Consider the following 144,179-nt stretch of genomic DNA (forward strand, 5'->3'; position numbering starts at 1 on the left):
ACAAAGTTTCACTGCAAAGCCCCTATCCTGCATAGATTAAATTTTATATTTATAGATTAAATTTTATATTTATAGATTAAATTTTATATTTATGCATACATAAGTCCTTGCTCATACACATTTCTTTCCCCCAGAAGTCAATGTGCTTAAAATGCTGAAGATGGGATTGAGGCTTAATATCAATTCTTGCCTGAAAGTCCAAGTTTCTAACCAACAACAACAACAAAAAATCAGTCCATGCCAGTGCCCAAAATGTGATTTACACTACAGCCAGAGCAGCCCCTGCCACTCAGATGTGGTGCCACTCATATTTTCCAATATTTTGCCTCCACTCACAGCTTTCTCTCAGTATAGCTTAGCACAGATGCCTTGCACCCCAAATAATTTCAGCCTTCCTGAATGCAAATAGGACACAGCACAGATATAGGATGACATTTAATTTTAGGATATATTTAAGTAATTCAAAAGCCTACAACAAATGACAGGAAACATGAAAGCAATTTTCTCTTTCTAAAAATGGATGTATCCTGGTATGTGGCAAAAGAAAGCAAAACGTTTTGCTGGACAGAACAATATTATAAAACCTTCATACTAATATTAAAAGATCACATAGATTGAGACTAGGAAAAAGCAAATTTTGTGAGAAGCAACTAATTATAATTTAAAAAAAAAAGCATACATGCTAGCTAACCATCTGCCACCAAGGGAACAAATTTACCTGCTATTAATTTTGGAGATAAACACAGAGATGAAATAGCAGATTGCACAATTTCAAGAACAAAATCACCCACATGCAAAAGGGAGGTGTATGGCCTATAGCATTTAATTTGTCATCATTCACATAGCTCCAGGATCTGGAAATGACAAATGGTCCAGGAATAGGTGTGTCAAACACACAGGTACAGCTAGCTCATATTTTAAGACTATTGAGTGCTGGTTACAAGATATCAAATGGTGCAGCAGAAATACAGGATGATCAACAGATAAAGATCTTTATTTATACTGATCTCAGTGCCAAGCCTGTAAGGAAATTAATTCAAATCATTCCAAACTAACTGGAAATCAGGATCCACTATATGCAGCAAGCTTTTCTGATGTATTTTCAATCAAATTGGACAATATCTGAAATCAGCCTGACAATATGTCAATATCTTAAAATCCTGACTCCTGAGGCCTATTGAGAACAGCACACTGCCATTTTATAGCTTTGAACAAATAGCAGCTCACACTCTGCTGCTGATCTATCCTTGGATGTGCCCCTTACACCAGAGATATCTACATTCTCCATTTGCATGTAGGATAATACTTAAAGCAAAGACTTGGTGGGAGGAGAAAATAACAAAAAAATTAGATTAGCTGAGAAGACAGCAGGTAAAGCTGTTTCTGCCAAGAGCTGGCATATAATTTACTGCCCATGAACATGCAGAGAAGCCACACAGAAAAAATGTACATGAATAACTGTAATTCTGACTGCATTTTTGTGCTATAGATCTTAAGCTCCCTTGTCCACTTATTTGAAATAAGAAAGTTGCCTAATTATCAGTGGCATTTAAATTCAAAGGAACACTCAGTAAGGGTAAATGTCTTAGATGAGACTAGTGAATTTAACCCATGCATTCACACTCAGTTGCCTTATTTATGTTGGTTCAAGTTCTGGGTTGCTCTTTTCATAATTTCTTGGATTAGATTATCAAAAGCAACACTTTAATACTTACCTCACACAGCAAAGTGCACTATGAGTAATATCAGAGACCATTTTATACTCTCTAGATGTTTATATAATACAAGTTTATATTCCTGAAGGCTGTTAAATCTCTTTTTCTTTAGTTGTAAAAATTCAGCTGTTGTTTATCTGCTTAGTTCTAGATGGATAGGAAATAAGTGAATCACTGGATATTGATTTATAAGTATTTGGAGTATTGCAATGAATAAAATTACTTTTCTTCACAGAAGTCAGAGTTACACAATCAAAAGTGTAATTTCTCAGTTTGCATAATGTTCTATGGAAAATTTTCAGAGTTTAGCTGATTTTAGCTGATTCTTGTCAGATACAATAAAAACATTATAAGGCTTTGTTTTAGTTCAAATTAATTATATTTTGATTAACATGCTACAATTTATTTGACTTCACATTTCCTTTTTCCCACCACCACTCCCTTTCCCACCACGTTTATTTTTCTTTCACCCTTGCCATAGGAAAACACCTGAAACTTGCACAGTGAGATGACAGACTGGATGCTATGCTGTGGAAGAGGAAACATCACTTTCAGCATTATCCAGCACTGCCACAGGAGCTGTCTCCTTAGCTCTCCAACAGTTATCTAAGTAGCTTACAGCTCTGCTGGTCCAGAAATAGAAATCAGGAGGATACCCAGAGAAATCACTTGCACAGCTAAGATAAAGATTCAGCTTAGTCTCATGAAAATTAGGAAATTAGGGTAGGAAAGGCTACAACAGCAATCTATGCAAGGAGAAAAATGAGAACACAGGGAAAAGATAATTTCTGTAAAAGAGGTGCAGACTGTAATGCTGTGCTGCTCCTGATTGCAGGGTGAGCCAGCTGGAAGTGCTGGTTGGGATCCTGTGCATCACTGGAGAGTGGTGTGATACACACACACACCAAAGAACAGACCCTTTGGGACATCTGTCAATCAGACCCTCTCACAGGAAAGTCAAGAAACTCTAGAAAGGCTTTTTCAGTTTGACAGATAGTTTAAAAAACGGTAAAATGTTGAGCTCTGATATTTTATGCATGATGCTTTGCATAGGGACAGCAAAACATTTTACAAGGGGCCTGAGTCAGCAAAAATATCCTAACGGTTTCTTAGCATTTCAATGACACAGATTCCCCGTGTCAAAGTCTGTTCTCATTTATGAAGATATAAATATAGAACAACTCTTCTTTGGAGGAGGTGGTGACAGTTTATGAGCTTCATTTGGAAAGGTTCCTTGCAAATTAGTCTAAAACCATTGTATAAATAATATATTTCTCATTTCTCTGTTTAGTGTATTAATAGAAGAGGATTTCCTGAATGGCAAAAAAAAATTCTGTCTGTAGGACTCACGCAACCATACCACCAAACTCTCACACAACAGCAGAACTGCCACAATGTGACATTTTCATGCATTGCAAATCTGGTTTATTTCTGACTTTAGAAGACAAGAATGTGCTGGCCCTGGACATAAATGGAAAAACCATGGGGTTTTAATTCCTCCATGCTGACCCATGCTTCAGTCACACAATCACTGGACTTGCAAGTCATCAATGAGCTAGAGCAGTCAGCAGTCAGTGTGACTGTGTGAGTGTTCCTCTGCTGTCTTAAGGTCCAGCAGTGGCCACAGGCTAAGGATTGAGGAACATTTTTGTGGAAAGTATATGAACTTCAGAGCATCTGAATGATCAGTCTCTCCCACATGGAAACACCCACACACTGTCTGTCTCTATTTTTTATCTTGAAAATGAAATGTCAATAAGATATTATTTTTAGCTATTGGGGTTTTTTATGTTAATGGCAGAGTGGTACTAACAGATGATCTCAGCATTTCCTGTGAGCTACACATCGCTTCAGTAAACATGCACCATCAGGGACCAGCCTGAGTCTGACAACCTTTGCCATTCCTTGAACACCATTTCATTGCACAACCACCCCACTGGAGAAATTCAGTATTTTTAGCTTGGAATATTAGAATCTAACCCTTTTGAGACAGGAAAGACTTGGATTTGTGTTGGAAAGTTTTTATATTCCAGCCTTACTTTTGAGAATCTGTTGGTTTCAGTGAATTAGAGACTACAGAACTGGGACTCAGATTTTTCTGGGTGACTTGTGAGAATCTACCAGTTTTTATCCCAACTTTACATTGCTTCTGTATGGGTCATCCATCCATAAACACTGGCTCCCTACTATCCTCTCATTATTAGGCCAACATCGCTCTGAAAACACCAAAAGGAAAAGCTCTTTGAAAAGTTCTTTTGCAGGGAGCTCTTATTTTTAACAAACTTTAGTTGCTGATGTTACATATTTGGTTTTTTGGTTTTTTTTTTTAACACTCTAGGTTTTGAAATATGGAGTTCTTTTAACATGAGTTTACCTGCCCAACTGAATCCAGAAGCTCTTCTTCTCTGTAAGAAGTCAAAAAAGGTCAACTGTCTTTGAAGATTCTGGAGGCAAGATCAAAAGCATCTGGAATACAGTCAGTTCTCAAGTGCAGCACTGTTTAACATAATCAGGTGTACTGCTTGTTCTCAGTGATTGCCTCTGGACAACTGCAGCACTCTGAGCATTGCTTTGGAATCCATTGGAACTTTGCAATTGTTCCTAACCCCAGGAAATCGCAAACATCCTCAAACCATCACAGCTCTCAGGGTTACAACACTAACTCCATCATGCAAGAGTCAGGAAGGACTTCAGTGCCCAAATATCACAAAAATAGATCATTTATGTTTTACTTCTGATTTTTAAGATGGAGGAGATCAAGTCCTCAACTTGATCCCCTGGGAGGATTCCAGCCCTCCAAAGCTCCTCCATCCTCCCCCTGTTTACCTTGATATCTTTAAATCTTTTAAACTCAACTCAAAGAGCATGTATTTGTGGCAGAGGGAGCACCAAGGGAGGCTGTTTTCTGGGTGTTATAGAGCTGCTCATGGAGAACAAACTCAGGATGTGCCCATATCCCTGCACCAGCCCTGGGGAGCTCTGGGCACAGCATTCTAGGTAAATGTATTACAGGGGTACAGCTCTGGATTGCCTTTTTAGGGCTTCTAGGATGCAGACACAGAGGGAATATCCCTGTTTATCTGGAACCTGCCTGCAGCCTGACCTGGATGGCTAAGGTGGGATTATCACACCAGCCATGCACAGGCTCTGTGAGGCAAGGACAGCTCCTAAAAGGGTTTTAATCAATGTACACCTCCTGCCCAGTCTGCACTGGCATGGACAGCTCTGTAAAGCTTGGCTCCACCCATGAGAATTATTTTCTTACTCAAAATAATAGACTTCAAAGCACATATTAGACAAAAAGAAGTCATTCTGTAACAATTCCATTTTAAAATATGACAGATGAACAAAGTATCCCAGGCTGCCTAATTAGAGTTTCCTCCTTCTTTCATGATATTTTCTCTATTACATCTAATTGAAAATCAGTGGTCTGTTCATTTCTGAGCCGTGCTGCTCAAAGTCATATTGATTATCAATAATATTAAGGTTCATTTATTACATTAGTTCTAGCACAGGTGCATAAATTGGAAGGCATTGCTACTCTTCTGTAAGCATCTCAGCTGTTTAAAATTAGATGAGCTTTTTGCTTTCACGAATGAAAAAAAGTTTTCCGATTTTGCTTTTTCAGCATTTCTTTTTTTACCTTACCTACTTAAATATTTGTTTCTATTTCACAATGATCATCTCTCAGCCCAAAATATATTAATTTCACAAAACCATGCAGTAAAACAATTCAATGTTATGCTAAGCCACCCAAAGTAGCTTAATAGAACTGCTAATGGGACTATTTTAGAATGCAAGATGGTTTTTTTCAAGCACAAAGGGTAAATATCCATGGAGTTGTGCTCTGCACACTGGACTATAAAACGGTTTTATTGTAGAAATGGATAATCTTAGATTACAAAGCCTTACAAGTAACTCACACATTTCAGATGACATTATTTGATTTATTAGTTTCTTCTTGTCATCTTTTCTTACAGAAAATGTTTTTTCCTTGCAATAATAGATATCTCCATTGGATGCAGCCTATAAGAAATCACCACAATTATTATATTTAATTGTTTGGTTGTTTTCTATACAAAAGTGCAGTAAAGAACAAGAAAGGTTCATTTAATGCCACATATTGTCTATTAAAAAGAGAACAAGCTATGAGCATGCATCAGTGATCATGTGCAGTGTTAGGGAAATGCACAGCCATTAATAAAGAATGTACATAGCACTGGGGGTGAGATAAAACTGGGATTTCTTCTGGGCTGCCCTTTCCCAAAACTCACAGCTTTTCATCACCAGTCATCTTGTGAGCTTTAGAAAAGACCACAAACTCAAAGTTTCTTTATTCTAGGAAGTCTGTGGTATCCTCTCTAAAATTATACAAGAAATCTACAGGTGAGCTGAAATACAGAGTCTCACAATTTGATATTTCTCAAGTGTTGATTTTTTAGGAAGAGCAATTTAAAAAAGAGAGTTTTAATAACTTTGATATTTATTTAACATTTGGCTAATAAATAACAATCTTTTTCACAAAGATTAAAAATAATAAAAAACACCCTCATTGTATTTTTCATACAGAATTAAACTCAGAGTGCCAGACTCCATCTTTTCTAATCTTTCTAAAGTGTGTATTAAGGTTACTCACTTAATTCCACTGCACATGACTAACATTAAGGGAAAAATCTCAATTACTTTCAACAATTTTTAATTTTATCAGATTAGCCAAAACACGTGCTTCAAATTTATGTACATCTTTGCCTCAAGCAACAAAGTGAGAAGATCATTCAAGATATTACTTTTATACTTACTTCATTTTAATATTTCTTATTTAATTGAAACTTTTAGCATAGCCACCCATATAAGATTGGACAGGCATATATTCTGAATAAGGTCTCAGGTAGAAAATAGGTATTTATGGGAATTACATTTTTCCTTGTCTGGGATAAAGGTAATTCGCTTTCTTAAATGCTAAAATGGTAACCCAAAATATTTGTCTCAGAGTGATTCTGGAAACATTGTTATGGCTGCTGTGATTTATACCCCAGTAGTGCTGGTGTGCTGCCCAAATGCCATAAAATGCACAAACACAGCAAGAGGGAAGCCCTGCTGAAAGAGACGCCACCAGCTGTAAGGCAGCCTTGAGACTTCATTAATGCAGGCAAACGCCCTGAGATTCAGTGATAAGACATATCTTACAAATGAAAAGTATAATTTTAAAAAAATAGTATAACAAAAGGAAACCTTTTAATAAACTAATTTAGGCTAAAGTAAAAGCCATGCTAGACTTTTCTCTTTTGCAGCACAAATAGCTTCTCCCTGTGCCATTTCCATATGTCTTACAGCAACATTTTGAAGACTCTTTTTCATCTTGGCCTTAATTTAAAGTGTTTTATGAAAGTATATTCCTCTAGAAAGAATGTTTTACATTTTATGCCTTTTATTCTTCCAGAAGAGCTGATCAATGTTTCTCATACAATTTGAGAATTGGATTATGTTTTTACCATAGCATCCTGTTCATGGATAAAATATAAAAATTCATTTTAAAAATATTTGTAGTAAGGGAGCTATAACTGTTCATCACTATGCAGTAAGTTTCCAGTCGTATTAATTATGTACCCAAGATAATAATATATTTTGTACAACTTTTTGTTCAGTCAACAGTGTCTTCTTGTAAGTAGTGTGTGTACTACAAAAACAGGCCCCAAGAAGACTTCTATAAACTCAGTTCCCTGTTTTTATGAAGATTTATCAACAGGAGCCCACTTTAGCTCCAGGCACAGAACACAGGAAAACCCTCTATGCTGCAAGGTCTTCAGGGTTAGAAAGTCAAGCACACATGAGTTGGGAAACACTGTCCCCAAAGTGGCCAGCATAACCTCATCTTGACTTCCTTTTGCTTGGTTATTCAGAAACAGTCGTGCTGAGGGCCCCAGAAAAGCCCATGAGGACAGAAAGGCCCCTGGATTGCCTCTAAGGTTTGAGCAAGGCACAGTCAATAAAGTCTAAAGAGATGTAGCTCAGGGTGGCCTGGGACCATCCAGGCTGCTGGAGCTTCTGCCAAGCCTTTTCCCCAGAGCAGTGGAGGCTGCTGAGGAGTGAGCAGTGCTCAATTAAGCACAGTGGCTTCTCTCTCCTGGCTGCTGCCCTGGCACAGCCAGGGTGTCCCTGAGGATGGCAGTGCAGATGGGGACAGGCGGCAGCTGCCGGGGCACTGCCCTCCCCACTGCCCTCCCCGCTGCCCCAGCAGCGAGGGACACGGGGCAGCCTGGCTCTCCAGGATGGCAGGGACTCAGCTGTGACAGCTCAGCTCCCTGCCAGAGCTCGGTGTCACAAGAGACTGCGTTTGGCAGCAGCTGCTGCCAGGGAGAGGTGGCCAAGGAGTACCCAAGCATGGAAGTTGCTACGCTGGGGATGTGAAGTGTGACACAAGACACAGCGGAGAGCCAGGGCCTTGGTCCAGCATCAAAACAACTCACTGTGAATTGTCCTGAAGTTTGGGATCAGATTCTTCACAATTCATGCTTAACTCTGTGTTTTCTACTCCCTTTTCTCCATTCTTAGCTTCTTACCTTATTCCATTCTAGTTTCCCTATCCAGCCTGTCTGATTCTCTGATCTGTGATTTTTAGGTACAACTATTCTCTCTCACCAGCTTTCATTTTTACTATCTTCCACATAACCACGTCTCTTTCCATTATTTTCTCCCACTGACACCTCATTTCACATTACATAAAGCAGGGGAACCATGTCCTGTGCTCCTGGTGCCTTGGGCTGGAACAAGGTCTGTGTAGTCTGCTAGAACACTAGTATGTACCAATTTTATTTTCCCCACTAGTTTCATAATTCAACAAAATTAAACTATTTCTTTCTCTAATGAAGACAGGAGAAGGTTCTTGACTATCAGAAGAGCACTTTAGCTAAGTTTCTAGTGCCTAGCTAAATACATAGGTCCTAGCCTGCCTCAATCTATGTATTCAAGGAGGAGAAAACATTTTCTACTAAATTCATTCCCTGAAATAGCTGAATCATTCTGGTTGACACAGAAAAAAACATAGCCTTGAGTAGATACCTGACAGTGCAATTTTTGTACTGAGTGACAAGCTTAAAAAAGGTGAGAAATGCTGATATCAAGCTGTTGTGATGAGATGCATTGGCCAGAGACACATATGAGTTTTACTAACAATATTAACAGACTGCACCAGCAGAATTATTTATTGCAGAGCAGAAGCTTTTTCAGATGTCAGCAATTTACAAAGACTGGCCTCTACCTCAGCATCCATCAGCCCTAAGAGTACAGAGCCAACATAAGCTGAGCCCCAGGTCTGTACAGGTGATTCTCTCCATGAAGGCAGCAATAAAACCACAAAGTACTTCCATTTCCCAAGTAACTTACCTTATGATATTTTCCTTATAACATCTTTTTATAATTAACAACTAGTCATTTCAGAAGACTACCTAAGGGCAAGTACAAATGGAAAAACAAAGAAGAAATATATGCTGACTTTGATGTTGTTGTCCCTCTGGTTCCCACTACTATTTTGGAGGAAAACATCTTTGAAAACTAAGCAGAGAGAAAGAGAGGCACACGTAGAGGGAAGCTTATATTCTAAAGAAGCCAGAAGGCACCAGATAAAAGCTGATAAAAACTAGGTCAGCTAATGATTCACAGCATCCAGGGCTCACAGAACCCTGCTAACAGCAGCAGGGAAGATGCAAATGCAAAAGATAATGTCAAGTTCTTCATTATAGGGGAAATGGATATGATGGAAACAATTTACTCTGTGCACATCTGGATTTGGAAGCTCTGCAGATGTTGAGAACAGAGCTTGACTGATGACAATCTTTATTTAGGGTCCACTGAAAACTCAAATGTCTACATTTGAGCAGCCAGGTTTTCTGAATAGACTGGTGGTATGAAGTCCATGTATACTCATATTTTCTATTAAAGGTTTTTTATTTTCGTCACCCTACCCCCCTTTTTTTTTTTCCTGGCATCACTCAGGGCAGTAAAAGTGGGGCAAAGCTCTCAAAAGCAAAAAAAAACCAAAAAAAACAGTTAACATCAGCAGTGTCAAGAACAAATCCCAGATATCTGTTGGATGGCTTATCAATCTGATATGACAAATCTTCACCCAGTGAAGAACTTTATAAGTTAGATACTCAATGCAGCACATAAAGGACAAGGAGGAAGGCAACTCATTAGGTAAAGATTCCATCTGTGTTTATAGGCACCCTTAAAACTGCTGACAAAGTCTTCTACAGGGGAAAAAATGTTCATTTGTAAATGAAGCCTCTTGCAGCCTGATTCTGCAATGAGCTTATTAAGAAGCTTGAGTCACCTAACAGTAACAAAGTTCAGTGTAGGATTTTAGAGTTAGAAAGTGAAATCTCATCAGTACAAACAAAGGTGGCCCAAAAGTACAAGATTCCTTGTGTTTTCCAGCCAGCAGTGCTGACACACAAGCTCATGGATATTTTCCCCTTTTACTCCTTGTCACTGCATAATAAGCCAGTGACAACTGCAGCAACTGCTTAGAAGCAAAAGGGGAGTAATTTATGTATGTTTTAATGCCTTTTGTCAGCCTGGAGCCAGGACAGTCAGCCCCCTGTGCCCAGCTTTCCCCAAACCACAGGCAAAGGCTGCTGGACCATGGGCTGGGATTTTGCAGCAGCATTTACTGTGCCTATAAACACAAAGGAGATCTTTCCCTAATGAGTTACTTTCCTCCTTGTCCTTTATTTTCTGCATTGATTACTTAATATATAAAGTCCTTCACTGGGTGGAGATTTGTTGTACCACAGTGATAAACCATCCAACAGATATCTGAGATTTGTTATTGCTAAAGCTTATGTTTACTGTTTTTTTTTTTATTTTTGAGAGCTTTGCCCCACTTTTACTGCCCTGAATGATGCCAGAAAAAAAAAGGGGTGTAGGGTGAAGAAAATAAAAAAACCCTTTAATAGAAAATGTGAGTATTAATTGACCTTACATCACCAGTCTGTTCAGAAAACCTGGCTGCTCAAATGTAGACTTTTGAGTTTCCTTTTGCACAGAGAATGAAGCCTGTGACATTTATTACTGTAACAGCCCTTCTGTGCCAAATCAGTCACTCTATTTTCCTGACAGAGTGTATATTTATGTGAATTACAACCAACTCTCAAGGAGTAAAGAGGTTGCAACAGAAGACCTGCTAACATTTATTTGAAATTCCAGGATACCAAGCCCTAATCAACTCTGGGTCAGAGGCTTTGTCTTTTATGAAGTGACATCAGTTGACATCAGCTGAAAAGTTGGCCCATTATCTCAGAGGTCAACGTTCCTAAAATAATTGTCATGTTTCAAAAACAAGTGAATTTATGGTCAATTTTTTTGACAGATTCTATCAACAAAAATAAAAACCCTAAAATACAGCTCAGACCTGGTTGGTTTATATAAAAAAATCCAAGCACTAAATATCTAACAGCTTAAAAAAAATCTGACCAAAAATCTGATCAACAAAATATATATTAAAAATTTAGTGTTAGTTAGTCCTTTTGAAATCGTATTCAGAAGTTAAAAGGAGTACTTTAAAACCTACATTTTCCTTTTACCTTTTGAATTATTTACACAAAACCAAACAAATTTTTTAAAAGAACAAAAGTCCTGAAAAGACGAAACATAATTAAATATTTTGTTTTTATAATGCAGAAATATTTTAATTTATCTTCCTCAATACTTTAAATTTTTTTGATAAAAATACATTTTTTAAAATTGTTAATTCCAATTCAGGACCAAGAATATTATAAAATTTATTGGGAAATTAAAAATTAATTTTGTGCCAAGATCTATTTAACTTAAGGTTATTGGGATATTCTTTTTGAATACTTATTCCTTGAGGATTCAGTGGACCAGATTAATTCTTATTAATTAATCTCCACTGATTTCACTGTGCACTTTTTAAAGGAGAATTTGATTTTTATCTCTTTAAAATGTCTGCATATGCCATTAATATTTGTCACCACTTAGATTAACTCTATTTGCTTAAAAACTGCTGCCCAAAAAGAGGAGGACAGAACCCCAAGCCTCTGGCAAAACATAATTTTTATTTCTGTGTAGAAAAAAGACACCTTAGTTCAAAATTCTGCATTCAAAGCAAATCACAATCTAAACTTTGCTTAGTATGTGATTAAAATAAAATTTCAAATGGAATACAGTATACCAATAAGAAATCTGAATTCAATTTTTTTAAACAAGTGAACAGATGAGGTAGATGCTGCGTAAGCAAGCATAGCTTCCCACTACTATTGAAGTGCTTCATCTAGACTATAGTGAATTACTTTGATCTGGATATTGCTGTTGTATTAAATCCCTGATCTGAACTATTAATTGTTGTAATTTAAGAGCTCTTTGTAGATATACAGAAATCTCATGGAAAAATTTCTTTTTGTTTGATGGTTTAATTTTTCAGGATTACAACCTCAGAAAATCAGACTGATATCTCTATCCATCTGCTGGTTTTACTGTTTGCTGCTGTAGCACTATCAAACAGAAATATAATGTTATGAAGTCCTTTTGATTCACTTTACAGTCCCTTAACAAAAATATACATTCTTTCATGCCTTTGTAGGGCAGATGATACTTCAATTTCAATCCAGTGTAAATATTTGACAAATTGTTGATTGCCTAGACTAAAATTCAGATAATGATATCACATCAGCTTCATTTGTATTCATACTTGAAAAGAAAAACAACAAAAATATGTATGTTTGCATGTGTGTTTTTTACTGATGCTGTGTGTTCCTCACAAGCCTCTGCTTTTTAAAGAGGAGGACAGAAGCAGAAATGACAAGAATGACAGATGCTCCAAGTCACTCCTGTTCAACACCATCTTGCCATACCTCTGCTTCCATAACCTGAAAATCCATTCAGTGCAAGGAACAGCAGAGTAACAAGGAAGACAAAGCTCCTGAGCAGTGCTGAGTCTTGGGATCAAAGTGGAAACACAAGTTGAATGCACAAAATATGCCAGTCTCCACCTATTTTGTAAGCAAACAAAAATTAGCATCCCATAGCACTGCTTCAGAAAAGGGACTGATACCTGTGATCCTGCTGGTTTCGTCTTTAAAATGAAACTGTACTTATTGCATCAGACAGCAAAAAGATGAAAAAGCCCTGCAGGAAGAGATATAGGAATGGGAAATAATAAACCAGCATTAAAATACTTGAAAATGTATTCCTTTGCAACTTAAAACATGGCACATCCACAAGAAGGCAACTGCTAAATATTGTTTGTGCTTTAAGAAAATCAAATTTGCACAGTTTTCACTAAATTTTTGAAGCATGTAGCAGGAAAAAAGCTCTGGTCTTCTATGGATGTACCTTGGAGCAACTGCAGAATGATTAATAGATAATATTAGCACAGTTATTGGCCTAGACCTACAAAACACTCTGCAATTCTAATATGTGGTAAGTGTAACCAATTTTTGTTACATTCAAATACACTCAAAGAATCAGGGATTTCTCAGCATCTTATTGGAAAAATCATGCAAGTGTTACAGAAACAAGTCCAGAAAATTGGACTGTAAAATAGGTGATTTTGGTTAAACTATATCAAATATTTTCTGCAAAATAAGACCCAGAAGCCAAGCACAGAGGTGACCTGTAGCTATAGAAGACTCAAAAAATATCTATTATACTTTCAATTCAGCATATTGATAAGGGATCTTGAAGAGTTCAGGAATCGAATATAAATACTAGGAATGATGCACTCTGCACTTTTGGGGAAGAGACGATTTATTGGCTTTGTTTTTAACAGTGCCAACAGCAAGCATGGCACTATTACATTAACAACCAGGAAGGGTGCAAGTTTCCTCTCTCTTTATTCAAGGTCAGTGCTCTAACCTTCAATTTTCTACACACTTTTAACCTTTGAACTTTTCAACAAAACTGCAAGCAAGCTGAAAACACAATGTCCTTATTAGAAGAAGTAGGTTAACATCACCTTTCCTCATCAAAAGTGTCAAAAACATCACCTCTCTTCCCCCATCCCCAGACCAGTGACTGGCAGGAACTGGAAGCAAAGAGGAATCACTCCATACACAATTTATTTATGGCATTCCCTGTTTTAGTGTCCCTGCTTGGAGCTGTGGGTAGGATATAGGGCAAGACTGACCTCAGTGCTGGAATAATTAGAGCATTTCTTGTAAAGGCTTTCTTAGGGGCCACATTTCTGCAGTTATAGCATCCAACCCACTGCCCTGCCTGCCTTTCTTAGCCACACACTCTTTAAGGGAGGGTGGTGAAGTCAGATGAACAAATATCTAATTCTATAATCCCAATATTCAGGCACGTACAGCAAAACTGTCTCAAGAGTTGTTGCTATTTACTGCATGCTGCTATTATTGGAATGTCTATCCAGAATGCAGCAGACAGTTTTCAGCAGGAAGTTTGCTTGTGACTTGAATCAGCCAAAAGCTGTGAATGTATTTGTCCTGACACTGAGGCCAAGCTCTGCTGGGAGAGCTGCTCTGAGCTGGGCTTGCTGCCACCTTAGGGGAAGTCACAGGAACTCTTGGAATTTCAGAGGGTTTATACTTCCAAAAATTACATGTAGAGACACCAAATACACACAACCAGTGATTCTCCTGATTCACATACCTGCTTGGGAGTTGTTAGATCATGAAATAGGTACTTGTCCAATGTGAAGAGGTTAAAGAAATGGGATTTGCAGAGCCAAGTATTGACCTATACATTCCCCCATGCATCAAACCATCGATGATCATGTGTTGACTTCTTAGGTGTAAGTGGAAATAAAATACCCCACCAAATACATACATGAATTGTCTTGTAGAACTTGATTATTCTCCATTGTAAGCTAAAGAAAAATTCCATTGTCCTCTAAGGGGCAAGATCAAGTTTCTGATGGACAGGAAAAGTGCAGAACAGAAGGAATTAAATAAGCACTGCAGCTTTTCCCAATCATTCCAGAGGGGGAAAAAATAAAATCCCCAGTTCTTTTCTCTTGCCAGATGGAACTTTGAGTACTGCATATTCTGGGACAGATGTAAGGTAGTATGGGCAGGAGTAACTTGTACCCTAGGCTTTCTGGGGTTCAGCAGTGGACAACAGACAGATTATACCATCATGTACCCATTACAGAGGAATTGATCTAGATGACCTTCAAAGGGCCCTTCCAACCAAAACTAGCCTTTAATTCTATGATTCTTGTTGTTACCAAAGCTATTCCAGCCAGCAGTATGGACTGAAGTGGGCTGTGCAGTCCTTGGAGAAAGCAGAAGTTGCCCAGCTCCAATATTTGCATCTCAGTAGGGATGTACTTGGCGTGTCAATATAATTGTGTACATTGAAGTCTGAAGCATTAAGCCACTTTTATTCTCCTTCTTTCCCTTTTTTATTTTTTGATTGTGAGACCAACATTGACAAACTGTTTTTGTAGGAACAGCTAGGGACAGGTCTCCACAGTGGCACTGGTGTTGACTGGCTCTGCTGGTGCTGCTGCATCAAAGAGCCCCAAACTTCCATGGAGTTCTGGACTCCTGAGTGCTGAGGGAAAGCACAGTGCTGGGAATCAGGCAGGTATTGCTTCCAGCTGAACACTTTGGTGTGAGGCTACCCTGAAATCAGCACAGTGCTGGTCTGAAACTGCCTGCCTTCATCTTCCTGGCTCCTCATGGACTCCATCATTTCATTCTTTACAGAATGAGTTCCTTAAGCTATTTGGAGACATATGGCTTCAGCTCCTATTCATATTTTCACAGTCAGTCACTTTTCATTCTGGTAACCTTGCCAAAAGCAGATTTTGTCAGGTGAAGTAATTTCCATCACATTAAAGAGATTATCTTAGCTGATGTGAGCTGTACACAGGAGGCTCAAACAAGCACTGGTAGGCTTGTCTGACAAATGTTGGCTTAAATTCTTTCCTTCAGCTGGGTACAGGAGCAGGAGTGCCAGCTACTCACAGAACATGCAATGAGGCAATCAATTAAATCAAGCACAGCTTGGGGCAGAATAAAGACACTGAAAGGTTAATTTTTTTTTTTTTGCTATCTGATGTATAAATCAAACCCTCAGTTAAATTTCAGAGAGGGCTTTTTTTCTTTAAGGGCTTATACAGCACCTTCTTATAACTGACTTGCTTTCAGTGGCAATGATGTCACAGCAAAAAGAGACTCTCTCATTTCAAAATACAAACTTCTTTTGAACAACACCTCTGAAGTCAACATCACTGAACAGCAAGAAAACAAGGCTAAAAATCTCACCACTGCCTCCCTTTATTCTCTTCCAGCCTTTTCCCAGGCTTCAAAATATCAAAGACTAGAAGTGTACAATATCTGGCTTTAGTATCACTCTATCTTTCAGCTAAACCAATATGAATCAGGACATTTATTTTGAAAGCACCATTCCTAGGCTGTGCCAGTATGTTCTGTCTATTGATCTCATTTGAAAACATGAGGTGTCCTAAAGTATTCTGACATCAGTAATAAAAATCCACCATGTGGGCAATAATATATGAAACCACATAAAGACACCTCCATTCAGTCTGGATTTTACAAGAATTTCAACTTAATATCCAGTTACAATTAAATCTTGCTCATTTTACAACCCTGGCTGTCAAAACATGCTAAATTTGCCATTTCATAAGGTTCTGAAATTAATCCAGGTGAGACTCAGTAGTCAAATTGGTTTTGCATTGTGATTTTATGTTCATGCTATCTCCAAACTCGTCAGAACTGTGTCCTTGAAACTCATTGTGCTGAAATCAAAGTTAGGGGGAATTCAGAATCACCTTAGAGTTTTGCACAGCTCCCTCTGCATATATTTTTTTAAATAGACCCAAGTAAGCTACAGGTTTCAGTGTTGTACACAACATTCCTTTATCCAATATTGCAAAAAGAAAACAAAAGAAAGACTGTCTAATCTTCCTTCTGTCTTCTCATGCTTATCTGTGATTCTCTCAGCTTGGAGAAGTCATATACAAGAAAGCCAAACACTTCCCACTTCCTAGACAGTGCTATGGGAGGCTTATGGGTTGAAGAACTGAATTTAACAAAACACAGTCTTCTGTGGGCAGCTGACCACTACAAGCTTCTTCTTTCTATCATTTCCAACACTACCATGTGGTGGCCAGGAGGAGAAATTGGCTGCCACCACAGGGAGACAGCTAAAGACTGAGTCTTGGCAAGTGTCTGTAGTGATTTTTGGGAAGTGTCCACTGCTGGCATTGTCCAGCTGGCACAGGAGACTCCAAGGGCTGTATCCTCACCTGGGATCAGTATTTTGCTCTGGACAGGAGTCTGATGTTTCTTCCACTCCCATAACTACAATCAGACCTCCCTACTCAATCACTGCAGGAAGCTGATGCCTGGAAATTAGGCTGTTCATTCTAAATATTTCCATATCTAAGGGATCCTTCTGCCGTGTTCTAAAGAGTCACCTGCCTGCCATCAGCTACATTCCCAAGGAAGAAACTGTCTGACCAAGTACATGGAGTGATAAAGAGAAGAAACTGCTTCTACTTTGAGAACTTTCATACCTGAGGCAGGAGTGACAAGTAGAGCACTTAGCTTTGGGATCTTTGCTAACTAAATGTCTCTGTAAACAAAAAAATTAAAACCCCTCTTTGGAACTCCTTGTTGTGTCCCACTGGAAAAGCTATTCATAAAAGTCTTTCTTTGGCACAAAAAAAAGAGATGTAACTTCACTTCTTTTTTTTCAAATCACTTTCATATCCTGGTATAAACACTACATAGTTTCACCTTTGCTTTGCTAAATCCACCATCACCCTAAGGGGACAGCTATGTCACAATCAAGTCACCAAAACAATACACTATGAACACATACTTTGTGGTTTTGTGGCACTTCAGTTTGATCTTCCATCTCATTTTCGATTTTCCTATTTATTTTCTGAATTCAGAGCAGCTGATGCAACTACTTAATTCTTTCCTATGCATGCATTCCATAGGGATTGGTAGGGCATATAAGCAATTAGTTATGCTACTTATGAGTGGTTATTTCTCATTTGGAAGAGGTTTCTACCCACAATTTATTCCAAGCCATTTGTCATACGCTTGCCCTCATGGTTATGTAATTGCAGTGTGATAATGTATTCTTTTTCTATAGACTAACAATATTTCCCAGCATTTGCTCCTAAATTTTGCTTTTAAAAGGGAAATGAAGTCTAAATGAGAAAACCTACTATTCTTCAATTGCTACAACTATGATAACTATGTTAAATGTGTCTAAATGAATAGTTAAATGTGTCTAAATGAAGAATAAAAAAACAAACAAGAACATTTAGGAGGTAAATATGCTGTCATATTTACAGCAGTTCTACTCCAGGAATGGGTTAAAGCTCTGATTCATATCCTGTACATATTGGAATCCAGATCTCTGGCCAGGTTTGCATTTTTGTAACATACGTCCAAACACAGAGAGGGTGAGCATGATTCAAATGGAAGGGGAAGCCATTTTAGGTAGCTCTGAATCTCTTTATTTTTCCTCTTTTACTGGCATGCCACCTTCTGAATCTTAATCTCTGACTGCTGCACAGTTGTTTCCTCTGGCAGTGGTTGGTGGCTGTTGGGAATTAAGGCTCTGATCCTTCAAAGAATTACATGTATTTAAATAGCCAGTCCGTGCCACTGCAGGATAAGGTGCTCTAAAAAGTTAAGTATTTTCAAGGGTTTTCAGGCTTGGGGTGGGAACCCTGGCCATAAATTCTCAACATGTGCAGCAGTGTTTGGTTTAGTGGTTTATTCTCTTGGCACAGAGCATCCTGCCAGGTCCCACCAAGCCTCCACCTTGTGCCTTCCTCTGCACAGCCACTGTCACCACTGCTGCTCCCAGGGCAGTGGGCTGCTTTTGCAGCAGAGAAAGGAGCAGGCTGAGCGTGGAAATCAGCCTCACCTTCCCAAAGCCTCCAGAATAGCCAGATTTCTATTCTTCACACAAAATCAGAGCACAGGGAACTGTGCTGTTCCCGCACCACAGAGAAGCATCTCTCGTGTGTTTCTCGGAACATCCTTTCCACAAGGCTGAGCCAACTGGGAGCTCTATACATCCATGCTGTTATTATATGCTCAATTTTACTTTTTAATAGTGGAGCACAAGAATTTCTAGGGCTGCATTTTCATACACAGTCAGAGGATTTATGCTGTACAGTGTGAATAATCCCAAAGGCTGGGCATTGATTACTGCACCAAAACAGCACAGGAGAACATGAGATCATGAGGACAGCAGTCACTTCTGAAAGGAAGATTCCCGAAGTTTTTTTTTTATTATAGATTTACTGTACTTTTGTTTTTTCTCTCCCCCACCAATGTACCCGACCAAGTCTTAATGAGTACAATACATGCTCCCATTTTACTCTAAATAATCTTTTCTAGCTTAACCTTAGCTGGAACTATTCCTCCTTCCCCCAACTTTTATTCCTAATTTAATTTTCACACTTGGGTGATCTCCCTGTGCATTTGTATATTACCAAGAATTTCTCAACAATTCTTGTATTAACTAGTTTTATTACATTTTTGCATCTTTTAATATTTTTTAAACCAGATACTGCTGCAGCACACGAGAGGGACTACAAAGCCTGTAAACTGCAATTTAAATTTGGAATGAAAGGTTTTCACTTCCTTTCAGATGCATACTGAGGGGTTTTGCCTTATAACAAGTCCATGAATTAACTTTTTCATTTGGAAGCTGCTCCCTGCTCTTGGGCACTTCCCAAGAACAGCTCAGAGATGCTTCCCCCCAGCAATGCCCACCAGGCTGTGGCACAAACCTTGACTCAGGACTGGGCTGCACCAGCTGCACTTCTCTTCCCACATTCGTTCTTCCTGTACTTTTATTGAGAAATTATTTTCTAGCTCTTCCCCCTGAACTTGAACAGCCCTATAAGAGATGGTTAGAATGTCTCTCTGGTATTCCCAAGTCCTCTCCTGCTCTCCAGCCATTCCTGGAGGTAACAAGTGCTGTTGGCATGTGTTCCCCTGGCCCAGTTAAAAAGGGCATATATTTAATTTCTAAGGATCCATCTCTTTCTTGCTCTTTTCCTCAACAAAACTGTGAAGAGTCAGGCTGCAGCTCATTTAAATCTTATCTTTCACAACAGCCTGAGTGATTACTTAATTGTTTGCACCTGCTATTTAAGAGCTCCTATCTCATTCTGGTAATTAGATATATTTAAAGCTCCATGAACTCAGTGGGTTTTTTTTCTGAGGGATTTAAAGCAGTTGTCCAATAATCAATTCACCTAATTTTTGTCCCTGTTTCCAAATGTGTTGAAAAATGCTAGATTTTACATTCTTCTCAGGCTTATGTGTTTTTAACATTTTGTGGTGGGCATGAAAATCCCTAACATTACTCAGGGCTTGTTGCAATAATTATTTTTCTCTGCTTACACAAATTTTTAAAGGTTAATAATTATATATATTGTGTTGCCCTTCAGATTTATACCACACCCTGACTTCCTAACAGATTAAATAGCAGTTGTTGACCTTTAGCTTGATGCACCAATTTGATGACTTGAGAAATCCTGATACAACTTATTTTTGTTTGAGATGAGAGACACTCTGCTTCAGTATGCAAACTTCATTTTGAGCTTACATCTTCACTGTCCTCTCTTCTGCCTTTCTATCGCTACCTTCTGCTAAGCAATTGAATCTCTCCATTTTTATTATAATTTCTTTAAGGGAGTAAGACTCTCAAGAAAGAGCCAAGAGTAAAGCATATTTAAATTCTGATCTTTTAGAAGAGGGAGTTAAACACAAGTGGCTTGAGGGGAAATGTAACTGCAAGTGAGGCTGGCCTCTGAATCTCTCCATAAAATGAGGTTTACAGGTTTCTCAGCCTTTTTATGGCAGAAGACCAGAACAGAGGAGAGCAGAAATTTGACTGTAAAAGAAACCATGCAAGAAAGAAGGGAAGGAAACATCTCAGTTCTTATAAGATGCTACAGGCAAAAAAAAAAAAAAAAAAAGAGAGAGAGAGAGAGAAAGTACTTTGTTTTGTCTGACTTTTTCTAGCTCAAGCAAGAGTAAATCAGCTTTTGAAACCTTTACAAAGCCAATATGCCTATGATTTCCCATGTTGCATCCTTAATGAAAAGCAGTACATAGAACAGATTGCTCAAACAATCAGAGCTTTAGCAAAAGCTTTATGATTCCTGATTTCATCACTGCTCAGGAAAGTGTTTAAGCATATATATAAGCCCCATAGCACCTTGAAATTTGGCTCTAATTCAACTCCTTGATTAAGTGCTTTTCTGAAAGAAGAATTCTATGGGAAGAACTAAGGTTCTGGAAAAAGCAACGTTCTAGAAATTAGTATTCTGCCCACTAAGCACATTGAGCAAACCTTTGTTCTAGCAGTAAGCAGAATTTCTTACGTTTGTTAGGAAATATATCACATTTAAACCCTTTTAATAATAAGCCCAAATAGAGATACTGTCATGACAGGTTACCTCTGCCCTCCCAATCATCACAAACTCTCCTCTGAAGCCTGCACACATGTAAATAATTCACAGAAAATGTGTCAACAGAGAGTAGAAGACACATGACATTTTTATGGCATGCTACAAATAGCATCTCATGGCAGCGTGTAAGTGCAGAAATACTCAAAACCTTTGCTGTCTTCTTGAGTGAGAGACATCTTTGAAATTTGTATGTTTTTCTCTGCTCTTCAGTCCCAGGCCTGTGGCTACGTGAGTGGAATCCAGGATGGGATTATTAAGTAATGCATTAGTGCAGTGCAGTGGTTGGAGAGACCTCAGCTACTGTGACATTTAATCTCTTTCTGGAAAATATTTAACAAATGCAGCAGATCAGTTTTCCTGGGAACAGAAAACAAAGATTTATTTCTTCCGTGGAATTGGTAGGTAACACCTGTCAAAGCTGAATAGCTTTGAAAACCTTTTTTGTTGAAATGTGCCTGCATAACCCTGTAAGCTCTGTTCATGCATAGACCCTGCACAGACTTGGAGATGCCATCACAACAATTCTTTTCATTATTGATAAACTTGTCTAATCATGGGTGGCAAAAGCACTTTCAATGGTTTCCAAAATTCACTTTAAAGAAGGTAAAACTACACATTTTTGAAGTTGTTGCTCTTTTACCTTCTATTAATGCATGCAATTTCCTTGCTGTCTCTTAAAAGAGGTAATAAAGAAACTGTAAACCCTTTAAGGGTTGTTTTTCACAACATAAAATGCAGATATTGAGATACAAGACTGGTGTCCAAAACTCATGACTTTCCTCTTGTTCAGGACAAGTGGCAACACTAACCAGTAATAAAAAGAAAGAAACTATAAAGATGAAAGAAAATGGAAATATGACCCATCCTAGATAGCAAATGATACACCTCTCAAATTTTAAAGCACTCTTAAAACAGTTTCCATGGGAACGGAAATTTGGCATAGTTATGAAAACTGTTGGAGGAAGCTTCTTCCAAGGCAGATGGATAATATGGACCAAGGGAATCTGAGGAGGGGAGGAGGCTGTACAATCCCTTGGCTGTACAATGGCTCCAAATGGGGCTGAGCACAGGGCACTCCTCCAAAAAAAGTCGGCACTGCTGCTGGTGGTGACAATGCCATCAAAAGCAGGGGGAATCACTCCTGGTTAGAGGGAGTATGAAAGTCTGCACACACCTTTCAGCAGTGCTGCCTTGGGCATAGGGAAAAAAAAGGAGAGAGTGGCTGTAGCCAGCCAACATGGCAATTAATGCTAGGTTGTTTAAGTGGGAGAAAATATTTGGAATGTTTGGCTCCAAAACACATGCAGCTAGTAATTCCAAAGAGGCTCCTGGATGTCTCCAGCCTGAAAAACTGAATTTCCCATTATGATTTTTTAGGATCTTACACAGGTAGGGGAAGTTTCCAAGAGAGCACAAGCTCTAGCAAGCACTACTGTGATCCCACAGCACAAATCAAAAACTTAATCCCCAAAACCTATTGCACTGTACAGCTGAAACCAAAACCTTTGCCATTAATCAGCTTATCAAATTTATTTCTCTACCCTGAATACCTCTAAACTCCTACAGTCTCTGAGCACCTTGTGATGGCTAAACTCACATGAAGACCTTGTCTGGAACTGCTTCCAGCCCACACCAGAGAGCTCACCCTTTGTGCCTCAACCTGCTGCATGTTGAAGCTGGAATCCTTTTCCTAATGGCAATGGAAATATAAACAGAACCTGACAATTCCATTAAGTCCTTCTGCTTCTTTCATCCTGGCAGCATCTGAAGGATCACCCTCATTACCTGTGAGAGGATTTTTCTCACTTATTCAGTGCTAGGATTGCAAAGGTTCCCTTTTGAGTCCTGAAAATCTTGTATTCATCATTGACATTTCATAATAAAAATGCAGTTCAAACCTTAGTCATAATGAGGGTACTATCACTCCATAACATTGTCATTTATTTTGACTGACATTTCATTTAGGATTCAAACTAGCTGCTGCTTGTCATGTCAGATAATTGTATTTTTCTTCAGCCACCTGAGCACAATTATCTCAGGGAGAAAAAAAACCCCAAAACAATATAAAAGTCCAAAAGCCATCAACATTCCATGTGCCCCAGAAAAACAGCACGGGGTGTAGAAACACAGGTTGTGTTATGTCACAAAAGCCTTTATTTATTATGCATAAAGCAGTCTGGACCCTTGTCAGATTAGATAGAATAAGACCTTGGTAAATCTAATCTACTTGGGGCATGTCAAAAATCAGACAGGCAATTTCATATGCAGCTTTTATGTTTATGATCCAGTATGAAAACATTATGGGGGAAAAAAAAGTGTGGATCAATATGGCCCTTCATAACCTATCTGATAGTCTAACCCAAATTACTCCTAGCTGTTTTAGCTTCTGAGGGCTGAATTCTCTGCTAATGACATTTCTAGCACTCTTAGAAAAAGGGCAGCTATCCTCAGCCCTAAATCAAAAGGTCATTTCAGCCAACTGGAAAAACTTTCCCTTTCTTTATGTTTCATAGCAGTTTAGGCTGGCTGTTTTGCTTTATTAACTTGATAAATAACTACTGAAAAAATTGGCTTTTTTTATTTTTCAATGCAAGAAAATAATACAGGTCAGGTATATGAAGAACGACCAGTGTCTGTAATCAGTTGGTGCAACACCTCACATTTTTGGACTTTTCCTGCTAAAATAAAATCCAGATCCATAGTCTGGATCAGGGAACTGTAAAGTTTTCAACCAAACAGATAGAGGCATCCTCTCTCCAAAACATAAGAGGCTACTTGAGGCTACATGTAGGCATTGCTCAGGATCCTGACTGAAATTCTCCCTTCAGAATAATCATCTTCCTAAAACTGCTCATTGTTTGCCTGTTTGGTTTAAGAAGCAAAAGGATCAGTCCTTTAATTTTCAGGCAGAGATAGAAACAGCAGCCTGTGATTTTCTGCCGCAAAGTAGCTTTCTGGATGGAGCATTTGAGTCAGGAGGTGGGAATTGAGGCCTCTTTTCCTTCTCAGCTTGAAGGAATCTGTATCTCCCTCCCTTCAGTGCCCCAAGGATGCCCTAATCATTCCATTTGTACATGGATGCAGCAAGACAGCTCTGTCTGTGTGAGCACTCCATGGCTACCATCTGCTGAAAAGAAACAGTCCCACGTGTGGTTTGTTCCTCCAGCCATGACCTCCTCTTGTCTGGCTTCAGTTCCAGAGCTCCCAGAGCTCTGTGGAACTGCAAAAAGCAGGACAGGAAGAGAAAAGAGCCATGGGATTCTCCACTCTCTCTTTAGAACAAAAAATAATAATGAGGGACCCAACAAACGTGGACAAAGTGTGTGTTGGGTATGAGCCAGAAGTTTGTTTCAAATTTGGGTTTCGCCAAGGATGTGTGGTCCTTTGGCTGTTTCACAAAACCCCTGCTGGAATCTCAAATGAGAGGTGTAATGTGAGTGCAGAGCACATTTTCACAATAGCATTGTAGCATGGTGATGTCAGGTGAAACTGAGTGTTTGGTATCAATTTGAAATGGATTCCTAACTCTCACAGGCAGTTTTAAAATCTTTCCCCAATATGATCTATAATTAATTAATATTATAAAAAGGTCCAAACCAGAGATATAATTGGGTGACACATGCTCCATTACAATCACTTTCAGAACAATAAAATGTGGTAAAACCTTTCAAGGTAACACAAAGGAAATGTTTTACTATCACCTTTTAAATAATACTGTAAAAAACATGATCTCAGCTGGCTTAAATTGGCAGAAGCAAAGGCAAGGCAGTTGTGCTGGTTGACAGCACCTGAGCACCACATCTTGGATATTAAAATTTAGTGGTGGTGGTTAGACAGATAAAAAGGAAGAAAATGACCCAATAAATATGTATTTTCAAAATACAACACATTGATATTAAAATATAATTTGTTTTGTTCATGTTCTGCACATTGTGGCTATAAACCAGGTCAGGTCCATTCATTACCCAGAGCTAGATGTGTGGAAAAACCTAAAGGCATCCTTGGCAAGGAGTTGGGTTTGGTTTTTTTTAGCTCTCATAAGGTTTTGAAGAATCCACATTTTATTTTCTTACATCCTTTTGCTGTAGAATAATTTATAAATGTCATCAAGTTACCAAACCATATTGCTTTAGCTTTTTGATAATGAAACTACAGCATGGCAGGAAATACCCAACAGCAGACAAGCTCTTGGGGTGGGTGATTATACCACTGCTAACACCAAAAACCCTACATATTATTTAAAGATATTCAAAGACTCTCTCCTTTTTGAAATGTGTTACTGAATGCAATGTCCTGTGCTGTTTACAAGCTTCAAACATGACCATCCAGGCAGGAATCATATGTTTTCAGATAATCACTGCAGAAATTTCTAAAGAGCTCCTCATGCTTTTTTGGGTACACTGGCAGCTACAGACATGTGAAAAAAAACCTGACAACACTCCTAGCTGAATTCTCAGTTCTTGTATTAACCTCCCTATTTCACAAAATTCAGCCCTTGGGTCAAATCCCAGCACAGATGCTTGGGACTGCAGGTAGCTTTTTGCTTGCATTGCTGAGAGCTCCTCAGATACTGCAGAACGTGGAGGAGACAGAGGGAGGCAAAGAAAGGAAAGAAGGCAGGAAAGCAAGCACACACGAGGTAAAACTCTGTTTTCTCAGGCTGAAGCAATTGAAATTGATTACACATCAGGCAGTGATGCCTGTAAAATTCACAATTCCAAACAAACGTGGATAAAGTAGTTTGCAGTAAATCCATCTGGGAAATAAGCAATCAGCTACTTGCTGGTCAATAAAGTCAGCTTAATATGGACTACAACAGGCAAATACTCTGGAAAGCTACATCTAGATAGTAAAGGGCTCATCCTCATACCCCCATATTTATATCTGATGACTTTCAGTAATATTCTTTCTTTAGCTGAAACCTCCAGAGGATTGCAAGCTTTCTGTAATATATTTCTGCCCTAACCACAGTACTTGGTATTTAATTTGCATTTATTAATAATTTATTTTTCCCGAACTGTCCCTGCAAAATTTTAAGCTGAAGAAAGGAATGAAGGCATGGGATGGTTGGCTGATGAAAGGAAAACCCAGCTCTCTGGTACAAGCACAAAAACACTGCCCTGCTCCTGCTGCCCACCCTGGCAAGGCTGGCAGCACAGCCCAGTGGGACAGCTGTACCCAGCTGAGGGGTGAGACAGCAGCCTGCCATCCCCTGGAGAGTAATGAATGCTGTCCTGATAAATATATCCAGGCATAGGCTGATTTCTAAAAAGCAGGGAAGTGGAATGCCATAAAAAAGATTTTGTTATTGTTGGTTTTAATACCACAGTCTCCCAAGCAGATGCATTATCTCAGCAGGATCACTAAGAGACCTGATATCACTAGTCACTCTCATATTCTAGCTAAAAAGAATGAGATTCAGCTGCACACACAAAAAAACAAAACCAGAAAAGCCAGGCAAAAAAACCTCCAACATGTGATGCTGCAGTTCCTGTAAGACCACCTGGCAAAGGAAAATGGAGAGCAAGGAATACACCTCTTCATCAAGTACTCATTGCATGTTCAGGTAAGGGAAATTGTCTCTAAAAAAGGTAGATCCTCAGTGATCCTCAACTACATGGTGTCTATCAGATATTCTCCACTGCTGCAAAGTATTTCCTTCATCCCTCATGATTGCTCTTATTTGTTGCCAGGCTGTGTTGCTACCAGGTTTAAACCTTGCAGTACTGCTAAAGGTGAACCTGTCTAAAACAAGCTAAAGTGAGAATTTAGTGTAAGAGCTGTAAGGCTCTTGAGCACATCTTCACACATGTGGGGCTTAACCAGCCTGTGACCTTCTTCACTAGAGAGCTTCAACCAAATTGGAGCACAAAGGGCCACACAAATCCAGCCTCTCATTTTTCCCTCTACCAGAAGTGATAACAGATCTAATGTTAATAATACTGGCAGATAATGCTATGATTCAGCCTGTTGTATAGCTCTCTTTCAAACCTTAACCTGCTGGGCTGCTGCAATATTTTCCCTACTTTACAGATATGGAAGTGAGGTCCAAAAATACGACAAGCTAAAAGTAAATTCAGAGGAAAGGAAGAAGAAAACCCAAATCCCAAACAAAAAAACCCCAACCACACCACCATCTTTGGCACAAGCTGATTCCTCAAATATGCACCAACATGAAAGCCAGTTTCTGACTCAGGTCTAAGCTCACCACACCAAAGACATGGATGGCTTTGTGTCTATTGAGTGATTCCAGCTTCTCTAAGCACTCTGAACAATTATCCCCAAGAGTGACCCTGCTCTGCCCTGGACAGGGTCATGGGGAAAACCACCAGCAAGCCCAGGACTGATGAGGCTGCAGCAGAGCAGCTCTCACTGTGGGGTGGTGGGTTCAGACAGCCCTGGGGTGCAGAGTTCAGCATCCTGACAGAGTTTCCTTCATGGGGAATCCACCCAACCACTACCTTCCTTCTACAGACTTGGGTTTTGTCACCTGGGCTGAGGTGGGAATCCATTTCAGGTACTGGGTAACATCCCAATATTTAGAAACTGTCTTCCCACCTTGAGCTATAAAAGTTTAAGGTCATAACAAATTTGATGCAAAATTTCCTGGAATAAAACTTAAAAAAAAAGCTTTACAATTTAAAGGCCCTTTCTTAGTAAGTAAATTAAAATTGAATCCTTTCAGAAATAAGGCAAAATCTATCTTTTCTACTCTTTGTAACTTGGCTTCAGACCCTTTTCCCAGTAAAATGTCTACTCTCACTAGGAAGGGGATTGATTTGCACAACTCTGATATAAAACCAGTACATGCTTTACTTTCTAACAAATAACACTATTTTTCTTTGTAGCTTTGTACATCAGTGTGCATTTCTTTGTAACTACAACAGCCTTCTGAGTGAGAAGCACTGATATACACTGATCTCTGGAAGAATCTGAGCTCAGTGTCCAAAAGCTTAAAACATGACACTTCTGCAGAGTGGAAAGGGAAGATGATTTTTTTCACTTTGGTAAAAATTTCAGGTATCTATTATAAGGAATCTACAGCTATAAATTCGCCTTAGGAGCAGCTTGTTAAAAACAGAGAATGATATTCTTCCACTGTTTTTCAGTCTGGAGGCAGTTCAGTGGAAGAGAAAGATCCATCAGCTCAGCTGCTCCCTGCTGCCTTCAGAAGCAATTCTGAAGTGTTTTTTCCTAACAAACAAACCACCAACTTTCCAAAGAGACCTGCTGCTTCAGCTGAAGGAGTTGAGAATTCCCCTGCCCAACACAAACCCCAAAAATCAAACAGGGAGGAACTTCCCACTTTATTCTTTTCTTAATAAGAAAAGCCAGATCAGAAAAATCCCAATCTGATGTTCTTTCCTGGCTTTCCCTGGAATGACATTTTTCTGCTGCACATTCTGCTGCACTGATATTAAACCAAACTACCTATATTGCAGTCAACTAAAATATGAAAAAAATCTAGGTATCTTTCAGCAGATTGTTCTGATAGTAATAAAATCCCGTTGCTGAAGCTTTTGTTGGAAAAAAAAAAAAAAACATTAAAGAAGACTTCCTTCCTGTTTTATATCCAGTCAAAGATAACCAGAAGGATGAGAATTGAATGGTGTGGGAGTAAAATATTTCTAGTACTTTCTAGTTCATTGCTGCATGTTTGTAATACAAACACATGTGTCTCCAACAGGGCTAACATTTCATTATTCTTTTTAATAGCATTATTAATAATAATTTCATAAAAACAAATGTTATTTCTGTCCATATCAGACTGCCCCTGCCTACCTTTACATGCAGCAGCTTTGATGCAATATGCTGCTCAAGGAAACAAGAAAATAAAACAACAAAACCTTACCTTTTCAAAGACTAAATCAATTATATTAATGTAAATATTTCTGCCATATATTATAATGGGGCATAAGCAAAATAAAGAGGACAGGCACAAAACCCAGTAAAGCAGAACATGTGTTCTCCCCAGCAATGTGTCTGATATAATATCTGATATTGGAAGAATACAGCTCCAGACCAGCAGTGAAATTGATTGAGTGATGTTATCTGAAACCAGGATTAGCAAAAGGGGAAAGAAAATGAGGAAATATGGAGGAATGACCCATAATATCTATCTTATGGGTTGCCAATCCCATCAATCATCTCTGCTATGATTACACACTGCTGGAGAGAAATTGGGCTGAAATGTTAATGATCTCATGATTTACATTCTGCCAGAATCCTTTCACTTTGCTGTGCAGCCTCAGAAAGAGCACACAAGCTCCAGAGTTCAGACAAAGCAGGTTGAGGAGAAATCACAATCATATTTCATCACTGAGGTCGTTACTGTTTGTTCCTGTGGCAGAAGCCAAAGAGGCTTCACTGCTGGGCACACCATAATAACTGCTAAAATGTTTCAAGGGCTTCAGATGTCTTGGGGTCATCATTTTAGTTCCTTCCAGAATATAAAAACTATCACAGGAGTAGCCAAGCTTTGGGGGTGGGTTGCTTCCTGTTTAAAAAAAGCAATCAAACAAAACCAACAAAAACCACCAAAACCACAACAGCAACAACAACAAAAAAATACACACCAGAAAAAACACCCCACCCTAACAAACAAACAACAAACGAAAAAACAAACCAAAAAACAACCAAAAGATCCCCACACAAACCAAACCAACCAACCCACCAAATGAACCCCAAACCAGAATAAAAGTTGTCCTATGATGAAAATTTGAAGTTCAGCCAATCAAATTAATTTTAGGTTACAAAATACAACTAAGTTATTTTTCATTCTAGTTAAACAAGATATTCAGTTATTTTTAATTACCAGTTAAATCTAACTCTAAGAACTGCTGAACTGCCACCAGAACTGTTCAAATCTACCAAAAAACCTCTTCTAGGACAGTTTCCTCTCTGGGAACACACACTCCTTCACAATAAAGTTTTTTGCAAGCTGTGTGCCCTCCCAAAATTCAGTTTGGAAAAAAAATTAACCACAAAAAAACTACCAACACAAACTATTTTAAAATATCAGAATGTTTCTTTTTCCTTACTGAAAGGAGTAAACTATTTATCACACACTATCTTGGGATATTTTCCATGTCCCAACATCCCCATTTGTGACACAATAGTTTTGCAGTTGAACAACAAGGGAAGCTTATTCAGTGTGCTAATTAGTTGGTTTTTGTAGTATATTATATACCTGGAATAATATTTCCTTAATATTTGAAAAAGGCACCCCCAGCAGATCTTTGCTTCAAAAAAATGTCATCTTGGGATCCAGAGAAGCACCTCAGAAAGGTGAGCACAGTAATGACAGAGTGAGAAAGATAAATTAGAGAAAGGCATTGGAGAGCAGAACAGGGGAAAAGAGGGATGAGGAGCAGCACAGGGAACATCACAAGTGAAAAAGCAACATGGGGAAAAATGCAGCATAATATGTATAAAGGAGAAGAACAAACAAGAGAACATACTGAGGAACTTAAAATTGAATTAAAATATAGAATAATGAGGAAAGAATAGAAAATCAACATCCAGAGAATAGAAGAGAGACGAAAATAAGCTAGACTTTAAAATGCAAAGCAGGAAAGAATAATGGAAGACATTTTGTAAGCTCTCTCTTCTACCTTTGCTCACTTGGGATGGTAATATAATTATCTTAGAACTGCTGAAAGCCTAACAAAATCTGTACCCCTCACCATCACTGAAGAATCCCTATTAAATGTATATTCTAACAAATTTTAATACGTTCTAAAACATAACAAATTGCTTCTTATGTCTCATGACTGACTCAGGCCAGCAGCTGGTCAAGACTAATTTCCCACAGATGCTGAAAGTATTTCCTCACTTAACTTCCTTTTCCTACCCCTTTTTCTTCTTCACTGCAACAAAAGAAGCTGCTGAACCCAAAAATAATGTTCCACATTTGGAGAGCAGTCCCTCAGAGGATCTTTACCAGGAGGGAAAATATAATGAACAAAGTCTCCATGTGCAGCAGGGAGGAAGTCAAATAGAAAGAATTTGTCTTTGCCACTTCTTAGAAAGGCAGAAAATACACTTGAGGCTTTTTTGGTGCCTCTAATACAACATGTCAAAAATATAAATAAAAACCTATATGGTAATTTTGAACAGATACAGATTCTCAGCCTGGTCCTTGTTAATGAGGAGAGTCTACAAAATGCCAGGATGCATATGAGATATTTTAATACATTAAAAAAAAAATTGGCAAAAGTTATTTTGGAAGTCAGGTTTCTGTTGAAGCAAGCAAAAATAAGAAAGCCAATTTAAAACATATACAAGAACAAATCACCTGCTGTTGTTAGAATGAAACAAAATTTACCCACTAAAAATACTAAGTCTCTTTCACATTGATTAATCAACATTTTCCAACAGAACTACACACTAGAAAATAAATAGAAATGATGGCAAGGTATTTATACATTCCCAGTGTGTCTGTAATTACCTAAGTGTTCATAATTTTCCTTCTTATAATTTTATTTCTCAAGAATCACATATTATTCTGAATCTCTCTGTGAAATCTTAATTTAACTTCCACTTCTTGTTCAGTGGATTGGTAAATGTATACAGCTATGTATACAAAGCAGACACCACTTTCCATGCGCATACAAAATGCTTGCATGGCTGTGAAAGTGTGTACAAGAAATGGCAAAAATCAGAGTGACTGTGTATTTGCCTTTTCTTAAGAGCAATTTCATTAATTAAAAATTAGATTTTTTCAAATAACTAGTGTTGTTCAACACAGCTAGCAGTAGCATTTGGAGGGTGGAAGAAGTGGGTGTAAATTGCTATTAGATCACTTCATAGTTGTTTACCTACAAAAAATTACAGCATGGGACAAGACTGAATTAATCACTGTCTTTTAAATTCGGATTTATTACCCTTTTAAACTCACCTGAGGAAGAGCACATTTTAAGTATAACTGACTTGTTATTAGACAAATCAATATCCTTTGTTTCCCCCCCATTTTCCTTTTAACTTGAATACACAAGCACCTATGAAATACTGAAATACCCTAGTGAAACAACCAAAAGGCTGCAGAAGGTCTTGCAAAACTGGCCAATAACATCTGCAGTGAGGAAATGCATTTGGCCAGGCTTTCAGGCAGCTAATTCTTTGTGCTCTATCTGCATTGTGTGGATTGTTCTCGTTCACACCAAGAGCAGGAGTGCTGATTCTGCTGGGCTGAGCTGCTTTGTGGAGCAGTAGCAAGAGCAACCTGCTTTGATGTCCTCCACCTCCATCCACCTACTGCAAACCACACAGATTGTGCTAATTAATAAGCTGATCAATGACCACTGAGTGGAAAAAATTCACTCTCATATTGCCACAAAACTGAGCTGAAAGCAAAATTATAATTCTTGGTATAGAATGAAGGTGTCAATCACATCAGCACATAAGTTCTGAAAGAAAATGAGTCACCATGCAGAAAATCTACCAAAAGGGGTAATTAACGGGAAGCTCCTGAAGGGTTTGCTCACTGCTGGGTGCAGGGCTGGCAGCTTCTCCCCAGGAATGTGGAGCAGAAAGGGAAGAAGGGGAGCAAGAGGAAGCATGAGGTCAGGAGATCTGATGGAAACCACAGCTTCAGAGAAGACACAGATGACTCCTTTCTGGGTGCCAACACAACCCAGTGCTCCTGATCTGTTATCTCAACAGAAACCAGCCTGATGCCTGTGTGGGGAGCAGAAACCTCTGCAGGAAGGACCCTGAGCAGGTGTGGTGAGCCAGGCGCTGTGCTCAGAGATGTGTGATGGAGATTCCACAATCTGAGCATCAGTGCATGATGCTCCCATGACTCTCCGAACAAAATATTGCTTTAATAGTGACTTTTCTTAAAAGAAATAGATGTAATGCTAATGGTGTTAACTACGGTTGCTAAATAACCCAAGCTGAAAGGATAAAAAAAGCCCATTTCTGTATACCTAGTGCAGATTTCTAGGATTTTATGCAATGGTGCCTATTCTGCCCAAGGTCATGTTTCAACTAAAATTTATTAACACATCATTTGCTAAAATGCATAATAAGAAGCAAATGCTCACTGGACTGGAATACATTAGGCTTCACAAATTATCTGTTTCAGTTTACCCGTAACAAAGATTAAACACTGATTTATTGTTACATTTTTTAAAGTTATTCCAGTGTCTTATGCTCGTCAGATGCAATTGTTAACTTACCACAAACTTGTCACAACATCAATCCAAGTAGAACTTTGCAGCAAAAGGTAGCCTCTGTTGTAACTATTTTCAATGAATACAAACATCAAAATTTGCATTTATGCCAGTACAACCTATGAATTCACATCTTGCAAGTCACCAGCAAGGCAGTGCAAAGACTGTCAGAGCAAAGACAAAGAATGATTGAATTAAAAGCTTTTTTTTTCCCTAAGTGTTTGTTTTCTTTGATCAGGCAAGTTCATGAAGGTGGTGGTGGTGTCCCTTTCCCTGCCTGGGGCAGAAGTCAGCAGGGAGGAGTGACTAAGCTGAACTCACAACAGGCAGCACAGCAGATATTATGAAAAAATATCCTGTAAGCAATGAGAAACTGCTGAGCACTTGACTCCTTTGTGCTTTGATTTGAATTATGCAACTTGGGCTGAATTCTGCAGACCTTGTATTCACTGCTCCTTGCAATGAATGCACATTAATGAATGGCTTCAGACCTCACAGAAATAACAATTCAGTGTCTCTGCATATCTGTTTTACCTGTGCTGCAGCAAGGAATATAAAGATGTAGTATCATCTTCCCGTAAGGAGTAAGAACTCCTCCATCTGAAAAACTTACACTGCTAAAAAGCAGCTTGTGGTATCATCCTTTCATAATTGTTGTCACAACTCTGTAAAGGTTGCTGGATGGCTTCATAAAAGTTAGCCAGTAGATAATAAATTTTCAGAAACATTTTAAGAACTGCTGAAATATTTTCTGCAAAGTTTTGAATGAAAAAACAATCAGGCATTTGAGAAATTCATAGTAAACAAATTCAAAGATGTGCATAAACTGGACTGGCTCAAATTTGCTGTGGAATTAGATGACTGCTAACCATGATTCTCTTTCATGACACCATATTCAGTGAAATTACTTGTAAAATAATTAGTATTACCCTTTATCATTCTTGAAGTGCTTGTGTGACAATTTCCTAACTATGGTTCCAGCTATTACCCTTCAAAGAGCTTCTATTTGATTGTTCTGACATGAAGGTAAGCTGTTTGTGATTTCCCCTCTGCCAGGACTTTCATCCCCGTGAGCAGCAAGTGGAGCAAATCTGTGTGAGCTCATTCCACCTACCCTTTAAACTGCAGGGATTGTCTCTCCACAGACACAATGGCAATGTTGGCAATGTTGGGATTTGCTCCTTCCTGCTGCTGTCAGGGAGCTCACCAGTGCTTGGTGCAAAAACGAGTCTCAGAAAAAGGTTCTCTCCCACTCAGAGGCTCAAACAAAAGCAGAGGCCCTCCTCTGGGCTTGTGATACAACAGCACCAGATAAAAACTTTGGTTTAGACCCATGGCTGAGTAAAAGTGGTTCTGTTAATGTGCTGTCTGAAACTGACACCCAGGGGTGACACTGGACTGCCCCTGGGAAATACTTTATTGTTTTATCTGCCAAATGCTGACTCTCTGCTGTTCAATCAATCCAGGTCAAGACAGTTAAGCTATAAACATGGCAACCTAGGAAGTTCTGCACAGGCACAGATGTTAATTTTAGACAAATCTGATTACTGCCTTTGAGGTAAAGAAGCACACAGAAAACTGCTAAAAGAAAAACCCCAAAACCCTGCAGGTTCTTGATCCTACAGAACACAGCTCAGTCACAGTCCATAAGGACAGATGGAAAACTCTTCTGTTGCTCAACAGAATTCTGAGAAAGTTGCCTGCCCACATTTTTGTTTCAGAGTTTTAGAGACAGGTTTGCTGTTTTATGCAGCAGATAGAGCATTCCCGTGTGTCAGCCTCCCAGACACACCTCCCGAGTTAGATTGTTATATTAACTGCTCTGAGAATGGCAGCAATCTTTAAGTATTCTGGTTTCTACAAAAGTAAGACATAACCATGCTGGCCATCTACTCATTCTGTTGGTAGGTTTTACATCTAATAAAACTAATAACAGTTTTATTAGATTTATTGCAGGTAAGTGGTAACTGCTGGACTGAAACTGAAGTTTTGTCCCTGATCTCAATTCACAGTGCAATGTCATAAAGAAAAACTTATAACAAAAGAAATTAAAAACCCCCCAAGATCTAGTGCTGTAATCTCATATTGCAAATACTTAGTTAAGCCTTGTTGCTGTCTTTCATATCTCACACCTCCTGCAACTCTTTCCAAATGTTATCTTAGTGTATATCATCTGTTGCAAAAAGGAAATTTTGTTACTAACAATAAAAAATTGAAAAATAACACTTTATATTTTGTAACCTACATTATTCCTTTCACATTTCAACCCACAGCTCCTGGGCTGGAACAGTAGTACTGCCAAACTTTGTGTTAGAAATAACTACTATTAAAAAAAAAAAAGAAAAAAAAAATAGAAATGGGGATGGTTAGGTGATGCATGGCACAGAAATCATTTGCCAAGAACCTTATAAATCCTTTAATTTTAGTCCTTGCCATAAAACAAGAGTGCTAGCAATATTTCTTGAATAATTTAGCTTCTATTGTAACATAACCAGCAGACTAAAAAATGATCCAGAAAATATTGCATGTTTTTTCTTTTATCTCTATTGTATTTAATGGTACTGCATCATGCTACAGAATAACTTTAATAACCTTATTTGTTAATTGCTAAAAAACTTATGTCTACTTCTAAATAAGCAACCTGGTGAGGCAGGCTACACACAGCAATTGAGACAGCTCTAGGTGAAGCCCAAGTAGTACAGGAGTGATATGCAATAGCAGATATTTCAGGGCACAGCAGGATTAGAGTGACAGAAATCCAGAATCAACAGGAAAGATCCTAACTGACACAGGATTACTGCCCCAGTCGGAGAAGCCTTGTTTACTGGTTTAACTGCTGGATGTGTAATTTCTATAATTAGAGTCTGATCAGCTAAGCAACATTGCAATGCAGCTTCAACACCCTAAAGAAATTTTAGACAGGCTATTAAAGAATGATTTATGAAGCAGGCTTTTGTTCAACCAAGTGATTAGAATTTAATAGTGTTGCCCACTAAGTGTTGAAGTGGACATAACCAAGCTAAGAAACAAACAAGCAGGAAAAACAATTAGAAAAAAAGAAAAACATTTCAATATTTTCGGTTCCACAGCAGTAAAGAGCAGCATCATCATGTTAAAGTAACCAAAATATTTCAGCCTTCCATTTTAGGCAAGATCACACTAAAAATGTTGTGCTGAACTGCTGATAGATTACTTGTTCATTTGAAAAACTAAGAGCTGCAGAACGAAGCCTAGCAAAAGCTCATCTTCATTTCTGTGGGTTGGAGAAAGGCAGAAGGAATACCTAAAAAAACCACCCACTGTGATAAAGGGAAACCCTGCAAATGCTATACTTTAAGAGACCTGTTTTAAATGATTTCTGGGAATAAAAAAGACAAGGGAAACAGAGAAAAAATGTTTAGGGCATCTTAGAATTGATGGTAACTTTTTTCCTCCTTAAACAAACTTTCTTACTAAGTGGCATCCTGTCAATTGTCAGACAAGCCTAAGACCTGCTTCCCATTAACTTTAATGAGAGTCAGATTGTGTTTGCAGGTCATTTGACCATTAGCACACATTTCTGCTGGGAAGGAAACTGTCTTATTCATCCAGCTCCTCGTAACAGTGACTGACAGCAACTCCATTCAGTGCATTTCTGATGGTGTTGCCTCAAAACAACTTTGCGCTGAGCAAAAAGGAAATGATGGGTGTGGAAGGAATATAAACTCAGCAGGAAGAGGCTGTGCTCGCTAGCAGGTGGATTTCAAGTACAGATCTTAGTTGAAAAACAATGTGCACAACTGCAAATGAACACCTTCGACACCCACTTGTAGCATTATGGGATGTTTTCAGAGAGCTGTGTTGCAGGCAAGTAGTGAGTAATGTGCCAGGAAACAAAGCAACCCTGGAGTTTTGTGCAGAAGCTTTGGGATCAGTCCCACTGAACCCCTCCAGACAGCTCTGTGCAATGGTGAGCAGGTAGCTGATCATTCCAACACTCGTAGTACAAAAATGTTCCTAGAGTTCCAGCAAAACAAAACAGAATGCAAACCACCAACAAAAGCAAAACAACCAACCAACCACAACAACAACAAAAACAAACAAGAAAAGCGAACCAAAACCCCAAGAATCCAAAAGATACACATAATAAGCAGGCAATGTTGGGAAATCTAGAAGATCATTGTCTCTACAATTCTCTGAGACTACTACACCAGGTGGCTCATCCTAGCAATTGTCTTCTTGATTTCCCACTCTCATTCTCTCATTTCTTGTTCAAGACAAAGGAAGGATTGAACATGATTAGCCAAGCTGGGCTGAGAAAATTAGTCTGCACTTCATAAAATTGCTTGAAAATGGGCATGAGGGGAGGAAAGATAAGCTGGCAATATTTGTGCTGATAGAGATCAATGAAGTATGACATTTGTGATGTGAAGATGCAAGAACATTGCACAGGGAAACAGAGGCTTGATAAGATGACCTTGATGAACGTGTTGGACAGAATTATAGTTGTAAAGGGCAATTTTGAGAGAAACAGAGGGAGGATGTTTCTAAGAAAATCAAAGTTGTAAAAAAAAGGGATCCAAACTGAGGACAAAAGAGCATCTACATTTAAAAAACTTACAGAATAAAGAGGTGTGATGGTTGGACACACTGGGCACTCCAAGAAAAGGAAGGAGGGATGCTGGTTTGAAACTTTCAGAGCAATTAAGATAAACTGATTGACAGAAAGAAAACAATAGTGTACTGTGGCTCAGCTTCAAGAATGCCTGTAGAAAACACAGTTGACTCACGAGGAGAGGAAACTGGCAACGTGAAGGGAATCAAACAGAAACCAGGAAGGAGAGAAACAAGAGCCAGATAAAACAATGCTTGTAATATCTGTAATACACCAATAAGCAAGTGCCAGATGCATGTTTCTCCACGCCTAAGGCAGGCTGCTGTCCCAGAGGGCTGAGCCCAGGCTGTCAGCTCCTGTAGGAACTACAGTGGGATATATCTGAAGGCTAATCTACAGTCTATTGCTTGATGCTCAGACAATCTTGTACTTTCTATCCACAACATTTCTAGGAAGAAATGTACAGCACAGTGCTCAAAGTATGGCAGATTCTCTGTAGGGAAGAAGGGATTCTATATTCATGTAACTAAACTTGACAGTAACGCAGATGGAAATTAATAAAACTTTTTTAAGGGTGGTAATGACATAACCTATTATTGTGATTTTAAGTGTGTGGATGAAAGATGTTGGTAACAACTTTCAGGGATCTGTAAAGTGTGGATGAATTGGTCATAGAACCCTTTCAGGAATTGTCCTCCAGACGTTGAAATTCATTGTTGACTTCATAGTCAGTAATGTAAAAAAAAAAGTAATTTTTAATCCAGCACTACTCCATGTTAAATATAACCATATAACTTATTACTTCCTGTCTTTTTAATTTCATCAGCATCAAATGAAACAATTACTTATCTTCTGGGAGCCTTTGAATATCTCTTAACATAAAATCTTCATTTATATAAAACTCAATAACATTAACAAGAGCAGGACACTATGCATATGCACCCTAATTTCTAATCTAGGTACATGAACTAGGGGTGTATTTCCTGGCACAATCATTTCACACTCAAATCTTGCCTGTAGTCACCATATTTAGGAGATATGAATTGCCTCAGATCTGGTGGTGTAACTACCCATTCAACTAGGACAAGTTCCTCTGCCAGGTAGGGATGCTGAGGGAAGCAAAATGGCAATGAGCACTTCCTCTGTAAAGCTCCTTTGGAAACATTAACCTGAGTTTTCATGATCTTCTCTGTTGTTTCACAGGTCCAAGTGGGAAACAGAACTTCAACTGCAGGGTGGCTTTCATCTTTATTTTTCTTAGTGACCACTTCTAATGCAAGGAGAGACTCCATAAATTGCTTCAAATCTATGAGCAAACAACAAAACTAACTAAAGGACTCACTTTTGTTCCAAAACATCAAGTAAAACCACTTTGAGTTGGATTTATAGAGACAAGGACTGCAGGCTTCTCTATAAATCATGTGAAATAATGCAGTCTGCCACCTGTATAAAACCTGTTGGTCTACATTATGTTTTAAACCAATAGGCCATAAAAATACAATTTTTATTTTGAAATGTCTTAATTTTCTGAAACAGAAAGATGGAATAAAACAAAATTCAAACAGTGAAAGGTATTATTTACAATAATAAACAGAGTAGATTGACTATTTATCTTCTCTATAAGGAGGAGAAAATTTTGATAGACCAGCACTACCTTGCAAGTCCTGAAGAATGGCAAAGGTGGGCAGCACTAGGTTTGTTTTCTGGTGTTGCTGCAGCAGTCCTTGAACATTCCCAGCTGTGCCATGACAGGGCCAGAGAGAGAAGTTTTAATGAATGTACAACCAGAAATGTTTTGCCTGATCTACGTCCTAATTGCTCCTGTTCCCAAAGAACAGAACATCGAGTCTTACAATACCCAGCAGGGGACTGAAGACTCTCTTTAGAAAACTTATGATGTAAATATAGGACAACAAGGACTTTGAAACTCATTCATTCAATTGCCTTCCACAGTAACACTTCTGCTTCAGTTGCAGGAACACTCATTTGCTGAACTAAATTAGGATGTTTTCCCTTTACTCCATCTTTCCTTAGTTAAAGATTTTGTCCCAAAAATCCTGGATTTTTGTGCAGCTTCCTGTTGCATGTGATAATCCTCCATATAATGAAATCTCTCTTGTGGATTTCATTGAGTTTCAATAAAGCCTGTTACCATTAATCCAGTTTCTACTGTTCCAGGTTGGAATGTTATTATTTTTAGACTAGTTTCTCAAATCTTTTTAGATACATAATATAAATTTATTTCTTCATTATATCTATATCCAACCTTATTTGGGCTTCATTAATTCCCTCAAAGTCAAATCTTGCTTTGTTTATGAGATTATTGGCATTGATTTCAGAGGCTTAAGACAGAAAAATCCCTGCACTTAATGGAACAATTGTACCAGTCCCACTGTGTCCATAAAGGATATATCAATTGTAAAGACATCTTCCCTCACCCCCACACCCTGCCCTTCCCCTCCTCCCTGCTTTGGTAACTGAATTAGCTGTGCTGTTCTTCAGATAAGTGCTTGTTTTTCAAATAACTGCTTAGTCTCTGACCCTTCCTCAAGGCTGATTTTATCTTTCTTTTTTTTCTTAATTTGCCTCAATCTGAACTTTACCTGACCTCACATCTTCAGTGATTGAAGCCTTTATAAACTGAGTATGATGTCTAATTTTGTCTTATTTTAAAGGGTTTATTCCTGCAAAAGATTCTGAAGTGAAAGTTACATGCCTGACATATTATCTTCCAGGCCAGTAGCTTGCTGGATGTGATTCTGGATGCTTGCTGGGCTGCAAGAGCAAGCAGCAGCTGAGATGCAATTTCCTCAGATACAAATAAATCCCTGGATTTCCTCCATAATCCTAGTGGACTGGAACTAAGCACCATGTAGTCCTCAAATTTATGCAGATGCAACTGTCCAGAAGGCTTGGAAAATCTTTGTCTTCCCACCCAAGTCTAAAAACATTTCTATTATGCATTCAAAGTTTCAGATGCAGTGGAGCAACAGGATCCAGAATGGGAGACAGGCAGGAGGCAGGAGGGACTGGGAATATTGACATCCCCAGTCAAGCCAAGAATCTAGAAATAGCCAGAAGGATTTCCAGCTGACCATCCAAAGTGACTCACCAAAACCTCATGCCAAACATTTGCTTTTCATTTTAAAGCACCACACTTGGGACTGAAGAACCTCCATCATTGATTAAAAAATAAGTTATTTGAATTCTATATAGTTTATTTCCTGCAAGAGGAAAAAACTCTAAAAAATATGAAAAATAAAACGAAAATTTTGTTTTCATGTGGTGAGGCTACCTGATGAAAAGAAAGGGTTTTTTCCTGGTAATTCTTGACTACTCCTAGAAGAAGGTTTTGGATAATTTCCTTTACCACTTGTTTCTTGCTTTGGTTTTTTTCCCTCAAGATCTTTATTAACTATTTTATGCTAGGTGTCTTTGAAGACCTCTCAAATCAGCATGAACTGAAAAGAAAAATGTGTTCATGATGCCAAAGGACAAACAAAACACTACATCATTCATCACATTTTGATTAACAGGGTCATGTCATCATCCAGAAGTTTATTTCTGTTGTAGGAAGACTGAGAGGTCCATTAAAGGTAAAACACACAGCCTGCCTTTTCTGGAGTGTAAAAACTTTGATCCAGAATAAAGAGCACACAGCATCTGCCACTCCAAACATAATGGCTGTCATTCAATTAATAGTGCCAAATTCCACTGGCTTAGCTGAAGAAAACAACAAAGAAGCTGCAAAGGCAGGGAGGAGATTTCCTCAGAGTGAGCTGAACAGCAGAACTTTAAAAAAAGACAATAAAATTAGGAGAATGAGGTCACTGAGAGGAACTGGCCAAGGTTTCAAAATGCACAAAGCTGGGTAAAACCATTCACACACCCAGAAGTGTGCACACACTCACACACTCTCACAATGTACTGCTTTTGCATTTATGTCAGACTTAATATTCCCGAGATGCTTATCTCAAATCTGCATCATTCCACTGAGCAAACCTGCATGTACAAACAGTAGACAAACACACTTCCTTATTTAGTGATAAAGCCTACATTTCCTGAAAGGAGAATCCAGTTAAAGATGTAAATTTTACAATTTTTAAAATGGTCTTCTACAGGAAAAAGTACAATTCCCAATTCTACCTCCTACTGGAGTCTCTTTCAACAGATAAAAGGAACAACTGTGCATATTCCTTCAGAAGGTTCTAATTCAGTTACATAACCTTATTATGTTTCCCAGCAATATACTCCCTGAAATACTGAAAAAAGGTTTTAAGCAATATTTCACAAGGATCTAGATTTAATATGCATTAGCTGAACCAAATTAATTTACTGTTAAGTGTAAAATAACAAACTCCAGTGTAAAATAATTCATCCTGTACTTATCTTAAAATATGGACACTATTTATTCTGAATTTAACAGTGCAGTAATTCTATGCTAATAAAATACACAGTAACTTGCTTGCTTTACTATTATTTTAAATACCAATTAAAGGTTGTATTTAACAACATCAGAACATGCCTCAAAAAAAAAGTATTTCTAATAAAATGATTCACTAAAAAACAGGAGGAAATAAAAGCAAATTACCATGTTGTCTATGAAGACTCCAACCAATGACATACTCCTTTAAGTCTTGCTTTTCTGTTTTGGTTAGGAAAACTTCAGCTAAACTTACCACTTTTCAAATAGGATTTACACCAAGAACACTTAGTTTGAGGCTTACCTCAGTTCATATGCCTTCACTGAATCAAAATTTTTGATTCCATGTAATAGTCCTACTTATCAATTCCCATTTCTGAGTCTGCCATCTTAAAAGTTCTAAGAAGGTTCCTGACTAACATGACATTTAACTCAAAGAGGAGTTAAATTTACAAAACAAATTTTCATTCCATTTTGAAGGGTTCCACTCATGTCTTCACTAGATATAAATCATCTCCTAGAAACCTGTTTCTTCTTTAAGCCCACAAAACCAGACATGCTAGTATTCAAGGTAGTTTGGCACAGAGAATATACAACTGTTAAATAAGATACTTTTGTAGGAACATTTTTCATCTTACGAGGTCTATACATACAGTGCAAATCTGGCAAGTACTATTTCTTTCTTAACTGAAAGAAAAAAAAATACCAAAATCCAATTTCTTCTCAGCATTGTCTGGACTCAGCATCCCAGAATGAGAGGATGACCATATTTCTCAAGGCTGTGGCATCTTTTTTCACAACACAACAAAGGTGCTGCTAAACTTGCCAGTGTGACTTGGTTTCAAAAATCAGAGGCACTTCAAACTGGAACTCACTATATACCAATGGGAAAGTTCATTATTTGTAAACCCAAAGAAAAAAAAAATTTCTACCAATATCCAAGAGAACTGCAGTCCCTCTGGAACTTCAAGAGACAAGAAGGGAACTGTCCTTTGTGCTGACCCAGCTCCAGAATTTGTTCAAGTTGACATGAGCTCCAAATACCAAATGATTGACATGGTCCAGACCAGTCAGCAGCACAGCAGCTACTTGATTCAGGCCAGTCTTAAATAAAAGAATAGTTTAGATTAAAACATATTTGTGGCCTAGGCTTTTGAAATTAGGAAAAGGAAAAGGCTGACAAAAGCTCAAGAGTGAACAAAGCATGGAGGACTGGGACAGGGAAGGGAGCAAGAAAGAGAACTCAGATTTCAATACTGATAAAGAAAAGTAGAAAAAATGGGACTGAGACAAAGCAGAAAGGATAAGCTGCAGCTTCCAGGCAACGGGCCAAACCTGAAGTACTCCACAACTGTAGGAAAAAGAAGCCTACTGCAAATCCTCTGGGAGACTGGGAAGGAGAAAAAGATTTTGAAGCTGGCCAAGATGTCTGATTTTAATATTAAAAAAAAAAGTCAAAGTGCCTGTTAAATCTACAAGCTTTAAAGTCCCTCAGGTAGCAACCCTTATTCATACCTGCAAAAACTGAATTTAGTCCAGAGACTGGGATAACAGTCACTGCAAAGAGCCAAGTCACAGCCTCCCTTAACAGCTGCTTTTTTCCCTTTATAAAAGAACTTTTATTTGGTCTCTAAGAAAGATCACTGACTACAACAGCAACAGGAAAATAAACAAACAAACAATGAATTGTACTTCTTGTCCACTTATATTGGTGACATAAACACACAGGATCTCACTAAAGATGAACAAGGTATATACTGAACAGCTGTATAAAAAACATGCTTTTTCCTCATGTCTGTGAGGAAAAGGGCTTAAATTCCATTATACTTACAAGGATAACCAGTCTAACAACTGTTTGAGCTCCAGGAGTACTTTGTTTAAGATGTTCAATATTCTGTACACTGAAGACAAACACTCAACACGATTCCTTTCTTTCAGTGTTTGTTGCATTAAAGGCTGTTTGGAGTTACCAGGTCTTATCCAGACCTGTACATAACTACTATCCAAAAACATATCTGTAACTGCTCATCTACAACTCCTGTTCCTGTTGAAGAATTTTGTATTTAAAAGAAAACCAGTGTTTGTAGCCAGTCTGCAGGGATGCAGCAATACTGACTCTCTAGCAGGAGCCAAACCTGGTTCCACAGCTATCAGCAAGCTGTGAGTAAAATCCTGACTCCAATCACACTGAACAGTGATTAGTTACACTGATCTTGAGGGAATTCTTTCCATCCTGGTGAATTATCAGCAGCATGACAACTATCCCTACTTCTTTCAGTGTGGCAAAGCAGACTATTGACTTCCACTTCTGCTATAAAAACTGAATTTAGCATCTCTCCAGAGCAAACTCAAAGCCTGTTTCACATCTGAGTGACCACAAAATACTTGCTAAGAAGGTGTATAACTGCTGAACAGGTGACACTCTTATCAGAGCATTAATGGCTGCAATGCACTTAATGCCATCACAGTGAAAAAGTACAAGCAGTATAAAAAGTCCTCTACCCACATTCTATTTTGATATAGTCACAGTATACTAGGACAGTCTCACCGACCTCAACATGATCTTTACATATTGTATGTGGTAATATTGGATAAGAGAGACAGAATTTTCAGAGGTATGTTTTAGTGCCTCAAAATTTTGTTCCTGTACTCTTTGGAACATTTGGTTTCTTTCCTTCAGTCTAAATATTGATTTTGAATGTTAGAGACTGCAATTTGGAAAACTAATCTAATAATTGTTATATCTCAGTACACAAGGTCATCAACCCAAATAAAGTAAGGAAACTAAGAAACTAATTTAGCAGACTTGTTTATATACAGCACATTTGGAGGCACCAGCAATAAGATGCCTAATTTCATTATTTTACTTATTATTTGCACTTATAGTTACAGAATTATCATCAGAAAGAATGAATTTGTATTTTCCATCTGCCTTCACCAAGGTGAGCTAAACTATTAATGCAACATGATTCTCACATAGGTTTACAGTGCTGCCAGCATTTTGAATAAATATTTTCAGTTTACACTCACATTGGCCTCATACATTCCCACATACTATCAGAATCCACTTCATTGTTCTACAGTGATTTTCTTTAACAGAATAAGGAAAGTCAAAAAGCAGCCATCAAAATTAGCCTGTTGCTAATTGCAGCTGTTGAAAATTCACAATCACTTCATTCTCTTCAAATACAGTTGATCATATTGTCCACATATGCTTTGCATTTCAGCTTGCCCTGAAATCTATTCCCTTCATACACCTCCCCATAAATGTTTTAAACCAAGAGCACATGCAGGTTTGCTCTTGGTCATTATACAAATGTTTCCATCACTGATCAGGATGCACATAAAGAATTTTTTTTTTTATTTGTAAGAAGGAGGATTAATAATGGACCCTTAAAACACATCATATTTCCAAATCATCACTATGGCCAAACAATTTTCTGTGCAAGATGCACCATATATTTATTCTTACAAAGACCTCACCAAAGTGCTAGAAATAATAAAAAAATAAAGCTATCAAAATCATGATGTGCCTCAACATAAAAGGCTTAAATCCGGCCAATGAGTTATGCACAATGAATAATGCAAACAGCTCTATTCATATGTGCAGTACTGTATAAAATTTAATTTAGGAATTTAAGTATTTGCCTCTTGTGTGACTTTTTTTGCCTCTAATTTAATACAATTTCCTTTCTCAGAGAAATTATCACAGTACATTTTGACATCTGTTCTTCAAAGCATCATAGGGATGGTTCTTAAAAAATATACTTTAGAGTATTTTATATAAACCTGCCCATTTCTATCAGACTCTACAATCATAATTTTAAGTTATGAGGTATTGCTTTTCATTTCATTCATATTCATTAACAGTGGGCAGATATCAGAACTATGTGGGTGACTGAAGGGAGCTCCAAAATTGAGAATTAATATCTACTATAAATTGCTACAGGGAACAGAAATGGAAAAAGCAGAAGCACTCTTTAAACCAAATAACTTTTAGGAGAGGAAACAGCTTCTAGACATCTTTGAGCTGACTCTCCATTTTATAAAATTTCCTAACTCAGCCTTCAGTACTAAGCATGGAAAAATGTGCCAAAAGACGCACAGCATGTAAAAAATAGTTTCAGTGATTGTTAATTCTAATCACTAATAATGGTCATCAGTATTTCACAAAGCATTTTACAACCAAAATATTTATTTTGCCCCCATTTGGTCAGAAGAAATTAAGACAAACAGAAAATAAATCCCATTTCCTTTCCCTGTGAGTTACCCCTAAGCTGTGTCTCTGTCTCACTAATGGTAGCACTTCAAAAGGTGAAAATCAAAACTCAAGAGCAAGTATGAAACATTATCCAATAAAGAGCAACATATTCATAAAATACTGCTATAAAAAGGGGTGAAGTGCCTGACAAAGCAAACAGAAACACAAAAATATTTTATTGCATTGTTCACTACCTCTAATATTATGTAGCAGATGTGAAAGGCAGCAGTTTGAAACATCAATGTATTCCAAAGCCAATTTAGGAATTCCAGTGTAATATCAGCTCACATCAATACATCCGAGAAAAATGTCTTCTGCAAGACAATTGTGCAGTCAAAACGTATTCACTGGCATTGCTTATAACATTTAGGTCTTTTCTATTAAATGAGTAATCACAACTTGTATTTACACAATTACAAACACTGGCATCTCTTTTGAAGGCAAACTTCAAAAAGATATCACCTGCAGTGGAAACCTCTTCAGCTCACAATCCATCCTCCTAGGTAAGCTTGTTTAACTTGGCAGTAGCTGTCACTGAGGGTTGCATGTCCAGTAGAATAATCATTTTCTAAATGAAATACCGCAACATGTTTATGAAACTACCCCAACTCTTCAGGGGAGGAAACAGGTCTTTCCTTTCCCCCCAAAAAACAGTTATATTTTAAAGCAAGTCACTGTACTTCCAATGAGATCATCTTGCAGTGATCAAGGGAAAACTCTCAGCACTGTGAGAAAGTTTTGCTGTGTCACTAAACTCTTCTGTCAAGTCTGAAATCATCACAATCTCAGAGAATACTTTTATCCTACATGAAGTCTCATATCACCACTGTATTTTCTGAATATCCTGTCAAAATCTATAAGATAGAGATTCAGTGACCTCTTCAGTAAAATCCTGATATAGACTCATTAATATATTTTCCAGATACCAAAGCTGCTCTTGCTCCAGAGCAAGTCAATCCTATTCACACACAGAAACAGGGATATCATCTGTAGACAATAAAAACTTATGATATAGTAACAGCAATTAATGGTACAGTAACAGATACATCAAATGTCATTAAAGCATTACAAATTTAGAGTAACCAGATTATGCACTAAGCAACCTCTGAGCAAGGATATTTTTGCTTGAGGATAAATGGGTAATGATCCAAAAATTACAGAGATAGTTTAAAATAATTGACTTTTTAACATAGAAGAAACCAGAGAGGCACAAAGATCTTCTACAAAACCAAACGCCTGAAATATGTTAAAGCAGATCTATTTATGCATGACATTTTGGGGAGGAGTATCCAAAATATGCCTCAGTAGGTACTCAGTCCAGTTCAGCATATTTATCAAACCCACATTCTACATTATTTCTCTAAGACACCACAGGGCCACACACTGCATTCAAGGCCAAGTCCTGAAAAATGCTGAGAACCACAAAAGATTTTCTTCCAGATTCAGAAAGAATGAAGGGAAAGTAGGTAGTGTTTTATTTTTTACATTTTTCTTATTTAAGGAGATGCTCAGTCCTGCAAGACTCAAGTGGAAGCTGCCAGATGGAGAATATTAAATGCAAAACTATTACTATATGTGTACCACCTTACTGAAAAGGGTAGGCAAAATGGTCCAAGTTTTACTTCAGTTTTGTTAATCAAAATCACAACAAAGTGTTTTAATCAAATGGAAGCACAACTGCATAACATTTTTCAATGGTAGTGTATGAAACAGAAGAAAGAAAACAAACAAAAAAAGAAACAAAAGAAAAAACAGCAACAACAAAAAACTTAAAACAAAAATCTATCTCAAACAAGACATTTCATGTGCCTATGTATTTCTTTCTGTGAAATTAAATATTGATCTAATTTTTTTTTAATCTTCCTTCAAGCTTTGCAGCATGAGTTAGAAAATGATAATTGAAAATATACTTGAAAACCAGTCTAAAATGGGTATGATTTTCCCTTTCACTAATTACAGCCTTATATACTTTCATGATAATGAGTATTTTGGGGATTTGATTTCTTTTTAAGGCTTCTCCTCCTTCTGATCTGTTCTTCTTCGAGTTGTAGTTTTCCTTCCAAGTGTATATATTCATGCTGCAGAGGATTGCTCTGGAGATGCAGTATCAGGAAACTACCTGACACAGAAGATTAATGTAGAAGTCTGTTTGAACTGTTATTGCATACCAAACAGAGTTCCCTGCCCTCCTTTCACCACTAATTCCAAGGCAGAAAACTTTTCCTCACGGGCAATTTTAATCTTCATATAAATGTCTCCTTTTGCTTTCCTTCAAGAGATCTGCCTCAGTAGGTTTTGCTTGGATTCTTATTTCAACTGTCTGTTCATCGTTCCTTCTTTTTCCTACATTTTCCTCCAGCCACCCATTTTCATTTCACTTGGTATTTCATTTTTTCTGACCTAAATTTCATGGAACAAAGGGCTCCCAGATAGACAAGAGAGAAATAACATTTGCAAAATCCTATAATGGAAAGCACTTAGACTTGTATCCCATTTGCCATGGTATTTTATTTATCAACAGAAAGAAGTAAAATCCTGATCATGCTGGAATAGAAAATAGTTTATGTAAATTCTTTAATAAAATCATGTCCAAGTCAGAACATCAGCCTTGTGATAAGAACGTTGCTTCACTTCTAAGTGTTGGGTCAGAAAATTTCCCTTTTAATCAATTATTTTACTCTTAGCCTGTTTTTCATGTCTCCATAACCTATTATTTCAATTCCTATTATGCTTCTTCTCATTCAGATACTTATTATTATCAATATTAAATTTGTTTTGGTTAGTACTAGACATCAGAGAGCGCCAGACAAAATTAAAATAATTTTAGTGAATGAATGGCTACAAGAGGCTTTTCCTAGTTATTTTATTCTGATCTGGGTACATGTATGCCTAAAGAGAAAATTTAATCCTTCTTAATTTGCTCATATCTTGTACTTTCTAGATGTCATACTAAAGTAATATCCATTCCAAAAAATTGCAAACATATTTCAATCAATTACATGAAAGATGCTACCTTCAACCAAAGATGAGTCAAATTAAATTTTGGGGAGTATTAAGCTTGATACACTGCAAAAGTTACTGTCAGTATAGTTAATACTGGCATTCTCTATCCACATCAAACTGAGAGCTGCAATGCTTCATGTGTCCCAAGACAATCTCTTACAATTTTTATTATTTTTTTACCAAATAACCTTGGAATCAGAGCTGTCTCAGGTGAGGGATTAGCCCCTACTCTATTAGAATACCTCTGCCCCACTCATGGCAACTGTTCTGAGCTGCAAAACTTGTCCATTGCCAAAGTGTCCCAAAGTGATTACCTGGCCTAGTTACAAACTCCACTCCTCATTAGTCTCCTTGTATGATCACTCTTTAATCTCTAAGCTAATTAATTTATTTTATGGCCCTGGTTTATCAGTCTCAGATCTTCTCAAATCTCATTTCAGATTGTGCAAAATGTAAATTTCTAGGCTTCCTTAAGCAGATCACCTATCTATCATAAACACAGACATTTTGTTCCTTAGTTTTATAGTCTAAACTATATTCCCCAGTATTTTGAGGGATTTGCTTTCATTATTGTGTTCTCACGTATTCATGTCAGGCTACAAAAATAACGCAATGGTTTTAAACTACAAGAGGGTAGATTTGGACTACCTATAACAAAAAATACTTTATGCTCAGGGTGGGGAAACACTGGAACAAGTTGCCAAGAGAAGTTTTAGAAGCACCAACTACTTTTACACAAGGCCTGAAGTTTAGTGTGGTTTTTTAGATATTACTTCATTTACATCGTGGAGTGCTTCAAATTTGTCTCAACATCTTCAGTCTTTGAGATAAAAATAGCATTCACACTTTGCTTTTCAGAAAAATCACATCCTGCTGATTATTATAAACTTCATTAGTTCACATGTCTTAACAGTAATCTTGATTTTTTTTTTCCCTCTGGTTTTAAAATCTTGGGTGAATTTCAATTGTGTTGCAGGACACCTAAGATTCAAGAACATTGGATTCTCCATAAATTTACCCATGTTAAATTTCACATATTCAGATTCCATCCTTTAAGATTACATTTTTTTTTTGTGTGCCACCTGGATTTCAAACCACCTAAAAGTTGTGTGTGCTATTTTGGATACAATTCAGCCACACCTAGCTATAACATAAGCCCTATTAAATGTTTGAATAAGTAGAGGTACTACATCCTTACTATCACAATTATATACCAAACTCAGGCACTATTCAGACAGCTTTGTGATTCACCTCTGAGAATATAATTTCTATTTAATCTTTAAAAATTGGTCCTTCCATGGTAATTCACCCAAGTGGACAGTGCTTTACTGAAACACAGAACAGCCACAGCTCCACATCTGCTCTTGCAATCAGCTATAGCATTCACAAAGTTTCCAGAATCACAAACCTGGGTTTAAGGTCTAAAGGGGAGTTTAAAATCCCATTTTAAGAGCAGAGCTGAAGGCTTTCAGCACATGCAGCTCTGCCCTGGCCAGCAGAGCCAGCAGAGCTGTTCTTTCCCCTGGGATCTGCTCTCTCTGAGGCACAGGCTGAGCTCTGCCACTGCTCTGAGTCCAAGGAGAAGCTGCAGGATGCTTAGGAAATGTGGGCCAGACAGAAAAACAGGGGAAAGGAGGGCAGGACACACCTACACAAGTCCCGTGGGGGACTTGGGTTCCTCCTCATTAGGCAGGCACTAATTAGGTCCAGACAGATCCATAATGAAACACTCCTCGATTTGCTTCAATGAATTGATTCATTTTATATGATTTGCCCCAAAATGCAATATATTGTTTACATGTCATCAAGATGAAAATGAAGGAATTTCAGTTTTACTCTTATGTGGCCATATTTTCCACTGGGGGAAGAGGAAGTTAAAATCTGGTAACAATTCTTTCAATATCATTACAGTATAATGCATAACAATTTAAGGTTAAAAGCACATTCAAGACAGCAGTACTTAATGATCAGTGATGAAGATAAAGCTCCACGTGTAATACTATTCCATCATTCACCCAGACTTGCTGAGATTTTCCACAGTATTCAATTTAGATACACATATCCCAGTTTTGCTGGCAATGATAGTATGCAGCCAACCCAGTTTTCAACTCAGAATTTTGTCTAAGTTCTATGTTTGATAGTCTTTTAAATCCCAGAACTTAAAATCATATAATTACAACAGACTGGCATATCTTGCTTCTAATTTTAAGAGAAGTTCAATCATGAGGAAAAATCTTGAGAATGTGAACCATTATGTTTAAAACAATTTTTATATGATTGTAATTTTTAGATCAGTCATCACTTTTATCTGAAGCAGTTATTACTAACGGTATTACTCCAAATTCAGGAAAAACTTGAAAAAAAAAGTTATATTAAGCACACCATTGTCTTACACTGATGAAGAAATTGAAAATAACTCCAGTCAAAAAAGAAACCTGATAAAGTACTGACAGAAGAGAAAATCCTTGTTTTTTTATATATACATATATGATATCGATATTTAAATAAAATTCTCCAGCCTCCTTTATGCTATGACACTTACTGATTTATTTTCTTCCTTTCCTTAAGATTATATGCCTGAAATAAAGCAGGCATTTCCTGGCTTCACTTCCAATTATTTCCAATACTAAAAAAAACTGTTAACCTATTGAGCTATTTCATGAACCATCTTTGTTCAAATAAATAATTTTTACTGCCACCTTGGAAGAGGTTCTTAAGGAAAAGAAATGTGCTTTTTTTATTAACGGAATTAGAATATACCTTCCATTTACCTGTTTTAGTATAGTAAAAAGAAGTTACCTTATGTGCTATGCAAAACACTTCTGTGCAGTACTGTAAAGATTATTCCACTGGATATCTGAACACACCTGAGAGCTCCATTCTCTTGACCTTTGGGCGAGTAAATCTCTACAGTGTGCCTGCAAGTCTTATATTATTAGTGAAAGCCACTACAGTTGTATATTTTCCTGTGCAAATAAACACTTTGAGCTGTACTTAAAAGTGGGAGCTATATTCTGTGCTTATCAGATTTAAATTCAAAGTGTTTGCAAAGAACTTGACGGGTTGGGAACTGGTAAGATCTACAGAATCTGAGAATACAACGCTTTGACAGACAGAATTCATCCTAATTCTCTTTTGCAGATACTTTTTCTTATCAGAAAAACAAACACAAAAAGCCTCTCAAACTAGAACTTGTCAAATATGTGACCCCCAGCATGCACACTAAGAAACTAAACAGCATGAGAGACATCAGTCCTACAGCTACTCCAGTCAGAGCTAAAGGCAAGTGATCATTTATGTCTCACAGAAAGTATTTTGCACATTTATCAGGCACACCACCCTTGCCAAATCATGCAGGAAGCATTTCTTCAGTAAGGTTTCTGCAGCACTGAAGTATAACAAAGTTTTCATCCAAAGAGAGCTCCCCATCCTCTGGACTTAGCAATAAAAGATCTTTGAAGGAAACTGCCACCAAAAACTTGCTCAAAATCTCTGCCCTGAGATAGGAGGTGAGAAACTCAGCTGAGATTCAAAAGGAACAACAAGGCCAACATGTACCAAACAAGATAATTGCTTAACGAGTGGAGATCACACACCTTGCAAAGCAGCTAGCCCTGCAAGCGATGCTTCCTTTGAAGGTTGAACTGACTCCTTGTGTGCTCTCCATGCAAAAATCAGAAACCAAAGTTTCTGCTATTGAAAAGGCTTTACAAGTGCTGTGGAAATCATGCATTAATCTTAATGTTGCTGGATATTTAGGGAGAAGCAACACCTGCCCTTCTAAGAGATGATTGTCTTGTAAATTAAGACCAACAGAGCCAGGAATTTATTCTGAGAAGATTAGATTCAAGTAGCTGACTGTTTAATGAGGCTTAGGAAAGCAATAATGAAAGCATTAAAAGGAGTTGTAGCTTTCCTTTTTGACAAAGCACAGAATTATGACACCAGAAGTTGACATACCCCTTTTGAAAGTCAAAATACCCTCGATCTTGAAGGTATGAGATTCCCCACATTTATGCTTTCCAAAGTAAGCTGCCCAAAGGGAATAGGTGTTTTCAGCTTTGTTCCATTTCAGCAGAATTCTAACACTCGTACCTTGTGGTGATATTAATGAACCTGCCTTTTTTTTTTTTTTCCCAGAGCTCTGCTTCTCTTTAATCAACTAATGTTATTAAAACCAACAAAAAATTGCTCCTTTTATGCACTTGGCTATAGCTAAGTTCTCAGACATTCATTTTTACTGAGTGCTTTGTATTAACCTGCCATGCTTGAGGAGATCAAATTTCTACAAGCTTCAAAGGAAAAAAATTAAGTAATGACAATACTTGGGGGTCCAGTAAAGTAACTGGCTAACATTATTTCTCATATTAGCACTGAGCAGTTGAACTGCTGGCAGTATGGTTACTCATCTTCATATTTTCCCATTAACATCTACCATATGCTTAGAGTATCTATTTAACACAAAACTGTAATTATTTCACCTAATTAACTGATACATTAAATCAAAGGCCAATGCAGTCACCATCAGCTCAACTCCACGCATACTTTATAAACCCCTGAACTGTCTACATGATGACAAAAAAAAAAAAAAAGCAAAAACAAACCCCCAAATACTCCATCTCTGTTGGTCTTCTGTTTTTCAGGCTTACCTGACAGAACAATGCTTAACCACAGAGTCTTTTCATGACCTGTAATTTGAACGTTTGCCCAGCCATATATATAAAATTGTTACAATTCCTAAGAACCCATCCTGGATTTACAGCCTTATTGCAAATGGTTAATGTCCCTTTGACCTCTCTAAAGGCACATTGCATCAACTGGCAGCTATTTTAATGCAAAATGCACACATATGTGTGGTGATTAATCACAAAGGGTATGGAGAAAACATTTTGACTTCATCAGTTACTTCCTTGATCATTTGCATCTGACCGTATCACACCAAGTCAGTGGTTTTATTCCCTCTGACATTATTTATTCTTTGCTCTCCAAGTCTTAAAAGAGGTGATTGTTTTAAAAAGCAAATTCCCAGTTCTGTTAGAGTTTAGTTTAGTTCCAGCATTAACAGCAGTATAGTTGGGCTTCCTTTTGCTTGCCTCTCATCTTTGGTACTCATTTTCTCCATCATCCAATTGGCATGTCTGTTAGGTAGAGGACAGGAGGAAGTTTAGGAATTCATCCAGAACAAACTGTCATACGAGAGATTAAGGCTTATTTCAACCTCCCACAGACTCAGCACCAAGTATCAGCTTCCCTTCCATTGATGAGTTAGCAAAACCTTGGCCATGAGTAACTAAAGAGAACAGTGGTGGTGTTCCAGGTATTCACCTCCCTGTGTCTGTACCAAGTGCTTTGGTAAAGCACAGGTGAGGACTTCATTTTGCTCCTCTGCCCCTCTGCATGTTCTGTAAAAGCACAGTGAGTAAATGGCAAGCACTCTCCCTGGACCACTTCTAAAGCAGAGCTAATCCACAAATCAGAAGCTACTCTGTCCTAAGCTGCATCAGTGCTGTAATTACTGTATCACTTTTATAGCCAGTCCAAGAGGAAACTGAAATGAGAGATGACTAGGAAAAAAAAAATATTAGTCTACGAAATTTGCTGGCTTATTTAAATTGAAATGTCACATGAACTAATTTAATTTTGACAGTGTTTGAGAGATTCAAAGCAACATTTCCAGTTTCACATGCCAAACCATGTTTCCGTGGGAAAGCATTTTCCTTTGCTCTTGCTATCTTGCTCGTTTAGCTGCTGGCAGCTCACCTGGTGGGCTGAAAGCCTGGGGATGACCTGGAAGATTAAGCAGGAGCTCCTCACATTGACAGCTCTGAGGCAGGCTGCCAGGTGAACAGCTCCAAACCAAAACATTTTCTTTCCCCGAGAGATTCAAAACTGCTGGGGATCTCAAAGAAAATACATTCGGAAACAGTCTTCCACAAAACAGAATTACTTTTCTGCAGGCAACTCTGCCTATTATATTTTTTTTTTATTTTATTTTAATAAGGAGTGGTTAAACTTTTCAAAACTATTGAGCTTGCTCTTTCCCATTCAATTCACTTCAGGTTCAAGGAGGTACCAAAACAAATTCACATCTGAAATGTTGTCCCTGTAAAGGAGAGCATATTTGTCTGAGATTACAAACCAGCAGTTATTTTACTTTGCTGTGACTGTGCTTAATAAATATGAATAACATATTAACTGAATTGCAGGTTTCTCCAGAGGCATTGTGAGGCATACTAAATATATGCCAAATCAGAAGGTAGTCACTGTTTTGCAGGTGTAGATGAGACTAGTGCAACAGTTACTAGGCTGTATTTGCCTCTCAGAGCAGCGCAAATTAGAAACAAATATGTTGAAACAAGCAGAGGTAACCCACAGAAAAATGTATTAAAAAAAAAGTAGCTGGTTCAAAGAGTCAAAATCAAGTGTTTTAAAGAAAACAGTATATTCCCAAATATTTAACAGCTAAAGGCCTTGGATCACTTCTCCCTTAAAACAGGTTTCGTTAATAAATATTTGTATAATTCCTTTCCAAATTTTGGCCAGGTTAGGTTAAAGCACAATTACCCTAAGAGATATGCAGGTATAATCAATAAGGCAATCACAGCATTGAACAACCTGAACAATTGTGTCAAGGCCAACAGGCAAATAACTCTCCCAGTGCTAAGTGCTCTGCCAAGTCAAGAGCACAGAAGTGACCCCACAATTAGGAAATTAGAAAACACCATTCACCTGGAGAGAAGACCAGGAAGGAACTGTACATTGCACAGATACTATATAAACCCTGGAGAGCCTAACCCATTTTCCTCCTTTAAGCTAAGCACATCACTCAACAAGGCAAACATCATGGTTTCTATGACTTTCCTTCAAAAGAATCTGCAACTCTCTATTCTTAGAACTTTAAGCCTTTTTAAATACATAAGTAGCTCTCACAGTGCTGGTATTAGGGCCACATTTTCAAAGTAGTTCAGCTCCTATTTTAGCCCTTAAATAAATTGGCAGATTATCAAGTAGGCTCAGGTTGTTGTCTTTAAGTGTTTTCAGAATGGGAAGGATACAGAGCACAGATGTTTTGAGCAGTTTCACCCTTTAATTTTTTTAAAGAATGTTGGAGTTCTGATTGCAATCCTAGGTGCCATTTAACTAAATCATTAAAACATTAAAAATGCTAATAAAAATTCTGACCAACAGCAGCTGCAAACAATTTATTGTATGGAACATGATTCAGCATTAAAGTTATTTTTAATTTAAAAAAAAAAGGTATAGCAGTGTGACAAAAAGACATAACATTGCTCAGTGAAGAGCTTTGGCTTTGCACAATAAACTGTTGATACAGGAGACAGGCCAGGATGAGTGGAATAGGAAATTTTGTGATGATAAAGAATAGGACATCTGAATAAGAAACTAAAATGGCATAATTTGGTCAAGCTTCTACTGTCACTTCCTCCCCCTGTACTGCTCCCATGTTTTATAATTATAGACTGACCATGTGGCTTTTTATTGCCAAATCCAATTCCTGGAGCTTGGGCTTTCTCCACAAGCTTGGCATTTTTCCAGCTGCTGACATGCTCTGCAGTGAAAGGTGGCATCGAGAGGGCATTTTTTGTCCCCACTTGAATTCATTAGATATGTGCTGGAGGAGTTTTCTCAGGTCATGATATCTCTCTCTGATTCAATAGCAACTGACAGCTTCCACAAGAAGTGTAGGAATGGTTTTCTGGCTTTCTAGAGCAAACCACTCCTGAGCAGTGCTTTTCATTTGCTATTTTATTAACAGATGGCTACCATTTATTTAATGGGACTCATGGCCACAGAGGGGAGAATTAAGTTGACAGGCATTACTGATGAAAAACCAAACTTGTTTCACTTTCAACAATTTTATTAAAATTGTTCTAAATCTTGTCTCTCTAGAAATGGTTATAAGTGATAATGAAATACACTTTGATCATACTTAAGTTAAAATATGCATTGTCAAGTAGCCTGGAGATTACACTTGCTCACATTCAAAAATTGTATTAAACTAATGATTGCTCATTACAGAAATAATAATGTAAAGGTATAAACAAACAGAATTACACAGGCATAACAACACAGTAGTATTTTAATATTTTATTAAATGGAAATTGCATGGATACAAACATAGCAACCCTTATTTCATTACCATTGTTCTGTAATTTCGGTACTAAATATATTCCAAGCAGTGTTGCTCAAATGAAGCTCATTTAAAAAACATTGGCCCTTTCACCAGCTTGCTGCTGCTTTTAGTTTCTCAACTACTCCTTACTGCAACAATTAAAAATGGGCCTTAATTAAACCTTTCAAATTCGATAACATGAGTTTGCTTAGTTCTAACTTGTTTTAATTTAAAAAAAACCCTCTCATTTGATACTTAACCCAAATCCTTTTAGCAGACAAGTACATCAGTATACATGATGTACCTGAAGGATATCCTTGGTTCTCAGATTTTGGTTGGGTTAGACAGAAAAATATTGCAGGAAAGCCTAGAGATCAAATGTACAGTCTTCAGAGACCCAAAGCAACAGGACCAGGAATCCTCCACGCCTATGCAGAGAGATGTTGGGAAAAACTCTGTTGCCCAAATCCTCAGGTTGTCCTTGCAGTGTTAACCATAAAATGCCCTGCCCAGCAAACTCTGCAAGATTTTCTGAAATGATTAGTGACAATTTGTGGGAAGCCAAATTGCTCCAGCTTACTCATTCAGTTAAAATTAAAAATGGTCAAGAGCAGCCCCTGGACAGCTCACTTGTCCCTAAGCTGAAGAAGTTGTAAGAAGCTGCAGACCTCTAGCATGTCTTCCCTGAGCCATAGTGGTGATGTCACCACAAAACCAACTCCACTAGAACTTAATGATTGCCATCCCTTAATACATCAGCCTATGAAAAAGGAACTCCAAAACATCCCCGTTAAGATTATAACCTCACAGTTTGATTTGCACACGTCACAGATGTTTTAAAAATCAATATAACTTCAAAGTTATGCATCTCAAGAGAAGAACCCAGAATAGTAATCTTTATAAATCAGACATGAGTCAAGTATTAGCCCATGAGTCAGCAAATGAGATACTGAAAGTGATGCATTTTCTGAAGCAGAGCTCTGAAGAAGGCAGTGTGTGATCCTGCACAGGCTTTCAACACACACAGCTTGCACTATCCTAAAGAAGAAGCTTTACCAAAGAAGATTTAAAGCAATATACTCTAATAAACACAATGCTAAAGAACTGAATCCCTCAGCAGTCCAGAGTGGAATATTGTAGCCCCTGAAGATTTTAAACCTCATTTAAATGGTGGAAGTGAGGTAGGAGGCCCTGAAGCCCTAATCAGATGTATTAAAACTGAAAGAAAATATCAGACATGGGAAATGATTGTAATTAAAATTTCAACACATACAAACACAACAGCTCCAACACTACTAAATGGAAATCAAACAACAGTATTTGATGTTAAGGGACTGAATAATAAGCCATCCTTTAATGACCCCCAGCTGTTCTTGTAAGCATATACTTTGCAAAGTGTAAGATTAATTCCAGGTATTAGAGAGTTAAGTACCCCAGAGAGGATGGAAGACTTGCTGGCCTTACACCAGAAGTAAGAGATTCTACTTTAATAAACAAATTTATTAAAACAATTAATTTTTTTAAAAAATTGCTTTCATTGTTCATTGGAAGTCAACAGACCAGGAGAGGATGCATGCAGAAATTTGTCTTACCCTTAAAATGATATTTTTGATTTCTGCTTTCAAAAGCTTTTCTAAAAATCTATGTTTTTTACAAGTTTTACCTGACTATATTAGCTCTCAGAAATAAAAATCATTAGTATTAACAAAAAAAGGAAGTCAAAGTAGCACTTGAAACAGCTTACCGCCTGCATTTACTTTTAAGTGCACAGCATCTGGTACTTACAACTTATTTTCTAGATCAAAATGTTTCCCAGTTCCTCTGTAAGAGGCTGGCAACTTCAGGGTCAAGTTGTTTCTCAGTTTCTCTTCCTACTCTCATATTTCTGTCACAATCTTTAAAGCTCTCCCACATAATAGCTTTAAAGTGTCCTTTCCTGGCATCCCTTTGGAAGTGCAGCTGTAGGAGCAGCAGGGATCAGGCAGTGCAATGGAGATGCAAGATGCAGCTGGATTGCAGAAAGCTCAAGGTGCAAGAGAGCATACCTTTCTCCATTTACACTGCTGCCCCTTGGCTCATGGTAGTAGAATATTCCATTTTCTCAATACTAATGATTCCACATAGACCCAAGATTCTCTTGAGTTGATATGATTTTTTTCTTAATTGAATTGCAAAATTTATGTGTGGCCTTTTAAAAGCTGAGAGAAATGGAAGTTAAAATGTAGAGGATTTGCTACACAAAAATGTCTCTCTTAGCAATATCCTTGGTCCTTTCCGAGTTCCAGCCTTGCATTCTCCTGATAGAGCCATCTCTTTGCCATGCCAGCACATCTATCAGCTTTCCACAGATCTGATAGATCTTCATCCTTTTCTGTGCTGCTTTAGAAAACCTTGCTAGGAAGAAAATGTTTGCTTCTGGGTCAGCAAACCCAGAGTCTTGCAACCTCCTAATGCCTTGCTCTTTACATTTGATCCAAAGAGCAGTCAACAAAAGCCACCAGCATTGCTGGACTTTAATGGCTGTTTACTACTGAGGAGTGGAAATGAAAAACTCTGTTACTACTGTTACAGCCTCAGACACTACTCAGGCTGTTTTACACGATCTGCCAACACCAACAGGCTCATGTGATAATTCTTCAGTCTTACAACTCTGTGCATTTCTTTTGCTAAGCAACAACTTCTCTGATAATATCTGTCAGCCAAACTCCATGATTTCCACAGGACTGCGTTTGACAGATTGCCACGCACCTACTGCTTTAGACCAACTAAGAAAAATGACTTTTGAGTGCTGGCATCCAGTGTCCTTTTCTGACTGAGAACAAGATGAGCACTTTTAGCTCTGGTTGATAGCCCCAGCCAAGTGTCATCAATCCACTCAAACAGAAGTTCCTTTCAAGTCTTCTGGATATTTAAGGAACAGAAAGAAACTTTCCTATTACCTTCCTCTTTCCCCTCAACAAACAATCTCAATGCAATAAACAGCACTGAAACCTATCTCTGCACCAGGGAGGGGGTAGCTTTGTTACTTTTTTTTCTTCCTAAATCACAGCCACAGTTCTTAGCAACTCCATGATTAATTAGCAGGTTTTCCAAACTACAAATAAGCATTTGAATCCTAAAATTATATATATGCTATTCTCCTTTTTTGAAATCCACATTGGGGGGGAAAAAGCCTTTTAAGCTTAACTTGCAGTCTACATAGAGTCAAAACCTAACAAATTAAACATTGTTTCAGGAACATGTTTATATTTTTCTGGAAGCACTGCTTGCAGAGATAGCTAGGATCTTGGCATTTTGATTTGAATTTGGTAGATCTCAACACCGTGGGTTTATATTTATATTTCCACTATGCTTTACATAAACCATCTGTATCATCTTCAAAATAAGCCACAGAAAGTACTAACTTTCTTGAAGATTGCAAGTTTTGCCCAATATCCATGAGTATTTGAGTCTTTTGTGGACCCAAACAAAATAATGTGAGTGAATATCCACCTATAATTCAGATTCATATTATTCCCCTCAGATTCAGAATTCTAAAAATTGAATTGTGATCAAAAGCCTCAGAAATAGGTGCTGGACTAGAGCAGGAAATTCAAATACAAATACAGACTGGGTGGAGAATGGATTTAGAACAGCCCTGAGATTAAACACTTGGGATTTTAGTGCTAAGAGGCTGGACATGAGTCAATGTGTGTTCTCAGGCCAGAAAGCCCAGCTGTGTCCTGGGCTGCATCAAAAGCAACAGGTCCAGGCAGTGGATTCTGTCCCTCTGCTCTGTTCTTGTGAGACACCACCTGCAGTGCTGTATCCAGCTCTGGAGTCCTCAGCTCAGCAAGAACATGGAGCTGCTGGAAGGAGTCCAGAGGAGGCCACTGAGATGCTCACGGGGCTGGAGAACATCTCCTGTGTAGACAGGCTGAGAGATGTGATTGTTCAGCCTGGAGAAGAGAAGGCTTTGGGGAGACCTTTGAGCACCTTCCAGGGCCTAAAGGGCCTGCAAGAGAGCTGCAGAGGGATATTTTATAAGGGCATGGAGTGATAGATGAGTGAGAATGGCTTTAAATTGAAAAAAGGGTAGGTTTGGTTAGATATGAGGAAGATATTCCTTTCCAGCAGCAGTTGAATACTGTATTTATTTAATGAGACACCCACTGCTGCTGGTTTAACTCATCCACTTGGATCAACACTGCTCCCATCCCCAGTAGAGCTGTGCCATGTTATCCTGCAGGGCATATCCCTACCCTTGGCATTCACTTGTCTCCTCCAGCCTATTTTCATTATTATGCAAACCTTGGGCTCTGAAATGCTATCTTTATACAAATTTCAAGCAAACATTTCACGTTTGTTTTGCTTCTTTAAGAAAACTGCAGTAGGTAGGCAAAGAGGTAGGAGACACCAGAAGATAATCAGGCTCTCTGGAAAAGGATACTTGGAAAAATTAAACTAAGAAAGCAAGGATGGCGTAATATAGCTAAAAATTAACTCCTCTTCTATTCTGAGAAACACATTGATGTATAAAAGTTCTGAATTCAGTATTGATACTATCTCTAGTTTCTAATATAAACCTATAATCACAAAGCAACAGGGAGCACTTCACAGACACTTATGATACACTCCAAATGAAATTGCCTTGGACTTGCTCAAGTGCCATACATGAACTCCAAAGCCAAATCTCTGAAATTCTGAGAAAGCTAAGAGTTAAACAGTAAAATTATTGAAAATATTCCTTAACACATTTTCTCCCCTAATATGTTTTACTCAACTATTTCATTGTGATCCCCATGTTCTTACCCTCCTTTCAAGAACATTTAGTCATTAAAAACTGGCTTGCCTGGCCACCATTATTAACTCACTACCTATGACCAAGAAAACCAGCAAAAACACCTGCTAATTTTGTTCTTGGAAGGAGACAATAGAAAGCTTATCATTTTTATACAAGACAAGCATTAAGTATAGAAGAAATAAGTTTTCTGGTACTAGTCTGTTGTCAAGCTAGAGCAGTCTTGATCTAGTGACAATTTTCAACCTAATTAAGAAACTAGTTGCACTCTTTGAAGCTGCAGACAATTGTTTCACATGAAATGGGAATGAGCTATATAATAGTCACCATTTCTACACCCAACATCTGCTTCAAAGCCTTCATTTCTTCTTATTTATACAAGAAGAAAATAAAACACTCACTGTCTCAACAAATAACATCTGCTGCAAGTTTCTTAGCACACAAAGCAATTGTGGAAACTTTCAGCAATCCATTCAGATGGGATAGTGGAACACGCAGTGAGAATGGGCTGTTCTATCCAAAATAAACATTTCAGCAGTATAATATTCTGTAAATCAGAGATTACAGACTTCTTATGCTACTTGAGGGAACTAAGGCTGTCACAATGATTCTAATCAATATCTCCTATATTTTCTTAACATATGATATACTAAGTCCATTATGAAACTAGAGTGCAAACATCATGCTTTAGGCTGCTGCAGCACATCATCTTTGGGTGTCTTATTTATTATTCAGTCCCATGATGTAAATGTATTTCAGACAATCCTAAACAACTTCCACTAGAGAGAGGTGTCAAATTCATAACAATACATGAAAAGAACTTTAGTTAGAGATTTGCTAAATATGACAAAGTGAGTTGATTGTTTTGTGTCCAAGTTGTCATCAATCTATGTACACCTTAATATAACTCTTGTTTTTTAGCTGTCAAGATGAAGAACATTCCTCCTTTCTCTGAAATACTCTGGACGTGAAGTTTGGACATTTGAGATAACTGAAAACATATTGGGTTTATGGCTTATACATCCTCTTTCCCCAAGAATCCTGATTTGTATCCCACATATATCACTGATCTTCCCTCCCCCCACTTGATTTTTCTCTGGCTGAAGTGATGTAACCAGAAGAGATTGCCTGAGCTGTGCTGGCATCTCTGAGCAGGAACCAAGCATTTCCATAGCAACTTAATACACTAGACTGCCTTGGTAACCAATTTAAGGTAATTATTTATGATGTTTACCTGCACTAAGGTTCTAGGGCTGAATATTTTAGGAGACTATCATTCTTAAATATATTTTCTAGTTTCACAAATAAATCAACTTATGAATAGGCACATTTTTATAGTTTTTTGTAATACCTAATAGAACCCCTTCCCAGATATACATTTCAGTGTCTTCAATCTGTAAATGTCCTCAAACTGACTAAAATCCTCAAGAAACCAAAACTAAGCTGTAAGGCAGAACAAGCTTTTAAGGAGATGAGGGAAAAAGATAATCCATGTTTGTTAATGACTAAGGTTTAAAGGAATTTTAGAGTAATATTTTTTTCACACAATGCTTCAGTTAGAGATTTTGAGCTTTGAGATTATTATTATATGAGCTACATCTAACTTTTTATCAGAGGTAATAATAAATTAATCAATACACTCCAACCAATTACACTGAACCTCAAATCTGTTTTTCTAGTGTCTGCATTGAGACAACTGCAACCTGTGTGCTACCACCTATTACCATACTACAGATTAAACTGTAAATAGAAAGTATAGGCTCTTCCTCTTCATATTTCATGACATCTGGTATTTGGATTTTTCTATATTAAAAACACTTTAATAAATTATAGTAAAGAGAAAATTATTAGACCTTATTCATCTTCAAGTGTTCTGCTTCTCTGGAATTTAATTGTAAGTGTACTATTAAAAATGCAATATAAAAAGAAAACAATTCACAAATCCAATGTATGAGATGCATAAGGCAATTTAATGCATTATGTGACTGCAAGAACAAGAACTGTGCTAATAAGAACTTCCAAGACTATGTAAAATAGTTTTAAAAAAACAAACCTTTTCATCATAAAAATGTAGAATTGTTAGAATTGGAAGAGACCCTAAAGATCATCTACATCCAACCACTCTGCTATGGGCAGGGATGCCACTCACTAGAGTTCAGTGTCCTATTGAATTAAAGGTTACAAAAATTTAGTATGAAATTTAACTGCTATAAACCACTAGATGTACAGGTCTCAGTTTTTCTTATAGTTCAGTGTTATCTGTCTGCATTGAAGTTCTTGAGACACAGTGATCACATACGTTCATAACAGCAGACATTCAGTATCCTGAAAAGTGCCAGAAAAGCACCACTGTGCCAAGATAGCAATCACTTAATGACATTGATTTCTTGTAAAACATTCCACACCAGGGAAACAGCAGTTATTTTTTTCCCACTGTCTGGTGAGAGCAGAGGTCTCAGAAAGAGTAGTGAAAGCAAAAGAATTCAATACCTAAAGTTCTAGTAGGTACATTGTAGACACTGTAATTGTGTGTCCTTTTTGTGTGATCAAAGCCTGAGCCACCAGCTCAATACAAGGATATCAAGCAACAAGCAGCATGGCAGCTTTGCAACCTCTGAAAGAGCAGATCCAAAGTGTGATGGCAAGCTCTCTGAAATGGAGCTGCCTAGCAGATCTCTGAAATAAGATGGGGGAATGTTGGAAAGAAGAGTCTCCTGCTTCTTTAAGGTGGTCCCTGGAAGTGGCAGGAGGCTGGCAGAAGGAGAGACAGAAACATGTGAGGAAAAGACTTGTAGTGAAAGATAAAGCAGCAGGAATATAACAATGCAAAGTCTCAAAGGCAGGAATATGATTTAAGGATGGATGAAGAATTTCTGATAAATGGTTTAATCCAAAACTCATTGAGGACAATGCAAAGACTGAAAATTATTTGATATGAGGCTTGTATTCTTAAATTACTATTGAGAATCACTGCTTGACCGGCATATCAAAAACCAGCAAGCACTCCTTAAAAAGTGACTTCATAAAACCTCTTCTAAGACGAAGATGTCACTGCTGCTTTGAAGATACAGTCATTAAAGGATGAAGCATGTGAACAGCCAGTATGAGTTCTCTGAAGTTTAACTATAATCTCCTTACTACTTCTCTTTGAGTTTTTGAAAACTTCTCTGTTGAAAACAAAGCAAAACTGAGGCAAACAGCTTAATCTAGAAATTACCTGTAGACTAACTTGAGTCTCAGCTCTTTTTTTTTTTTTGTGTGTGCATATGGGTATGATCATGCCCAATTCTAACAGCATTTAGGCTTTTTAGTGTTGCATTTACCTGAACACACACTGAAAAGCAGTGTAATTTTCCTACCTTACATTAAAGCTATTTGTTACAGCTCTTTGTCACACAGTGACAAAAGTATATTTACTTTTGAAATTTCACTGTTCAGTTTAGAACAGTTAGGAGATGTTCCTGGAAGGGAAAAAAATTCCTCTATCGCAGGTTAATTTTATTAAAAAAAAAATCAAACAAACCTCTGTTGAAGCAAAGTGATGGTTTTGTGATTAAAAGAGGAAGTCAATGACACAAACATTAAAGAAGTTCAGTGCAAGTCAATTCTGAAGCAAACACAAATATGTCCACTCAAATACATTCATATGTACAGTCACTTAAGTAGATATCAGACACTGAATGAGGTATTCTTGTCCCAGTGCAGAAAATTCATCCTTGTTTCTATGGAAGGGTTCTGAACAGAAGCAAGGATGGAAAGTGGTGTTGTTGTATTAAAAACTGACATTCAATTTGAGAAATCTCTGTTCCCCTTCTAAGAGGGTAAGAGATATAGGCTGTGTGGTCTAAAGCATAGCCAATGTTCTGCATTGGTTTTGGGGTTTTTTTACTTTGATTTTGAATGGTTGTGTAACACAAGACAGAAAAGTTGGAGTAATAACAAAAAAAAAAAAAAATACAATTCAAGAGTATGTGGCACCAGTAGAGAAAGGATAGTTTACAAGAGTTATCCACCTTGAATATATGGAAGACAAGAAAATCTTGTATAGCTCTTAGAGATGTTCTGCCTGGCTATAGACTGGGCAGTCCAGACCAAGACCATTTCCAAGGGGACACATTTTTTACTGTCTCATCCTGCTTCACTCTACAAATGAATAGAATCCAATCACTGAGCAGTCCAAGGAATGGTGCCAACCTTTTATGAAGAAGTGTATCAGTCAATCATTCAGTCCCACAGAATGGGCACTCACTTTACATATTAATGATCTAATAGGAGCCAGATTGGTCATGTATTTACCAGTCCAAATGGAAGTCAATGCCTGGGAGTAAAAGAAAAAAGGCCCCAGATAGATGTCAGTGAAAAATTATTAAGCAAGGCAGGAAATTCAAGACATGACCCAGATAAAAAAACTCTAACCTTTCAAATATTTGTTTGCACCAATAACTGTGGTGAGGTTTGGGGTCTTCTGGGTGTTTGTATTAGTTTCCTTTATGCTTGTCTTGGGTTTTTTTGTTTTTCTTCTGTGGGCTTCTTTTTGTTTGTTTTTTCTGGTTTTTTTAAATGTAGAATTATGGAATAATGTTTGTTCTTTCTTTATAGAGAACAGGCTACAAAGATCTACATTCTCCCAATGTTTCAAAAATTTCTCTGCTTTGCTGTCACTTCCAAAATTATGCCTTGGTAGTCAAAGTAGCATTCCCTGTGAAAGTACTAAACACTCCTAGAACAGGTTAAGTGTTTTGGTAAATGGCTTGATGGAACAGCAGCCCTGATCATGTGGATCACAGCTTGTGAGCCTTAAAGGCAGCAAAGTTCCACCTCTATTTGTGATACATCAAGACAAAAATAATTATCTGCACAGAATCTAATGGGAAGAAGTAGAATTGAAGCTGCTCAAACTCAGATTTTGGAAGAGATGGAGGAAAACACCTACAAGCCTTGATCACAGTCTCATTGGGGCAAGTGTTTAGCAAAATAAAATGAGTCCAAAAGAAGTCACATCAGTACAGATTTAGCTGGAAAAAACAGGTGTCAAATGAGTACTTCATTCCTCCTAATTTAAAACACTCGAGATTTTCCTCTGATGGCCAAAAGCTAAAACAGCCACCTATAGCATAGGCTGTCTTTCACCTTTCTGCCAGAAATCATTACTGAAGTGAAGAAAGGGGGACACCTAGGGTCGTGTTTAATGAAGGACAGCAACCAGAAAAGGTTCTGTTCAATACTGAAAAAGACTTCACATAAACCCATAAAACACATGCAAGGATTGCCTATAACCAATTCATGTGTACTGTCTGGATATTAATTACCACTTCCTTCATCTAATCAAGGAAGTAAAATGACTAATCCTTGTGGTGAGAGGTAGACAAGAGCAGCCAAAGTGAACAGAGAACACAACATTTCTATGCAAAATGACAGTCACAATCCTACAAATGAAACAAAAAAAAATATTGCAACTCTGAGAACAAACTTTGTACTTCAACATGTCAAGTAGCCACATCTCTTGTTCCAGTAAACCCAGCAAAGGACCAAAGCATTACTAAGGTCACAAAATCAAAGAAGAGTGGAAATTTCACAAGGGAAAGCCATATATTGGTGCAATCACCCCTGTTCCAAGATAAACACTGCAATCTACATTAATGTGCAACAATAATGCACTCTGAGTACAGTGTCACACTGTATAAACAGATGCTTTTCCAGATGACAGAGAGACAATGGTTTCATCTGAATGACTGATTTCAGGCACACACAAGCAGAAAACAAAATAATGATGTTTGTCCAATTCTTTATGGCAAGGGTGAAAAATACACCAATGCTTCCTGCACTCACATTTCACTAGTCAAAACTATGCATTACTCCACAGGCCAAAGTCCTGGAACAAAAAAGCAAAACAAACCCCTAAACCAAAAATCCTGCATAGTAGCCTAAAAACCTTTCTGCTGTGGCATTTAGTCTGTGTGAACAACACAAAACTTAAAGTGCAGGTCCATAAGCAGAAACTGAAAAGATGTAATAGCTTTTGGAGCTGATCTCACATTTCTCAGCTTTACAAGTGTATGGAAAATCTTCTATGAAGAGCCAGTGTCCATGAAGGAGAGAGAGGACTCCTGCACTTTATTGCAATAAAGGGAGAGAGTCCCCTGGGGCACATGCAGGGTTTTTCTCTCTCGAGGTTTCAGAGGGCACAGCCCCTGTTATCCCAAACTCCCAGCTGCACGCTGCCCTCCTCCTTTCCCCGTGGCTGAGGCACCAGCAAGGTGCAGCCTGCCCGAGCTGACTGCTGCATGTTCCCCTTGAACCTGTGCTTTCCACCTGAGCTCAGAACATCAGGCTTGTGAGGAGCCTTTGTCTGGTTCAGGAACGAAACTGCCTGGGCTCTGTAACAAACCAGTGGCTTGATGTTGGTAGAGACCTTAAGACCCATTTCAAAGACCTTAACACCCATCTCCTCACCATGGAACTGTCTGTAAAGACATTAGCACACATCATCCCTATCACAAAGGAAGACAGACTGGATATTTATCATCTCCCAAACCATTAACAAGAATGTGAGAATTACCCATTTTCCATCGTTTCCTTAAATGGTCACCTTGTTAGCATAGGAACCTTCATGATTTACACCACAGAAGCAGCAGTTTAGCCAAACCCTTTTTTGGGTCTGTTCTAGAATGCTCTATCATCACATAATTCACATATGGAAGAGAAATACCAGGGAAACAGACGCACACTGCTGAAGTTCAAAATCTCATTAAAAAAACCCCATCTATGTTAAACTTGTTGCAACAGACCCATTGAAAAATAATAGAACTAAATTTCTGCACAAAACTCAGTACTTCCCTAAATATTTCCAGGGCTGAGAAGGTCACATTCTTCTGTGTCCATAAATCCATTGTTTGCATTAAGATAGAACAAAAAGGAGCATGGAACACAACTCAGAAGTGGAATAACAGATCCAAATTTAGAGCAAACACAAACAAAAGTTCTGATTCAATCATTTAAATATTTGATCATCTTATTAGGAGAAGGTAATATTGGCATTATTCACTCTAAGCCATCCAAGGAGACAAAGATTCCCTGGAGTCTCTATCAAAGCCAAGTCGAATGAAGTTAATTATATGATTTAATATACTGCAGAGGTGCTACATTTTTCTTTGCCACCTTTATAATGAGCAAGAAAATAAACTTTTGCAAATACTGATTCCTTCCTAAACACAAGTTTTGTTTCTGTCACCCTTGAAATAATGACCATATCACTTTCAAGGTTATGGCTGCAAAAACCAGAAGGGCCTGAAACTCTCCTTTCAGCTAAAATCTAATGTAAGACAAAATGTCATCTGGAAAACTTGAGATTTCTTAGTAAGATTTTTTTCCCCATTTCTAATAGTCCTGCAGTTATCTCTAAACCATTGATCAAAAGGCTCACCTATGCTCCCTGCAGCTGCACCCCTAACTCCCTGCCCAACATTCCCCAACCACCTAAAATTTAGGAGAGCCACAATCAGATCCCAGCCCAGGTTAACCTTGCATTTGCCAGGCAGGCAAATGCATGAGCCATTGGCTGCTTTAATAGTTCCTCTCCAACTCTTCTCCAGGGCTGATTTGATTTCATATGAGTAAATATTAATTGCAGCAAACAGTTTTTCCATAGCCCTCATGAACACTGGAACCACTGAACTGCAAAATCAGTGCTCCTCTCTGGCACAATAGACATTTAACCATTCAAAAAGTGACTGAAAGAAATCAAGACACAAAAGAGAAACCATCTCAGTATCCCAGTAATTAGGTCTTTGAGTGAGAACAATCAGCACCTGCCAGCGATGCAGACCTACACTTTTCTCTCTTAAGGCAGCAGAACAAAACGCTCAAAGCAATACCCCAGCTCTGGTCTCTCACAAAATGCCATGGAGTGCTCAGTACTAAAGAAGGTGCCATTTCTCAGCTCCCAGCTAACCTGTATTGAAACAGGCCTTTAGCTCTTGCAACAAATAAACTACAAAGGAGTGAGGACAATAATCTCTGCTAAAACCCTGCTTCTAGGTAATCTAGTTTAATTTCCCTGCCATGAATTTCAGAAAAGCAATTGGAAAACAGCTTTCAGAGACAAAGGTTGCCTCTCACATCCTTGCAATGATGTGGAACTTAGTTATATATTTGTGGAACTTTTTTTCCTTCAATCTGATAAAAATTCCACAATAGAATTGAAAAGGACCAAGCTTTAAACTCAGAATTACATGGAGTGTTCAGATACAAAAGAAGGCATCTAAAGAACCAAAGAATGTATGGAAAGACACACTAATTTACGCTTGCTTTCTCATAGCAGAGGATTCTTCATTTAGATATGCTGCATGAAAAATAGATCTGCTCCTAGTAAAATTAAATGTCACTGATGCATGCATTTTTCCTGAAGTCTATTCTTGACAGACATCTATTACATCAAATCATTCTGGTTTTTTCAAGATTTGCACAACTAAACGTTGACAATAGAAGGAATATTTCTGATAAATATTTTTAGCCAAGAGTGGACTGAGGGGACAGAAATCACTCAGTCATTAAATGAATCCAGTTAACCTTGTACAGCTGCTCTAGTTCTTTAAAAAAACATTAACATGAGAGATCAGGAAGGCTGTGTAAGTGAATAAGTCTATGTAGCAAACCTGGTTTATTATTTCACTATAACTACCATAGTACAATATGTACTTGTTGCACAGACTTAATGAAGTATGAAAATAAAGTCTACATTTAACTTTGGAGAAAACCATGAAGTTCACTGACCTGTCCCTGCAGACAACCACCAAACTGGGGTAAGGCTGCCTTTCCTGCTTGCAACAGCTGGTCAAGCCTGATCTAAAACAAAGAGGAATTTGAAACACAGAGGAATGATTTATTTATTTACAGTAAGGAATGTGAATGATGTACCAATGCTTTCACCTAAATAGCAACATCAAGGCAGAAGAACCAGCTACAAATTTAAATAACGCATTTGACAGGAAAAACATTATTTCCCCTGAAACACACATCTTGAGCTAACTAGCACCTGTCTCCACATATACATTACCACTAGTTGTCCACACATGAACCAAAAACTGGAATTACATTTACAGTTACACACATTAATGCAATGAAAGAAATTTTGAGTCAAATAAAAGTGAAGTAACTTCACTACAGCTGCTGGAAGCCCAGTTAACTCTTGTTGCTGGTACAAAAAACTGAACAAGAAAGCAATAGGTCTTGTATTCCTCCCTTACGTTCCAGCCTGAATTTACCAAGCTTTCAAATCACAAGAAGTTTGAAATTTCAGCAGAAACACGAAATTCTGCAATCACTAAAATGCTTTAAAAGCATTTCTTCCCAATTCTGATATTAAATTATGTATTCACTATATAAATCCCATGCATGCAAAGATGGCAGACTTTAATGAGAAGGGCAACAGCCCATGGAGATGGGGAAATAGATGTTTTCACAGAAAGATTAAAAAGTAAGCCATTTCCAGAGAACCCATTTATTTGCTGGAACAAATGAGCAGAATTCTTATGGCTGCCAGGTAATGTATTTTCAGACTTATGCCAAAATCAGACTCCACCTAACTTGCATATTTCACACAGTCTTCTGAAATAAGATCTTTAGAACTGTGACCAAAACCCGTAAGATTTTCAAGCGTACTCATTGCTTGTTCTACCCCTTGAGCCATAAAATTCCTCAGTCTTTTTGTGTTACCACAGAACTCATGCATTGTTCCACCCCAGTAAGACACTAACTGGAATCCAGCCCACCACTACCAGCAAGAGTGATAGGCCACAAAAGCACTCCAACATTTGGAAATTCATTTGTCTCATTACTATTCACGAATGCGACAAAGCAGTTAAAAAATGAAATTAAAACGTAAAGTGCCAGAGAACAGTAGCCCAAACAACTTTAGCTTTCTGTGACTGGCAATTATACTGCAGACAATCCATGCAAGCACTGCCTTTGGCAGCGTTACAGAGGAACTCTTTAAAAGCATTAAATGGCTTAAGAGACAAGAGACTGCAAAGAGGCAGGAGGCACTGGAAAGCAAGAGTGTGTTCCTCATAAAATAGTGTCAGCTCCATCTGAAAAACAACTCTGCATGAGCTCACCCACACAACAATTTGCACCTCAGCAAAAGGCAGCTTACATAAATAGCAATGACTCCAGCTTATTTGGGCAGAGGTAATGTATATTTAGCTAGGAGAATTTAAAGGAACTCAATTTTGATTTTGCTCAGATCAACACTTAGCATGTGAAGAACCTTGTCCAAAGCAGTATTGGCACGACAAAAAAAATAGAGATTATTGCTTTGCTGCCTTCCACCTGCAAGGAACTGAACCCCATTCATGTCACCCCATTCACTGGGTGTAGAGTTTGTGGGCACAGTATTTGCCAGAAGATAAATCCAGGAAAAATGCTCACATAAAAGTAGTGATGTAGAGAAACTGGTCTCTCTTTTCCTACACAAGACTGTTTTTGGTGTTGAGGCAGTGCAATTTAATAGGTGCAAGATTGCTTCCACCCCAGAAAACCAGGTTTGTTTGGATTTTTTTAATACCTTTCATTGCTGTACAAACATACAATATTTTTATTACTCTATTTTCTAGTGTTAATATGATAATTATTCATGACGAACATTTACTTTCAAAAAAAGCAGAAAAACAAGTTCCCTAAATTCTTAGTTTACAGCGGCAAGAGATCAAAACCCATTCCTCACTGGCTTACCAGAGAAATATATGACTATTTTTGCCCAAAGACAGCAACATGTTAAGTAACAACAAATCAAAGAAAAACAGAAATCTTGATTCCTCTACATCCTCAGTATTTCAAGCCTCAATAACAACAGACCTCTTGCATCATTCCCCATGGTGACAGAAAGCATTAGAATGGAATGACACACCTGGTAAAGAGCATGTCTCCATTGCTTGTTCCATACATGCTTAGGCACCAGAGCACTTTAACCCCCAACTACTTAAACCTTTTATTTGGAGTGAAGCCATGATATTAAATGATCCAAAAGGCCTTCAAGGGGATTTTACTAAAGAAGAAAAGAACTATAAGTCAAACACCGACATAGTTTGCATAGAAAAGTACAGAGGTGCAGAGTTCAACCCTGCTGTCAAAATTACATTTTTATTATTATTGGTTCCTAATCACTTCTTTCCTCACAACAACTCAAGAATACCATTTAAGAAATAATCCTACACCAGGAAGTTTTAAGACATACTGCAGTGTTAATTATTCTGGTAGCTTTCTTTTCCTTTGGTTCAAAAGCGTGAAGATTCTACATGTTTGGATATGTATTTCAAAAGAAAAAAAGCAAGTGATTTATGTGAAGGTATAAGGGAGACATACTTGAAAACCTACATGAAATAGCTATCACATTCTCAGAAAAGATGCTTCATTTTCAGTCTCAGGACTACTTTTTTTCATAAAAGGAAATCAGGTCTTGAAGTTAACTTTTTGCTGCATGCTTTTATAAACATGGCAGATCCTAGGCAAAATTAATGTCTTGAATTTCACCAGGATGAAGTTTGCATAGTTTTCCTCTAAGTCTTCAGGAATCAGGCGTATCATTTATCCTGTTCATATGAAAACTTAATTGATTTCTATTAGATGGATATCATCATTCATAAAACTTTAACATGCTATCCCAGTCTATACTACAGTCAGGATTAAGAAACCCTTCAAACTTTCTTTCAGGCAGTTAAGTTAAAAACAATCGAAAATTTGTATAAAATGTGAACTTAACATCTGAAGTAGCTACTAGTCCTTCCCTGGATAATTGTTTCATTACATGGCTATAAATAGACATAAATAAATCAAGCTAAAAAATTTAATAAAGACAGGAAATTTTACTTGTATCAGGTTCTTCCAACCCCTCACAGAACTCATTTGTTTCATCACATTTCTGTTGCCTCAATGAAACCATTAGGGAGGCAGAAGAATGGGAGAGGAGCCCTGATAGAACAGCCTTGGATCTTTTATCTTACTTGTCCCAAACTGGTTTTATCTAACATGAGCTTGATTGATGTCCACTCCCAAAAAAGCTGTCCTGTTCTAAGTCTATTACATTTCTTTCAGATCCTTGAACTAATCATCATCAGGGACACAATTTTCTTGTTGTTGTAAGGTGTGAACACAATTAATTCTGCATCCTCAAGAAGTTAGGAAGGTGATAATACCAAGAAGCAACTGAATCCTAATTATCTTTGATCAGTTATTCCTGTTTCAGTAAATGTTTGCAGATAGGGAAAGAGGAAAATTGCTAGAACAAAATAACAAAAGGAATAATGTATGAGTCTCACTTGGGATATGCATTAGAAAAAAATTCAACAAGGTTGCCATCTTCCCTGAAATATTTCTGAAGGGCACTGGATCGGCAGATGTTTTTCTTCAGAAATACCTAGCATAGAATGATTAAACTGTAATAATGTAAGCTGTGAGCAAACACTAAAGAGAACAGCAGGACTTTTAGCAACACCCAATTATGCTACTTAGGCTTACACTGCTAACTGTCACCTCTCTACTTTTTCCCTTGTGATCATGACCAGATATGAGCGATAAAAGGGAGAAGTCTGCTGCACATAAAATCCTACAGACCTGATGACACAGAACTAAAACATGAGAGCTTTAATTTAGATGGCAATAATGCAGAACCCACAGTCTACAGCTGGACAATAAGCCAGATTTTTTCCAAATGAGCCTAAAGTCAGGGGTTTTTTTCCACTTTTAGTCCAGGATTGCTTTAGGAATCTGACACTGCAATGCTGTACTTCTGTACTGATGCATCACACACCATACAGTGAGTATCACAGGTGACTACTACTAGAAAGGCAATAAGATAAGAACAGCAAGGCCAAACAATTCTGTTGAAAAGAGATGAAAAATTAGCAATTGCACTCAACATCAAATTTATATCACATAAATGTGGCACCAGAAAAAAGTGTTGAAAAGCTTCATAATAAAGCATCACACAAGTTCACATGAACTAAGTGTCAGTTCTATATTGAATATTTGAAATGAGGAGCTACTTATAAATAATGCACTAGCTGTTCTGGATATAATAGTAACAACAGCCAAAAGCCAAACTTGAGGGAGATTTAATGTTGTAACATTTGGTCCACTCAATTTCATTTTAGAGAGAGTTGGAAAAGACAGCTCAGAGCTCCCCACACCCTCACTCCTCTTGGCACACAACAGCAGCTACAAGTCACATTTCACAGAGCTAAAGAGACAAATTTGACTTCTGCATTAGTGAAATGAGATTGGCTTCCTCCACTTTCTTCCTTTCACCTTTTTTAAATGAGTAAAGGATTACACCTAGAGAATAAATAGTGTTATAATAACAACTCAAACAGGAAAATGCCACAGAGTGGTGATTTCAGATGGCAGTTGTAGAGAGCTGTTTAGTTCAAGGACAGTTCACCAGAAATAGTAACACCAAGTTCTGCCAGCCACTCTACCTTTCAATAATATTGGCTACTGAAGGCATGATTTAGCAGAAAGTTAGAGGTAAGCAAAGTCTATCATCTGGAGCTCCCTTTGTAAAATTAAATTTGTAATGAAAAATATACTTCTTGTTTGGATTTGCATTTAATAGTTAGTATCATTATTAATTATAATATTTTATGGTCAAAGCACTCATTTTATTTAGGTTGCATCCACTTCCACTGCTTTGGAATTATTTCATATTGCAGAGTTGTTAATGTTTGCTCTTTTGAAACATGGCAAATACAGAAGAAGTTCAATAAATTATTTACATTTTTAAAGACCAAAAGCTTATTAACATTTGCCTGGAAGAGTACATCCATGCTTTGCTCTGAAGCTGGAAATGTAAATTAGCATGTTCTGGCCTGATTCTTTTCTCACTCTGTCACTGTTGTTCTCAGTTAGGATGGTCCAAATGAGATAAATCAAGCCCAGGGCATATAAATACCTCCAAGAATTATTCCCTCACACCTTCAGAGCTCTACACTGAACTCAGATTTTTCAGTTGCTGCAAAAGCATAACACTGCAGACACTCACAGTATCAGTGTTGAGAAAAAATTCTTAAGAATAGACATTTCTACTTCAGGGTATCAAAGTGTAGAGGTAGCATATACCCAGTGGACCTCTTTGGTTTTTTTGGCAGCACAAGAGGCACATGAGGCAGCTGGAACAAAGATGTACCTCTTGATCCTGTTGCTCCTCTGATTCAGAAGAAAGCAATAAACACACAGCTGAAAGCACTGAGGCTTTATCAGTAGTAAATGAGTGTAATTGATCTAATGTCCAAAATTCAAGTGTAGAGAGCCAGTAGCAAAATAAAAATACCCACACTTATTGTAACAGGTGATTCATGCTATATTCTGCCAATTTTCTCATGAAATACAAGCAAAAGTTTGTGTGGAGAGTATGGATGAGGCAGTGACTGTGTAGGTGAAGACTCTGAAGCAAATGAGGAAAAGAAGGCGGTAATAAGGAGAAGGGCAAAAACCAGAAAAAAATACAAATAACAAGTGAGGGAAAATTGAAGACTTGTTTTCAACCCAGTTCCTGTTTAGTGTCTGCATTCCATTGCCTTATAGTTGAAAAGCTCTTTCTGGATGGAATGCAATAGGAGAAAAGCAGGACACATGCTGCTGTACTTGGGTTTTGTTTCTAATCCTCATTACAGCAGCAAAACACACAGCAATACCTTATATGATGCAGGAAATTCCCCTCTCCCTTCTTATCGCTATCTTAGGCTAATAGCTTGAAGCTGATTTATTTTCTTTGGATCAAATATTATTGTGCTGCACAAAGTTCAGTGAGCTATAGAATGCCCCAGAAGAATAGAGTATTACATGAATATGACAAAGTAATCTCATCTTCTCTCTATACAAAAGGGGGAATAATTTCCTGTTGACAGGAGAATATTTTACTAAACCAGAGGCATCAGACAGCAGCCTTTCATGGAGAATGGGACTGGGGAAAACAGTTTAATAATCAGCAGTTTATGTGTCCTGACATGTGCTGTGTACAGCAAGCACTGAAGATGATTTATAGTCAAGAGTTACAAAGAGAATAAAGGCTTGAAATGACAGTGAAAACCAGCAGAGCTGCTGGTCATTGTCATCATGACAAAGTGGGGTTTTTTTTGTTTATTTTTTCTTTTTATTACAAGAGAGAGATGGTGATTTCAACCTAAAAGCACTTGCTACCCTGTCACACTGTTCAGCCTGACCAAGCTTCCTCAAAAGAGTGCACACAATGCAGATCAGATCACCTCAATACAGAAAAACTATTTCATGACCTTTCTGGCAAGAGGAGACAAGCAATCCATTTTCCTGCAGCAGCGTTAGCAAAAGGCTGACAGAGGAGCACACAGCTTTCTCTTCCCAAGCACCTCTCCCTGGTGCCTGCAAAAACAGCAGGGAGCCAGCCCAGGAAAAGCCAGTTTGTTAGCGTTTAACATGGGCAGAACAAGGCAGTTCAGCACTGGTAGACAGAAAAAGATTTCCCAGGTGTGTTTTCTGGGCAGGGAATCTCTGAGAGGATAGTCTTTGCAACACCAAAATGCATGATGAGATCTGTTTTCTCTGTTCGAGGGAGTGACTCTCCCATTCAGCAGGCTTCAAAGGCTCAGGGTCCTTCATTTCCAGAGATGGATATGAGCACAAAGTGGCAAAGTGGCTTTTTTATTAATATCTCAAGGAAACAGTTGATCTAGCAAAGGAACTTGAGTCTTGCCTAGCAGAGCCTCACTACCAGCAGGCTACCCCTGCTCCCCAGAGATCAGGGCTACATACACTTGGGTTGTCTACTTCCCTCTCCTCTCCTCAAATCTTTCAGCAGGGAAATACAAAAAGCCTTTAAATCTCTCATCAGTCACTGGCTAGATGTCTGAACACAGCCACACTGATATCACAGCACTTTGCCCTAGGGCAGCTCTTCAGCTCGCTGTTTATGCAGGGTCTGCTGGGAATATCATTCAAAAAACACTGTGCAGAAATGAGTATAACATTGTAGAGTGTGCACAAATCCAGTGATGGGTACACATTATACTCTAAAAAAGACAGGATATTGAAATATCATTCATGCACATGGTACGTTATATACTAATGAGATTATTTTGTGATGCTGATGATAGCAGTATGCCAGCACAGGAATTTGCCAAATGTTCAGAACAGAACTTCTCAACTTAATACTCTGCACTTAAGGTAATCTGTAAGCAATACTTTCAGAAGCAGAGTAGGACCTCAGCTTAGAGTCCTGAAGCAGAAATCTGCTTTCCTCAGTTCAGTCTTGAAATAAGTGAGCACTGAAACAAATGCTCTAATCTCAAGTGCTAACAGTAATTGGGACTTCCCCTTGCTGACTCGAATCATCCCTGTAACCTGCCACATCCTGACCTCTGAACCCAGGCTAGAATCATTCCAGGGCAGAAACAGAATTTGCTTCATTATCTCTGCTCTGCACTGGGTGTAGCATAACTTGGCATCATCTTGAATGTGGCTAACAGGGTTGTGCAGTGTCTCAAAAACAGTGTGCTGGTTCACATGAATTTATGTATGTTGGCAGCTTTTGGGGTTAGGACCTAAATGGAGAACAGGGCTCAGCAAAGATGAAGAGATGGAATTTATTTGACCATTTGAGTGGAAACCTGGCTTAGAATGGCATAGGGCAGTTTTACTGATTATAACAAAATGCTTTATTTTTATTTTTTGTGCATATTCTGCTTTATGATTAGTAAGACTTATTATATCACATCACCTAAGGTATTAGTATTGAGTAAAAAAAACAAATACCCTCTTTAAAGGCATTTCAATTCTAGAAATACATTCCATAGACAATAAGAATGAGTTGCAAAAAAAGGATAGAAGTAACAGCAAAACACTCTCCACAGACTGATCTCACTCATTATATTCCCAGGTCTGCAATAGGCTGAGTCAAATAATTCAGCATTTCTCTCTGACATTCAGCAAGAGGTGTTAGAGAAAACAAGAAATCATAATGGTATAATAAAAAATTAAAGGAAGATTTATCAGACTTCTTTTGGATTAGATGTTCATTTATAAGTGGTTAGATGATTAACAGATGTTTCAAGTATTCTTGCGTCTTTCACGAATAGCACACTATATAGACATTTAAAAGAAAGGCTGTAGGAATTTGTGATTTATGAGAACAAGCTACAGCCACAGCTTATGTAATTAATGACCTGTGTACCCTACTGGGAGATACTATTTATTATTAAGATCTCCTAATCACAGATTAAACACTTCAAATAGCACCTTGTTATAAGGCATGGCATATAGATATATGCCTGCTTAAGAGTCTAATGTTGAAACTCATTGAGCACTTACAATTATTTATTGAGATTTGCCAACACACAGTTTAACAGAGCAGCTACAAGTAATACACTGGAATATCCTTAGTGTTAACTGGACAAATCCAAACCTAAAAACCAACTTTTACTTCATGGCAGTAGGTGCTGGACACACCATCAGCTGATTTGTGATAAGAGACCTCAGTATGACACAGAAAGCTTTGCAGGAGGGCCTAAATGTCAAAAATCAAGGATGAGCTGAGTTATTAGGTGACATTGTCTAGCATTATATACTAGCAAGGAAAACTCACTATATAAGTGCTTTCTTCAAAACAAGCGCTAGTTCCACAAGCAAATACATCTTCAAATAAACAGTAGTCTGAACACCTCCAAAGACAGTCCTGCTAAACTGTGATAATCTAATGAAATATGAGTTCTAGTTTCTACCTTTTCCTGCCTTATCTGTTTAGACTGTTTCTTTTGAAAAAGTATAGCTGAATCTCACCTGGCTTCCCATTCAGATATAAAATATAAACAAACTTGAAAGTTAAATTAAAGCTCAGAATATGTGTGGACATGAATCATGATTTAATCCATTAGACCATCTCTTTTTCACAGTAAGTTTTTCCATCTTCCACAAGAAATAAATTACTTTTCCTTCTATTTCCCATTAGAGAAGGAAAGCACCTTGAAGCACCTTTCCACACCCAAGTGGCCCTTCTGCTCCGTGGGTAGCAAGGCTTGCACACTCAATTTAACTAGATACATTAACTAGTCAGACCAAAACCACTCCTCATTTTTCATTTACCTTGGAAGTTTTGCTCCCATTCTCTCCAGCCTGACATGTTTAATTTGGTGCAGAAGTTAGACACAGCCCAAACAAAATATTTAGATTGTCCACAAGTTAAACTAAAATACAAACAGAACTGCCCTCAACAGCAGAGGAAAAAAAAAAAACAGCAAATGACAAACATTAATGTTTTCAGACAAGGAGGAAAAGAAATTGAGAGAACTGTGTTAATACCTTCAAAATTCTAAAGGACAAAAAGCAGGCAGAAAAAAATTTGCCCATCACTTAAGTGATAAAAAGGTGTTTCTTCTTTAAAAAATAAATTAATTCTACTCTAAACTGCTTTTACATATTGCAGAATATGCCATCTGTCACAGCCAACCAATCCTTCACACGGGTGGATTTTATGCTAAGTAAACATTTGGAATGTAATAACTCCAACTGAAAGTTGGCTACTCTTCCATCGGAGGAGGAGGCCTGGAAACATTAATATGTGGCAGCAATAACAAGCTTCACCACAGCTGTTTAACTGCATTTTATATGAACCTAATTAAACTGACCCCCAGGAGATATTTTAGACTATACAATAGATGCTAGGCCTTATCTTTATTAAGAAAAAACACTATCACAATATAGAATTTAGAGTTAAATCACAGCAGGGTTGTCATAATATTAAGGAAACTTCCCTGTTTGAGCATCCAGGAGCCACTGGCAGTCACACTCAGACACCTTTTCTTGGTTTTGAGGTTATGACACTGTTAGAACTCCCAAGTTAACAGATGAGACCTGAAAAACAAATTCCATAATGTAGAGTCCTCCCCCCAAAAGAAATATGTCAGCTAGCAGACAAGCATCCTACTGTTTTAAACAATATTTACTACATGGCTCATAAGAGGGCATATTTACCACAGCTTCTAAACGTTCAGTGGGATGTCTGGCATGCAAATAACAATTCCAATTAATTCAATTTAACCACAATTAGACTTCTTGTAACATTTAACACTATTTTGGACACAAACACAATGTTGTCTACCCTACACTACACTTTATATGTCCTCTAGGTTGTTAATCCCAAAGGTGTTACTCCTTTAAAGCACTCATTTAAAAAAAAAAAATTAAAAAATCAAATAGCTGTCTGATATTAGGAAGGGTGGAAGGCCAGGCAGAACATTAAAATTATGGCATTATTGAACATTTTCAACTACTACTATAACTTTAATATGAATAAGTGCAGGGAAAAAGTCTCATGATTATCTGGTGAATATCTTGCCACAGCTAGATTGATTTGTTTCTGTCCAAGAGCATCATGTTACACTTGCAAATTTAATTGCTGAATCCATTCTTTTCCAGTCAGAAGTGCAAATACCCTACTACAATTAGTTTGTAGAGAAATGCATTAAAACTCCTGGTTCTACACAACACCAACACAAGAACTATTTGCTAGCTACCTAAAAATAATATTTTAATGAAGAGAAGTATGATATGCTATTTAATAGTTGAAATGAGGGTTTCAGAAATTAAACAATTTCTCTTAGCAGGACCAGGATTCAAGTCTCCTGCAGATACTAATGATATGCCATTAGCCAACCTAATAACAGCTTCAAGTCAATATCCAGAAAAATGGAACAATAATCCAAAGCAAACCTTTCCACAAATCACTTTAACCTAAAGAATGGCTTGAAGTTATTCTCTTCCACAAAATCTGCTTTAAAACACATGTTTGCTAATGAGCAATTTTCTTCTAAGGAGACTACTACATGTACTTGCAAGGTCAGTTTATAAACCCAGCAAAGCAATAGCACAACATTAACAAAGAGCAAGTCAGAATAGAACTAAAAATGTGTTTGGGACTTTCCTGTTGTAATGGATCTGTGGGTATAACTAAATAAATTTCGTAATTATGATACCCTTAACTTATCAGAGATTGCATAATGGTCAATGAGAGTCCATCTCAGGAAAAAGACAATGCTATTTCAGTGTCTAAATTTGTAGCAGGTCTTGTTTCCTTCCAAATACAACAGTATTAAGCAAATGAACCACAGGGCAAAAAAGTCACTGTAACTGATTTCTAACACTGACACATTTGTAGGAGAACAAAATAGTGGAGACATTGTAGGTTATAAAAAAAAAAAAAAAGACACTTTTGAAGTCAAAATGGGCTAAAAATCTTTGCTGAAGTCATCTAGTCATTAATAAAGAGAGCACACCACAATCAAATGTCAGGATCAATGTAATTGCACTGAGATGAAAGCAAATTGCCCCATTAAGAACCTCACCATGACTTACACAAGACTACTTCTCTTACTCCCTCTGGACTCAACAGCAAATATTCATCAGCTTCAGGGGGATTGCTGATGGCCCTAAATGATCCTTGGGTGTACATTGCAGGGCACCTAATTTGTCCTTTATTGTGATGAGGTCTCACAGGCATGTCACTGGAGCTAGTGTACCTTTCTTTAAATATCTATTTACAAAGCAAACCCAAAACAATTAGTAGCAGCACATTCCTTTATCCCATTGCCACTTTTTTTTTTGTATACACACACTGAATAATCAATTACACCCATTATCAAATCATCAACAATAGGATAGTAAAACAGCAGCTTGGATTTACAGCAGTTTAAATTCAGACTGCTTGGAGCAGAATCTAACAGGATGATGATGCAAAAGCTTGCAGAAATTTAACATAAAAAAAAAAAGAAAAAAATACTTTAAAACCAACACCCAGCATGTTCCTGTCCAAAGTTTTCCACCCAGGTCCAAATACCCTGAAAGTGAGACCAGGAATAAATAGGGTGGGGAAATAAAGCCCCAAAACCACTTAAATGGTTTCAATCTTCTGTACTCGAGGGTGGGTGGGGGACAACATTATGAATATTGAAAAAGCATTTTTCGAACTTTTCCAGCAGCAATCATTTAAGCTGTTATCTCAGGAGATAGTAAACAGGCAATGTATCTATTCTTTAATTTCTCATTTCACTTTTGAAGAAGTATTTAGTGGAGACATGAATATGAATCAACCCTATAATATTAAATACCTCTTTATGTTTAACCTTTAAATGCTTAGGCTTTGCATAGACTTTATCACTGTTAGCCAGTATCCTTGCATTTATATTCTTGGAATAGAGAAATTCAGAGTGAAGATTATTTAAAACCTGAAACTATGTGAATGAGGACTTGGGAAGGGAGGGCTGGGAGGAAGAAAGTAATTTATACCTTTTTTTGAAAATATAGTCAAAACCAAACCAACCAAACAAAAAAACTGACTCAATATTCTTTCACCTCTAACAAAGTAAGAAAAAATTAGGGTTGTGTTTTGTTCTGACTTTTTCTCCCTGCCAATTCATTTGTCCACAGTTTAGGGGGAAATCATACTAAAACACCATATACATTAAATATCTCTGAGACTGTGTCCCAAACAGATTTTTATGCAACATTTACACTCCTATTACATCTGTATACAAAAGGTGATTAAAGTAGTTTTTCCCCCTTTACCCAATTGCACACCTAGATAGCTGATTGATGGAGTACTAAGAAATATCATTTCATTGGCTGGTTTATTTTGTGAGCAGATGGTTCCTCAGATTTACCTTTAAACCAAATATAAACTCAACCTGCAAAGAGCATCATTTAAAAGTATAGCTACAATGCAAAAACTCATTTTCAAAATACTACATGTGTGGAACAATAGTTTTTATCCACGCAAGTGTTGAGTCTGTCTGAATAACAACTGCCACAAAGCAGAATGAAAGCACAGGGGAGCATTAGATTCATGGCACAGCCATCAACAAAGCCTTGTTACAGCATTTCCCTTCGAATCACACTGGCAGCTGCATGGGGTAAGCTGCCTTTCCTTCCCTCTTCCCTTCAGCTCTGCCTGGGGAAGGCTGGGGAGGCTGATGAGAAGGGTTTGCAGCTCATTCACAGCCAGCTAGAGATCCAGGGCTGGTCTGGTCCAGTGTGGGAAGGAAAAGTGTTGCCTCCCTGGAGAATAGGGCCACCACTCCTTGTTGCAGAGCTCTGCAGCTCTTCCAGCAGCACTGCACACCAGCAGGTGCACAGCCTATCAAAGCATCTTCCCTAAGGGAAGCATTTTTAGAAAACACTGCACTGCAGTTTGTAAAAGGACTCTAGTTTACTCCACCCAGTGCAAATGAGGTAGAGAAATGACTGGGAAACAAAGTCAGGTTTGGTAACTCAGACCAAGGAAGAGTTATTTCTATGTATATCTTAACTGCCACTGCAATTTGGTAAGCCCAATGGCCCACAATTACGAGCCATAAAAATTGAAGCAAATTTACACCAAATGGAAGTAGACCTACCCTTCATACAACTCCAGCATCGTGGTCAGCACATCCACAACACTCCTGCTGCAGTTCACTGAACAGGTTCTGAACCAGCCCTGGGTCATAGTGGCCAATCCATTCCCTACTCAAGTACTGAAATTAAAAAAAAAAATAAACCATGACACATTAATTTGTAGCAGAAATGGCCTTAGAATGTGTTGTGAAATCATCAACAAGTACTTTTCGAACACATGCAGTAGCTGCACATAACAAATGAGCATTCATCAGAGACCTTTTTCTATTTTCACACCTATCTAATAAATGTGGTTAAACTATCCAAGTTTGCCTCTGAAGTGCTAAGACTCAGTATTCAGCTTCAGGGGAAATTATACAGATAAACTGTGTGCACCCGGCAGCAACCATTGCACTCTCATTTGGGCGCATGCAGAACCAGCTCTAGGTCTTCTGGATATTACATTACTACATAAAACATCATCCCAGCACATTTAGGAACAAGAATTCCTCCATGCAGCTCTCATTGATAAAGCACAAACCCCAAAGCAGTTCAATAAACTAATACTTCTACCATATAAAATTATCAGGGTTTTTGTTTACCACAATACATAAACACTAATAATAATAATAAATGCTAAACTTTGATCTGGTGTATGTTACCTTAAAAAAGCTCTAGCAAAATTACTTTGAGTATTTTTTGTTGCTGTTGTCATTTTTCAATCATTCAAAAGCAGACCCCAGCACTTACATACATGGACCAAGTCTCCTTCTCTTCATGGTACAATATCAGGGAACTACTTGAAAAATAAGCTTCAGATATTATGTACAAACCTTAAGCACTCAAGGAGTCTCTGGAAGGACGAAAAGAAAATATCAACACCCTTACCTGTGAAGGTGCTAAAACTCCCTTATATACCCTGGAATAGCCTTCAGCTGGGCCAGGTTGGAGCCCGGTGGGGAATGAGGGTGATCAGGTTGAGCAAATGATGCAATCAGGGATGCCCAGGGGTCCCAACTGCTCAGCCTGACAGGACAAACTCCACTTATCCTGCAATGCTCTGTCTGTCTTGATAGTTCATAACACAACAGGAATTTGGTGTGCTGTCCCTGGGGCTGCTGAAGGGCTGTGGGAATGCTCTTCCTGATGCTGGGGAGTGCTGCCTAACTTACCAGTAGGCTGACATCCCTGCCTAACTTCCTTTAACAAAGCAGCAAACTAAACACAGGAAAGGATATAAATTTAATTGACAGAACCCAGTAACCTTTCCCAGGTGAAGTTTCCATGATAAACCTTCCAACTTTCAACTAGAAGAACTACTCCATTATATCAGACATACTAACTTTAGTATAGAATCTTGCTTTGTAAACGGCAATGTCTCTGCTTTTTAAACCATACATAGTCATGCCAAGCATCTGAAAAGCAAACTCCATTCAGTGTTTCAAATTACATATTTTAAATAGAAAGAGGTGCTCATAAAACACCCGCACAGCTTTACATCTGTACCACTGAGAAACAAAATCATTTTGCCTCACAAGATAGAATGCCTTGAATATTTTATTATACAGCTGCATTAATAGTGATTTTTGTAATTAAGCAGATCAAAATTCAAGCTGTGAGAAACTGAGTGTTCCACACATTTTGCCATGTGCTATAAGCAACAAGGACAAAGAAAAGCAAGGAAGACTTTATTTTAACTGAACATTTCACAAAGATGACAAGGGGCAATTCCTCACCTCCTGTATGTGTTTGTCCAGGTTGTCATAGTCCAAACACAGAAATCTTTCATGCTCCAAAGTCTTGACCCCTGTCCACTAGTTTTCATCTTCATACAAAGTTTATCATGTCAAAGATTAAGTTACTGTCATGCTTCTATTTTCTTTTAAGGAAAAATATATCATGCACATCTCAGTGACTGCCATGAGCACTGCATTCAAAATGTGCATTGAAAAGGACAGAGAGCAGGTATGTAAAATGCCAGCTCAAAATGGAATTTATGAGTGTGTGGATGAGAGGAGGTATAACAGGAAGTTTTACAACCCCAACTGTAGTGATTACTGCCATGGAGAGCTATAACAAACCCAAGGCTAACAGGTGACATCCCAGCTCTGTTTGATAGGGCTGCTCCCTTCTAGGGAGATGAACTGACCTGGGGAAAAAAGATGGAAGATCTATGGAAAAAATAACTGAACACACACACTTTAAAAGTACCTTTTCAGTCTTCACTCTGTCATTTTTATTTACCTTGCCTGCAGCTGCTAATTCTAAAGCCTGTTTATTTCATGGAAAAGTGTCCATCATTGACAGCTTCCAGAACTGCTGAGATTTACAGATGTAAAGAACGGTGATGTAAGATGAGCTTTATGGAACTTTAGATTGGTTGGTGAAAAATTTGCCAGGAAAAGTTCTGTCTCCTTGTGGCAGGAATAAAGTTGCTGACCATGCTAAAATGTTTGGATTAGTGGTCAGATTGTACACTCTAATTAAGGACAAGCTGACAGTAAGGAAAAGCCAATTCTATTTAGATATCAGACAGAAGTTCCTGACTACTAAAACTTGGTCTGGGCACTGTTTTCACAGACATTATTATTGACTATTCCAGTCAATACTACACAATTCTTCTTACAGGTTGCTTTAGCCACCTGATGTCACAGAATCACAGAGTACATCACTGTAATTATCCACTAAGCTGCATGCTTTGAGCATACCAACTAAAACTTGCAAATATACAGGTGCACAGATTTAATTTGTTCTGATTACTGCCTACATTTTTTCCTGACAAACTAATCCTACACCATTAAGCCTTAACCCATATTTCTGACAAGCTTTATTTCCTGTATGCCTGCTCTTCCCAAGCCCTAGGTGCCAGGATTGACACAGCTCCTTCTGTCATGCGTCACCTTTGCAAAATTACTAATCAAGTTTTTGCTCTCATTACTCCCCCTGATGACTCATATCTTCCACAGAGACACAGGGATGTAATGAGGAAAATGATTGCCAGCTTAAAATAAAAGAATGCTCTTAAAAAAAGCTTATTTATTCCTATACTTTAGTAAAGAAATGCTTTACAGCACTGTCTGGCTTTGATATTCAGCTGTGGTATCAGTCAGAAGTTAAATGTTCCATGGGATAAAGACCATGCCTTCATTCATTAAGGAAGTGCAGACCTTGAGTTCATTCAACCATTAAGAGAGTCAATGAAGTAATTTACTAATCAATTAGTCATCAGCGAGCTCTAATGCTGGTTTGTACTAAACTACAGTACAGATGTACCTCAGGCTTGGTTGTTAAACAATTTCCTGAAAATTCCTCCTTCTCCGAGTGGGCATTAGGGCAAATGACAGACAAAGTATTAATTGTGGCTTCTAAGCCATTATTTTATCCTTCATACAAAGAGATCACAACAAACCTAACCAATGAGGAGGGCAGGCAGCTGGTAGAGTAGACAGGTTAGACAGGACACAAAGGTGTCAAATCATGCACTGTCTGGGGTATGTTATCAACTACTTTCTAAGAGCTTTTTCTGCTCCTACTGTTTGCAGGGGGGGTTTCAGTTTCACACAAACCCTTCAAAATCATCAGGAGTAAAATCCATTGACTGTGAGAAACGATTGGCATGCACTAGTTTGAAAATACTGCAAATAGGACAGAACTATGAACAAAAGGGCAAATGTGTATTGCCATTGAACAGTGTGCATTTAGCCTTACAACCACTCAGATTTACTATTAAAATCCCATAGCTGAGCAAACCAGGGCAATGTGATTAATGTCCTGTAATTAGGAAGTGAATTATTATCAGTTTACTAAGAAATTACCCCTTTTTACCTCATTTAACACCTACAGCCAAACCTGAAGGATATCTTCTACCATAGCTGAAGTCAACAGCACATGCACAGAAATGATGTCTGCCTCCAAAACAGGGAGTGTGGAGAACAGAGCATCTTCTTGACATGCTTTTATGATTCCACTTTCTCTAGATCACATAATTCATTTATCCTTTCTGCTGCATTTATCCTGTCTATTTTTAATGATTATTATTTTTCCTGTGGAGAGAGGGAAATTGATAGGAGGAAAAAACCAAAACAAAACAACCAAACAAACTAGGACAGAAAAAAACATAATTCTGAGAAGTTTTATCTGCATTTCATAGAAAATAAGGGTATATCTGTATGGATGTTCCCCTTCACTTATCACCCTGAGGCCAAGAATCCAAAGCACCTGTCCAAGCACAGGTAATAAATGTGTTGTCTGGAGCAGCACAGCTGGCACTGGGGTCCTGGATCCTCTCCAATATGCACTAGACAACCACCAGATTGGCACACTGACATCCCATTAGGTGCTGTTTTTCCAAGTTCTTCTTTGAAGTTCAAAGGTCAGGGAGGCAGCAGTAATAGCAGAGAACATTATTTTGTGACCAAACTAAAAGAGGAAAACTGGTAAAGCATCTCACATTGCATTTTGTGTCCTGCACGGTTGTGACAATTACAAGAAAATATAGTTTAGAACCCCCAATATTCTCAAGAAAGACATAAAAATGCTTCTACAGTTTTCATCAGGAAATCCTTGTGTTAAAGTCAAGAGACAAAAGGAATTTTTTAGATTATGCAAGAAAATTCCACATGTGAAGGAAGAATATTATATTCTAAATCAGATTATATTTTTAGAGAGGGGAATTTATGAATAAAACCAGACAATGCTGTTTCTAGTGGGTAAGTCTTACCTCTCCTAAGTAGTACATTTTATTTAGGTAGAACAAATTCTAGTTACAGACAAGCTTGAAAGAGAGGTGTCACATATCTATGGTGTCTTTATTTCATGTTATCAGCCTTGAATGAAAGGAATTCTCAACACGAAGTAGAAGCTGGGATCTGGTAAAGATGCCATGTTTTCCTGCACTGCCAGAAACGTGTTGGACAGGTCCCATATTTTTAGACATAGATTTGAAAAGTGTGTAGGTGTGTTTAATTTTACAGGTATTTCTGTCTCTGATATCTGACCATCAGTGGCAGGACCTAAAAAGGAAAGATAGCCAAAATCATGGCAAACTGTGTATGTCACACCTTGGAGGGACTGACTGGTCCCTTTCTTGAATGAATGGAACATATGGCAATGTCCTAAAAACATGTCAATTTGTTTAAATGTTATGAATTACACCTTGACAAAAGTGGCTCCTATTTCCTCTACAGCATCTGTCAGCAGACCACACACATTTCAGCAGTCTCTTGACATTAAAATTAAACATTTCAAAATGGAACTAAATTAAAAATCGAACTGAATTGTTCCATAGCCTGTCTATCCAGCCCTCTGAACAATTCTAAACAGCTGCAAAAAAGCACCATGAAACTTCTTGCAGTGAGGAAAGGAGCAAATTTCCACTCTGTATTAGGTAAGGATTTAGAAGATTTTACACTTATTGGGGACTCTGTGGCTCCAGCAAGAGAAATTATAGATGACCAGAGCTATTTTGCATAAGTACAGGTTTTTGTGCATGATATCTGATTCATCCTGATGCTGTGTGTGATTTACTGCCTGAGACTGCTGGGCATTCTGTGGACACCTGACAGTCTAGACTTCCAAGTACCAGGAAAAGCCACCAAAAGCTGTAAAAATGCAGCATAAATGACATCTCGCATGCATTTTCTAGGGGACACAGTATTTAGCAGTAAAATATGTGAAATCTCATTTTATAGCAGTGTCTGGCTGCTTTAACTACCACTGCTGGATCCAACTGAGCTTGGAGGACCCTGTCCCCTCATGGCTGGGGACAGCAGTGTTTCCACCCACTGGCCAGGATGTCCCCATCTCTTCCAGGAGCTCACAATAAAACCATGTTATTGGAGCAGCTTCAAAATGTTTTTATTGCTGCACGACTTGTTCCCCAGAGACAGAGGGGATTTTAGCCAACGTGGCATCTTTTACAAAATGTACTGTACTGATTCCCTCTGCAACCTGCCCTTGACAAGTAGCTGCAGTTTGCTGGAAACACTTCCTAGAATCCGTGAAAGGGGCAGCATTTGTCTTTGTTAAATTACAGTGAAATCAAACTGAGCCAAATTCCAACCAGGCCTGCCTGCCAAGAGATTTCAGAGGACTGGCATCTCCAGGAGAATCCAAATGGGCTGCAATGATGGCACAGCTCTGACTGGAGCCTGAGTAAACCCCAAGGAAGTTTTATGGCAACGAGGATGTGCAGCTGAGAAAGTCAGAAGTGAGGAATAAACTGCAGAATGTCACTCTTCAGGTCACAGGCAGAAGTCCCATAGAGTGACACAACCTAAAATTATGTACTTTCCACAGAGAATCCTCACAGATGTCAGGAAATGGATTGCACAGAGATTAGTGGAGAAATACAACTCTTCCTAATTGCTAACCATTAGATAAAAACTGAATTATGTGAAGCCTCACTTATCCTTTCCTTGTTGCATCTCTTCCTTTCACCACATTAGTTTGTCCTCATAATTCTATTTTTTTTTTTGTTTTATTGTGACTTTCCACTCACTCCCTGAATTCTCAGCCCAACAAAGTGACCTCCTAAAAAATATCAATATATAACCAGTTAACATAGAGCAAGGTACACCATCACTGTGATTTCACTATTCCCTCATTATTGGTCTTGGCCATGATAATTCCCAGTGAGGTTATTCTTTATGGGATTGCATGCTAAATAAAGATGTAAAGGCTTGATTTTCTGAGATTTTCCATCCATATTATCCATATTCTATCCTAGGTGTGTTTTTTTTAATGTTAAATGAAAGTTTAGGTTATACCTGATTAACTAAATATGCAAAACACATGTACTTTGTAATGGTTCTGCATTTGACACTCCTAAAATATTAGAAGTATTAAAATACAAATTTAGATTATTATGGCTATGGATTTCAAAACTGGCTACTACAATTATTTCTTTAATGCCACCCTAAGGTACAATACCAAAAGTAGTTTATAGCATTTAATTTCCCCAGTAAGTATCCCACCAGCCACATAACTTATGAAAACAGTCCTCATAGAAATGTGATGAAGCAGAGATTCTTCCAACTCCAGGAACTTCATCTGTCCCTGCAGGATGATGTGTAGGATTGCATGCAACAGGCAGAAAGCAGGATGAACTTTTCAGCTTGTCCAACGTGAGCTCCAGCAAAGAGCAGAGAACCACGCTGGCTGCTGAGCACATCCACTGCATTTTACCACTGGAGCTGGTGATGGATGTTGGGTGCCTTGAAAAATAACAGGGCCAGAGCTCCAGCTGAGGTAGTTTATTACCTGACTGATATAAAGAGAAGGAATTACAGACTAAACAAAACATATTTTAAAACCTGCAGTGGAATATATGCATTTAATCCAGCCCCACATTAGACTGGAATAGGGTCAGGATATTCATTAGGTTACTTCCAGCTTCCCAGTGGTCAATAGAGGATACATTAACTCCATCAGATATAGATTCAGTCATATTCCCACTGCTTTGCCATTCTGCTCACAATCTCACACTGATTTTGTCATGGGAAGCTCAAAGGTAAAATAAAACAAAACTCCATGAAATGGATGGGTCTCTGACTGCTGCAAATACTCTGTTCTGCTTATTTTTCAAAATTCACTGTCACAATTTATCATAACATCTAATTTGATCCACAGTTTTTGGGTTTTTACTCCTTAACAACTAAGTCACTGGAAATTTGGTAAATTTGATATTTTGTATTAATTATACTTTACAAATATCAGATATGCTAGTAACACATGCATTGAAAATACTTCAGAACATCACACACTATCCTTATGGAAAACAAAAATCTCTTGCTTCCATATCCAGTGCTCTTATGCAGCTGTGTCATTTTGCATTCTGGCAGGGACAAGAAAATGCTCATGCATGATCTTGATTTTGACTGTGGGCAGCTTAAACTTTGAAATACCAGTCTGAAATTCTGAATTTTAGAATGCCAGCATCACGAATTTACCCTTTCAACTACTGCAAACCTAAAGTCCATTTGAAGGTACGCAACTGAGTCTTATGTGGGTTTTTTTTAACTATCTTACTAAATATTAAAATATTCCTTCCAAAATGACTTTTGGCTGAATGCTTTTATTTAAAAATAAAATGCCTGTAGCAAATTATTAATTTTATTTCCCAGGAAAGAGGCTGTTGAGAGGGGCTGTTTTGAGTCACCATATAAAGTTGTGCTCTTTTGTTAGTTTTCTTTATTAATGCAATGGTCCATGTCTACTACAACTAATTAGAACTTATTAGATAACATTCCTTTAGCTGAGGTGTTTAAAATGGCTTGTTCAAATTTTTTTATTCTGTGTTTATATGGCCCCACATTCTATTTTTATTTGCTTAAAATTGCGAGCTTCCTTATTTGTTCTCTCAATCTCTGATGTTTCAGCTAAAAATAGAATACTTCTTTAGTGTATAAAATTTCTAACAATAATTAAAGATTCTTCTTCCTCCTAAATTACTCTGCATGTGTGTAGCTGCTTGGTCTTATACTTTAAGGAGCAGCTCCAGTTTATGTTCTGTGTCTGTATGGATCTATACAATGTGGGCTACTGAGCAGGAGGTTATGTTTCTGTACATCCCTGAAATGAACTATATCTCATAATAAAGGCAAAGGCCTTGGATGGAACCCCTGCCCTGATGTTAAAGGGATTCAAAGAGGTAAATCTTGCTGATTCACACAAACACTGCAGGGCCTTATTTATGCCATTTTATGATTAAGGCCTCGAACTAACAAAGTTCTTAAGGACATGCCTAATTTTTAATTCAATGTAAGCATCCACCCGTTTGAAATGCTTAAACGCTTTGTTGAATTATGACCCAAACAAAGTGAAAAAGCAGTGAAAAAAAGCAGCAGTAAAATCTCCTTATGCAGTAAATATTCTGAAGCCCATTTCAAGAAGCTGCCCCGTCCTGCAGCTCTGCAGCTGCCACCTCCACCAGCTGCAGGAGCACTCGGATTTGTTCAGGCTGATGGGGAAGGTGGGGCACAAAAATCAGATTCCTCTTCCCTCTCTTGCTCAAGGCCATGCAGCTCTGTCTCTCACTCAGCACTGTCTGTTGGGAAACACCTGAGCTTCCTTCACCTGCTCCCTCCAAAACTCCTAAGAGAACAGTGCTGGAGGATCCAGGGTGGCATCCTTCTTCCCCCTTACCACACTTCAGGGAAGATGCTCATAATACAGGAAAATGTTGCTGTAATGCTATAATTAGGACATCTGGCCAGGTGAAGAGAAGTTCCCAGGTAGCTTTCCTAAACAAACAGCTATATACAAAACTGTTCTCTAGACTCCCTGGATATTGTACCCTCCTCCTATCAAAAAAACTCAATTAACTCCACCTTTATCTGTGATCTTCTCCCTTTTCTTGAGTTTTCTACAGCCATTTGAAACACTTCCATTTATCAAAATATTTTACTAGTGTTTAATATAAATACACGTGATCTTACCTCTTTAATCTTGATTGTGGCTTTCATTTTGAACTACCTACTTTATTCTGATGTGTCACTTTAGATTAATTTGTTATGCTAAGTACTTGCCAAATAAATAATGAGCTTTCAAATGAGTCCATATGTAATAAGGTAAGGATTTAATTATTCCTAACACTATTAACATTTTACTACTGTATCAGGGTCATGGCTGAAAATGTGATAGACACTTTTAGGATTGCCAGGAGCTCAGTCTTGTACTTGTGAACCATTATTACTGCTAAGACATTGGCACCTAATGGTTTGTAATAATGACAGACAAGGGGCAATTCTTTGCAGTGATCCCTGGAACCAGATATTCTCTATTTCAGTACCAAGCTTAAATCATTATGAAGTTCCTTCCTACTGCTGAAAATTATTACTTTGGAGAGGAGAAAGAGAATCAAAAGTCTAATATTACATAAAGAGAGGGTTTTTTCCTTTCATTTTTTAGCAAGAAATGTCTTTGAATTAATTTTGTTTCCAATCTGATTGCCCTCTAAAGCAATAACTTCCATGACAGCCACTGAGGCTGCATTTGGGGCTGCACTGAGCTGAAGATTCTGTATGAATTAAAGGAGGTCCCTTCACCATCTGCAGGTGTGACAGACCATGAAGAAGGTGACATCCAAGAGGATGAGGTGACACCATGCCCCTTGCCAGAGGAATATGGGAAAGGGACCTGTGCACCCTGTTCTCCAACCCCTAGAGCTGCCTTGGCCACACTGAATACAACAGCTGTGCCAAGGCAGGGTGATGCATATCCTTCTGCACTTTTCAAAATGTAGCCTGTCTCCTGGGATTGTGTCAGATCCTGAAATATACTGCTGCTCACAAAATCCTTGGAGAATTCTTTCAATAGCACTGTTAAAAGGTGGAATATCATTTTCTTGAGCAAAAATATGCAGTTCCAAGGATTTGATGGTTTTTTTCTCAGTTTTGCTATAGCCATTTTGCTGACAAAAATGAACTGGAGGCTTTAAGAGCACAAGATTGAAGAAAAACCTGTCACTTGCAGACATTGCAGAGTTTACATCCATAATTACACATTCAGCTCTTCTCCTTATTCTATCTACATCGTTAGGAATGGACAGCTGGAAGCAGCCACTTGGAGCCCAGTTCTTTTTCAATTCCCACAAGTAAACAACAATCTAAGAGGATCAGAATCTACATGTCCTTGCACAATGGCAGGCAGAAAGTATTTTTAACACCTTGGAAGAAACCAGAAAATGAACATCCAAAACACACAGGTGCCACAAGAGAGCAGGAAGCTTGAGGGAATCACCAGCATTCCAGGTCCTACCAGCAGGAAGGAATTTATTAATGATTTTGAGACCACACTGCCAAGATTACCCACTGTCAAGTGCCCACCTGCTTCCAGAAATTTGGAATGTGGAAACTCAGAACACATGTCCTGCAGAGTGGCAAAGCTCCAGTCCTAATGTGTGAGTGCATTCTGCACCTGCAGGCACCCTGGGCCTGAAGGAGGTGACAAATCTCTCACAGGAGCCTGAGTGGGAATGCTGGGGCTGAACACAAATCCCTGGCCAAGGCAGAAGTCAGGCCAAGCCCTGCTCCAGGGCATGTGCTCTGTTCCCAGCCGCAATAGAGGGATAAAGAGCATTTCCCAGCAGTCCAATAGCAGTGCTTACTCAGAAACTATTGTAGTAGATAGAAGAACTCTCCCCAAATATTTCTGGGGGGCTGTGTGTTTCTTAATCATTCTCAACAGTGTCAAATAAACCCACAAAAAGCCATATCAAAGTACAGGTTTTCTACTATTTATCTGGTTCTGTGGAATTGTGCTGTGAAGCACACTAGTGAGATGGGGTGACACTGGATGCCTGGTGCCACCAAAGCCTCTCTATCACTGCCCTCCTCAGCTGGAAAGGGCAGAGAAAATGAAAGGAACATTGAGATAAGGGCAGGGAGAGATCACCCAACAATTGCTGTCACACGCAAAACAGACACTACTTGAGGAAATCAGTATAAATTATTAGCAGTCAAATGAGGGCAGGGTAATGAGAAATAAAGCAAAATCCTGAAAGACCTTACAGCCAGCCCTCCCTTCTCCAAGAGCTTAAGTTAATTCCCAATTTCTCCAGGTGCCTCCCCCTGTGAGGCACACGGGAACAGGAAATGTGGATTGCAATCTGTGCATCACAGGTTGTCTGTGCTGTGCTTCCTCCTCAGGGGGAGGACTCCTCGACTCCTCACACCATTCCCTAGATGTTTTTCACTACTTCTCTCCTTTCCAAGAGTTCTGTTTGCTTAGATGGATTGTGTTCAGTGGTTTGAGTGGTGACAAAACAGAATTAGACTTGCAAATTTCCCCTCACCGGGAGCTGCCTACATGCAGCCCCAGCCAGGATACAGCCTTTGGCAATAACAGCCTGACAGCAAGGGAATGATATTTCCATGTGCAGTAAAAGAGTTAATGAGAAAAATCCATGTTTGGGGCACTCATTTGAGGTCAAAGACCATGAAATTATTTGGGGGCCAAAATCGATTTCTGTGTAGGAAAAAAATACCATTTCTCATATAATTTCAGGAGATCATACTTGATATTTTCCAGAAAACCTTGAGAAGATGCAGTATAAAAGTGAATTTCAATGCATTTATTGATGAGAAAACTAAATCTTCAAGTTAGGTTGTTAAGTATAATTGTGCTTCATTCAGTCATTTCTTTACATTAGCCATTTTATGCTGCTCTAGTAGTTACAGCCAAGTACATTTACATGAGGGTTAGCCTTGGAATTTGTTCTTTGCAGAAGTTTTGTCACATTATAAGTGGACTTTGGAGAAACAGATATGATGTGATTTTTACTGACTGCACTTAACCTGGAAAAGTTACAAGGAATAAACTAATTATTTCAATATTCATAGGTGTGTCCAAGCAAGAAATAGTTACACTGTGACATGGGTGAGCAAATAAAATATAAAACATAGGAGAATCCTTGGTAAATACAAATAGGAGATTTTGATTAGTCAGAACTAGACTAGAATACATTAAAGGATAGGCAATGTGGATTTGGTATGAGATTGCTTTGGAGCTACACAGGTTGTGTGTGAGTGCATTAGGACCAGAGTGTTATTGGCATGTCTGGGAAGAAGTGCAGTAAAAAGTAGGAGCTTTACAAAGACAGTGAAAAAGCCAAAGAACAGTTATTTCAGTCTCACTATGGGTCAATCTCTCAGGCTCTTGCCTAATTTTAGTCAGTCCTTACTCATGCAAATCTCCCACTAGCTTCAAGAAATTTCACCTGAACTGAAGCAAAACCAGTAACAAGTGCTGGTCAAATATTTTTTTATCCATCTGGGGTATGTGTGATGCATTGCTGCGTGGGAAGAAGCCATAGAAGTGAAGGATTTAAGAATCCACAGTGCACAAAACACATTTCAATCAAATCAGCTGTTCTTGCAGACATAGTGTTTAAATGATGGGCAAAAGAGAAAAAAAGGGGCAGGAACTTCCTTTCCACAATAAACTCTCAAGCAGAAATTACCAGTTGAAACATAAAGGTCTAGAAAGCTCACACTTTATTTATTACCATTAGCAATGCTTCTATAATGTAAAAATAATAATTCTAAATGGACTTCTCAGAAGAGAACCCAAGAATGTCATGTCATCAAAGACACAGCATGAGATGGAAAAGTCATTTAAGGAACACAACAGAATGAACTAAACAGGTGAAAAATGAGCTTAACATGGGTAAAAAGAAAACCCCCAACCAAAAAAAAAAAAATCACACTTCATAGTCTTACTTTCATGTGATAAAATCAGCCCATAAGTCAACAGGGGTGAAAATCTCAGTGGCATTCCCCCTGGCTGTGGGACAGCAGCTTCACTCAGACTCAGCACCTGAGAAACAGCAGCTCAACAGCACTGGAGAGGAGGGAGAGGAATTGGGAGCAAAGGCCAGGAAGAAGAGAGGGGTGGGAGTGAGGTGTTTTAACCTTTTTATTTTTTATTTCTTATTATCATAGGCTGATTTCTCTGGCAATAAATTAAATTTAGTATCCCTCAGTCAACTCCTGTTTTTCCTGTGATGATAACTGGGGAGTGATCTCCCTGTCCTTGGCACAACCCACAAGAATTTCATGGCATTTTTCTCCTCCTGTCCGGCTGAGGAAGGGAGTGACAGAGTGGCTTTGTGGACACCTGCCATCCCCCAAGGTCAGCCCATCACTCTGATCCAGGGATCTGTGACAGCACAAAACTAACACATATTAAAAATTATTTTCTCCCTGTTTCAAGATTAAATGGCTTTTGGTGTGACTGCTCTCTGTTTTGACTCAAGAAGGAATTTACAATGGTATTTTTGGTGTCTTCATTGCTAGAAGGCAAAAGTTTGAATAGTTTTTCTGTCCTAAGATCATCTATTTCTTTTTAGTGCTAGTAAAATTAAATCACATGAGGTTTATATCAAAGTTAGATATTAATCCAAGAGATACATTCTGACTTCAGGAAACCAGAAATTTTTTTAATCAGTCTGATAGTAAACAAATTGGTTAATAGTTGAGGCCAAATTTTATAGAAGTTGAGATGTTACTTTTAATTAAAATACCTGATTTATTTGCCAAAATAAATACTCTGCATGATAAAATGGACTAGTTATTTATTTCTCAATGTCTGGGAATCAAAATAAATCTTGGAGGTCACTTACACTTGGAGGTTTTGTTCTGTCATTATACACTCATAAAAGTTAATAGTCCTTGCTGCTTGCCTGAGTTCAACATTAAATTCTAAGATGGGTTAAGAGAACGTGTTAATTACTGCTCATTACTGTAGGAGTTCATGTGAAGCTACTTGGAAATTACAGTCAACAGAGCTGATGGAGAATGTGCTGTGTTGTGGGGTTTTTTGTGGGGATGGCATGAAGAGAGAAGGTCATAGGGCCAATAAAAGCTGAGCTGTCAAAAGTGAAACTTTTTGGCAGTATCTGTCTTGTTTGATGAAAAATTAATGGGAAAAGATTTCTTAGTCTCAAATGGGAGCTGATTTCTCTCATTTTGCCAGGACCATAAAGTCACTTCTTGAGTGCAGTGCAAGAGATTTTTGGTTGAATACCTCAGCTTGATGTGTGCTAAGTGTGGAATCTCTGCCAATTTTGCTCTGTGCTGAAAGTGCATGCAATCAGCAGCAGGTTTTGGGCCATTTTGTCAAGTGTTACTTTCTCTCTGAAGTTTTCATTAAAATACATCAGAAGGATCTGTGTTCCTCCAAACAAAGATAGATCTTTAAGAGATTGTAAGGATTTAAAGTATTTTTGAGGGCTGGTTTTAAACTTGAACAGGAGATGGATTTCCTCACTCCAACTTTTTCTTAAAATCCCCCAATATTTATATTCCATTTTAGCACAATTCTAGTCACCATCTCTCCATTTTTCTCTCTCTCTATGAAAAAGATCTGACAAGAAGTTTTTGTGATTAAGTCTTTAGATATATCTGTGTGTGCTAAGAGAAAATATGGAACTGGAGCCTGTATGTTTTAAACAAAACATATTCCTGGAGATTATTTCTGCATTTTACATCAGATAGTTGCTGGCTGCCTTATGGAGTCATCCTCTGTACATGAAGAATTCTGTTGTTTTTCAGCTTCACAGGTCAACTCAAAATAATCTCTCAAAATGGGAATCAAATGTGATGGAGGTACCTAGGCCCTTCAGTCAAGTCTTTTTTTAGGATGTGGTTTTAAATTATTTCCGCATGATTTATGACACAGAAAGAGAGGCAGGATGGCAGGATGTGTATATCAACTCCATCTAGCAGACTGTGGACCAAAAAATGCCTGTTCTGCCCTCACACCAAGCAGCACTGAAACTACCCCTGTGTTCCTCAGCCTTGTACACATACTGAACAGAAGCTCTATTTTCTTTTTTCTTTAATCCAGATTTTCTCTTTAATAGAGATCCTTCCACCAACCCAGTTCACAGTTTGAAAATAGGTCTGGGTAAGCAGTGGCTCTGGTTTCATTTTAAAAATAATTTACCAGAAGGTTCATAGGTTAAACAAGGCAGATCTGTTGGGCTGATCTGAGTTCCAGTAAAGAAACTTTAATTATCCCATCTGAAGGCCATCAAGTTCTCTGCATTCAACACCTTTTTCAGTTTTGATAATGTCTGTATCCAAGGTAACTGGGGATATTTTATTTGTATATGATATTGTTCTTCCTGAGCATAGGAAGAGTAGCTATCCAGAGAAGGATATAACATTTGAATATTTGAAGAAAGCAAAATTAAAATATCTGCCTGCTTGAATACATGATCACTGGGAGAGACTATGGGAACATCCCAAACTCTTGAAATCCTGTTGAAATCCTGATATCAGCAGTGCTGGGGGTGAAACTTTCATTTACGGCCTGTGAGACAGGCCTGCCAATAAAGGAACCTGATCTGCACCTAGTGTCTCTAGAAATCAGACAGAGTAAGTTAGACAATATCAACTTCCTGCAATATCTGTTATTGTTACTTTTTTTGAGTTAGTATAAATTAAATGAGATAGTATAAAACCAGTTAGATAATACACATTGAAAGACACTTTAGTGGAGATGACAGTGGTTAGAAGGTGAAAGATTCTCCAGAAGTATGCAATTTCCTTTTTTTTTCCTTCTAAATTAATTTTCCCACATGAAAGTCCTCATAGACTACCTGGGGAATTAAAAGATCTGAAATAATGTTATCTTTTAACTAAGAATAAAGGGAAAACAAAGAAGAAGCATAATTATGAGCTAACCATTAGAAAGTTCTTAGTGCTAATATGCAGCAGAGGTCAGAGCACTCATGATTTATACTCGACATCAAGAGAACAGAAGGCTGCTAAGAAGGGCTGCTCTTCAGAGAAGTGAGAGAATTCTGCACAGCTAATAGCATTTCCTTCATGCCGATGACTTTGTCAGAGAGTACAATGAGCTGATTCATTAGACAGACCTATTGAATATAAATCCACTTAATATTAATAGCTGAAAGGTTTAAAACATTCTGGTGATCATCTCACACAGAGCTTTTGTTAAAAGAGAGAGCAGTTTGCCCTGTCTCACATTCAGGCAGAGCTCGGGGAGCAGGACCATGAAAACGACGGGCAGACGGCCTTTAACTCTGATAAAAGATTGTGATGGGACAATAGAGGTGTCTGAGTGTTCCTCATTGTCCCAAACCCTTGTGCAGCACTGCTAGCTGATCAGAGAGGCTGTCAAAGCCACAGCCAGCCCTGCTCTGAAGGCTTGATGGCACAGCAGAGTCAGCTGAAGTCTCAGTGTTGGTTTGTAAGAGAGCTCTGGCACAGCAAACCATCAGGGAGCCCTCGCTCTCTGCTCCTGGTGTGTGATGGCAGCAGTTTGATCACAAAATTGGAGGGGAAACCCACCAGGCTGCTCAGCTGTTATTGAACATCCTTGAGAGAACCCCAGGGACGGCCTGGTCAGCTGGGGGAAGGTGCAGGGAGACAGAACCCTCTACAGACTGAATGACCTCCCCAGGCACAATTTGTGCAAACCCCAGCAGCTCCAGGAGTTAGCAGTGCTAACCCTCTTACCAAACAGGGCACACAGAGATAGAACACCTGCTGTGAGGTTATAAAGATGTAAAAATGCATAATATGGCAAAGCACTGTGTTGCAGTGTAATGGGGCAATGACAGTAGATAACCTCTCAATTAAATTCTCTGTTAGTCCTAAAAGGCAGTGTCTGCTAGATCTTTAACAGAAAATAGCATCATTTTGAATCTGTGGTGGGTTGACCTTGGCTGGACACCAGGTACCCACCAAAGCTGCTCTCTTTCTCCTCCCTTCAAGTGGACAAGGGAAAGAAAATATAATAAAAGTTCTTGGGTTGAGGTAAGGACAGGGGGACATCACTCAACAATTACTGTCTTGGGAAAATTAATTGAAGTTTTGACTTGGGTAAATTAATTGAATTTATTACCCATCAAATCAGAGTACAGTAATGAGAAATAAGCTCAAATATTTAAAACCCCTTCCCCACACCCCTCTCTTCTTCCCAGCCTTTAGTTTACTTCTGATTTCTCTACCTCTTCCCCCCCAGGGCGCACAGGGGAACAGGAAGCAGTGGCTCTGGCCACTCCAAAACACACTGTCTCTGCTGCTCCTTCCCTTTCCTCTTCTGGCTGCTGTTAAGGAACATTTCTTTCTCCTTTTCTAGTGTGTTACCTTGGAAGTGCTACCACCATGGCTGCAGGGCTCAGCCTGGGCCAGTGCAATCCATCCTGGAGCTGGTTGGCTTTGGCTCCTCTGGACATGGGGAAAGCTTCCAGAATCTTCTCACACAACCAGCCCTGTGGCCCCCCTGCTACCAAAGCCTGGCCAATAAAACCCACACAAATTTTGTACATTTTCTGTTTCTTTTCTTTGCTAATGGTCAGGATTCTGATTGTCTACACAGAAGGTCTTCAGTGGTGAAAGCTGCAAGAAACTGTACAGTAATTAGCTATGAAATTGCTGGCTGGGAAATTTTTGTCTCTGAAATGCTGAGATTTTGTGGGACTTCCAATGAAATAACACTAGGACAGGTAGAAATTGTATGCAAAGACTCCATTTGTATAACAGCTTGATTGCTACAAAATACCTAATGAATGAGTAAATGGAGTTAGTCAAATGCCCAGGGCTTTATACGCACAAAAGATTATAGATGATGGATTTCTTTGTTAACAAACAAAATGTGATTTGGGAAATGGATAAGAAATATAAATATTCTGAGCAGAAACCAGCCATGGCTGCAATATAAGAACATCTTTTTATCCAGCAGGTTTCATTCCTTGAAGTCTGGGTACCTCAGGGTTCAAAAGACTGATTCACAAATGAACAGAATATTTATTAACTGCTTCTGTGACAGCAGAAAAGACAGCGATATTCTCCAAGTACTGAAAGATGGAAGTGAGATATCATCTGATATCATGCTTAGAAAACTTAGTTTCTCTCCAGAGTCACAGAGAGGGTTTCCCTCAGTGGTACCCAGTGGCAGGACAAGACACACAAATCCACTTAAACATAAGAGAAAAATTTTGTCCACCAGTAGATGTGCACAAAGATAAGAAGAACAAGTTTTGGCTTGGCAAAACAGAAGTGTGACCCCTGAACTTGGAACAGTACCTTGCCATTTTTCACAGAGCCACAGAATTAATGAGGCTTTTAGAAATCTTAGGAATGACCTTTCATCACACTAAAGTGTTCGAGCAAGAAATATTTGCAAGTTATAAAAGTCAAATAGTGCCACTGGGAAGAGGAAGGAGAAAGGACAGTATGTGGGTCTGGCAAGGGAAGAGAATAGGATTTTTCTAGGCGGGAAAGATGATACAATTGTTTGATGAATGTCAAATTATTATTAAATATGTGACCAAAAGAGCAACTAATGTGCAACTCCAACTAGTCCTGGTTCAGTAAATGCTCTTTTTAGGGGCAAATGTATATTTTTTGAGAAGTTTGGACCCTGATTGTCACATGGTCCAGATTCAATTGACTAGCAATGATTGATTCCACAGAATTATCAATCTTTCTATTTGCATTGTAATTAACTTTTTTGAAAGGCTAATTAATTTTCAAAATGTATCATGACTCGTTGAGTCAAGGCAAAATTTCATAGAAATGGAGTGCATTTAGCAAAATGTGGAGAAAAGAACTCTCGGAGTCACAGTTGCTCTTGTACTTGTGTAGATTGAAGGTGTCTGCTAGACATGATAGCCCAGCAAAGTCCCTTTAGGAGCAGACTTTTGATCTTGTTAATTCTGTTGAAATTTTTAAAAATATACATATTCCTGTGAATTATATTTTAAAAGACACTTCTATATGGGAAACAGCTGCATCCTACAAATGCCTGGAAAATGGCCAATTTTTTTTTTTATTATTTGGATATTTTTAACTTTAATTTATATATTTTCTTTGGGAATACTTTTAAAGAAATATCTACAGTATTATCTGTGTTAAACCTAGAGAGATTTTAACAATCATACATTGATTCCTCAATAATACCATAGCAGTACTTTGCTGGTATAACACACTATTAACATCTTCAGGATCACTGACATAAAGTTCAAGCTGGAAGGAATAAAACCTCATTTTTTGCTCAGAGACTTCAGGATAAGTGCTGCAATGCAGTGGTCTCCTCAACTTTGTGGTATAAATTATGCTTAACTACTGTAATCTTTTTCCTCAGTTTGAAACTGAGGAACTCTGAAATCCACTTAAGAATGTATTTTGTGGGGAAAAGAAAAGACATGCAAAGCTGTGGCACTGAGATTCCTACACTGTTTATCACCTTCTGTTTTCTTCTCTTTCATGTATAAATATATTAAGGTCATTAGTTAATTGGAGGGCACAGAATCATTAAGTCATTAGCACCAACATCAAACACTCCTGGAGGTTGAAACCCTTTTGTGTCTCCAAACAACATATTTTTTTCTGTTCTAAATAGAAAAAGAGGTGTCAGACTGTTGGTAGAAATAAATAAGTAAATAGCTAATAAGATTATTAGGATGCATACAGATTCTCTGCCAGAAAAACAGCTGTGCATACTTGCAAAATTGCTCTAAATCCTTTTGCAATAGGTAAACGCCAAACAGAGGTACAAGGCAGAAAACCATAGATTGTTCCATTAAAGAAATTATAACACAGGCCAAGTGAAAAGAAAACATCCACTCAAGGAAAATTCTTTATTGCCAGCACCAGATACTTCACAATTTCTCTAGGCTATATGGGAAACATGAGTGATGATTTTGGGATGGTCTGATGGCTGATGATTCTGAAGACTTCTCTGTTTTCTTCCCAGAGGAGATTTTTTATCTCTCAACTCACAATTGCAAGGAACCCTACAGAGTTAGGGATTCATTCTTTGATCCTTCTCCTAAAATGTTTTTTTATTACACCCAGAAAGGTTTCTACCATTCACCTTCCTGTGAAAGAAATGTAATTAGACCTGGCTCAAGGCTTGGCACTGTCTTGAAAGTAGCACAGGTCAGATGCTGACTCCCAGTTTTGCAGTGCACTAGGAGTGGATTACATACTTCATTTTTAAGGCTGTTCAAAAACCTACTTATTCTACCTCTCGAAGCTTCCAGCTGCAGCATTGTTCTGGCAGTGGAACCAGCTGCCATTCCCTGCTATTTGATTTTTCTTTAGGGCATTACATTGTGTCTCCCATGCATAGAAGCTCTCTCTCAAAGCGCAGAGGTCACCTAAAGCAGATTGTACATAACCAAGAACACCCACTATGCTGGACAAGATCTTTGTTAAGTCAGTCATGCACTTCATTTGTTGCAATGTGGTTAGATATAAGGGACTGGATGACAAGATGTGCTCCTCTGTATTGAGCTCAGTTCACATTGATGCTCCTTCCTGCAGTGATTCTCTTCTCAGTTTAAGCATCTGAGACTTGGAATTTCCTTTGGCAAATCATCTTTAAGTGAGTTTTAATCTCTTCAACAGACATATTTCATGAAGATTCTTTTCATCAACTGATTATTTTCATTCTAACTAAAAATATTCCAGATTTTTTAAAACTATAATTACACAGCATTTTTCTTCACTTTGTGTGTCTTATGGTTACTATTTTTCCACAGAGATTTTAAAACCCAGTTACTTCAGGGCAGAATTCTTTAACTTCTCTTGACTTACCAACTTGTGTTTGGTTCAGCAAATGCCAAGAATATATACTTGGTGCTAAATCCAAAACAATTTGAGGCATGAAAAAGTTTAGCTAAATATATTCAGACAGACCTTAGAAATGCTGTTTCAAACCAAGTCACTTGTTATCTGTGCAATATTGCAGAAATATTATTACTGCTACTAAATTGGTTTTAACATCTTTCAGTTGACTCAATGCATTCACCCAAGCAGAAGGTCTGCCTTTTTTTTCACCAAATGAGCTGCTAATTACTTTACTAGAATTTTTGATTCCACATTAATAACAGAAAGTGGATGCAATTGTAGCATTAAAATACTGTAGATCCTGGTCAGGTTTTCTGAGAAAGACTGTAATAAGCTTTAGGGCAGGGAGGGACAAGTGAGAAAGTGAATTTAATCCAAATGTGGTAGCTTAAGGGCCAAATGATTTTACAAGTTCACCCCAAAGCCACTTTTATTGGTGTATTCAAATGCTTAGAGGCTTCTTTTTTATTATTCTATAATAAAAACTTTTTGGATATTTTTTTATGCAGCTGCACTACCATGGCCCTTCAGGTAGCTAGGAAAAATTATGGAGTTGCCCTTAGAACCTCATTTGCTATTAATATGTGTAGGTGTATAAAAAAAGTATTTGTTTATGCATTGAAAAGTGAATTTCTTTGTAATATTTCTGTGCTACTCTGTTTTATGTTTTTATTAAATATAGTTAGTAGCACAGTAATAAGAATGACTATAAAATAGTAGAATTGATTCTGAAATCTGGTAGTATATAATAAAATTTTCAGCTTCAGCTTTGAGCCTGTATATATTACTTATTAGTAATAAAGAATATGAAAATCTCTCAGTAAGGAGAAGATATGATTAGGGAAATGGCACTGGATATTGATTATCCTTCTGGTACCTGTTATTGATGTATTTAGATGCCTTAACTTTTAGAAAGATATCTCTTGCAATTTCCCCATGATAAGTTTCTACAGTGAAGAAACTTTACCCTAAAAATGTTGTTCCACAAAAGTGCTCCATAAATAACTAGATTTGTAAATTCTCTGAACTTCCAGCTGAACATAATATGCATGAACCTGCTGGGCTCCTTCTGACCACTTAAAATGCTGTCGGAGAACATAAATTTCCCAGTGAGTCTCTGAGTTCCCTGTGCAGAGCCAACAGAATGATCAGAAATCACATCATCTTGAAAATGGATTGGCTCCTTCTAACTGCAGGTGAAAAGGTCACTCTTACAGGAAACATTTTCAGACACCAATTTGTTCAATGAAGGTCACCTTCTGAGTTCTAGCTTGGCTGAACATAAAGCTGATCTGACTATAAACTTAGCCCTGATCTGAGTCCCTCCAGGAGTAAGTGCTTTTCTTTAATTTTATATATGCGCCCTGTATTCAGCTTCTCCCTTTTAAATTTTTTTAAAATTTTAAGTATGTTGGTCCCTGTACAGGTTGGTAATTATACATATATTTCCTGATCAGATTTTCTAACAAATGGCACATATTTCTTCTGAAGACTCTTTATTTGCACCACCAATGCAACAATTATTCTGATCAAGGCTGCACCTATACAGGCTCTTTTGTATCTCCCCAGCTGCAGAAACACAATTCAGCCAACTAGTGAAGGACAAAGCTGAATTAAATATTTCTGCCTCCATTGTTGTTTCTCAAAATTAATTTCTGGCAATGCCTAAAGCATGAAAGAGTCAATCTGTCCATCCTGGGTGCTCAGTAGATATTTGCTGCCATGTTGGCAGACAGGATTTTTTATTAAAGGGGAGATATGACAAATCTAAATCTTGCTTGGATTAGGGAACCAGATTCTTTGACTCAGCTTTGTAACACACTTGTATGTATTAATATCAGATTAGAAACCCCAAACATACAAACACCTCAAACATAGCTGGATATATGGAATTGCATATGGAATTGCATTCCATACATGAGTGATACAATTAATTCACATTAGATTTATTTGTCCTTAGGGGGTTGTGAGCTTGAATGCCTTGTTTTAAATGCAATGGTTAAGAGAGTTTATTTATCTTTTGTTAAAGCATCAAACAAATGTATTTTTTTCCCCATACTACCACATTTTAAATGGTCAAAAGAAATGCTTGTGTAGAAATGTAAGTAGCTCAGAGGATTTACAAACCTGGACCCAATACTGCTTTTAATGCATATTAACCAGAAATCTTCTTATACTGTCTGCACATCCTAGTAAAAGCTGACTATTTTTTATTACCCCTCAGCAAAAATTTAAACAATGGCACAGTTTCGCAAAATTCAGCACCTTTGCAAAGATTAAATTTGCTATTTAAAATTTAAAGCAAATAGTTTAAAGCTCCTGATATATTGCAACATTTAACAATAAATAATTCCATTTTTATAAAGCTTCAGTAGAAAGCAGCTCAGAGTAAAAATATATTTTTAATAGATTTGTCAGATGACATGAATCTAAACCAAGTTCCTGTCTAAGAAATAGAGCAAGTTAATAATAGATCTGATTAGTTAAACAGTAAGTGATCAGGTAAAATAGAATTGGTTTCATTCCCAGGGGTGTTCAGTTGAAGGGGGAGACATTAAAGGTTACCTGTGTCAAAATAGAGAAGGCAGCTGTAAAAATGCCGTGGATGATAACACTGTATTTTTATGTAACAATATTTTCTTTCCCCAAATGAGTCCTCAGAAGGAATTTGGTTAATCTAAAAATTCTGAGTCAGAGGGGATCCAATGTTAAAAGCAATTGTCTCTGCTACTCTGCCTGGGGTGTAGTCAAATATATTTATCAAAATGAGCCTTAATGGCACAACTACATTTCTTTCCTTTCACTTATATCAGCAGTACTAGGAATACAAGTATTTTTTATTTTCATACTCACCAGTAAAACTGTGTTCAAACAAATCTTAGCAGGACACTTTTTGAAAACAATCTTTTAGCCTCTATCATGTCACAGTCATCATCAGTGATCCTCTAATGTTCCAGCACAATAAAATATCAAAAGTCTTTTTTTTCCCATGGTGCTACTAATTTACACTGCTTTGACAGATGGTCTGATTTGGGCTGAGAAATAAATGGAAGAAAAGAAAACTTTCTGTGTTGGTAGTTACAAAACCCAAAGGATAAAATGTAGGTTTACATTTCATGGCTCCCCATTGTGATGTATTCTCATGGCAGGAAATACTTGAAGGCAAAAAAACAGATGAAAGTTTTTTCTTTTCTTTGAGTTTTGAGGTTTAAGTTGCTAATTTTTGGTGGGTTTTTTCCAGTGTTTGTTTTCATTTATTGGTTGTTTTGGTTTTTTTTTTTAATTATTAATATATGAATTACTGCCAGCATTTTCACTGTTGTTTTTATATAATTAAAAAATTAATTTTATTCACCATTCAAGTAATTTTTTTATTTAACTAGTATTTTACTGAAATATAAATTTGTTATATGCTTTCTCACAGGGTAGTCAGAGCTTCAAACGTGCTTTTGCAAAAAGTTATTGTATCATATACATTGAGTTTAAGCTGAAAGAACCATTCCCTAAATATTAAAATTTATGAAATTGAGAGTTTATTCCTTCTTTGCTAGATTTTTTTTCCCAATTCCTTCTTATTTGAGTTCTCATTCATATCTTCCATTCTTGGAAGCCTGAGCCAAACCCCATGAAATATATTGGAATACTAGTTGTGAGAAATATATGCAAGAAACTGTTTTCCTACTCTGTCCAGCTGCGTATTTCTCACGCTTATTTCCTCTTCAGGTCTGAGTATTTAATAGGATTTCTGTCTATTTGTTATGCTGCTTTTCCTAGCATTTCTTATTTTCTCTCCTGGCTTCTGTTCAGACTCCAAACCCCCAGCCACTCAACACCTTCACCCCAAATAATTGCAGGGGTCCAGAACTCCTGCATGCTAAATTACATTTCACTCAGTCTGTCTCTCTGGAAACAGGAGAGGAGGGAGAAAACAGCTTTAGTGTCTCTCCTGAAATTCAATTTGAAAAATAAAACATGTGCTGCCAATAGCTGTTCTGCACCCTCAGAGCTGTGTGCATAGTCAGGCAGCTATTTGATATGAACATCAGAGTAATTCTCCCCTGCATATATTATCATTCCACTGTTCCTAAAAATATTCTTGCATTTTTCATTATTTCTTCTGGTGCTGTGAAAGGGGCTGGTTCAGGAACATTAATCAAATACCCAGATATGTGAAGTTGTTATTTTTAGTCCTATGATGCTTTTCTCATTCCTCTTCCCTAATAATAATAATAATAATAATAATCTTACTCTAGCTACCCCTGATCAGTGAGTGAAACCAAAATCTGCTGCTGCTTGTTTTGGCTCCATTCCCTGTTGCCCAAGGTAGCTCATGTCAGCATTTGCTTTGGGCAGTGCTGGTGTTTATACTGCTCTGTGGGATTTCTTGGCTTCCAGAAAAATTGCTTTCCGTAAGTTGTGGGGTGAATTTACTTTCATGGTTAAACATCACTTATTGGTCATAAGTGACTATTCTCTTTTTCTTGATCTCACACACATGGAGAGGAATGGAGATAAGAGGTGTAAACAATAAATAGTAGCAGAGAAAAATGAAAGAAAATTTTCGTCCTCTGTCGTCATTACAATAGTTTGAACCTTTTTTTTTAGGTTTAGTCATATTTCTGACAGTGTAGAGTGACAAATGGCAGCAGTGGTTCTTCAGAGTTTCTCTGGTGTGAAATCCTTTGTGTCTTGATGGCAGAATATAATCCTTTTTATTGTCAACACCTGGTGCTTCCAACCTGGCTTTGGGCAGTGGTAAAGAGGAATATGTATTTGTATGCCTTCCCTTCACCTTCTCCAATTTGATTTTCATGTTGAAAAGTGCAAAATTGGGCAGTTTATTTCCTGTAGGATGGCTTCAAGTGATGAACTCTGTCTCCAGGCAAACACCTCCTGGATGCTGCACAAAGTGCTGCTCCAGCTCTTCTGCCCAAAGCCCATCGTTCCAGGTCTCCAAGGACTAGATAAATTAAGCAGAAGAGTTCTACAGGAAATGCCCATCCTGTTATGGAATTTTTGTTCCCACATTATAAAAGCATTTCTGCTGAGGAATACATTCAGTGCAGTTGGCTTGGGGTGCAGACACAAGGTGGCTTTTGAGTGGGAAACTGCCAACCCTTGGGACAACAAGGACACCTGTGGCTCAGCCAGGTGAAGACAGTCAGAGACACAACAGGAGCTGATTACCTCAGATTGCCTCGGGCTTGAATTGTGAGGGGATAAAAGCCTGGGGTGTCTTCTGTTTGGGCTCTGCCTTAGAGATACTAGTTTGGGCTGTTTCCGTGTTGCTGCATAAGGAATTAAGTGCTTTATGGAATGAGACATCTGGGACTCAGCTATGGGAAGCCTGGAGTGAAACCATTTAAGGAAATGTGGTGTGGGGGAGTCCACAGGGGACTTGTTGGGTCCCTGGAGCTGCTGCTGTGAAGGGACTTTGGCGCTAGCAGTGTCACTCTGGGGTGGTGTGAGTGTGGCTGCCACAGTGGCTCCTGGATGGTCAGACTGGGAAGTTTCCTTAACACTTCCTTCCTTAAGAACATCTGTCTAACTGTGTGAGCCCATTTAGCTGATTTGCCTTTCCAGCACCAGACAAGTCTTTATTAGTTGTCTGGTTTTGTGGCATATGTGTGTTACGAATGTACCTGTTAGAATTCAGTGTTCAGTAGGGTTTTTTGGTCCATCTGTATTTGTTGTGGTTTGCTTTTTCTATATGTGAATTGGATAAACCTCACATTTGCTTCCCTTTTGCAAATTGGTAGAACATGCTGGATTTAAAGAAGCAGAAGGTGAAAACACTTTGCAAAATGCTGAGCTCAAAATAACACCAATTAAACACAAGTAATTGCTGGCTGCTGTTAATGAAAATATGGCATTTTTATTAGAGCTACTTACTTTTAGTTAATAGCACAATGACATTTCAGTAAATACGTTTTAAAGGGAAACAGTTTGAGTGCCATCAGTAGGCTGTAATTGTTGAATAGGATTTCTGTAATGGGTTGTTATTTCTTGAATTTGTTTGTTTGTTTTTTACACATAAAATTTGTGGATATGAATTCAGTTGTTGGTACCTCAACAGAACTCTGAGGAAAAGGTGGATTAGGATTAGGGCTTTGCCTTCAGACTTCATTCCTTGTGCTGCTATTGGCCCCTTGGGCAACTTCAGACAAAAAATCTTCTGAACCTGTAACTCAAGAGTTTTGGCATAACAAAATTAATGAAGGGGCTAATGGCCTTCACCTTTCCTGGAAGATATGTGCTTCCATTAAATTGTGTCACTTTTTTTTCCTTTTGAGCTGAGGTAGCCAAGTATTATTTTACAAAATTGCAACTGGGAGAATAATCAGCCTGTTCTGCAGAATGTTTGCTTATTAATGTCTGTGATGTGATGCTTACTGGGTGCTAGGCAGTCTTTTTGACAAAGCCTTTGTAAAAAGTAAACAAACAATTTTGTCCTCAGTAAGATCATTCCAGCAGGGGAAAAATGATGTGACATTTTGCTGTGCTTTTATTGAGCATGCAAAAAGCGACATATTTTGTCCTTTGCATAGGCTCACAGGAGAGAACAGGCATTGCTCTGAGCCTCTGAACTCTCTCAGGAACACAATGCTGTTAGATCAAGAGTTAATTCTTAGCCCTGTAACCTTTTTGCTAACATTACACAATGAAAGTATCTTAAGTGACATGGCTAAAATGCTTGGATGGGCTTTCCCCTCTTATCATCCATCTCCTTATACATTTAATTAAAATACTCTATCACTGATGCAGCATAAATTCTAGCTTATGATATAGCCTGTGCTTTACAAATCACAACATTTTATTTGTGAACTGGTAATAACTAAAGGTGTTCTTCACAAATATCATGGCAAAAATTATAATGAACTGCATATCACCTTTATCTTCAAATTAGCCTTTCAAACAACTGCTTCTGAGAAGCAAAGTCATAAGGACAGGTTTTCTCTTTCAAATCCCTGATTCTGATAGGGCTGTTTTGTCTGGGACCTTAAGTTCAGGGGAAGAGGGCAGGAGGAGTGGAAAACACAAAATGGGCAAAAAAGTCTTGGATAGTAGTATTTCAAAGCAGGTGATCTTGCATAAGATGGTTAATGGCAATGAGAAGATGAGAAGGAAAGATATATTCTTGCTGACATGCCTTAGTGCTTCATTCTGACCCTGATCTTTCCTTTGGAATAAGTAAAATCCCAGGATATGGCAGGCTGAGAACAAACAAAAGTTTTTGTCATATGAAACCTGTTTATCAGGGGAGCACTTGGTAGGATTTTGAGACCTGCACATTTTGACTGTTTACAGAAGGGGTTTTTGGATTTGATACTAAAGGTTGGATTGGTTAGATTTCATTATTCCTCCCTGAACATTCTGGAATCAATAAAAATATATGGTATCTCAAGCTATGCTAAACTCTGTCAATACTTGGTATAAATAGACATAGAGGGAAAAAAAAGCAAAAAAAAACCAAACACCAGAAACAAACAAAAACAATCTAAACATATTTGGAATAGAGTGTTTATTCGTCAGGATATCTTGTGTGTTAATTTTAAATGTTGAAACTGGGCCCAAAATTTTAAAACTGTTTTTACTCTGTGTAGCACTGGTGATTAATGGCAACTGTGATGCCTCTGTTACTAACCCCTCCTAGAAAGGTAGTGCAGCTGCTCCTCCTAATGTGTACCTTCTGAAAAGGTTTATGGTGGAAATGATTGGCAAGACTGAAGATTATCCACTCAAAGTTATGCCACTGAAGAGACAACATTATGGAGTAAACTCTCAGGGAAAAAACAGATGCTGAAAATGTGTTTATATGTTGCATTTTATCCAAGAAGATTTTGAAAAATATTCAAGTTCCTGCCTTAAATTTGAGACCTGCAGTGAATTTTTTTACTTGCATAGTTAAAGTTTTTCAGGTTAGCTGATGTCAGGTTGCTTCAACCAAATGCCAAAGCTGAAACTCTTAAAAATAGAGTTGATAGATTTTTAACAAGCCCTGCAGGCCTCTCATCTCAGTCAATAAGGATGGGATCTGTGGCGATATATAGTGAGTTTCAGAGCCTGGGCTAGGAGAATTACATTTTGAAATCAGATCTTCCCAGAAGATTTCTGCAATTGATTATTTAGAACTTTGTTATCTTCCTATATATAAAAAAGCTATCCTGCTGGCTGCACTCAGGAGTTATTACCTTCAAAAGTACACTTTTAAAGGCAGTTTGTTGGGTTTTTTAATTTTTTTTTTTTTTGAAACATCAAGGGTTTTTTCCTTTTCAAAACATTTCTGAAGCATTCTACATTAAAGACACTGGAAAATTTCTTCCACTAGAATGCAGAGAATGCTATTTAATGCATTTTTGTGTTTCTGTGATCTGAACAGTGTTGGTAAAATCCCTGAGAGCATTGTCCTAAGGTTCTTTGGACTCTCTCATGTTCCAGTTCCCTACCACCCTCTGGGTGAAGAAACCTTTTCCTAATATACAACATAAACCTCCCCTGATATAGCTTCATGTTGGTTTAGGTCATTCAGACTTCCTATTGAGAAGAACAAACATTCTGAAGGCCATTCCTAAAAATCAGATTCTTCAAAGTTTTCTTTTAAGAATATTCATTTTTACCAACATTGTTCTTCATGCAGGAGGGTTTTTCTTCTCTGGGCTCTTCCTAACCTGATATTGGGAAGATTTGAAGATTCAAATCTTTTTTCCAAGCAATACTGCAACTCCAAATATATTCTTAGCCTGAAGTGTTGAGAGAAAATGGGTAATTTTGGCCATGCCAAAGTGCTCAATGAAGTCAGCAGAAATTTTTCTGCATTTTCAAATTCAAAGTTTTTTTGTGTCAAGCTGAATCCAAGCTAAATGTACTAGTATTTTCAGAGAATTTGAGTGACAGAGGCTGAAAATGTACCTGTATTTACCATGTGTTGTACGCTGGGCTTGGGTGAAAATAGTCCAGATGTAATATAATCTATAGTGGAGTATAGAGACAAAGTGAAAGATGACCTGGGCAATGATCACAACAAGCCTTTTCAGTGAAATGATTGTTTCCTCATTATCATATGGAGTTTCCTCATTTCCCAGTTTAGCTGTAGGACATCTGGCAGTGACCTACACAAGGTTTTACTATCAACTCAACATACCTTTCTGGGATATAGTGTCTTTTGTGTGGGAAGTCTAACTCCACAGATGATGCAAAATGTGGAATAATTAATATCTGGGTTTTGCTGGTAACGATAAAGTATTTATTGCTACAAATGATAGATATACAAAGACGTGAATTGATTTTTTCACTATCCTTGCCAAAGTCATTATCAGGAGGCTGAGGATATCTATCACTCAGCCAAAAAAGATGACTGCACTCTAGCTTGTGAGGATCTGCTCACCCCTGATGTAGCTTGCTTAAGACAATCATAGTTTTATATGAAGGTGTTTGCAAGGGCAGTGAAATACTGAAAAAGAATCTTCAGGAGTCTGCTGTGCTTGGACTATTGTTTACTTTGTCCTCCCTTCTGCGTGGGCTGCTAAAATAAAGACGTGGGTTTGTTAATCCATTGCAGTAGCTCTTGTGCAGAGAGTACATCTCTCATCAGTGCTGCTAAACTCATTTTCATACCTCTGCACTATTGCTTAGCACATAGTAGGTATTGCCCTTGCCCACAGCTTTCTACTACCACTTTGGGATACTTGGGATATAACTGCACTGAATGAAAACTGATACTTAATACTTAAGATCCTTTAAAGAAAGGAACTGCATAAATGTTAAGCATCATTATTAAGCAATAACAACTGAGTTGCAGGCCATTAACCTGGTCAGTTGTTAATCTCAGAGAAATCTTCTGTGCTGAACTTCTATTGTTAATGTTTCAAGCACAGTACAAAGCAAAGACTCAGTCCTACCAGTGACTCCTTAGTGGGTGCTGCTGCTGCTGTTGCAGTGTTTGCTATAATTAAGGTGGATATTATGTGGTGAGGTCTCACTGCAGCACTGGTGATAGGCAGTAAAGGAGGGAAAGAAAGACTTCCTAAGTCTTAAATCATAATATGCGAAATATCTGGAGTCCCCATGCTCTAAGGAAAGCTCCATGAAATGAGCCTCTCTCCCCAAAATGGGGACATGGGCAAAGCACCAAAGAGGCTCTTTATTTGCACAGCAGTTCTGTGCTGGGAATGCTCTCCTGCCTCACAGTCCTCTCTCCCTGCAGGCACAAGGAATGCACTCCTTGCTTTGGTGTCCTTAATGAGATCCTCTGGGCTACAACCTTTCCAGCAGCAGATCTTCCCAGCTTGAGGAAAAATGGGCTAAAGCATCACAGGCACCATTCAGGCATCTGGACAGAAACCCACACCTCTGTGTCACAGGCAGGACTAGGAGATGACAGGCAAAGAGGTACAGCAGGCCAGATCTCCTTCTGAATGAGGTTTTAGGCAGGGCTTTAATTGCTAAAGAAAGGATTGTATAGCAGAAAGAGAGGAAAGAGGAGGCAGCTGCTGCACAGTGACCTGCTGAGGATCTTCCATGGACTCGGAGCACTCTGTCTCCTGTGCTGTTTTCTGTGCTAGCTGCAATTGAGCTTCTGCATGCTGCAGTCTTGCTGGGTAGGCACTTTCCTGGCTATGTGTTTTTTTAAAATCACTCCTTTCTCTGGGATATTCTTTCATTTCTCTCTCCCCACTAAGTTCCCAACTTCAGTTCCAATGTGTTTATATCATCACTGGTTCTTCAGGTAGAAATGTTCCCAGAGGAGATCTTGAAAGTGCCATCTTTAAACACTTTTTCTTTTTTGGGGTCAGCATTTAAAACATTTAAAAATGAGGCAGGTAAAACCCTTTACTTGCTGTTTTTCATTTCCATGGAAGGAAGATCAGTTTGTGCCATTCTCTGTGTTCCAGTGAAAGCAAGATGCTTTGTATTGGCTCAGCCTTTCATTAAAGGTTTGACAGGAGCTGCTTTAGGGTCTTGCACTGACAGCAGGGTGGGCATTTCCCTGACAATCTGCTTGACCCAAGTACAGTTCAGCTGAGCAAAGGAGTGGTTTATTCCATGACAGTCCCCTTATTTGCAAATTTTTAAGCTTCAGTGCTGACAGAGGGCCAGGGAGGTTTGGTGAGGAGCTGACACAGCAGGGCAGTCACTGGCCAGGGGTCAGTGATGCTCTCACAAGTCACTGGAGGTGCTGCACACGTGTATGAGGTCAATCTCTGTAAAGGACAAACTGGGGATGTCCAAAAGGCACAACCATCCTCAAACAATTCATCTGCATCTATTCATCTGCATCCATTCACCTGGCCGATTCTTATGGTAAAATGTGTTTTTGTCAAAGAACCAGAGGCTCATGTAGCAATTGGTATTTAATTACAAAGTTTTCTGTAGCAGTAGTTTTAAATCCAGGAAAAAAAAATGCTGAAATGTTTTGAACAAGTTCAATTATTGTCTTTAGCATAATTTTAAATGTAGTTATATAATATTATTTTTCCTTTAAACCAACTTGTAACTAGCAATTTGGTTATGAAATTATCTATTTTGTGAAAACTGAAGGAATAAGAATATCAGCTAACTGTCATGCACTTTTATTTCCTTGATTACCAAAGCATCTTTATAGATTTTAAATGTTTAACTTGTCTTAGAAATCAAAGAATAGCCTCATTAATCCCAGTAAATGTTACTACTTTTTAATTTTGACTGACAAGTGAAGCATTGTTTAAAGTCTATCCAAACTTCAATGGCATGATTATAGAATATGATGATTTATTATGAGCTTGTTGACTATAATAATTGGTGCATTTCCTGATGAGATTATTGATTTTTCAAGATTGTTCTCAGGAGCCTCATTGAAAATCTTTCAAGGCCACTGGTGTCAACAGTGATGGGCTACAATGAGTTTCAATTTAATGTATTCCTTTGCTTAACTCTCTTGGTACTTTACACTTGAACAGATATGACAGATCTTCTGGCAACATTTATGTGAATATAAGATATATTAAATAATATGTAACATTTCAAACCTCCTTGGGTCAGTTTCCATGGAGACCAAAGGCATCCACTGGAAATTAAAATATGGAGAATTTCAACTTGTGGGATGGAAACAGTTGATATAAAATTTTGAAATCGTGTTTCAGGGAGCAAGAGTTCATATGCTTGGTTAATTAGAGCAGTATTAATTCAGTATGCATAATTGTCTGAAAAATTTTGGAAGCAAATAAAACACTTTTTAAAAATAATACAATATCTTTTGAGATATGTGCTAAAAAGATTAACTTCATCCTGTTACTGAACAATGAGGATATAATCAGGCTTAGTGCAGAGACTTCTGTAAAAGATGGAGGGAATGAGATGTAGTTTTCACTGTGGCTTGGCCAATGTGGAAGAGAAGCTTCTGCCCAAACTACAGCTGAGATGTTCCTGCTGGCAGTGAGTGAGCACAGGCTGCCAAGGGGTGTCTGTGTGGAAATTCCTGCCCTTGGTCCTTTCTCCATTCTCTTCACTTTATTCCTATTGCAAAGGAATAGTTTCTATTATGGCAAACAACTCTAATCCAGCTGTACACTGTTATTGCTGTTATGCAGTTATGTACTGCCCCAAATCATCTCATGCTGAAGGGATGTCCTGAACATCCAGAAATGGACAAATTTGTCCAGAAATGGCACATCACTTGATTACTGTTTTTTACAATTTTGATTGTTTTGATTAACAAAAAGATGTGAGGAAAGAACCATAAGAAGAAAAAGAGAAGAAATTACCAGAAAATGGGGCTTTTTTGTTGTTTTTTTTTTTTGTTGGTTGGTTTTTTTTGGCTATGGATGAAGAGTTTACCTGAGGAGAGAAATTCTTCTATTTTTGATCAATATTAATAGTCATAACAACCATGATGCCTCACGTCTGGTCCACAGTGGAAATACTGTGTAATCACCAGAATGTGGTTCTGTGGTCAGGAGATCAGCTAAGAGCAATCTGATAGTGATAATTGTAGTCATTTATTTCATTCTTTGAGAGATTGCTGCAAGAAGAAAAAAAATCCAATTAAATATAAAAACAGATGGTAAAGAGACCTTTGCAAAGGTCAACACTGGAAAAATCTTAGCTCTGAATTATCTAAGTGGATTAGACACATGTAATTTATCTGAGAGAATTAAAAAATAAAAATAAAACCCACTTGATATTCAGAAGGGGATAATGAACGACATTGCTCAAAGGAAGCAAACAGTACTAATAGCAGGAGATGAAAGATCACTCAGTTTGGCCTCTAATTACTGGCTCATTAAATTCTAGGCTGATTCAGAAAGTACATATGTGTGTAGGACCTGCTTTATGGCTATCTAATTTTGATAGAATCTATATTTGATTAACTAGGAGAGAACATGACCTTCACCCTTTCACCTGAGAGTTGCTGTTAGATTCCCAAAGCCTGAACTCAGTTATAGAGGTCTGGGTCAAAGCACCTCACCTCCCTTCAGTCTCCTTCAGTGTAATTCTAGATTTTTGTCTTCTCCTGTCTACACAGATCATCATTCTTCTCAGGATATCTTCCAAAAAGATATGTGCATCCTTCTGAATTGAATTTTTAACAAAAAAACAAAACAAATCAGGAATCTCAGTGGGCTATTGCAATGTCTGCTGTCTCTAAGGCTGAAATTATTGTAGTTCACTGCTAGAAAAGTACTTCCTGTTTAATGGCATTAATATTGCTAACACCATTTTTGTTATCTGCACAGCACTAAGTAGAAGTTCTTAAAGAGTTAAAAAATATCTTCTGAGTGATAAAGAGAAGGAAAAGAAATCTTGATTTGTCAGTGTATCCTGAGTTCTTAAGAAATTTACTGAGCCTCCATGTTACATTTATATTGTATTTTCAAGGTTTTTCCAGTGTTATGAAGACTGAAAATTTGTTCCTCTTTGATTTGATTTTCTTGTAAAGAAATAGGTTATCTAATAATTTTTCTGCAAATGCCGCTAAAGGCCATGAGGAAAAAAAAAGATAAATATTGCAAAAGTTTCTGTAAGGACATTGGTATTTGCCACACTAGTTTTGTATTTTTTACGGAGCCAAAATGCCTTAATAGGAGCTTCAGCAGTGCAAGTGCAGCTGTTTTGGACTCTCAAGGCTCCCTATTTCCCATTGGGGGAATTATTAAAACAGCTGAATAACAAATATCTGCAGTTCTGTTTCATTGCATTTAGAGGAACAAGCAGCATCCTTGTGCTTCATAATCGTGAGGGACTCCTTTGAGTTGTTTTAAGTCTTCATCAAGAAAGGGGATTTTTTTCCCCCAAAAAAACTTCTCTTGTCCGTGTGGTGATCCTTGAATTTTTAAGAAATGGCAGGCAGTGAAAGTGTTGGCCAGATATTGTAAAGAAACAAATATTCCAGATATTCTGATTTCTCTGATATTACAGATGTCTCATCAATTACAGGGGAGGGCAGCATAGGGAGAATCTCTTATGCTTTTATAGATTGTATGGACTTTCTGTATAAAAAATGATACCAATTAGCAATTAATACTGGTAAAAGAGTTCTCATTTATCTTATTCAAAAGTACCCCAGAAAGCATTGATTTTAATTTTTTTATGTGTTGCTAGTAGTCTGGCAGCACCATCTGACACTAATTATGCTGCTGAGAGTGTGGTTTGGAAAGTCAGATAATATCAAACATCTTTTATCTTTTATCTCAGCAGTGGCACTGGAAAAACAACTGTCTTGGTATCTAACTTCTGTGACTGAACTTGGTCAACCCTCATCAGCAGCTGATGTAACTTGGTTGGTCATAAATGTAAAGGGGTTTCTGTGTGTATAAAAAGTTAAAGTACAATATGTGGAAATAATGAGAAAGAACAATACATTTTGTGGACACATGTTTAAGTAACAGAGGCGAAGTGTGTATTGTTTGTCACATCTAAATTATTAGAGGAAAAGGCAGTACAAGAAGGCAAGCAATCCAGGGAAGATTAGTTTGGTTTTGCTTTTAAAAAAAGCCATTACAGATCTGGGATTTTTTATTTTTTTTTTCTCCCCCCAAAATTCAGAAAAAATAAAGAGAGAAAAGGAAATCTGCATTTTATTTCATTTGAGAATAAGTCAAATCCTCCCCTAACCTAACATACATGGGCAGTTCCACAGAGCCTTATTGAAACCTTTGAAGTCTTCCATATAGAATAATTTGTAAGATTAGTGTCTTGGACTTCTGCTTTTCTCTTGATATTGAATTCAAGGATTCAAGGTGAAATTGAAGATATGCATTGCCAAATACAACTTTTTTCATTCCTTTACTGTAATACCTAATATAAATTGCTAGTCCCCAGCTAGTATTTTAGCTGGTTTTTAACACAGATATATGTTTTTAAAATATGCCTGGAAAGGACTATGGCTTGCCTCTATTTAGCAAATGTGTGGGCAGCAAAGCAAGGATTATGCAAATATCAAAAAGAGAACTTGTTGTAGTCTAGGAAAACATTTATTAAATTCAACAGGAGCCTCGTCAGCCATATTCAGAACAACTGTTCTTACACTGAAAGAGGAAGGGTTGCACAGGAAAATATTCAGGAAGGCTTATATTTATAATGGAGTAGTTTTCAGTCCAGAAACGTTGCTCTGCTGAATGATGTTGTGGGAGCATGTTTGTTTCACCACGATGCAGAAGTAAATTATATTAATTTCAAGTGTATTGAGCCTGAAATGCCCAGCAGTATTCAAATCCTTGTTTCAAAGCCATGAGGTTGGGAAATTGCTGTGGCATGGTGAAAATAATTACTTTCCAAAGGCCTCATTCTTTCCAATTTGATTAAAAAAGCTACACTCCTCTGTTGCTGTTTGAAGTAATTGGTCCCTTTCCCTTATTCTGCTTCATTTAGGAGGAGTAGCAACCCTCCTTGGCCTCACCAGAGTGATTGAAGGTGCAACTTCCAGCCTTAGGCACCCAGAGTCCCCAGCTGAGAGTCCCTAGCACTGATCCCTCCTCCACTTGCACATGAAATGATCTGAGTCATTCACTTGCCTGACTGCCCTCATCTCCTCAGGGCAAGTAATTTCTTGGTTCCTGCTCCAAAGGTGCCTTTGCCTCTTCTCCCAGCAAACACTCTGCAGTGACTCCCAAAGAGCTTTGCTGCATTCTGGTTTCAGAATGTGCTTTCAAGTCCTGCAGAGCAACATCCTTTCCCATGGGTATACACATTTAGGTCTAAATTGTAAACAGAATATGAGCTGCTTTCTGCTTTATTTTCACCTGCGGCACTTCCCTTCCTGTCTCGCTGTCTTTCTATTCCTGTGTCTCTCTTTCTTCTTCCCCTCTTTCCTCCTTTCCCTTCTGTTATGTGTTCTGTGACTTTATTTTGAGTTAGGTCTTACGCATTAAAAGCCTCTGAGTTTAGGAGCACTGTGTTCAGTGGGGCCAGAAGTTTGCCTCCAGGATGCAGAACTAACCCAAAGTCAAAGCACAGCCATGACAGTACACACAGTGTTTTAAACAGAGAGATCCGTAAAATATAAAAGTATAGAAATGGTATGAATGAAAAAATGTGCTTTAACACAAAAACTGAGTGATGGCACAAGTTGTTTGCAATGCTCAGCCAACAGCTGTGGGGCTACTTAGACAAAAATGTGTCATGTATAGGCACCCTTATGGACTGTTCTTGAAGTAAGACTACTTTCTCTTGAAATGAGTAGTTTTCTTTTAAAGTGACCATGGTTCTTGGGTGCCTGGGCACAAGGAAATGGAATTATCCCTTTATAATCCTCTCTAAACTGCAGTTTTTGAGATGAGCTTTCATCTGTACATGGGAACAGTGCCTCTATGCATTTTTTTAAAGCTCTTCTTTAGCAAGTAAATTTACAGTAATGTCAAATAATGTCTGCTCAATGGAGACATTAGTTAATGCTCCATTTATCTCTTTGTGAGGTCTCAGATGTATCCACTGAGGTGTTGAAATGAGACAGGAAAGTGGTAGTTACTACCAGTACTTTTCTGAAGGACATGCAATAGCTGTCAGAATACATTCTCACTGAGCAGCTGGAATTTTTATTTTTCCTTGTCTGTCCATGTACTTTCTAAAATGTCTTGGATTTATGTATCTTGGCATGCTTCCTTGGACACAGCCAGCTATGTTGAATCATAATATTAATGTGGAAATGGAATTTGCACTTAGGACAGATCATGGATAAATAACACCATAAGGAATAAACATCACTAAGGTGCATGAGGTAAAACATCCCTAAAATGGACTGCTCAAAAGAGAAAGTCTGACAAACATCACTTTTTGAAGTGAAGGAAATAGACATAATTTAGCTGGCTGGCATAAGAACTTCTAAAATTTATTGGGGAAAACTACCATTACCTGAGAGGATATCTTTACCTCTGTTTTCCTGGGGCATCCCTACTGCCATCACTTGAGCTCACATGACAAAATATAATTGCTAGCACAAGCTGTGGAAAAACAGTGACAGTGGCAGATTTTCTGTTGTAATTCTGGAACATTTGCCATTTTCTAATCAAAGAAGCTTACTGACCCAGAACTATGCTAAAAACAAGAAGTTTCCTATATGGCTTTCCCACAGTGTGCCAGCTAAGTTAATGTTTGAATAAAATCATCCCTAGTGTAAAAGCTTGTTTTATTTTTTCTGCACTAGACAAAAAAAAAAAAAAAAAGAAATACAACCCAAATCTGCAGGGAGAGACTATAACTTCTCTTGGAATGAATGTAGAATTCTTGGTGCATGCACAGATGCTATCACATTGTCATGTTGACACTTCCTGTCATCTCATTTATATGGGCTATTATGGGGAGTCTTTGTTTCCTTGTTTTTGACAGCAATCCCTTTATGGCAGGGACTCTCTCACTCAGCAGCATGGCTAACAAACAAGAGAAACCTTGGCTTTTGGGTATTATCACCATTAGCATGGATTAGTGGCACAGTCAGGTTGTGTGGTGAGTGGATTGCTTCCTAAATCTTATCATATGCGAGATTAATCATTAACATTCACTCTTTAATCTGCTTTACCACCTCTAAATACCTTTCTTTCTCCTTGTAGTGTTTTTTCTCATTGCTGTCTTAATTATCTTTATTTGCAGTACTCTATAAACCCAAAGATCTCATTTTGAGTGGATCTTACTCCATTCTGCTGCTTTGTTTTGCCTTTGAAGCCTTACTGGGGGTTTTGGTGACAGAGGACCTGGCTTTGCAACTCAGTCAATGTCACTGCTCAATGCCTCAGTCTGCTGAAGTGACAGCAAGAATTTTGCCATTTGTTGTAATAAGTTTATATACTTACTAATGAAAAGGGTTAAACTAGAATTAATTATTATACATTTCTTACCAGGAACCGCAATAACTAGGAAGGTTTGGTTGGATGTTCTAATATATTTAGTATTTATTATTTAATATTACTCTGAATCTGTTCAAAGACTCTCTAAAGTAACACAGAGCTCTTTCCATAGAAATGTGTATGGAGATCCTGAAATAACAAATGAAAATAGATATTGAATTATGGTGTAGCTGCAGTGTACATAATTCATCTTTGTTGATCAGTTTTCCTTCCCTCCATGAAAGTAGAAACATGAATTCATCTCAAGGACTGAAGGAGCTTCAATGTCTCAGATCACATTGATATACTCTGCTCCACATGGTGAGAGATTTCAACCCTGTTTCTCTCGTGAAAAACCAGTAAAATATTCCTTTAATCTACATACTTTTATATTGCTTCTATCCTAACTCTGCTCTCCTTTCCACCCACTCCCAGCGGCACCTGGATTAAAAATATTTCACTTCTGTCATTTTTAGTGGTTTATATTTGTAGACCATCAGCTAAATAGGAAAATAAAAGCATCCTCATGTAATCTATCCCCACTTCTACTGGTACTAGTGTGTGGGAATAGTTTCTGTGCTGACCAAGGATGAATAGGGTCTTTAATTATAAATTACCTATTTTCATACACATGCATTTGTGTACACTTCCAAAGTTTTCATAGCTCTTAGAATACTTCTGGGGCATAAGAAATAATATTCCAGTCCAGTTTTATGTCTAAAAATCCAAAGCACAATCATGCTTCAGCTCATTCTGCTGCTAAGGGACAGAACAGGGAATAGTTACCATGAAAGCAGATTGTTTGCTATAAATGTGCTACCAGGCTGTTGCAATACCAAACTTCTTAAAGCAAACCATGTGATGAGATCTCTGCAGGTTGAAACCCTGTTTGTCAAAAGTGACTCACAAGCCTGTGCTACAAATCATGGTATGAGTGTTTCAAATCACTGATTCATGTACTGATAGTAATGTAGAGACAAAAATACAGAGCAGAGTGAGATTTCACGTCAGCTCTTGGTGCACTGCTGTAAGCTGTCCTTGGTGATTGCAGCTGCATGGGAATGTGGATCTGATTCATACAGGTTTATTTCATGTTTCTCAGAATTGAAACACCTTTTTAGGTGTAAAAGCATCCCTTTAGGAATTCTGGACCTGAAAGGTTATGAATTCTCTCAATGGACTTAGATTCTTAAATCCCAACACTTTTGCCTTTTGGCTTTTCATCTAATGAGCTTTCCAAATATCAAAAAAGTCCCTGTGTCACTTGTACCACCAAACCTAAAACATCATTCTACCAAAATCTACTCAGCTCCCAGCAATAGGGCCTAGAGCTCATATTTGTTTATCAGCCTTCTGAAATTCTGACCTGGGTATCTGATCATGTTAAAGAACTACTTGGAGTCTCTTGCTAGGCTTGTCAGAATCAGTAACCCAGATCTTTCACACTTATGCCATGCAGGGATTTGAAATGAGGATATTTGCTCTTAGAGTTATGGACCAGCTGGGGCAAAATGCAGGGGAAGAGAAACTGTTATATTTCGTAAAAGTTTGGGTATTTACAAATTGATTGGAAGATGTGTACTGCAGTTCCTCCTCAAATGACTGTTTTGGTAAAACTTGTATAAGGGTCAAAATTCAAGAAATCGAACTGTACCGTAAATTTCAAGTTTTGTAGTCAATAAGATAGAAATGGTTGTGTGGTACTTACAGACTTTAAATAAATGTATTTACCAGAATTGATCAATCTAATATTTTCAGAGGCAGTCCAGGATAAGTCTGATTTGTTCCCTTGGAAGGGTGACATTTCTCTCTTTATAGCAAAGTCTTGATCCTGCAGAGTCAATAAGACTTTGGCTCCTTTCTGTTTCTGCACTTAGTGCAGCCTAGCAGATCCTGTTCAAATAGGATATTAAAAATGTTTGGAAAGAGGACATCCAAATCCAATTATCTTGTGGAATTATTGCATTTCTCACAGACTTGCTTTGTTTACTCTTTTGTATCTTTCTTTATTTTATATTGGACCACAAATAAACCAAGATAATGATGGTATCATATTTGAGTTAAATAGAAAACCCATATATGTTTGGCCATTATTAATGTTTTAGTTGAATAAATCAAAGTTGCATTTGCCAAACCAATGATAGCTTTTGTTTTAGGAAGGATTTCTGGTCTAATTCTATAAAGACCCTGTATTAACTAGTAAAATATAACACTACAAACATAGAAATTATCTGGAAAGCAGTGGACTGCTTTTGCAACTAAGTTATCTGCATGTAATACTGAAGAAATTGGTTTGCTACACAGTTCTTTCTAGTGCTTAAAAAATTTCAAACCTACAAATGAATACATCTTGAATCCTTCTGCAGAGCTTTCATACAGATTCAAGTGCTCTGATTTTGTATTATATTTTTGGGGACTAGTGTAGCAATGGGCTTATTTCTTGTTTGGGTCTGCAGCTATTTTCTGGTTTGCAAATGTAATTCATACCACAAATTAATGGAAATGAACAGTATATTACACTGATTTTAATGGTTTATTTTTTGTGGCTGTTAATTATATTTTCTAATACACAGCTAAGGAGGGCTTAGATGATCTGGCAATGAGGACTTAATTCAAAAATACCCAGTGCAGTATAGAATTTATAATTCATCATGGTGCCTTCATTAATAGCATTGATCCCTGGGCTTTGATACCTAATTCATGATCATCCTTGCTTTCCATTCTTTTGATGATGAGTACTGGAAAGTGCTCTCTGGAACTGGTGTCATTTTGGAAGACATATGGTATTTCTGCAGCACCTCTCTGATTAGGGTTATGACCTATCAGTTGTTCTCCAAGGCAGTATAAATAATCAACTTTTTTTTTCAGTTTGTAAAAAGACCTCTCCATATGCTCCTCTGTAGCTGTCTGTTGAATTTCAGCGGCACTGCAGTGCTTTGAGCTGGCAATCCAAACATCTTCATTTAGAAACAAAACACCATACGGTACAATCAACTCCCCATAGTAATTTTCTCCACTGCAGTATCATTAAAGAAGTATTGTAGCATAAAGAGTAAACTAAAATATTCTTGGCCAATGAGAAGGCCAACAGCCTTCTGTAGTTGAAGAGATTTTTACTTATTTAGCTACTGCAATGTCTGAATACTTCACAGTCTTAATATATTCTCCTAACACATTCTTGTCTCCCTTTGAGCAGGATCTGAGTTACAGATATTCATGTCTGAGAAATCAAACACTGCAGACTTTGCTCACTGCCCCAAAGGGCTCTCAAACTCTCTAGAGGAGCTGAAAACCAAAATTTCCAGTCAAACCCAGATCACATTGCAGTCCCTGCTATGGAGTGTCTTGGCACAACCTGGCACCATTTTTCCTTCTGCAAAACTTCTGCGGTGCCAAGGTTTAACCAGGAGCCAATGATTCAGATGATGCACAAGGAGGTTGGGCTTACAGCTAATATAAATACAATTTGGTAATTAATGTCATATTAATGCTTTCAATACCTCCTCTGTGCTTGGGACTTCTTCCCTGTCAAGAATAATCTGAAGGGTGGAAGCAGCTGAAACATTTGGGTTTTTGTGACCTGTTTCTATTTAATTTGCTCAATAATCTGAGGCTTAGGGAGTCCTTAAAGCTCATGCTCAGAATATACATCTTTCTTTGTATTTGTCTTTTATTGAATGTTACCAAATCCCCCAAAACTGGTTGAGGAGAGCTCTCTTGAAAAATTGGTAGGTGTAGACCAACACAACCGGTATTCAAAATACTTGGCATGACAGCTTTGTACAAATAGCTGAGGCAGAAGGTGTTGAGCTCTTTGCTTTTTCAGCAATACAGTTAATCTCAGTAGGCATGACTGATTCTCCCTTCACACTGTAAGCCAATGTATGAAAAATGCACTAAACTGCTGTAGAGTATTAACATGGCTTTTTAATGTCTCCCACTGCTGTGAAACAACACCAGCACTAGAAGCAAAGAAACAGGTGTTTCTGCTTTGGGAAGCTCAGCTGAGATTTTGCTGAACTGAGGCTCCAGGAAATAGTTTTTGAGAGAAAGGCATGCTTTAAAATAGCCTGAAAGCTAAATTCATAGGTCAGTTCTCTCAGCCTTCCCAATGTAATTGCCATTTATATTTCCTGCTAGACACTGTATAGACAAAGAGAAAATGATCAAAGTCATTTTGCTGGTGCCAGACTGCTGTTACTGTCATTAATTGTTTCTCAGCATTACACTTGTCACTGCTGCAGTTAGGGTCAAATTAATAGCAAGATGCACAATACCAGGATGGAAACCCCTTTATACTTGTTGTTCATTTAGTTTGGACATCTGTAGAAGGATGAAAACTGTTTAAAAGAAAAAAAAAAAGGCTTAAATGACAGCCTCTAAATGACTGCTGAAAGACAAATTGATAATAGCTTTGATGCAATAATTTGCTTATTACTCAAGCACTGCAGCACTTGATAGTTTAAAAACATTTGCATATATTAATTAGCTCTCAGCTCTACAGGAGAGAAGGAAGCACCTCATGCTCTTTATAAATGAACCAGGAAAACAAAGAGGTGTTAATCCTCAAAATGTTGAAGTTCCAGACATCTGAAAGTCAAACTAAACACTCCTGAAATCTATTTGCAACCAAAAATTCAAGCCTATTATATAAACAGGCGCTGGGAAAGATATAAAAAAATAAGAGAGGTAGAGCTTGATTTCAGATTTGTTTGCTCTTGGTTTTGTGTGACAAGCTGTCAGAGATTGTTCTGAATAGTTTAGTCACTGAATTTGAGGTTTGAAAGGTGTCTGTAAATGTTGGCAATCACCGTTTCCCAGTTCAGTATTTATTAGCCCCAGAGTACCAACATATGTTAAAGCACTCTGAAAGTGTTGACTGGCTAGGAAAATATAAGTCAAATGTATCCTGTGTGTGATATGGACAATCCAGTGAAACTTTTACAATGACAGGACAATGTGCTTTCAGCAAAAAAAGGAGAAGTTTCTTTTGCAATTCAGAAACTGATGGAGGAAAAAGATGTAGTGATGTACTAGGAAAAAATGTCTTTTATATCATGTATTTTCAAGGCTACAATGAGACTGTAGTTGTGAGATTTCACAGGCTTCTCACAGTTAATTTTCATAGGGAGAAGAGATCATTGATGGATCATGTTGAACCACATTTACTTTTTTGTTTATACAGACAGAAGATTTTTGTTTCTTTGTCTAATCCCTGAGAACACACTGGCACCAGGGAAGAGCCGGAGATCAAAAACTTCAAGTAACTCTTGGGAATTTCAGCTACACCAGAAACTGGAGGTGTGATACATTTCTTTTTATCCAAATCTCACCCAAATATTACCTGGATTTTGCAGTGATGTCTTCCCATTCTAAAACCAGTGGAAGCCTTTGAAGCTCATTCATTCAAAATAATTCTTGTAGCACACCATGGGACAAGAAAAGATAAGAAAACAGGTGGTGATAATTTTTCTGCCCTTCCTGTCAGTTTGGTGAATATATTCCACTTTTCTAACTTGCAAAGCATGTTGTTGCCCCTAAATGATAATGTTTTTTTTCATAAGAAGAGCATAAAGCCTATGTTCACTTTATCGATCTGTCTGTTTCAGCTGTGGATGGCTAATGAGTTCATTATATCAAACTGATTCCAAGTAAATATCACTAATGTGTTTCTGAGAATATTTTCCACGTGGTATTTTCTTCTGACAAGATTCATTCCTTTTCATTTCATAGCAAGAGCTGAACAATGGATCCATAGTGGTGTTAATGTTTGTGGAAAAATAATTTCTAAACGACAAGCTTCAAGTCTGGCAAAGCACAGCTGTATAATTTGGCACCAAGAAGTTGATATAACCATGTTGCTAACCTGACAAATCAGAGAAAAGAGGAATATGTATGTTGTCAATATCAACTGGTATCCACTTAGAATTAATTCCTTATTTGATTAATATAAAAAAATGTAGAACAAATTAAAGTAATCATGAATGCATTTCAGAAAAGTTGCCTGCTTACAGGAAAAGCTTTCTAATTATGCAAATGTTCCTTTGCAGTTGTTCATGAAGATATGCTCAGGGTGTTAGTGCTGAAACTGGACTGACAGTTATACTTCCAGTCCACTCTTCCACTGAAATGAGAAACAGATCAAAGATATGAGATTTTTATAGTGAATTGTACCTTCTTACATAATTATTCATCTGCCTTTATAAATATATGAAAAGTCCTGGAGTCTGCTCTGAATGATAGAAAAATCTCCCAGTAGATGGAGGGATACTTGAAATTAGATCTAAAATTTATTTATGAAGAAACAGTGCAAGTTACTAAGCACAGGTCTCATTTATGGAAATCTGGAAAATTGAACTGAGTGAAAATATCTGGGCAAATATTTAAACCTACTGAAAATCTATCCAATTAAAGATGCATGGCCTAATCCCACAAGCCTTCAGGCAGATATATTTGCTTATTCAAATAGGCTCTAATAAATTCTGGTAAATTAAAATACCTGTAACCTGTTTATTCATTTGCCTCATTGTTTTCTGGTGTTGTAACTCTATTTTATATATATTTGGCTATATTTGTAAAGGTTTACTGTCTCACAGAACTGGAAAGTAGTGAAATTAAACCATCAGGTGTTTTGCTTTGGTTTTGTTTGCTACTTTTGTTTACAGTGAGAAAAATAACAAAGCCAGGTAATAATGAAGAGTAAATCCATGGACTGCAGGAGCAGGGTACTTGCCAAAGCAATACTTCTAAAAAGAAAAATGAAAATTTTCTTCAGGCGAAATGGTGGGGGGGTGGTTTACATAATACTTAGAACCAAATTGTCTTTTCAAAATAGGGAGGAAATATATTTCCTGTGGTACAATTGACGACAAAACTCCTGTTCCGATTTCTAAAATGTTGGATGATAAAAGACTTGCAGAATCAGGATGGAGCACTGCTGAGGAATGAAAAAATCCATGATGTCTTGAATACCTGTTTCTCACCAGACAACGTTTCATTTATTTACCTTCAAAACTCTCCCTTCCATGAAAGTTCCTAAACCAGTGATATAGCAGAGAAAAGAAACAAATGAGAAAATAAACAAAACTGAATGTTATGAACAACCATTCCTAAAGAAGGACTTTAGATACCTCCTGATATACTTCAGTGTTTGGCGAAACTGAAACACATGTCCCATTCATCCAAACTCAGGCAGTGGTACTGGAACATGCTGAGTTTTGAACTATACTGTGATTGAGCGTTAGTGGTAAAAGTTTCCTTATTTATTATTTAATCAGTACCTGAGTGGTTAAGTAACAGAAGATTAAGAGTTATGTATAACAGTGTAATGGCTATTCACTAAGTGGGAACATTAAAATAAAAACTCGCAGGATAGCTAGAAGTAGGTGGGATGGCCAATATCATCTTAATAGTTGAGACTGACTTTGTGTTACAAATAAGTTCACACTCCAACAGACAATGTCTCCCTTGAAACAGACAAAACCAGTCTGTGAATGAACATTTACTTAAAGAACACTTCTGAAATTCTTGTGCATCAAAAATATTTCACATTTACATTTTCAGTATAAATGTGATTTGCGAGAAACCATTAGCCTCATTAAAGAATGTAAATCAATGTATCTTTACATGCAACAGTGTAAGAATGATACCAATGAGCTACTCCAAATCATAAAATCAGCTCTTTGCATTTCATGTTCTTGGGGAGAAACATGTGATTTAAAGAGAATTTTATCTCATGCCCTATAATTATGACCAAGTGGGAGACAAGTTCCCATTCTCAAACTTTGGAAACAAAAACTGGTCTTAAATTCCATTGTGCTTATTGCTGAGAACAAATACCAACTCCTACTGGAAGCAGCAGGAATCAGCTCAGACAGCCAGGGCAGCTGGGGGGTTGTCTTTCCATGTAATTCAGGGGGAGTTAAATTAATGACAACAGATGTGGCTGAACAGCATTACATTATTGTCTGATAGCTATATGATTCTTGAAGTTCAGTGAATCACTCTATTAAATTACATGCATGTTATGATTATGTTTTTTTTATTTCTATAAAGGAACCAATCTAGGCTGCAATTAGAGTGTTTTAAAAGGCTGCTATTTTTTGGCCTCCTTAATAAGCAATTTTTGTCTTTTAGGAACAATGACCATATATTTTATATTAAGAAAACATGAAATACTCTTAATAAAAGGAACTGATGTTCCTCAGGCACACAGGCACAACTTCCAGTTATGCAAATGAATGAGCAACTTCAAAACAAAAATGAGTCACATTAGTCTAAAAAGGGGTGTTTTGTATGTATAATGCACAGAGACACAAAGCATGTTGGAAATGGGACTTTGATCTTTAAACAATGTACGTAACTGATCTACTTGGTTTTGTACACAGGAAACATGAATACTTAGCCATGTACTAATATGAAAATTACAGTTTATTTTCAGATATATGCACATTTATATGTGTGACTCTACACATATATGATGTACATGGTGTGAACGTGTCTCTGTCATAGACTTGTCTGTATAATGTTTTTTTAAACTGAAGCAAATACACTATGGAGAAAACTCATTCTGAGATGAAAGGAACTACCAAGTTCCTTCAGAAACACTGAACTGACAAAGTTCAACTGAACAATTAGCCTAGCAGCTAAGCAAAAATGATTACAGTGGAACAGTTTAGAGAATGTCTCATGATGCAGGTGCAGGGAAGGGCTGTGGTTGCATTGGACATCTCTATGATGCCTAGCCAAAATAATTTAAAAAAAAAAAAAAAAAAAGGTACTTGCAGTGCAAGACCTGGGAGGGGAAATACCTGAAGGAACTGCTCTTCCTCTAGCCTTCCAACAAGCTTGTTATCTTGCAATAACCAGTCCCTGAAGTCTCTGGAGGTTGTCTTAAATAAATAGATACAATTTCTAGTCATTAATTACCTGTCGATTTTCAAACCAAGCTGAGCAGTGTTCTAATGCACATTATAAGTTTCTGATTTTAATTGAAAACAAACGTGGGTAAACAATGAGACTCCATGTTTATTGAGTGCCTATTTCCTGACAATCAAGAGACACAGTAATTGCAGCAGTACAAGGGCTGTTTATCAAGATGCTTCTTTGTTGAGTGTTTATGTACACCTCCTCCCAGTCCTCGTTCCCATAAAACAAAAGCAGTGCTGCCAACAGCGGAAAAGATGTCCCTCCTGAGGCCAGCAAGGTAGGGCAGCAGTGGTACAAATGTTCCTCTAGAGGCCAGCAAGGCAGGCTGTTTCACAAGGTCTTGTGGAAAAGCTGTGCTTGGAAAAATGCTCCAGACTGGTCTCAGGGAAGTGGTTTCAGAGGCTGGAAAAGGAAAGCAGTAGTGGGAGTGAATCACCATTTTTATATGTTAATAAATGCAAATAAAATACCTTATAATAAGCAAACTTCTCTGTAAAGCTCCCCAAAGAACTTATGGCTGTATTTTGAGACACACTCTCAGGTGTAAACCTCAGAAGTCAGAAGGTCCCTCCAGGAGAGTTTCAGGAGAATATTTCATGTCAAAAGGGAAAGCTTGCCAAGATGCACTGGGTAGGGCTTTTGCAAGTAAACACCTATAGTTTAGGGGAAAATGCTCTATTTGAAAGCTTGGGTTTTTTAATACAGCTGTTGGAATTCTCCAAAATCTATTCCTTAATGCATCACTGCAAAGACATTTGCTGAAAGCTGACAAATACATGATTAAGTAACAGGAAAACAAGCTGGATGACAAGTAATGCACTTTGATAAGTGAGTGTGTCAGAAGAAACCACTGTGCATAAAGATATGGCAGAGATGTGTTGGGTCTTCACTAATATCCTGTTTCCTTAAGAATTACCCTCTGTGATAATTAGATGGTTCCAGCATTTCAGTGTCTCTTACATAGAAGCTATACTGTGATAAATGTTGGTGTGTGCTTATCTGTGTGCATGAAGCAGAAAATAGTTATGTTAGTTTGAAATGTCCTTTCAGTGGCTTAATGATATTCAGAAATGATTGTTGATCTGATGTTGCTTTATATTTACTGGTTCAATTTTTTTTTTAATTCTTTCAAGAAGCATTCCCACTCTCGACTAGACATCACTTAGTCATCCTTTTGCCCCCTTCTCCCCCCATGCACTTAAGAATGCCACCGTTTGCTGTTTTCTGAAGTCTTCCAATTAATTTCTTTACATTCTAGATGTGGAACAACATCTGTTCCTTTTATTTCTTCTCCCATCTCAAGAAATACATTTGGTTTGCAACCAGGGAATTAATTCTGCTCTTACATTTGCAAGCATCACTCACACAATCCTTTGATGCCAAACCATATCTGACTGCAAAGCTAGAAAATGGATTAACTTTTTGAAATTTCTTAACCAATCCTATTATTTTTCTTTTTATTTATTTAGTTTTCATATAATTATAGTGGCTGGGCCATCAACTGCCATACACCTACAGCATTCCATTCTTCCTCCATGTTTCCTCATTGTTTTATAGCTAATGAAGATTTAGCCCTGCTGCTGTGGAAGAACAAAAGCTGATGTGATTCTGTTTGTTAACCTGCTTGAGCATGCAGCAGCAGTACTGATGATATTAGCAGAAATGAGCACACCTTGGGAATAGCAGTTTTCACTTAATTACTGCTATACCACCATCTGGGAAAACTCAGTTTGTTTTTAATAAACTTCTAAAAGTTCTGTGCATGTAAAGAATGCTTAGGCATTTGGTAACACAGGCAGTGCAAACAGTAGGTTGTATAATGCAGGGAAATAAACACACAAACACCAAAACACACAAAAAAAGGTGAAAACCAGTCTGCCAGAATAAGTGTTATGACACCAAAACGTTGGGGTAACCCATACTTTGTACCCAGCTAAGAAGAGTTACAGGAATTAGGGACAACTTCCCAAAACAAAGTGAGATAATCCTCTGTGTAAATAACAACCAGGTACAAATTGTCCATTGTCTCTGCCTGAGAGTTGTTTTTGTTAGGATTTCTAAAACTTCTGTAGACTGTCTTAGAAAATTTTCTTCCTTACTAAATACTTTTTTTTTTTTGCAAATTCTTGGATCCTGGGCAGATCAACTCTACATTGTGTTCTTTCAGCCCTCTCTGGAACTCTCTGTGCAATGTCAATTTTTCAAGACTGCCAAACATCCAGAAGCTTGCCAAAAATAGTCCCCATCTAGCAGTAGGTCTTGCAGTGCAGGGGAGACACATCTGGGTGCCTGTGTGATCCACAGCTCCCACAAAAATAGAAGGCACTTTTAAAGAGAAGCTATCCTTTTCTTGTTGCTGTGGCCAACTCAGGTGATCTTTGATGCGCTCCTCAGACAAGGGAGAGATAATTTTCCATGGACAAATGGATGAACAGCTTCTCTTTTAGGATGCTATGAGCTGAGCTGCAGTGACTGAAATGTGCATTATTTACTGCTGAATGTCTCTGAAGTCAATCATGACAGAGGAAACAGAGAAAAGTTCTGCATTTACAAATAGCTACACTAATTTATAAAGCTTCACACAATGTACATTTTCTATAAATATCTATTACTATTGCTAACACCATTATAATCTTTATACTGTTCAACCTGTGGGAAAATAAATTTCTCAGATTGAAGCAAAGTCAGTGGAAATTCATTTTGGTGACAGAACTGTTTTTCTATTTTTAAAACCTCCATTATCTTTCTTCTACCATCTTTATCAAAGCATTTATTTGTATTTTGTTTTTATTTAAGTCCCTGTCTTATAAAAAGCTGAACAGGTAACTTGTTCAAACTATTAAGAAAAACAAGGCTATTACTCCTCACAAGATCTTTTGAAATATTTTCATGACCATGATTTATGAAATTCAAACACCATCTTTCTTGTGGTTTTTCATGTGAAGAACTGTAGTCCTTCTTTGATGATAAAGAAGTTAAATGAGCTGAATTTAAAGCAGGCTGAGCTCTGGCCATGACTTACTGTAATTGTTTTCAAACACCTTGATTCAAGATAAGTTGCCTGAGAGCAATGCAATATAAATAGCATTATTTTATTCTTTAACAGTAAGTTCACTTTATCTTATGACTATCTGAAAAATCTAGATATGCTTTTATATGATCATCTGAATCATAAAGGCTTAGGTGAAAGACCATAAACATGAGCAAATACCTGGTGTCAGGAGCAGATCTCTACTGAGACTGAGCAGTTTCCATTGCTCTGCTAGAGCTCTCATTCTCTGTGGCTTTTACTCTGGGCAAAGATTGCAGTATTGTTTATTTCTCAATTTTGCATAATTTTGGCCAGGACTTTAAAAATATTTCAAGAAGCGAGAACCAAATTGATTGTATTAATTTTTTGGGACAGAAGGAAAATAATAAGTAGCAGAACTTATGGATTAGTACAAAACCAGGGAAAAATCACATTTTCTGATGATAGTTACCAGGTTTTACTATAGCCTGGTAATAATTGTTAATATGAGAGTTTCTTTAATGATATTGGTAATACCAGAAATTCTTGGGAACCAGTTCTTTGGTTTTTCTTAGTATAGGTGGGTTTAAGTGCAGAATCTCTTTTATTTGAGGCGTTATGAAAGAGCAGATCACAGGATTGGCACTAACTTTAGCAGGCTTTGTGCTCTTGAGGCAAAAGCTCTATGGTACTTTAAGAGATGAGTGTTCAGAGGTATTCAGAATTCTCTATCTCTTGTTATCAGTTTTGCTGTTGGTGTTTTTAAATGTATTCTGGAGGATGTTGCTACTTTGGCAAATCAGACATTTCAAGTAATGTTTTAGAGTACCATTTGAAAGATTTTTCATTACACAAAAAGCAAAACAATCAGCAACAGATTTTCTGGTTTACTTTTACATTCTGAAGTTTGTGAAAAATTATGGTAACTAAAAAAATTAAGTTTGTCTTCAACCCAGGACTGGTTTTGGGGTTCACCAATCTGAGCAGTGAGTAACACATCCCACATTAATTATTGTCATCTGGAAAATGCTGTCTTGCAGTATTTTACAACAGAAAATAACGTCAGGGGCAGTTTACTGTGCCAAGTTTATTAGTTGACTATAAGAAAAAAACAAAGCTATAGCTGTGTCAAAATTATTAATAGAGTTACACACACCTCCATGCATCTGGTTCAGGTAAAACAGTGGCAGAATGAATAATTGAGGTTTTGTGTACCATAGAAGTTCAATATGTTTAAAGTGCTGACTCTTCATTTTTCTGCACATATCATGTTTCATCTCAGGTGATGTCATTTGTCATTAAACTAAAAAAAACCACAAAGATCTTGAAAAGATATCATATATTTCTGCTATTCTAGGTCTGGTATATATACAGAAGTGAAAAAATTAGCATTTTTGTTTTGAGTAGAATGCCAACACTTTTTAAACAAATAATAAAGACTAGCAAAAAAACTGTAATATTTTGAACAATTTTTTTGGATTTTTTTTTTTTGCTTAGTGACAGTGTGAAACAGTAGGAATTTGGCTGTTCTTATTGACTGAGGTTTATTTATGACATATGCTTGGGTGCTGTTTATTTCTATCTCTAAGTACTTTGTCCTTCTTCAGCACTGTATACATCTTATAATTTGCAGCCATGTTTCTTCAAGGTATAAATCAGAAGAGGATTGTTCTTTCAGGATATAACCAACCTGCAAATTCACACTGAATTACTTCTTTTTGAGCTGGTATTCATGGGACTTTTAAAAATATATTCAACAAGGAACATTCTTTAATTTTTTGGGGAGTAACAAATGCGTTTACTTACCACAACACTCCCTACTGATGCTGAAAGTCTTCTAAAGCTTTACAAAACTTTATTTTTGTTGTTGCTGAAACCCTAATGATTATTTTCATAGATTCTCAAGAGGTTTCAAGGACAAGATCTATTTAACAGTCTCAATCAGAATGCTCTTTTAAGTTTGTTAAGCTTGGGGATGGTTATTTTTCATCTTCTTTCCTTTACTCATTTTATTTATATTTTTTAAACAACAATTTCTACTACTTGCTAGCATTGCTGTCATAGATGGTTAAGCCTTCAAAGTGTGATTTTCCTCTTGGAAGAGCTTTCTGACATTTGGAGGTTGGAATGCTGAGCTGTTTTTGATGCTGAGCATGTCCTGAAAAGCAATCACAAGAAAAGTATTTGCCAAATGGTGTGTTGGAACTACAAATCTTAAAGCACCTTGTGCCCGTGAGAACTTGCCAAAACCTTTCTGATTAATTTGCTGAAGCATTTTGTTCCTGCTATCTCAGCAAATATTTACCTTGCAGAAGTCCCTGGTGCTCTGGCATGGCTGTTGGGGATCTCTATGAGGTTTGAATGTATTTCCCCTCCTACTTCTGCAAATGCTGCACATTAAGCAGGCACTCAGACTCTGCCGGACTATGTGGCTTTGGAATTTTTTCCTCTGTTTCTCCAAGTTTTGTAATGCTTGTTGCTTAGGTCTCGTATAAACCAGTTTCAGGTTCAGTTTTGCAATAGCAGAGGAGCTGAATTCCTGATTCAGCATGGTTCCATACTTGCTGAGTGCTGGTGTCCTGAAAATTGCTGATAAAGATTAGCCATTTGCAATAGTGGTACCTAGGAACATGTTATTAATTATTGGTTTGCCTTTTCTTCTGAGAAAGCTTGCTTATCTCTTGTTCTCACCTTCAAAAAGAATAGCCTTAGTGGGGGAATCAAATTGCCTAACAGCTACCTCTTCCATGGGATAAACTAATTACCAGTGTAATTGATTTCTTGAATTGTCTTAAAGAGTTTGGTGCACATTGTGTGCAGGTCTTGGCACAGGTGTGGGATCAGCATTCTCACCATGGTGAGCAGCACTGCATTTCCATGGGATTCTGTGCCTTTACTGCCCTCGGACTCCATCTCAGAGTGATGCTCTTGTGAAATACTTGTCATGATGCACAAACCCTTGGCTATGAATATCTTTGTGCCATGGGAATCAGTAGCATGGCAGAACCTTTCTTACTCTCCTTTAACATAACGCGTTTCCAAGGACTGGGAATTTGAGTATTACAAATGGAATAATAAGGAATGACATAACCGCCAGGCAAGTTCCTTTTAAGATTTCACTTTAGTCATCGGGAAAAAAAGGAAAAAAATCCAGATTGTGATATAAAGGAAGTATCACAAATTGTCCTTTAAAAGTACCTAAGCCAAACAAAAAAAACATCATTTTCTCTTACACACCTGCAAAAATATTTTTAATAGGAGGAAGAATTTTTAAAATGAGCATTTCTTACTTTGGTCAGACAATCTCAGAAGACCTTAACATTAAAGTGCATTTCTTATATTATCAAAATCTGGACACTTATTAAAATTGTACTTTGAAAGGGACAAAGAACTTCAGAATGTGATTCCACACGTAGTTCTTCATAAAGATCTGCCTTGGGTTCCTTAAAGCCATTTTATTTTTTAGGGTATTTTATTAAAGTGTAGAAGTAATTATACTTGTATGTAAAATTGCAAAAATTAGCTTTCATTGATATTATTGCCAACTTTTGTGTTACCTTTCCTTGCTAGGGAGAGAGGGGTTTTAATGCTGTTTTATCATTGCTGTGCTGTGTCCCCTTTCTGCTGAGTTGAAGGGCAGCTGTGTGTTTGATCCACGTGGCACAGTTTCAGGATGTATAAAGTAATAGGGATGAGCATTGCCAGAATGTATGTAGAAGTAAACTGTGTGGATGTTATTTCTTCACTCATTGAAAACAAATTTTTAGAACTGAATTTTTGTCTGTGTTTGTGTGCGCAAAGATCCAAATTCATGGCCTAATTACAGCTGAATTGCAAGAGCAGAATTCTGAGGGATTAAGCTCCTTGGGACAGTAGCCTACATGTGAGATGTGGAGCACTTTGACTATATTGGTGATAAAATCCAAGTCTGAAGTGAGATCACACCCACAAACATCTTAGTCCTTTGATATTTTTAGGTTGTTCAGTAGTTTGCATCCCTAAAATACTACAATTATCTTCTGAGTCTCTTCTTGCTAAGACTTAGTTTTGTCTGAATTAAGGCTCAAATCTGGACCTTCAGCTGTGATTGAGACACAACTGCGAGATTAATTTTTTATCATGACTTTTAATCTTTTTTCAATGTGGTCAACACACCAAAAAAATTCTCATTGCTGCCAACCAGCTACATACCCCAATGTGAATACAATTTCAATACTTAGGGGTCTTTCAAATGATGGTTCATAATATTGTGGAAAAACACTGAACAGATCTTTTCTGAGTTTGGTAAAATATTGCTGTTCCATTTTCAAACAGATTGGAAACAGTTGCGGTACTGTTGATTTTTTTTGGTTTCTCAAATTCATACAAAATGGAAGAACTCAGTTTCGACATTTCTACAGTTTTGCAGGGATAAGACTATTCTTGCCTGTGTGCTGGATACAGAAGTGATCCATGATGTAAATTCCTGCTTTTTCTCAATCCATTCAGAAACGAAACACCAAGTTCTGTGTGTTAAGCAATGGAGAGTAAAGCCTGCTTGGACATTTCCCCAAGAAAACTATAATTGCCTTCAAACTGTAACAGCTCAGACAGGGTGTCCATTAGGCTTAAAATGGCTCATTTGGTAAGTTTTTTTACATTTTATGTCCTAAGGAATTTGAAGGGTTGACAGATTTATACACTGCTGGGATGCAAGTAATGCCACAATTTTGTTCAACTCATAGCAAGCCCATGCTTGGATATGGCAGCAAGTCAAAGGGATAGAAAATTCTGGTAATGTTTATTATTTGTATTACAGGAGAGCCTAGAGGCTCTGATTGGGAATGGCATCCTTTACGCTGGCGGCTGTGCATATCTACATGAAGTTAATCTCTGCTTGAAAGAGCATACAGTATGAGGCAACAAATAAAATAAATAGAAACAAGGGTAAATAGAGATTTAAAGGATTAGGAACTGGGGAACAATAAATACATGTGTCTGTACAGGAGCTCTATACAGTAACTCTTATTTTTGCTAAAATCATTGTACAAAAGCAAAGTGCTGGGGAAAGAAAAGATTGTTTCTGAACCAACATGCATGTAAGAAATCATTTAACTCCTCGTTCTGCTATAGTCTCACTGTTATACTTTGGAAGACAGAGAATTTGAATTGTGATGGGGAGAAAATATAGATAAATATCACATGAGAAGTAACAATTACTTTTAGAATGTCACAGCATTCAGAGTTGGATAGTAAAAAATTATAGAAACTTTGATGTAGTTGCTATGAGTAATAAGTTTATTTAATTTTAAATCAGTCTTCAGTGGATGAATTGAAAAGTATGGTGCATGATGGGATTAGCAAAACTGGATTTGAAAATGAAATTCCACTTGCTTTGAGAGAGAAGTTATCGGGAAAGAAAGAAATGAAAAATAGCAATGTTTGGAGGACCAATAATATAATATTAATTTAAAGTGTGGTGAGTGGAAAAGAAATGTATTCAATATGAATTTTGAGTTCATGAAGTTTCTGTTCAACAAAAGGAGAGTTCTGTACCTCCAGTAATAATGATTTCAACAGATTGGAAGATACCAGAGTTCTTCTCAAAATAAAATGTACATTAAGATCAGATAGGAGTGAAGGGATACAGCAATTGACTCATAAGACTCAAGGAAAAAGTAGTTAGTCATTTACAGAGAAGGGATAATATAATACAAGATGAAAATCTGCTAAAATCAATGGGAATTTTTAATTTCAAAGAATACATATTTATAATTGCTTTCAATTGGGAAGTGAGTTTATTTATACATATGAATCTGCCTGTCTGTCTATCCATCCATCTATCCATACAGGAAAGCTAAAATTGAAGAATATCACCCCAGCTGATAAAAATAACCATAGGGAATACTTGCCAAGCAGACAAATGTTTCTCTGAAGAGTCCAAAAATATTTCCCCACAACACTCTCTACTGGGAGGAGTAATGAGGTAGTAAAGCATGGTACAAACCAGAAAATCACAGCACTCTCTCAATAGAAATTTTATTCTCATTTCAGGATTCAAGGAGTTCTAAAGAGAAATATAGCTTTGGAAACCCATGAAGAATGTTAGAAAAGAATCAAATAACTCCTTAATTTTCTGTAGCCGAGGATTAAACACCTCATTCTCGACATAGTTATGTTGTGATAGATGTGGGATACTGTAATTTGTGCCATTGAGTTTATAATGTAGACCTTTATGGATAATGTAAGTGGTTTGTTCTGTATCTGAGGGAGAGACAGAGGCTTTAAATTCCTAAAGTTTATCCTTCCCTAAACCAGAATAGATGTCTGGTTGCATTTAGGAGTAACTACCTGGATATGAGAAATCAGAGCTCTTCAAAAGGCAATTACATTCCTAAATCAACTAGTTGATATTATTGGATTGAAGGGATGAATCAAAGTTTGTGTGACTTTTTAAATCGAGAATTCACATTTTGTAACAGACCAGCACAAGTATTTTATCTTTACCTGCTACCCAAAGTCAGAATTAAAGTTATGCTTTATCTACTACTTTATTTAGGTAAGGTGAGGTAAAGCCATTGCAAAATAATAACCATGCCTTGAAAATGTTTGGGATTTTCCCCCTTTTGATAGTGGGACAATATTCCTATTATTTATATGTATTTGTATGTATTTTCCCAGTAGTTTTAATCAAGGGATGCTGCAGGTATTTCACAAAGCCAATAGCAGTTCTGAAGAGGATATTTTACAGACTCCCTTCCTTCTCTCTTCTCTGCCTAAGAGCAGATAAACAGCCCTGCAGCTGCACTGAATGTCAGTGGGAGTTTTGTAATGTATCCTCTCTCAGTGTCCTTCAAAGCATATTACCAGTTCCCAAGCTACTCCAAAATCACTACAATTTATAAAGTCATTGCTGCAATTTGAGATGTTCAGTGTAATTTTGAGCAGTAAAAATTCAATGAGTTCACCTAAAATCCTTGCTTGTCACCACAATGCAGTGGGAAATGTGACTTTCTGGGAAGGATTGCCCACCTGCATTGATAACTGCACTCTAAAGATGGATCATTGCTGAAGCACTTTCTCACCTGAGGATCAGGAAACACCTGTTAACTCTGCTGGCTGGAGTTTGGGTGTTGGTGGAAATTAACATACTGTAAGATCATACAAATTTACACAAAGCTTTACTGCACGTTATCTTCCCAAACTCCTGAGTCTTTTGATGCTATCTTGGTCCTAACTCATGTGGTTCAGAGATTAATTTCTCCCACCAATGCCTCATGTGACCAATTGCATCTCTCTTTACTGAGGATAGCTCTTACACTCCTTTGTATTTTTGGCAGCAGATGTTCTGGATGATAGTACAGGTGATTTAATAACTTTAACAAGGTGATTGCCCTTCAGACCAATCTAGTGCTTGCTCAGATCCAAGAAGGAGTTTCTATTCTATTCTATTCTATTCTATTCTATTCTATTCTATTCTATTCTATTCCTATTTAGGGTGGCCTCTGTGAGCTCAAATACCCTCTGGTCACTTCCCAAAACTTCTCTGTTATTGTGACAGAGAGTGGCATTCACATCTTCCCATGACTTGGCTCTTTAGTGTGGAGATGGGTCATTTTTATTCCTCTGGCTAGATTATGTTAATGAATTTTCTAAACATGGCCCTTGCTGTGACCATCTGCACCCTGGAGGCACTTGGATTTGCTGCAGTGGCCTATTATGAAGAGGATGCAGAAAATCACATTGGAGTGCTTTGGTTGAAGCTGAAAACTCATACCACTTTCCTGTTTTATTTATGCTCTTTCATTGCAGGGTGAGGATTAGTTTGCATTTGCCACTTCCTTCAGCTGCACATGAAAATAGCAAACAGTTCTTATCATATGCACAAGGCAACAACTTGCTGTGTGACTGACCCACAGCTTCAGAGC

The sequence above is a fragment of the Lichenostomus cassidix genome, chromosome 4A (genome assembly GCF_008360975.1).
Source record: "Lichenostomus cassidix isolate B80296 chromosome 4A, HeHo_3.0, whole genome shotgun sequence".
Taxonomy (NCBI): Eukaryota; Metazoa; Chordata; class Aves; order Passeriformes; family Meliphagidae; genus Lichenostomus; species Lichenostomus cassidix.